General features: G+C 40.6%; 1 protein-coding gene and 1 long non-coding RNA gene across 8 annotated transcripts in view; both read left to right on the top strand.

Moving 5' to 3' along the window:
- Positions 1 to 2,505, top strand: part of LOC310714028 — a 25,265-nt gene extending 22,760 nt beyond the window's left edge. Inside the window, exon 3 of the long non-coding RNA XR_014529532.1 lies at positions 2,186 to 2,505. This is a non-coding gene — a long non-coding RNA (uncharacterized lncRNA). The remainder of the gene's footprint in view (positions 1 to 2,185) is intronic.
- Positions 2,506 to 31,117: 28,612 nt separating this feature from the next.
- Positions 31,118 to 102,635, top strand: LOC310713745 (cadherin-19-like). 7 transcript variants are annotated; one of them, XM_083518225.1, is made up of 15 exons: positions 31,237 to 31,431; positions 45,895 to 45,978; positions 55,392 to 55,518; positions 55,946 to 56,015; positions 56,811 to 57,038; positions 60,065 to 60,167; positions 65,292 to 65,393; positions 66,441 to 66,599; positions 68,844 to 69,028; positions 70,110 to 70,363; positions 72,185 to 72,321; positions 75,449 to 75,570; positions 88,112 to 88,229; positions 93,101 to 93,352; positions 94,512 to 95,872. In XM_083518225.1, exons 5-15 carry the CDS (start codon positions 56,841 to 56,843, stop codon positions 95,003 to 95,005), a joined length of 2,124 nt encoding a protein of 707 aa, XP_083374351.1. In that variant the 5' UTR covers positions 31,237 to 31,431; positions 45,895 to 45,978; positions 55,392 to 55,518; positions 55,946 to 56,015; positions 56,811 to 56,840; the 3' UTR covers positions 95,006 to 95,872. The 7 variants fall into 7 exon arrangements, with proteins under 7 accessions (XP_083374353.1, XP_083374355.1, XP_083374349.1 ...); XM_083518226.1 differs by lacking the exon at positions 45,895 to 45,978 and having other exon boundaries at positions 31,296 to 31,431; XM_083518224.1 differs by lacking the exon at positions 55,392 to 55,518 and having other exon boundaries at positions 31,304 to 31,431.
- Positions 102,636 to 144,179: the final 41,544 nt, after the last annotated feature.

The following is a 144,179-nucleotide window of genomic DNA, read 5'->3' as shown; positions in this document are numbered from 1 at the left end:
AAAGGTAAAGGGACCCCTGACCATTAGGTCCAGTCATGACCGACTCTGGGGTTGCAGCGCTCATCTCGCTTTATTGGCCAAGGGAGCCGGCGTTCAGCTTCCGGGTCATGTGGCCAGCATGACTAAACCACTTCTGGTGAACCAGAGCAGCGCACGGAAATGCCGTTTACCTTCCCGCCAGAGCGGTACCTATTTATCTACTTGCACTTTGACATGCTTTCAAACTGCTAGGTTGGCAGGAGCAGGGACCAAGCAATGGGAGCTCACCCCGTCGCAGGGATTCAAACTAGTAACCTTCTGATTGGCAAGTCCTAGGCTCTGTGGTTTAACCCACAGCGCCACCCGCATCCCTATTTATAGCTGTGCATCCCCATAAATTCCATTTAAAATTATAGATGCTCGTTAAGGTTCTGGTGTGTGATCAAAACAAGAATCCCTGTGAGATTGTACAATTACTATCATACCCAGTTTAGACATGGAAAAGTGTTAATTCACCGAGAAACTAATTCAATGTTATTCTATTAATTTACAAGGGCCTTAACAAATTGGGTCCAGGATACCTTAAGGACCCTCTGGAGGAGTCACGCCTAGTGGTGGCTTGGATGCACAGCTCACCTCTATCAGGAGCCGTGTGCTCAATTCTGGGCCCAATTTTGTCAAACTTCCAGCTGATATCAGACATGCCCCCTCCCCCAATTCCTGTTGAACTTCTGGTGCTGAGCAAATACTTCTTTTATTTATGGTTTTAACCAATTTTATCATTATTGTACTTGCTTAAATCTTACTTTACACCTCTTAGAGACTACTGTGTTAAGCAGTATATAAAATGTTTAAATAAAATAAAATGGAAGCTGAGATAGATAGAACCTCCCCAAGGCTGCCTGTTCCATTCACTGGATGAGCTCATATACTTGTGCACACACTTGGGGGAATTAAGCCAAGCAGCTTTTAGCATTACTGTAGGAGGCATACCTTTTATGCCTGCCATGTGCTATAACATACTGAAAAATGTAGCTGTGGTGTGTCTTCTAAATACAGGCGTTAGCATAAGCTGTAAAACTATAAAAAAAAAGAAGAAACATGTTTTTCCCCAATTAATTCTTTTAAGTGTTTGAAATTGCTATGTGCAGCCATGCAGATGGAAGGGGAGAGAAGATAAATATTGCACTACAGATAGTTAATCTCTAGCAGAAGCATTTTAATAAATTGGTGTTACGAAAAAATCAGTGCACATCAATTGGTTCCAACCAACTCTTGTTTATCTTCCACCTCTGTCTGTGTTTGATGGATGTTGTTCATGCTCTTTGGTTTACAGTAACAAACAGGTTTTTAATTTTTCTAAACTCCATCTCTCCAGTGCCATTCTGTGATGGATGATGTGACAAAAGGTTCTTCAGTGAAGTCTGAATACTAAATAAATTAGCAGTATTAGAAGTAGCGCATCATTCACCCCTGACTGCATCCAGTCATTGCTGCTTTTCTCCTCCTTTACTTGCTTAATCTCTGGTGGTACAACTATCTGCTCAGCACATGACAACGGCCCAATCCATATGCCCTAACAACAGATGGTGTGTATGGCAAATAGGGCACAGAGTGTGCTTGTAATGAGCAAGGAAAGCACTGACTGCTCTTCCATATGTTCAGATCCCAAAGAAAACTGTGTACAAGCTACATGCAAAATATCATGAAGTTAAACCATGTCTATCTCAATCAGATCTCACTGTGGTGTGCTTCATCTGCTGAGAAAGAAAGAAATTGGGCTGAATCCAGTTTAATCCAGTCAGAACTTTCTAAACAATGGATTAGTTGTTTGTCCTGTTCCTGGTTGCTGTTGATAGTTTGAGACCATGTAAAGTCTTACCATTAAGTACTGGTTCATATAAGTATTTCATAGTTTTATATTATTTATCTCTACATCAATGATGTAGGATTTATTATGAAATGTGTTGGGCCTAATAAACCTTTTCCTGAGCTCTTTAAGGTCATCTTGCTTTTTCTTGCTGTGATTGGTGTTGTAATATATGGAATCTGTGTCTTACCATTTGTTTCTCCTGCCCACTGAAATCAATGGGACATGCTAGTAATGATTTAAGTCCCGTTAATTTCAACTGGAAGTAAGCACAACTAAGTTTGCCTGGATACACTTCTTCACTTTTAACCCTGGGCCTTAAATTCCTCTCCACAGAGATTTGTCAATATCTACCAGACCCAGGAGCAAGAAACAATATAACTTGTTCAATGCTTTTTGCTGAATAAGGGCTATGGAAGAAAGAGAGCTACAAAGAGGATTGCCAACAAACAAACCCTTACCCTGGAAAATGAGGCAGAAAACATGAGTGCACAACGGCTAATCCAACATATCAGTCAGGCTTGTTGAGAGCAAGGAAGAACTACCACTAATACAAAATAAATCATCTGTGGCTCACTACAGGTCAAGGTCTATAACAAGCATCTGAGGAATAAAAGCTGCTTGTCTGTATAACTAAAGTGTTGGTAACTCTGGAAGTTAGCCTGTGTGCTTTTTTTGCTCACTTACTCCTCCTCACCTGCCCTGAGATTTTTCATCAGCTTCGGAGTACACCATTTGTAGCATTCACTCAGGATTCAAAGGGATTTCTCACACAACCTTACAAACCTCTCCCATAACCCATAGTCAAGAATGAAGAGGCTATCCATAACACAGGAGCTAGTGCCCACACGAGAAGCTGGCCACTTTTAAATAGGAAGGTGGGGAGAACTGGAATTGGAAGAACTGAGGATGGTGAAGAAGTACCCCATTTGCCTCGATAGAGTAACCTCCACTGTCTGCATCCTGCTGGCTGATGTGACACCAACAAAGCTTGTGTTCATACTTGTGTATCCCTGCACATAATCCTCCTTCAGACTGATGTTGGTCACAAGTAGGCTGGGGGACATGGCTGGCATATGCATTAGTATCTGGATGATGAAGCTGGCCCATGCTTTTTGAGTAACCCCTCTGGATAAAATTCTGGATAGCTTTCATATGGCTTATAGTGGCAATGCAATTTTCCTAGAGTCACATCAGCAATAATGGTTTCATATAGCAGAATCATTTATATGGGCTGTTGTTGCTGTTGTTACCACCACATTTTATTTTACTGAAATACACAAAGGCAGTATACAAAACCAGCAGTACAATACAACAACAAAAAAGTTGCCATAAATGAGTGGGATGTGTAAGTCGGCTTCATACATGTCACTATGAAGATAATACCATGCAATTAACACTTCTATTAATACATGGATATATCCTGCCCGCATGATACATCCCATTTGCCTGCAGTGTGAATAGGCCTTGGGATGGTGACTTCATCACACAGAGCTCTATTGGGAGAGATGAACATTCGTATGAGTGTTCTATATTCTTTTCCCCCAGTTGTGCCTCTTGGATGGTGTTATGTTGTGATGTAGCCTGCTTCTGGAGAGGCTTTGTGAGTGGTACAGCACTGCTCTATGGTAGAGTCAGCCCTGGTGTCAATATACCCTTTGTGAGGTAAGAAGGAACAATTGACTGACCCAATCAGTCCATTTCTTTCCCAAGGGTTCTATTGTTACTGATCAGTCTAATAATGAATCAGTGTATATAAAGATTTCTTATACCCATTTGCTTAAAGCTAAGCTATGTAGTGAACAGTGCACTCAACTCTAATGATGAACACATGCATACAATTCTTGTTCTCCCCTTCCCTTGTGGCCTAAACTTCTCATTTGTGAAATAGAGCCTGCTATAGCCCTTAAATTGAGTTGAGTCTCCTAGTGCTGCTTTGTAGACTAAAAAGCCAGCAATCACAGCTGGAGCCTTCCTGTATACGATTCACTGCTATTCTTACATTATTATTTTTCTGTATTAAGTCAGGGACTAGGGACATAGTCTCTCAGAACAGTTTAAAGTGCCCCAGTTCAATGGAAAATAATAATACTACACAGGCACACATACCCAACACTTCTCCTCACTGTAATTCCAGAGGGAGAAAATGGTCTGTGTCTCATACTGCAAATACATCACTGTACTGGCAGAAATCATGGCAGGTAGCATCCCTCTGCTCTTTGAGTACTAAAGTCTTTTGCAGAAAATGGAAGAACAGATAAGGATACAAAATATGAAGGCATAAAAATCTAAAGCACAGGGTAGATTGCAGGCAATAAAACAAGTTTTTATCATCAGCATGGAAAAAGAACTTTATATTAAAAAAAAGAAAATAACTGCTGAAAGATAATGATTAACAACAGCCAGATTTTTATAGTATTTGTATGTTAATGCTGTATAGGAAAAATGGGATTCCTTTCTTAAACTGGCAGTTGGTTCAAAAAAATGGGGCAATGCCATCAATGGTTGTAATGACTTTCAGGGCCAAATGCCACACTAACTAAGAAAGTCGCTCCAAATATCTGACAGCTCAATGGTTCCCATCAGACGCAACATCACCACCTAACATTCCTGGACATCTGTCAGGACCCACAACCAATGATGATGCCTGCTTATGAGGCTCTGGGCAGCCACCATCTTAATTTTCCCCACATGCAGTGGCCCCAAACATCCTATAATTCTGTGCTACCTGGCGGTCCCCACTTTCTGGTGGAGACCTCCCCACCTTCACAAGGTTGTGGGGTTACAGAACTGCTAGGACAACAGATCCTGGAGCATCTAAGGTAGCAGCTGCAGCCAGGGTCCATCAAATTATACCTTGCTGAATGTCCATTTCTTAGTTCCTAAAGTGGACCCTGGGGGACATACTATTGACATGCAGGTGATTTGGTCATAGTTAATCATTCTGAAGAAATCGACAGCTCAACATGTTGAGTGGAATTCAAAACTGCATTGTTACAAATGTCCCAGCTTTGCAAGCATAGCAGCTTCCCAGATGGAAGCTCCTCCATGCTGCATGCTGTTCTAGGGCTCCCCTGAAACCCTCCAAGCCAACTGTAGGGGGTGCAGGGAGAAAAAGGAAGAAAGCTCCATTTCATAAGTGGAATCCCTTGCATAAGGCTTCTACTCACAGGTTTATTAGGTGAATTCAATCTGTTGATTTGAGACCATTAGTTTTTAACATGCCACAGCACATGAGACTTTGTAGTCTTCTCTAAAAGTTACATGGTTGGTCATTGGTGGTCATAAAGGAGCATATGCACAACCTTGCGCTGGGTGAACTTTCAGTGGATATGGCTGGAAGTCGTCATGGAATGAATAAAAATTATATCTGTCAATAGACTCTAGACCAAAAGTAGGGGGAAAGAATATGCAAAGGGAATGATAGATGTTACATGCACACACAATAACAAATCCTATCCTTCCCACCACATTCTAGTATTTCCTATTGTTCTAAATAAACAGAATGTCACCCTACCTGTAGCTTGTTTCAGACTTAATAAGAATTGTCTGCCACCAACATTTACACCCACACTGGGCTCCACTTCTGACCTTCAGGTGTTTAGCACAAAGGTAAGGAAAGGTCTTCTAACCATGCTCAGCTGAACATACAGTAGTTGGAAGTCTTTGGTAACGAGAGTTCCTGATCACAGGGAGACATTTGACCACCTGTACCTAAATAAAAGGCCCCTTAAGACCTCCCAACTGAAGGCATAAAGGTCAGAGATGTAGCTGGGAGGCATGTTGTTGGAAAGCAGGACTAGTCCATAAGCCTTACATGAATTACTGAACTCCAGTTCTGACAGTATCAGAATGCAGTTTCATTTTCATTGTAATGTGGAGACCCTGACTTCAGGTAACAAATCTTTCCTCGCCCTTCTTAAAGCCATTGTCTGTAATTTCACCAAGGTTGAACACAAGAGGAGATGTTAATTTTTCCATTGAAACCTCCTCTTAACTGATAGCCAAGATATCCAGTCCCCAAATCAAATATAAGATGAGAAAACAATGGAGGACTTTAAATTAAGATGATATGAGGACATCAAAAAAGAGAACCTCTCACAATGGCTGGTTATCACAAATCAGCCCTGCTGATAAATGTTTGCTGGCTGGCAGGTAGAATAAAATATCCCTTAACTGGCAGCTGTGTAAGTGACAGTAGATGTTTCAACACTTAAAAGTGAGACCATTATACAGAGATGAACAACTATTTGCAATGGCTCTGGAAACTAGATTTCACCATGCTACACCTACAGTCTACCAAGGTGCTCATGTAAAAAGACTCTAAAATGTATTTACTTTTAAAGATGAAATTCTAATCTTCTAATAACATAGTAGAACTACATATCTGATCATGATGTTACCCATTTTAATCTTCACTTTTTTAAAAAAGCAAGCAAAGGAGATACAGGTGACACAGTGAAGAACAATATTTTTTTCCAGATAATCTCTTTAAATAAAAAAACCCAGATGCTGTCAAAGAAAATAAAATTGAGAAACCTGGAAAATATTTTATGATGTCCTTATCTGTTGAAAGAGTTTCTCTAGGAGGTTGAAAGCTATGGGAGGGGAAAAAATGATCCCTTAAAGGGACAATGTCATCCCACTTAGATCTGAAACAACCTTGCTAAGCTCAGAGATGGCAGATTGCTGGCACCAGAATCAGCAGGAATGCTACTGCATTTTAAGTTGCAGGGAAGTGTTACACTTCAAATGAAGTCAGTTTTATTTGAGCAAGTAGAATGGAGAAAGATAGAAAAAGCTCAGAGGAAAGGATTTGTTAGATGCCTTTTAGATGTGAGCATTGACAGGCTAGCTTGAAAGGGACTTTGCTTCCTGTAGTTCTCTTTGGCAGGTGCATGAATCGTTCCCACACATACTTGATGGTGGCAACATGTATTCTTTACTGACCTGGCAAATATCCACAATTTTGACATGTACACAGCACACAGGGAAATGTCTTTCCAGGTGGACTTTCAGTAAAAATAGATTTCTGAAGATTGTACAGTTCCAGAAACCATGCTAGGACAGAAAAAAGGCCAGAAGTGTAACCTATGTAGGACTTCCTCTAAAGCAGGATCCTAATTATGCCCTGAGTAATTGTCAGTTGTCATGATGCTCTATAGAAAAGTGTCTGTCTGAAATCAAGAGGGAGGGAGGCAGAGAGACTTTGAGCATATGCAGAATGCTTTTCTGTCACTTTTCTCTCACTACCAAAATGGATTTGAAGGTTGGCTCTCACCAGCTGGCTCTCACTGTGAAAAAAATGAGGCATATTGCATGTTGTAATATGTGCTAGCTTCTTAAGGGACTGTGTAAAAGACAGAGGTACAGTCTTAGGTTTTACCAGTTATCGACTTGTGTTACTCTCACTACTACTGAGCTCCTTCCTCCACGTTTCCAACTATGTTTTGTTCGGTTTTGTAGCCATTTCTGACATTTCCAGGGTATGCTTCTATAAGAACACAAGAAGAAGAGTTCCTTCTGGATCAGACCAGAGGCACATCCAGTCCAACATCTTTTCTTCACAATGGCCAGCCAGTTTCCTGTAGGAAACCACAAGCAGGACCTGAGGGCAACCAAACTCTCCCCACTTGTACACCCCATAACTAGTAGTCTGAGGCATACTGCCTCCAGCAGTGGAAGCAGAATAAGTCATCATGGCTAATAGCCATTGATAGCCTTATTGTCCATGAATTTGTCTAAGTCATCTTTAAAGTCATCCAAAGATAAGCACAACCCTCTATGCCTGGTCTACACAGACTCTAAAACTCACTGGTCTCTTAGCAAAATTCCTACTTGGTCCCTTGAAGCCTTCTCAGACTTCAAAACTTCTATTTTCATGCTGAGATCCCTTGATCTACTTTCTTCCTTTGTTTGCCTTTCTTCAAGTTAACTCTATGCTCCTAAAAATATCCATGCTTTTGCCAGGTGCAGCAATGCATACAAGAAAGATATACATTTCCCCAATATGTATACACAGAAACCTATGCATTCCTATGGCCTATACAGGCTGTTCAGGACAGTAAGGCCCCATTCCATCACTCTTGGTATATAGCATCCATAGGGTGAAATCAGCAATGACATTAATTCCATTACATAGCACTAAGCTTTTGTAGAACCGTGTGCGATATGCCTAAAGCAACATGTTACTATGTGGGTTTTAATTTGCATTGCAATGGCCCAAAAGCTGGAAACACTGAACAGCTATTGAAACATCCAGTGTGTCAGCAGTCCCATTTCATTTTGTAGTTAATGTCACCAAAAATGGAATATTACAATTTATAGGCAGATTTTAGTTTTGACATATTTTGACAAATCATTGTCATCGTCGGATTTAATAACTGCTATTCTGTTTCCTAGACGAAACATTTCATCCATAGTTCCTTCTTGATGTTTTACTGCAACTTCTTTCTTGGCAGAATTAATATCAAATCAAACACGTTTCGTTTCTTAGTTGGTTTAGATCCAACACCAAACCATGGTTTGACACTAAAATCAAGCCTCATGTCAACATGCTCTGTTGTCTTTCGCTCTTGCTGAAATGCAGATGCAATTGCTCTAGGAGAGCTGTGGCTTGATGACATGCCATCACTCTAAGGATAGGAGGGAGAAATTCAATTTGCATTTAAAGGCAAAGTTACCAGTCATTTTCCAAAACAATATATGTACTGAACAGCTGTGTCTTGAAATTTGCACTTCTCTGAATTCTGCATTATTTACAGGATTCTGAATTCTGTAAAATAATAATAGTAGCAACAATAAGCATATTCTACACTAAAAGTTAGAGGGACGTGGGTGGTGCTGTGGGTTAAACCACAGAGCCTAGGACTTGCCAATCAGAAGGTTGGTGGTTCGAATCCCCGTGACGGGGTGAGCTCCCGTTGCTCAGTCCCTGCTCCTGCCAAGCTAGCAGTTCAAAAGCATGTCAAAGTGCACGTAGATAAATAGGTACTGCTCCAGCAGGAAGGTAAACGGCATTTCCGTGCGCTGCTCTGGTTCACCAGAAGCGGCTTAGTCATGCTATCCACATGACCCGGAAGCTGTACGCCAGCTCCCTCGGCCAGTAAAGCGAGATGAGCGCCGCAACCCCAGAGTCGGCCGTGACTGGACCTAACGGTCAGGGGTCCCTTTACCTTTACCTTACACTAAATGTTAAAAACATGTAATTAGATATTTGGGTGCCCTTGCACAACAAATTCACTATAAGGAAGGATCTGACTTTTTCCTGTTAAGAAAGTGATAGGGAAATGAACTGAAAAATGTGGGAGGAACAATTGATTAATGGGAAGAAGTGTAAACACCATATAAGCAAATCAGTATGAGTGTTGATTGCCATATAACCTCAACCTCACCATAAGCAAATCAGAACAAATGCTCAATAGAGACCGAGCATAGTTCATCCTCCATGCAAGCTTTGTTCAATCAAATCAGGAGTTTGACATTGCCACAAGGGGATAAGCTGTTCTCTGGATTTGGAGGAATAAATTGAAATCTTGGAATTCAGGGTGCATAGATGCTTAAATGCTGGATCAGGGCATTTTCCTATCCTCCTTCTCTGCTAGCAGGCAAATCTCTTATCACTCAACTTCACTGTTTTGCATTCTGTGTAGCAGCAAATTTGGGATGAAAGACGTGATTCAGCTTAGACCCTACCCTTGCCTTGAAATCAGTTTGTGGTTTTTTGGGGAAAAATCACTTGTCTTTGTTTAGCCCACCGCTTTCAACAGTGGCAACACAAAAAACTTCTGGGAAGCTGACAAGCAGTGAAGAATGAACAAATGTGTCCCTTTGTTGCTTGTCTCCAAGATCTTCTCTTCAGACGGATACTGCCTCTGAACATAGTTGTTACATTTTGCTATTGTTGCTGATAGAAATGGTTACTGTAATGGGAGAAAGTATGTTTGGTTGGGTGAAGACTAATCTAGGGATGGTAGGTTTCTGCAGTCATTAGATATCTGTGTCCTAAGAAGCAGCTGGGGGTAGGGATAGGGGGGTCCTGGAGAGTTAATGAAGTCTGGTATTTGGCACTTGAGATGTTGTTCAGGGGGAAAAAAATGCTTGGGAATACATTATGTGGAAGACTCTGATTGGTTTGGACAAAAATAGAATTCAGCAAAGCAAGGCAATGCTGTGATCCCAGCTGAGGAGGGACAACGGGGAAGGGGCTGAGTGGGAAGGGAAATGATGGGGTAAATGAGTCAAGGCCACTGGCAGAACTCAAGAGCTGGGCCCATGCTAATGAAATCATTTGCTATTGTTAGCCTGCATCATAAAGTGCTTGGCTTCCAGCCCACAGCAAAGCTTTTTGTATCAGATGCCTTCAACTAGGACAGGATGATTGTCAGTTTGGGCAGAAGTGTTTTAGATCTCTTCCTCCCCTCCCCCCCACTGGAAAATGCTTGTGTGTGTGTGATCTCCTCTGAGAATGTCTTAAGATGATTAATAACCAAACCCTTGGATAGAAGAACCCCCTCTTCCCTTGTCTCCAACTAACACTTTCTAAAAGGGGACAGGCTGCATGAATCTGTCAATTTTGGTTTCTCTCGGTTTCTCATTTTTTAAAGAAGTTCAGTTCCCTACATTTCTGCATCAGATGGTGAGTTATTTATTGTTCTAATCAGGAAAATTTCTCAGCATTTTAGTGCACATTTTAACATATTAGTTTGCATTTTTGCCTCATATACATGTCTTTTGCAGGTAAGTTTCCCTAATATAATGCATTTTAGTTTATTCTCCCCACCAACTTACACATTTTGCTTGCATTGGTTGGAGAACTATCACAAATTTCAGCAAAGTGTTACTTTTGAATGGTAGCTGTGTTTCATAGAATCATAGAATTCTAGAGTTGGAAGGGACCACAAGGGTCATCTAGTTCAACCCCTTCAATGAAAGAACCCCACACACGGTTACTGATTTCGTCACCCCCCCAAGTTGGAAGGTGCATTTGTGAAGCAGGGAGCTTCCTGTACTTGTGCAGCCTCCCCACACCTTTTAAGGCCTCAGTTTTCAACAAGTACAATACACCCTTCCAAGTTTGTGGGCAAATAGTATTTTGTGTGTGTGTGTGTGTGTGTGTGTGTAGATAGCATTGCTCACCTCCAGTGTTCTCCATTTTGTTTTTAAGCCACATTAAGAATGTCCGAAGGGGGATTTAATGTGTGTGTGTTTCATTCTGGTTCACAATTTGGTTCATTCATTTTGCTTTAGAACTTTTCCGTGGCTGCAGCATCTGTTATTTGTTTGCAATGCTATCTGCCCTAATAATGCAAAGGGCAGCATTATTATTCCTTTATAGTAATAGTCAGAAGCCAGAGGGTAGTGGTCAGGTTTAAAGCGTGACAATGTGTATCAAAAGCCAGCCATTAATTTGCCTTTGCAGCAGTGTCCTTACATCAGTAAGACTATATTAAACTTTGTCAAACATCATTACAAAAATGCTGTGAAGGGAGGAACTCTTTGACTATTGTGCAGAGACCTTCCATGCTCCCTAGTAAGTTAAGGATCTTCAATATATATATTATGATGCCATAAATAGTGTCAGTTATATGCCTGATGTCTTGCTAAGTATTACATCAGTCATGCTGTGCAGCTGGGACTCAACCAACTTTGTGTGAAAAGCCCTTTATCTCCTTTGGAACAGGAGGGCTTCTTTTTTTAGACTCTGATTTCCCCTCCCTTATTTATACTTAAGACTTGACTTTGTCAGTGGAATAAAGAGCCATGGGGGCAAGATATTTATATGAATGACCTATCTTAACTGAAAAGCAAATCTCAGCCCCAGATACAGCATATGTGTTTCAATGGAAAGACTCTAGATGGATAAGCTATCACCTCCCTGGTGAAGTGCAACTCATTGGACATAATGTATTGCCTTTTCTCTGAAGCAAATCTCACTTATAGATTCTATGTTCAAGACCTGTTTTCACCTGTAGCTGTGAGTATGGTTGTTAACTGTGTACCATGGGCCTTCAAAAGTACAGTATGTTTCCTCCTCTTTGTGAATTGATGCCAAAGATGAAAGTGAAGCCCATTAGAATGCAAATAAATGAGAGATTCTGTGATGCTGTTTTGTTTTGGTGTGTTGTTTAAGGCAGAAGATACATTTTTGCTTTTAAAAATTCTATGATGTTATGTGATGCCCCGAAGTCGGAACATTGTAGAAAATGTTGCATTGCTAGATTTATTCAATTGCTCAACTGGTGAGGACAGAGATACCATGTAATAGGCTCCTCATGATGTGAATCAACTTCATGCTTGAGCTTCATGCTATAACAGGCTGAAAATTCAGCGCAAACTCATCAGGATAATTATTTCTTTTCTTCTTTGTGTGAGAGGAGTGTCCTGCAGGGTGCCCATCTCTAGTGTGATCACTGATTACATTTGTAGTCATCCATGCCTGTGAAACGAGTGTGGCCAATCTATTGCTGTGCTGCATCACGCAGAGGCCCGGTTCCTGTCCTCAAATTTGTAGCTGGTGCGGTATATAAAAAGGAGAGAAACCCTCATTCCCCCTCCTCACTCCAACTATTTGAATTGCTCCAGTTTGTCCTGGTAATGGGCGCCAGATGTCAAAGCATAAAAGGAAGCTGGACCCGGCAAAAAGATTGCCATTTTGACCTTCTATTGAATTCCAGAACTCTTGCCCTTTTTATTTTTTGGGTTTTTTCTCCCCTGTTTCTTCCAACCAAATCAAGCATGCACAAACATGCTGAATGGAGTGGAAAAAACAGCTTGACTTTGGTGAAAGAAGTCACAAAGATATGGCCGTTTGCCACTTTTCCTGTCAGGGTGACATCTGCCACTGTTTGCTGAGATGTCTTTTGTGGGCGGGTGGGGGGTGGGCAGATAAATAAAAAGATTAACCTCAGCAGGCCTGTTTTTTCCCCTTTGCCTTTAGAGCTGTTTTATCCCTCTCGGGAATGGTTTTTATTTTGGCTTCAGTCTATGCTTTAGGAAAGATGAAGGCTGTGTCTTAGGAACCTGTTTCCCCCGCCTCTAACCTCCCTTCTGCTATGGCTAGAGCCTTGACACAATTCCTCTTCTTATACAATGAGCATTTAGTTTATTTACCACTCCATTTGTCTTGGCAAAGCAGGTTTACATCTGTAAAAACGCTCAGCAGAGTAAATCAAAGTGAATACAGCCAGATGCCTGCTAGCATTGATAACAACCCTGCCTCATGATAAAGTCAATCAGCTCCCACACAATTTATGTCTTTTAGCCTTTACTCCACATTTTTGGGATAATGGATCTCTGATGTGTGCAAGGAAATCTAGGCAGGACTATATATTTCTGTTTGTGGATAGAGATAAGGTTTAGAATAGAAGGATTTTATTATTATGATTATTTCTCAGTTGCTTTTCACATTGTTTCCATTACAACACCTCGCTGTAGAGTTTAAATAGGAGAATAATAGTAGAAAATAGTAGAAAATAGTAGGAATAGTAGAAAAAGTTTGAAAACAAAAAGTGTTGTGACCCTTTGGATAGTACCTGGTTAATTGAGCCCATGCTAGGCAGTTGTCGTCTTCAGCAGCTGCATGAAATAAAAGTAGACTGACAATGAGTTTTCATGTTATTAGGTTGTATTTTGCAATGTATCAGGATCATCTGACCAAAGAATGTGGCAATGGGCAGCAGTTCAACCTAAATAGCAATGATAGACAGTGGCCTAACCAAAAAGAATATAGTAGAAGGCTCTATTTGTCTGAGATGTGTATCAACAATATTATCAGGAATTTTATAGTGACTAGGAATAAAGTAACATAGATATTGCCTTGCTAGATCAGACCAATGGTCCAGCATGATATTTTTTTCTATGAATCACTCTCCTGTTACTTGTGCAAAAATCCAGCAATCATTATGTAGAAGCTTTGTTTTTGATGTGATAGTTAATAGCCATTTGTAAATCGGTTCTCTAGAAATAAGGTTTGTTTCATTTTTAAAAGCAATCCAGAGTGCAATCCATACCCAGCCCCTGGGTATGGACCAGGGTTAGGATGGCACATAGGTTTATGTTAGTCAGTCTCCATTGACAGAGAGGTGCACCACTGGGTTTCAGCTTCACCCTAGCAACTGGAATGCAGCCATGGCTGCTTCTCTCGCTGACAGCTGCCTGTGGTAGACATGGCAAGAGGGCACTTTGGGTGGGAGTGAGACACCAAAGGCTTTGGAATTGATGGATCTAAAGTCCCATGGTTCCCATCAGCTATGATTGTCTAGAGCTGTTCTCATGAAAATGACAGAAAAAAGTAATCCCACCTTCCACCCTGGCCAGCACAAGCTGCCAAAGCTTTGGACATGGCAGAGAATCTACTGCTTTAAACTTCCTCAAGCCCTCCTTAGGATGACCTAGAGGTCACCATGCATTGCATGAGTTCGCCCAGTCCTCAATTGTTAAACGAGCATGGAGCCGAGCCATTTCCTACAGCTTCCACCTACTAACATCGGATGCTCGAATTAGAGGTGGTTTTTCCAATCTGATCCTAAGAGATATTCATAATTCTCCTTGGAAAACTACAATTAACCTCAAATTCTGCTCTCTTCTCAATTTGAACTGTAAAACTGTCCTTAACTTAGAGTGTATCAGCCCGGCGGCCCTACCTCTAATTAAAAAGAAACTACAGCAACTCGATTTTTCTAACACAGCTTCCTATGCAAGAGGACCGTGTTCAGGCTTAGCCCTAGCTATTCCACCCCCTGAAGGGATCCCTCTATACTGCTTCACAATTTCTTCGGAGGCTAAGCGTAGGGCCTTTACCTGTGCCCGTCTCAACTGTTTTCCTACAGCAGTTCTGTCGGGTCGTTATTCCAGAGTTCCCATTGCAAATAGAACATGCTCTTGTAATGACACGGCCCTGGAGACTATGGACCATGTAATGCTCTTCTGTCCCAACTGGACAGATGAAAGATCTCGGTTTTTAACCCCCCTAGTGAATAAGCTTCATCTCCCAATCCAGCCTTGGATAGTGTCCCTCTTTCTGCAGGATTCTGATTGTTGGATTACCGAGATGACAGCAAACTTCCTGCTTAGTGTGATGAAGAGGAAAGCGGCACCAACGTCTTCTTTAACACCACAGCTGCAGTTGATACGCCGCACAACCGAACGAAGTCCCAAGTAGCCTTATTGTACAAGGACAATCGAACTAGGACATATCTGAGGAGCTGAAGGGCCCTTTAACGGTCCTCCTCCAGCCTCAACAGTTTTTTGTTTGTTTGTTTGTTTGTTTGTTTAAGTAATCGCCCAGGACGATATCTACCTTTACCTCCCCACCCCTATTTTATGTTGTTATTTCAATGTATATTATGCTATGGCCACACGGCTAATGCAATAAATAAAGATGCATTGCAGTAATAGATTTCATGTTAAATTATGTAGCATGTCAAAAAGTATTTGCTGCATAACCTCCTACCAGTTGTTTGCACTCAAGTCTCATTGGCTGGTCATCATAGGTTTGAATAGGTGATCAGGGATTCCAAAGCAGGATCACTGATAGGTCAAAAAGAAGACTTTCGGGGCAGGGAGGGGAGTGGGTAACTGATGCTCTTTCATGCACAGAACTCAAAGTGAAAAGAAGTCTTTTGTTCCTGCTGTATAAATAAAATATTGGTTTTTCTGCCTCCTGTTAAGGAGGATGAAAAACAACACAGGAAGCCAAGGTTTAAGTTAAAGACAATTGTGCCATGTTCCTTTTTAGCAATTTAAGAAGAATAGCTTACTGTATGGACATTTCACACAGGAATTGTGACTGCACTTGCAAATCCAGTGATGAAAATTGGAAGGCTTGTGCTTCTGTTACAATTTGCTTATCTGTATCAATATACAGTATATTGAAATTATTTTTCTGTTTTCTTTTGTGTTGTCAAAGAGGCAAGAGTGGCTTCATATGTAACCATCATAGGTATGGTTGACACTTCTTCTATGTGCAGCATAAGGAGGTCATCAGATAGCTGTCTGGCAAACTCCACTGTCTGTGCAGATCAAAGGCCATTGTGTGGTAACAGTATTTATCCCACTTTGTTGTGCAGCCTCCTATAGGAAACTTTTTGCAAACTAAGGGCAGTATTCCTGAAATATACGATACTCAGAGTCACATAGTGATTTCATGCTCTTTATTGCAGCTTGTAAAACAGTGAATGAATTCCGCCCCCCCCCACTCAACCCTCTGGCTTTATATACATTATTTACACAATGGGTCCTGTCTGATTGGCTGATTCTGCTTCCCTCCTGGAGCCTGACTGGGCTGCTCCTGCAGGCCAATCAGTTGTTGCATTCTAGGATCCTACCTGCCTAACAGGCTGATTAACTTCCTCCTGGGGCCTGATTGGGCTGCTCCTGCAGGCCAATCAGATTGTTGCATTCTAGGATCTTACCTGCCTATTGTTCTAGGATCCAAGCTTAGTACATAACAATTCCCTTGTGGGGCAACCTTCTTAGGATCACATACCAGTGTAGCCAGAGGCAAAAGTAGACATGGGAAGAGATGTGATATTTATTCATTTATTTGTATAAAAATATTTCAGTGCCACCATATCATAAAATATCAGGGCAGTGTACAACCTTAAAGCATAAAACATCACTAAAACCAACACAGATATCACCGGGCAACAGTTTTTTACTTTTTGAATGTTGTCTAAATTTCTACAACTGATTTAGGGTATTTTTGCACTGCTGAATCAGGAAATGGCATCCGTTTCTCTCCATCAGGTCAGGTTTACTGTAAACTGAATGGTGGGCATTGATAAAGGTAAGTACACGTAAATTGCATGTTGCTTCACCATTTTTCAAACTTCAGGGCTTGAACTTCCATTTCTTGGAACTCCTGGAATGCTCAGCGGCAGGGAGGTCTCTCTTCAGAGTCCAACAGTAGTCAGCCATCATGACTGTGTCCCAGCGACCCTGATACCTGGTCTCCATCTCTTTCATGTCCTGATGGAATCTCTCCCCCTGCTCGTCACTCATTGAACCCAGGTTCTCAGGAAACCAGTCCATATGTGAAAATAGGTATTGCATCTTGACGCTCATGTTGCAGCCCAGCTTTCTGAAAGCAGTCAGCATGTTGTTGACAAGTTCTGCATAGTTTCTGGCCTTATTGTTGCCAAGAAAGTTATTCACTACCAGAACAAATGCCTTCCACACTTCCAGTTCCACTTCGTTCATTGAGTTTCCGAACTCTGGATCTCTGATGAGCTGATGGATCTGAGGACCGTCAAAGATGCCAGCTTTCAACTTCTCCATGGTCAATCCTGGAAAAGCCTGGCACAAGTAAGTGAAGCAGTCACCATCCTTGTCCAGAGCCTTGGTGAACTGCTTGATTAAGCCAAGCTTGATGTGCAGCGGTGGGAAGAGTATTCTGTCTCTGTCTACCAGAGGGTCGTTGATGACGTTCCTTTTTTTGCAAGGCACCAATTCCTCCCGCACAGGCCAGTCCTTCTTCGTGTAATACTGAGCACGGTCCCTACTATCCCACATGCACAGAAAACATGGGTACTTGGTGAAGCCAGACTGTTGTCCCAACAAAAAGTTCACCATCTTCAGGTCAACACAAATAAACCACATATGATGATCATAACCAATTTTCTCGAGCACATACTTCACCGCTTCATAGTTCTCCTTCAGTGTAGTCGAGTGAGCCAGGGGTATAGAGGCAAACCGGTTGCCGTTGTGTAGCAGAACACATTTCAGTGATCGCTTGCTGCTGTCAATGAACAGTCTCCAATCTTTGGGTTCGTACTTTGGCACTCCAAGCTTGAGCAGAAGCTGCGCAATGTCTGCACAGTACACCAAGTCCTTCTCTTCTGAGAAAAAAGCGGAAGTACTCTCGATGCCTGTTGTGGAAGAAGCTGATGCAAGCACTGTCAGAGAGGAGGTTTTTTTCCTTCAATGTGGATGCCAACAGTTCGGCAGAGTCCTTTGACAAGCTGAGGTTGCAAACTAAATCATTCAACTCCTTTTGGGAAAATGGATGTGGAGCATCCATCATCTTCAAGAACCACTTCTTCTTCATGTCCTTCAACACTGGAGGCATCTTCGTCACTAATGTCAGGAAGTTCTCCGAAGATAGGCACTGGAATTTCATCACAATGAGCTATAGGATGACGTGCTGATTGAAGATCAGGATTAACTTAGTTTTGATCCCCCAAATTTATGCTTTGCCGCACCAATTTATGGAAGATTTCGAGGTTTTATTACTTCAAACTGATCCCTTTTCGACATAATCACCCAGAACTATCGGACCTGAATACTTCTTGTCATTAAAATAATCATTTCTAATCAAAACAATTATTCGACATGCCATTTTATCCCCACCAACTTCTTCTAAAATGCTGCACAAAAGCGTACATGTGAACAAAAACGTAAAAAAATGACATGTGGCCATAGCTCAAAAACTTGACCTGATTAAGCAAAACCAATGTGATTTTTGGATTCAGCGCATCAGATTTGTCCTAAATCAACTGAAAAAATGCAGACAACAAATTTGTTGTTGACCAGTGTAATCATTAAAGTGACTGGGTAATAAGTTTAAACTGCTGATAAAGCCTGTTGGCAAGATGCTATTCTCCAGCCACACAAAAGCCAGAGGTTCTTATGACCTCCCTCCAGACAAGCAACAGACAGTATCACAGTTCCAGGTCACATTCCAGCCAGGCAAAAACACTCAAGGATGGTGTGAAACAGGGCTAGTGTGGGTTGTGGCCTGGGAAGAGTCCCAAGGACTGAACCGAAAGGCCTGGAGGACTTCATTTGGCTCCTGGGTTTGAGATGCCCAACCCCTGATATAAATACCATAGAATATTCCAAAAGTAAGAGAAGAGATATGAATTTCCTGGTTAGCTTTTTTGGTCAATAGGATGCTGCTGCATATTTTAGATGAGGTTTTGATACTGCAAACATCTTCAGATTTGGGGGATCTGTGACACAGAGTGGGGAAGAGACAAAAGCAGAGCCAGGAAGAATGATAGCACAGATGGAGAGAGATATCATCCCAATTCCCCACTCTCTTAAAATTGCAAGTAGGGATGGGGGCAGAAATTCATTTGTTTTCACCTGAAGGTGAATCTATCACAACTTTCCAAAAAAGCACCTGAACCAAAACACAGCTGTCTTTCAAAATTCACAATTGAACAAATATTGTGATGCAGTTCTCCAACCAACTAATGTTTACATGAAGGGGAAAGTGTCATTTAAGCGAATGTATTAGTGAAAATACCACAGAAAATATGTTCATGTTCATTTCTTCAAGACTCTATATCTAGCCCTACCAGCAAACAAAAGAGAACGCCCAACTTCAAAAGATACTTCCGAAGAACTGTAGTTTCCCAAAGAATCAAAGAAATTATTGCAACTTTTAACCAAACACTGGGGAGGGAGGGAAAGAGCTTTATCAGCTTTATCTTGTAACAATTAACATGACAGAGAAATACCAGAAGGAGGAGAAAAGCTTACTCATTAAAAATAACCCATTAAATCTTCATGAAGATATGTTGTGGAGGAGTCATACATCTTTAGGGATGACATAAAAAATAATCTAATGTGATGCGCAAATTTGCTCTGATATCTCTGATAGTAATTTTTCTTGATGCATAGCACTTTAGGATATTCAATAAGTGGCACTAGGCTATTTATCTTCAAGCCAAAATATGTAAAAGGTGGGGGATGTAGGCAACATTTCTCATTTAAATCCAATGAACCTGTACTTTAGATTACAGCGAGCTCCTGAGCATTCAATTTGTTTTTCACCCAGAAGTATTTCATGCAAATGCATCCGTGTTTACACATTTGCACATTTAAGGGAATGCTTAAGAGCAAATAAATCTTTCTATTTCCAACTTGATATACGGTGGAATCTGTACATAAATAATGGCAGTTCATCGCTGTCTGACACATCACGTAAGCAGTCGACACATTTGGATACCATTTTCATTCTGGCAGTTGAAAAATGAGGTCCAATGAAGTCGTTGTCAGTTATTGTTTTTATGTAGAGCATCATCAGAATATAATAATACAATGCGTGAGATCAAAGAACAGTCAAGTACTCTTGTTCTCAGACAATGGTCAGCCAGATGTCCGAAATATGATTGCAAGGCAGGGCAAAAATGAGCAGACCAGCCTGTGATCGTCTGGCCTCGGTATCTGACAATGAGAAATGTTCTGGCTTTGATCATGGGCATTTTAATTCTAGGTACCATGGCTAGCAGCTATCAACAGAGCCAGCCTTCATTAATAGACACACACAGTGCATAGAGAGAGAGCTTTTGAAACCCTTAACTGGGTTTATTTTGCAAGAATATTGACTACCTCTCTGGGTATGTTTGAACCTGTGGAAGTTGGACGTATACAAACCATGTGTATTCCGGGGTCATAGTAATCCACGGGCGGCTGGGGGCAGTTGACACCCCCAAACCATAATTTCAATATCTCCTTCCCTCCCTATCTGGTATTCTTCTTCTTTTTATGCTGTAAATGATCCTGTGATCCTTGGATGAAAGGTGAAATATACATTTATATTCTCCTTATATTGTTGTTAGGAGCTAACAGGTTTGCCTTTCAGTGTTTTACATTGCCTCGTCCCTTGGGGAAAAAATCCTGTGAATCCACATGACAGGGATTTTGTTGATGTAATTATAAGCTTTTGGGGAAATGAAGGGTAGCTAGCTTCATCTCAGTAAACTCTTCAGTAGGAAAGCCACCCCTTGGGAAGGAGGTACAACTACAAATGTCTATTGCCTAATGTACCATATTTTTTGCTCTATAAGATGCAGCAAACCACAAGACACACCTAGTTTTTGGAGGAGGAAAACAAGAAAAAAATATTCTGAATCCCAGAAGCCAGAACAGCAAGAGGGATTGCTGCACAGTGAAAACAGCAATCCCTCTTGCTATTCTGGCTTCTGGGATAGCTGTGCAGCCAGCATTCGCTCCATAAGATGCACACACATTTCCCCTTACTTTTTAGGAGGGAAAAAGTGAGTCTTATAGAGCCAAAAATATGGTAATATATTTCCAGACTCTTCTTTGACTACTACTTTGTTCAGGAGCAAAATGTATGCTGGAATCACATCTGGAATAGAAAGCATCTTACAGCCAGAGGTAAGATTAAGTTGCCCAGTGACATGTTGTGACAACATTAAGTTCAATGGTAAGATTACCTATTAAAACTTACTATGTTTCCCTTTTAATTCAGCTACAATTACCAGGGGACAAAATAGCTAGCTGAAGTGATAAGGTGGAGCAGAGACTTAAAGGTAAGGCTGGTGCTTCTAATATTCTTTTAACATTTGTGCTTAAACAGATCATTAATTATGCAATTTTGCTACCTTTGGATTAAAGCGGCACTAATTGTGGGAGAAGAAAAAGTGGCACTATGAAATTTGTCAAACTGTCATTGTTCATTTTTTGACAGAAACCGACCCTCTTTCCCTCTCCACTGTGGCCTTCACCACCCCACTGTTCTGCTGTCTGGTTTGACAATTGTTCAGCTGTCCACCAGCAGACGCCTCTTTCACTAGCTTTAAATTGAGAGGCAGTCAGCCTTTATAGCAGGAGGGGGCAATGCCAGCTCACTGTACAGGATTTATTCTGATGAATGGCTGCCAGCCATTTCAGTGGGAGAGAGGCACGGAGGCGTGCTTTTGCAGAACTGAAAGGAATCTCCATTTCTGCAGTATGGTACTGATATTCTCTTAATTTTCCCATTTTCAAAGAAAAAGGGGGAAGAAAACTCAGCCTTCTAATTGACATCACGAACACTGACTCACCACTCATTTTACGCCAACAACTTTAGCAACAATGCAAAAGGCTGGGGTGTGATTTGGTGTGTGTCCATGCAGTCATAGTTAAGAGGAACATGACACTGATTTACAAGAGCTGTTATCTACTAATTCGTCAGGCTATTTTATTGGGCCATTGACAGCGCTTTCAGAATATCGTCTGTATATTTCCTTCCCGTTAATAGAGTTCTCATTTCCACAGTTTCTTTTGAATTAAAAGATGAATTGTACTATTTAGAATGTTAATTTAGTCCATGCATCAAAAACGCACTTGATTGAGGCAATATAGTACTTCAGACTCCTCACCACAACCCACTCAAGCCGAAGTGCTGATACCAATGGCAATTGGTGTCTCCTTTATTCAGCTGAGAAGACCGTGACTTATATGCAAACTCTTCAAAATATCCAACATATGGATAAAAAGGAACAATGTATAAAATAAAAATAATAATCAAGGTATGAGTCCTTGCAATGCCACCAAGAGTGCAGTTTATGTATAGGAAAATGTCCTGATCCACAGACAGATTACTATGGCTAATGGGATATGCCACTCCTAAACGCAACTTGTTCTAAGGGCCTCTCCAGACAGGGGTTGGAGTGCAAAATGTTCTTAACACATTAATAGTGCACCAGTGGTGGATTTATTCTTCTTTAGTTTCTGTGATGCTTCTTTAGTGCTACAAAATTATTGCTGTCTGGAGGGACTGCAGCACATCAAAAGCAGGACAAAAAATAAACTGAACAAATTGGGCTTCTTCCAAATGTTGCAGATGCAAGGCAGATCCTGTTGATTGCTGCACACCCTTTAATCTATTTATTAGGAAGTTCTATAAGGAAACGGAAAACTCTGATGCTAAACCTCCACTGTCTTATGACTATAATCATTTGTTGGAAAGCCTTCAGGAATAAACTCTGAGGAAAAATCTGTACCCACTGTCTTGCAGGACATCTTTGGGAGAAGAAAAGGCTAAGGAGTAAAACCTAAGCAAATTCAGAGTGGGGACCCTAAAATGGTTGGATGGTGTCTTGTAGGCCAAGATGGTCCCAAATGTATTGCTTTGCTTTCCTTTGGACCACATCAGTGAGGCGGAGTGTGAGGTCTTGTCATCTGAGCAGCCCAGGACCTCCATAGACACTGCCCAGGTTTGTACCCTGTAGTGGTTACTTGAGTGCAGCAAAAACAATATGGGAGGCAGCAGCTATGAGTTACCAATCTCTGCAGCTCCAGAAGTTTGTCTTCATCCTCTTGAGACAGATGGGTGGCAACAAAAGTTCTATATCAGAACTTATTTCTGGGTTATGATCGTTACCTTATTGAGATGTGAATGACTGTAACCCTTTGCAATTATTTAACCACTAGAAAGATAGAGCAAATTGCTGTAATGGTCCATTTGACCTAGTAATGTGAGTTCCAATAGCATGAGTTGATTGACATTGGGTGATGAAAACCAAAAGCTTTGCAAAGCACCCATGGATGCCCCAGAGTCCATGCACCTGTAGCTTCTGCTGCAGCAGCTCCCGCCAATGATGAAGTGGATAGGAGCTCCAGACTCACCTTCCTCCTTGAAGGCAGGAGGCAAAGGGCACCATTATAACTCAGCCAGCCTAGCAGTTTGAAATACGGCATTGCTTTGATTGATGGTTTGCTTTATTGAGTGCTATTAGAAACCACTTTGATCACCCAGTGGTGAAAAATGGCTTACAAATAGTGGAATAAATAATGGGTTGTATCTAGTGCTGCAGTTTAGCTGCACAGCAGACTTCCACTTGCATAATGGTACTTTCCCCTTGTTTCTCATGGAACCTCCCAGACAATCTCAAAATCTGTTCCAGAGGGTTGGGAGACTAGAGTAAATTTTGGGGTTCCACGAGGAGAGGAAAGGGAAGGGAAGTCTTGTAGCATCAGGGGAGCACTGCTCATGCCACATTAGATACAGTCCAATATAAATAAGATTAAATAAGTTAAAGTTTCAAATGAATAAACGCAATTTATTTTTTATTTCTTTGAATTTATAGCCTGCTTTTCACCACAAAGTCCCAGGAAAGGGCAAGTACTGTTCCACAATACAGTTTTAAAATAATAAAAATAACAATTAAGTTAAGATGGCAACCAGCACCACAACACTGCAGGAAGGGTGCTACACAATAGGGTCTATCGCCACATGACCTTCAGCTGCAGTCAAAAGTGGCCCAGCCCAGGCACAGAATTACTTCCTCAGTTAAAACCTGAGCTGTTTTCGATGAGTTTCTGGTTTTGAAATCACAAACTGCCTTTCCTCATTTTGATTTCTGGGCTGGCTCTTCCAGGAAACATCACTATGAACAAAGATAATTAAAATGTAGAAACATGTTTTCTTCCATTCTTGCATTTTATTTATTGCACCACACTTCGGTGCAACTCTATCTAGTCTTAATTGTACAATCTACAATTTAATTAAACTGTAATACTTATATATAAGCTAAGGGGAATTTTTATCCTAAGCACATTTTGTGGAATTATGTCCAGCTGATTTCACTAGGAAGTTAAATGCTAAATGAATTTTAGGAATGTCGAGGAATTTAATGCCCCAGAATTGAGTCAGAAGGCTCCTTTTAGCTCAAGTAATGAGAAGATGTGATAGTCTATGAATGAAGGGGGGCAATAGTGACCTTCTTTCTATTCTTTACTGTGTGAACTGAATTTAGCCAGTCAAAGCCATACATTGTATATGACGTTTTTACAGCCATTCTAGAAATAGTCTTCTGGGGCTGAGCTACTTTTCACATCCTCTTATTTTAAACAAACTAAGCTATTTCAGCACTCATCAGACACTCTCCTTCAGAGGTTCCTAGAAGATATTTCACAGCAAATGTATTATTGTCACTGAAGAGACTATTTTGACAGTGATGTCTGAACATTTGTTTATTTATTTGCTGGTTGGAAGCAATCCTTCCCCTTCCCTAAAAACAACAGAATTGAATTTCCTGAAAGATGGCATGGCTGAATAGCTGGAACCATGACCAGATACACTCCTTAGTGTGGCATTTGCAGGTGTTTACCTGAACACTCTTAAACTGTATTTGTGAAGGGGAGACAGGTGTGGGCATACAAGCCCTCTCTCAGAGTTCTCATGCACATTGACTTGCACTTTTGGTGATGAAACCTTCCTTGTGTTGAGAGTGGGTGTCAGTTGTGGGAAAAGGCAAAATCCAAGCTAAGGATCATGAGGATAGGAAAGAGGGGTTGGTTTGGTTAACCAATTTGCATGCCTCCCCTCTGAGTCACAATGCAGGATGCAGCCAGTGCCATCACTTATTAACACTAGTTGGGTAAGATATATAAGCTAGCAGGTACTATATTTGCAAATGACTGCTTCTGGTCTAACAATCTGCTTACACTGCTAATACCTTCCAAAATGTCTTAATTTGCTCATTAAATCATAATTATAACCTACTGTACCTTTAGGCACCTTAGGAGTTTGAAATTCTACCATTTTGCTTGTTATTTTGCTCAGTGGTCAAGCTGTTCTAGCAATTACCTGGCCCAGGCTGACACCCAAATGGTGTCTCCATCTGGCCAGTGGGTAGCTGGTTCCAGAAATGATTGACCTTGCTGCTGGGCTTGCCAACACTTGATCTAACTGGGACTTTGCTGTTTTGCCTCTAGGATAATTTCTTTTCCTCTTGTCTGCTGGCTAAGCTAGTTCTTCAGCTGGCATCTCACCAAGCTAACCCAGTTGCAGCTTTTCCATCTGGTTTATTCTTGGAAACATCAACTGATGTTGCTTCTCAATTATAACTCTTTCATTCTCAGCCCTTTTTACATATATCCTCCGTCTACTGTGCACTGCCTTAATCCCTTCCTAAATGCAGAGCCTGAGTCTTGTGATATAACCTCCTGTGCTCCACACCTGTAGCTCTCAGTAATGTTCTGCTTTCTTTATCTTCACTGCCACACTTTCCTTGTGCTGTGCACATCATTTTTATTCCTTTGCATTCCATAACAGACCTACTTAGAGTACAGAGGCAGCTAGTTCTATACTGTAATGCACTAAGAGATGCTGTGGGATAGTGATAAAGTCTTTGGCAACAAACAACTGAATTGATGTGATAGTTTGTAATGTTTGTGTACATTCTATATGCTGATAATTTTTAAACTGTATTTAATGTGCTTTTCAATATGAATAAAAAAGATTTACATTAACAGAGCAAATGATGAAATACAAACTTTGTTTCTTTTTGTAAAAAGCAAACCCGAGCTTAAAGAATATATGGTCAAACCCACCATATAATTAAATACCATTTAATGCACATGTAAAACATGTGGGGTCCCATAAACTGTAATTTGTCCCTCACAGAGCTATAATTCCCAGCACCCTTAACAAATAACAGTTACCACAATTATTATTATTATTATTATTATTATTATTATTATTATTAAACCATGTGCATAGAATGACTTTTAAATGTGTGGATGTGGGCTATTCATTGCAGCTGTACACATTCAGAACTGGGGGAGTGGGAAGAGGGGGAGGGGCAAAGGGGAAAGTAAGAGCAACTATTAGAGCATAGAGTCCTATTGCAGATATTAATATTGTGCAACATGAAGCAACTGGATGCACAAAAGCTGACTCCTTTTGGAATAAAATCGTCCAGACCCATAAATATGATTCAGAACTTTACTAACCAGAACATCATCAAAACAGGTACAAAACAATCAGTGATACACCCAGAAAGTTGTATAAAGCATAAGCATAACCAAGCATAGGTTCTTCTTCTTAAATGTGTAACATAATTATGATCCAGGCTAAAATCAAAGCTCTGTCTGTTCCACAGCTTCCACTAGCAGCTCCTGGAGAGAATAATTTTCACATCCTTTTCTCAGTGTGACTGGGGAATCAAAAGACCAAAAGGGGCAATTCCCTTTCAAATGGAAAATTTGCAGTTGAATACCTTAATCATGTGATCTAAGGTTAAACGCCCATGTGAAGGCTAGCAGACAACATTAACAGTTAATTATCAACTTAGCTGGAAGCTCAGGGACCTCTTTCTAGCTTAGAATACTCTAATGAAATTTTCCAGTGTTGAACCCTTAGCAACATACACAAAGTCATTCTCCATTTCAATGTGCAATTAAACAATTATACTTAACAAGTTCTCCCGGAATTAGGCTTTGAGACCCAGGAGGATTTTTGTTGTTTTTTTACCTTCAACAGAAGAGTTAATAAACAGAAAGGAAAACCATATGGCCTCAAATGAGTCTGGTTTAAGAAGCTCCTTAAAAAGCCAAACATTCTGGGTTAAATTTTCAGAAAGTGCAATCTGTCAGATGTGATTATGATAGCTGCTGAAGGAGAATTTTATGGGGTGGGGGGAATAATAAAAAGTTTGCAATGGTCCATGTTTTGTGAGTTGAGATGAAAGATCAGTTACGCTGAAACACACATCCTTGAATAGGTGTGATTTTTCATTATTATTATTATTATCATCATCATTAGTATACATCCCACTCTTACACTAAAAGTCCACAGAACCATGTGCAACATAATTACAAAATAAAAAAATTCAAATGCAACAACCAATTTTGAAAAGCAATAACAAAGAACATAGCACAATCAACGCTTACAAATGAAACAAAGCAAAAGCTTAACAGCAGACAGGGTAAATGGTATTACACATTAAAATTGGGAGCAATAATATGAGGTGCTAACACATTAAAAGCCCATTGAAATTAAAGTGTTGCCTAGCAAAAGAAATAAAAAGAGGGACTCTGACAAATCTTGATTGGGGGAACATTTCATGAGGATCGGCACTACCATGTAAAAGCCCCTATTTCTCATGTCAGGTGCCAAGAGCAAGTGTTAACTTCTGAAGCCTAATTTGAAACGTAGCTCTTATAATGATAACTTTAGTGAATGCTGACACACTATTTGGGCATACATTTCCATGTTGTGAAAAACTGCCTTAGCGTTTTTGTGCTTCTGTAATAAGACACAATGAGGTGACTTTCTTAGTGTGTAGAATGTCCTTCTTCTGCATTGCTCCTTTCTCCCGTCCCACAGCTAAAATCCAAATGGGACACCCTGCCCAGCTGTTTTTAGCCAAAAACAAACAAACCAACAAAGAAAAACATTGGGAGGTATCACCACTGACTTCCCATGTAATGACCGCTCCCCGCTTAAAACGGGGGGCGCCCTTTGCGTGGACGCGTGCAGCCCCTAGATCTGGAGCGGCTCCAACAGCATAGGCTTGGCTTTGCCTTCCCTCAGGTGGGATACCTGGAGGTCTCCACCTACCTCAGTCAGTTGTCCAATCCCACCTGGGGGAAGCGTTGCCAAGGAGACCAGGCCAGGTAGGGGAGGGATTACCTGCCCACACAATAGAGGGAGGATCTTACCTAGGAATCCTCACTTGGCTCCAGAGCTTCTCCCACCCTACCCACCCTCAGTTAAGGTCTTATTTTGCAGGTTAACTTTTCTTCACAGGTTTTGCAGGTTAACTTTTCTTCACAGGTATGCGGGCGCTGCTACGTTAAGGTCGCTGTTAAAGGGCCGGAAAGGAATTTCCCTGCATTGGCAGGTTTCGCCTTTCCTGTAGCAAAACGTCACAACTTTGGTGGTATCAGGCCTTGGGCGGAATCCTTTTGTCCATCTTCCTCTTGCGGCGGCGATACCAAGGTTCCCCGTTAAAGGGGTTTTCTGAAGGGAGGCTTTGGCCGTACACCGAAAGGTCGTCATTGCTCCCTCCTGCGGCGGCGGCGTTACGGGGGTGGCCATCTCTGCTTGAACATATGTTCTCCAGAGCCGGCCCATCCCCCCCCACACACACTGGATAACCCTGATGCTCCCTAGGTCCCCGGCTGGGGACCGGGGAGGGAGAACGCCCAATGCCTGAGCCAAGGTCTACCCACATTTGAAATTTAATAAAGTTGTGGCCAATTTAATCCCATAGCACGTTGTCTTGAGTCGTTATTCACATGACGGGGGGACCGTGCAGGATCTGGGGACTCCGCCTGTCCACGCAACAACCAATTTCACCCTGATACAGCATGGCATCTTTGCCACAAGTATCTGAGATTTAAAGTCACAAACATAAATTTGGCCTTGTTTTATGAGGCAACTGGCAAAGGGCTTTCCTGGTGATTGCTTGAAGCAGTTTTGTGCTGATCCAAGCTCTTGAATGCATCTTGTACTGTAAAGTACAAGAGCTAAATTTCCTTGCACACTGCATTCTATACAGTTCTTACGTTACAAAATTTTGCTAAAAGCTATCAGGCTGCCCACCGGTGTCAATTGCCTTAGCTTTCTCCTTCCTCTTTTCTCATGGCCAGTATTGCACCATTGAGTGAACTTTGGTCACGATGATCTTTTCCAAGAAAACTAAATTGAAATAATAGATGAAGGAGTAAAGACCAAAAGTGTATCAGAAATAACTAATTTCTGCAGTCCACTGAAATGTCAAGCAGTTCCTTGTCATACTCCACATCTAGCAACAAGATTCCACTGTGATATTTTCCAAAGAGGTAGCCATGGTAGTCTGCTGAAGAAAAAACAGCAAAAAAATCTTGTACAATCTTAAAATAAGACATTTGTGCACCTGACATAGGCAATGCATCTGATGAAACAGACTCGAGCTCACAAAGCTTATGCCATAGTAAATTTATTTCTCTTTAAGGTGCCACAAGGATCTTAGTAAAACCTTGTATATGTACCACACTTGCATCTTCATTTTGTTTAGGAAACTACAATGAGCATGTCACTGAAATCCAATAAAATATAAAGGAAGAAAAATGTATTGCACAACTGATCGCCTATAGCAGGGGGCAAGCAACCTAAGGCCCATGGGCCAGTAGCAGCCCACAAGGCTTGTCTAACCGGCCCATGTGCATGGGCGCTCCTCCAAGAGAAGGAGAAGACAGAAGAAGAAAGAGAAGACAGAGAGGCGCATGCACACACGCTATTTCTGGTGCACTTCCGGGTCGGAGAAGCGCCGGAAATAGTGTGTGCACACGTGCACAGGCACTCCTTCAACCTGGACAAATGCGCATGCCCACACGCTCTGGCCCATTCTCCGACAGATGGAGCGTTGACCGGCCCATCCTCCAATTAAGGTTGCCAACCTTTGGTCTATAGCTTTGGATATCCTCTTCTCAAACTGTTATGTGATCCATGATCCTAAATTCATTAAAAGTTCACGGGATGGGTGGGACAAAATGAAACCCTCCCCAAAGAACTATAAGGGGAATAAATTTCTCCAATTTGGGGGGAAGCCAGTAGATGCTTACCATAAGTAACCTTAGGAGGCAGCCAATGGCTTTCCATTTTTATTGCTTTAGTAACTTAAAACAAAAACAAAAAAACAACAACCATGCCACTTACTGTGTTGCAAGACTCCCCCAACCCCAGCTTGCTATGAGCCACACTTCCTGGAATGCCTTGAAAGCAATGCCACATCATAGTATCATAAAACTGTAGAATTGGAAGTGACACAAAGGGTCAACTAATCTAACCATGTGCAAACCCTCCACCTCCCACCCCTCGCAGGTTGCATTGCATCAATAGCCAGCTGATGTAGTTTGGGCTCTTTTCATAGCTTCCCATGGACCACACTTCTGGAAGGTAAGTGGCAATTGCCTTCCCAACATGTTGAAAGAATTTCTCTTTCCCCATGCCAGAAAGTAGCAGAAAATCTGTCTTTGTAGTCACAGTGGGAGAATAATTTCAGGAAATTGGAAATAGAGATAGTAATGATAGTAATAATACTACTAATGTTCCAGGGCAGGTTACAACAATTACAGGTAAAAAGGTTAAGGTAAAGGACCCCTGGACAGTTACGTCCAGTCGTGACTATGGGGTACGGCGCTCATCTCGCTTTCAGGCCGAGGGAGCCAGCATTTGTACGCAGACAGCGTTCCGGGTCATGTGGTCAGCATGACTAAACTGCTTCTGGTGCAACAGAACACCGTGATGGAAGCCAGAGCGCATGGAAATGCCATTTACCTTCCCGCTGCAGTGGTACCTATTTATTTACTTGCACTGGTGTGCTTTTGAACAATTACAACACAATATTGAAAACAGCTTATTACAACGCAGAACCATAAAAATAAGATGGGCCCTAAAATTACAAGTGTCAAAAGCTGGTTGAAATTAGGGTGCAGAGCTTTATGAAAAGAATAAGGTCGGCATGATCTACTGAGAGACTGGGAACAGGAAGGATTATTTAAGAATTTATAGAAAAATATATTTAAGGAAGCAAAAGGGGAGTGCTGCAGAACCAGTCCTTTACTTAATATTACTTTGTAGCTCCTGTAAAACGATCAATTGTTTTCTTAACATCTAAGTGCAGGGCACATCTATTTCATTTGCAAAACACTCACACAGAAAATGACTCTTCTCTTTAACACATCTGGTACTTGCCAGTAAGTCCTTTTTCCAAACGAGAGAAAGAAAGAAAAAGAAAGAAAATCCGTTTTCATTTTGCTCACTACATCCGTCTTGCATCATTTCAATGCTGGGTTCAGCCTGAACTTCAGAGAAGCATTATGATGTTTTGCACAAAAGAGCCTATGTTTTACTAGGAACACCCAAAATAGCAAGCAGTAAGCAGTGACATACTGTGAGTTTTCAAATCCCAAAGCATAAGTGCCTTTTACTGGCAGGAAATTGTTTCTTCCCAAAGCTTTCAGAAGGCTCTGAAGTCAAAAGAACTTCTCCTTTCTTTCATCAGACGTTTAAGCCAATTTTTTTTGTATTATTCATTCTTCAAAAGCTAGGAGGGCCTGGTGCCGCACAGGTAAGTTTTCAATACCTTTTTTAAAAAAAAGAAATATTTGTACTGGTTTTAATAAAAGAATAAAATCTAAAACGACTTCAAATGGGAGTTTTGGAAAGACCAATACTCTAGTTCTGAATACGTTTACTTGGAATTGAAATCTTTTGATTGAGGTGGACACTTTACATTTCAAGAAATGCGTTTTGGATCAGAGTGCAAATCTTCTTGTTGTTTACAACAATAGTAGCTTACAATCATACTGCTATTTATTTTCTCTCTAAGCAACCTGGTAAACTCGGATAGGCAGAGAAGTAGTGCTTTGTCTAAAGGGATGCATCAAGATGGAGCCAGGTGTGATAAAGTTGTACATATATTTCTTTGGCCTCATTGTCATTTGAAATCTATGAAGTGTTTTTAGGTTTTGGAAGCAGCATTAAAAAATCTGCGAAACATCTTTGAAGCAAATACAGTAATGGGATAAAAAATAACCACATTTAATGATCATATCATCATTATCACAGCAATAAAACAAATGGTTTCTTTCCTGCTGAGGAGAGATAGAGAATGGGACTTTTATGTAATTTCTCCAATATAAATATATTATTTTGTGCAAACTTGTTCAGATATTATTTTAAAAGTTTAGTAAATGTTGAATATATCACCAACAATGCAATCCTAAGCATATTTAGTCCAAAGAAGTCCAATTGATTTCAGTGGGAATTAGTTTCTAGTCACTGAGTGTGTGTTTAGGATTAGTTTTCCTTAACTAAAGCTGCAGTCCTAAGCAAATCAACTCAGAAGTCCATTCAATTAAGCATTCATGAGGGAAAAGTTTCTACTTTTATGCCAAAGATTTGTTAAAGCAGTTATCTATCTCTGCTCATAGAAGGCACCAAAATTTGATCAAAAAATACATGGAAACAATAGATTTGCTTTCATTCAGAGTATCTTCATTTGATTTTGTGGTACTGCAGAGTGTACAGTTCCCTGATTCCTTCAGAAACAGTTTCATAACTAATTTGTTCCATAATTCAGCACCTTACTACAACAGCAGTCAACCTCAGCAATTCATATTTCTCTTTCATTTTGGTTTATAGTTTCAAACAATGTGCTCAGATAGCCAAGACCTCTGAGACAAATTGCTATGACTTTATTGAACTGCAGATTTGAAATTGTAGTATGCCATGAAAATATTACCACAAACACTTTCCTTTAGGAAAGAACTATTGAAAAATGCTACTCAAATTAAAGCTACAGGGATAGTTTTGGATTTATTTATATGCAAAAGTTTGGAATTTTGCATGGGAGGAGGCAGAACTGTAACAGCAGAAAAAGTTCTATGTGTATACACAATGACTGGAAGTCTATAAATTAATGCAAATATGGCTTGCTCTAGAGTAAAGAAATATATGCATCTTGGAATATTTTTTGATGAAAATCAATTTTTGATCATGCTGAATATACTGTTCAGTTTTTTTAAAATGTTTTTTTCATCTACAGCATTGTAATTCACAGGTTCAAAATGTTTTGCTTATGAGCAAAGAACCTGTTTTAATAATTTAATTTTTAAAAATTGTGATGGGAAAACTGCAGCTATAGTTACTCAGAAGTTTGAAGTTCATTGTATATTTTAAATGGTTTAACAAGGAGCAGTTGTTGTTGTTTTCAAATGTGCCTTTTACTGTCTTTTCTTGAACTTGTAGATAAATTGAATAGACTGAGAAGTTCAAGAAAAGACTAACCTTATACTGAAGACAAGTGGAACATTAAAACCTTGAAGACAAAGACATAATTCAGCCAAAGTTCAATGTGTTCCATTTATTTCAATGAGGCAGAGAACTAAGCAAGTGGTCATTTTGATGGATTTTAGTTAACCCAAATAGCACAAATAGCTGAAACTCTTCAAAATAAGAGGCAGGAAGACACTGTGAATGGAGTTATAGGCCAAAATTCAGCTTAACCCTGGCCATACAAACAGAATGTTTCACCCTAAAATGCTAGCTCTTGACTCTACACCCACGCACAAATAGTTTTCCTTTAAATTTTGAAAGATGAAGGGTTTTTATTTTATCTCTTTGACACTGCGAGATTATTTCAGCTACAGTATGTTTTTAGGTAGGTTGAAAATAGATTCCTGTTTCTCAAGGTGTCTAAAGCGAAAGAAATGGTCATAGCTCCATCAAACAAAATTACTTTTATGTTGAGAAAGATGAAAACACCAGCAGTTAAAAAACCAGCAAGTTTTCCTCTCTTGAAACTTCTTTTCTGTTTGAAAACTCTCCTACATTTTAAGGCACGGTGGATGCTGTGTTTTAAAAAGATACTGACAATTTCTGTATTTAAACACTTCAAGTAAAGCATACAATATCCGTACCGTTTGAGAGAACCGATTTGGAGCTGAATTGTGTCCTAATTTTATCAATGCTGATGAAAGAGAGAAAGAAAAGAATTGTAGCTCTTGGGTGTCTCTGAAGACTAGTTCACACATTCATGAACATAGCTTGTTTTTCTCATCACTTGAATGCTCAGTTATTGAAGCAGGTTCACATATGCATGTTTGCTTCTTAATTACTACAACATCACATATCGACATGCCCAAATACCTCTATTCTCAATGCACATCGATCAAGGGAGGGAAAGCTCTGTATTGCTTGCATATATTATTATATCTGTCCATAGCTCCCACATACGTAGTTGTATGAGTGGGAGACATTGATAAATGTTCAAATTATCATGCAAAACTGAGAGCAGACCCTAACATTATTTCAGTAATCTTGGATCCCTAGCTCCTGAACAGGAATTATGAATGGCGCACTGCAAATATAAAGCCAAAGACAGAATAATATTGCTTCACATAATGCTGAATGCAGTGTCTTACAATGGCGTCAGTTCTCACAATCAGCCACACACCATCAATCCGGTATATAGAAATGAAGTGTCAAGAAATTAAGCTGTTGTATACAAGGCTACCAAATCTTGCTTGCCATAAATAAATTTATGGACCTATATGAGTGAACTAGCTCAAAATGATCAGATATCAGTGTAAGAATATTCCATTGTACTTGTCTTGCATTTACCAGACAAATGAGAAAGGAGTGAAAATGCACATATTGGCCACACCTTAAGCACAAATAGGCCTTCCTGCTGCATCCATTGTTGCTGTTGTCATCCATCTGTCTCAGTGGACAATGGAAGAGTGTGCCTTTAGGGTAAAGTCAAACTGCTGGTGAGTTACAGCAACTGCTGTGGCTGTAGAGACCAATATGGGGGAGACATGTTTTATTGCAGGTGGGGCAGATGAAGGTGTCTGATTTTGCTGCTATAGGTGTGCCATGGTGTTTCTTCTCTCTGTGCTTCTCCCAGCAGTCATTCCCCCTCACTGCTGTTGATACATGACCTGACTGTCTGTCTCCAGGCACTGCGATCATCCGCAAGGAATTCCCACATGGCAATGATAATGTTGTCAGCATTCATTTCACATAGACAGCTTTATAATGCAGAGAGCTGGTCTGTCAATGGGCCTGGTGCCTGAAGCCAGCTCCCCGGAGAGCACGTGCTGGGAATGTGCACTTGGGAAAGTACATCTCTGTTTGGAGACCCTGTCCTGCCATGTTTGACATGGCCATTCATTGACAGCCATCCCTTCAGCTGAAGTGTGAAGGGCTCCTATATATGTACTGTACAGATGCAGATGTGCAGGCCTTTACTAAACCAATGGTAGCTGTGTTAGAGGAGGCTTCTGAGTGTACATCTGTACTCTTCACTCTTCCACAGGGCATGTGGCCAGGATATGGCATTGGGGACAAACATGTGACCAGGCAGAGTATTGTGGGCAGGTATTCTGCATCAGCCACACATGTATGCAATGGCTTTTCAGGCATCAAGTGATCAATGTGTTTGTATGAATCAGTCCTCAGACAAGACATTTTTACATTCTTTCCGTTGGCTACAGGTAGTCATGTCTTAAATTAGGGCCAATCCACAAGGGCACAGAGTGTATGACTGGTTTATTTTCTTTGTTTAGCTGTCTTTCTAAATTCACTTTAGCTGCAGAATGGTGAGTGAGTTGCTATCTGGATTATGATGCCTTTGCCATCAGTCAACCAGTTTTTTGAGAGTTCCCCGTGTCACGCCTAATTAAAAGAAGTCCTTACATGACCTGTTTGCTGTCCTAACCCCTTTACTTAGTTACATACATTGATATACTAAAGGCCAACATGGAGCTTTTGCTGGAAAGCAAGAGACAATTGAAGTGCAAGCAAACACATCTTTGATAGCTTACTCTGTGCTATAGATAAGGAATCTAGGTATGAATCTGAGTTGTGAGATTAACAGTGCAATCCAAATTTAAGATCTGCTTCAATGAGAAAGTTTGGAATAGGCAGATCTTGGTCTGTCCTGGCTCAAGTCATCTTGGCTGAACTGAAGCTATGCTGGTGGAACTTAAGCCGACAGAATTTATGCCATTGTAAATTCCCTAATGTTATGCATTAGCAAGGTTTTTGTGCCAAGTGCTCTTCAGCTGTCACTATTGCTTCTGCCACTGAGTTAGAGAAAGCCATCTTGTAATTAAATCCGATAGATGATACTCCTCAAGCAGAGAATAGCTGATAAAATTATGCGGAAAACCCAACAAGAGTTAGAATAACAGCATCAGAAAACAAACCAAAAATTGACCAATGCTGTTGTACAGGAAGCAAAAATCATACTCAGAGAACTGAACGCAAAGTGTGTTTACCAGTGGTTCCTCGTCATCCCGGAAATAAGTGACAAGTGGGGTGCCACAGGATTCTGTCCTGGGCCCACTGTTGTTTAAGATATTTATAAGCAAATTGGATGAAGGAATTGAAGGGATGTTCATCAAATTTGCAGATGACACTAAACTGGTAGAGGGTAGCCAATGCCACAGAAAACAGAACCAGGATACAAGATGAATTTAGCAGATTAGAGAATTGCCCCTAAACTAACAAAATTAATTTCAATAGAAGCAAATGTAAGGTTTTGCACTTAGGCAGGAAGAACCAGCTGTATAAACATAAGATGGGGACACCTGGATTGCCAATGGTACATATGAAAAGGATCTAGGGGTGTTAGCAGAGGACAAATTGCACATGTATCAGTAGTGTAATGCAGCAGCAAAAAAGCAAGTGCTGTTCTAGGCTGCACCAACAGAAGTATAGTGTCCTGATCAAGGGAAGTCATAGCCCAACTCTATTCTGCCTTTGAGTACTGGGGCCAGTTTTGAGTACCACAATTTAAGAATGATATTGATATTGACAACTTGCAACATGTGCAATTTCATTGTCCTGCATGGGACAATGACAATAAAGACATATCGTATTTGTCAGAGCTGCCCGAGGTCCCAGCTCACAAAGGACCAACGCCAGTTCGTTGTTATATACAAAAGTCTTTATTGAAGTTCAGTTTCGCTTTCACAGCCGCAGCGTGCAGCTCTACGTCTGAAACTCTAGACCGCCGAAGCTCCGTCTGAATCTCCTCCCCCCAGACACCAGTTTAAGACTCTAGCCTTGCTCCACCTCTTCCTTTGCTCTTTCCTCCTCTGGCTCCGCCTGTCAGCTGGGGTCTCGCCCTTCCTAGACTCTTCTGACGCTGAGTCCCCTGAGTCTTCCCCCTGCCTCCGGCGGGCTTTAGGACCTGGTTCCCAATCCGGGTTTTCTGCTGTCCCACGCGCCTGTACATTCGAACTTGGCGCGTGCGCCCAGCCGGCAACCTTCCTCCTGACCGTCACACTGCTCCTGTCACTGCTTCCCCCTTCGGGGAGGCTAGCTGGACCTGACCTTCCCTCCGTTCCCCCACTCTTCGATAGAGGCGTGGTCAGCCCTGACTCTTCTTCTCTCCCTGCTGGAGGAGACGCTGGCCCTGACACATGGGACTCTTCCCCCCCACTACGCTCTGGTGGGGAAGCTGGTCCTGATCTCCCGCTGCTGCTTTGGGAGTCCCCGCTGGCCCCTTGTTTCTGGTGTGTCCCTCCTGGGACCCCCCTTGCCCTGACCATCGGCACCTCCTTCTGGGAATCTTCTGATTCGCTGGAGAAGCTCATGGAATCTCTCGGGTCACTGTCATACTCCCCTACGCTGCCCTCAGATTCTTCCCCTTCGCTCTCCATTTCCTCTCTCCCCTGTGCCTCTGTTCCTGAGCCCCTGACAGTATTGTAGGAGGGTGACCATGATGCTCAAGGGTCAGGAATGGTTTTGAGGAATGGTTGACGGAGTTGGGTATGTTTAGCTTGGAAAAGAGAAGGCTAAGAGGAGTTCTGATAGGCATCTTCCAATATCTAAGGAGCTGTCGCATGGAAGATGATGGAAGCTTGTTTTCTGCTGCTACAGTTGTATGTCCAAAACCAATGGCTTCAAGTTATGGGAAAGGAGATTTCGACTCAACATCAGGAAGAACTTTGATTGTAAGACGTATTTGACAGTGGAAGAGACTCCTTTGTAAGGTGATGGACTCTCCTTCCTTAGGGGTTTTAAAGCAGAGGCTGAGTGGTCTTCTGTCATGGATGCTTTAGTTGAGATTCCTGCAATGCAGGGGTTGGACTAGATGAGTCTCTGGGTCCCTTCCAACTCTACAATTCTATGATTCTTTGACTGTTCCTGTTGCTAGTGGTGTGAGGGTGGAATAGAGAATACTGCTGTTAAATGTAAGTTCTAAATTTATTTAATGGTGGAAAACATATATCATAGTATTGCTTTATTATGTAAATTTTAAAATAAGTTTAAAAATGAATTTTCACATAGTTAAAAGTACTTGTTTGAATTCCTTCCCTACCAGTGAAAATTCCTTTTAAAAAGCACTGAAAGTGGTGGCAAACAGGATCCTATACTTCTGTGGTGCCCTACACAATTTCCAGATTTCTGTGCCATACTAACTCCTCTGTGCCATAGTAACGCCTCTGTAAGAGTGTACCAGCACCATCTGGCATCTATCAGATGTTAGCTAGGGCAAAAAATGAGAGCATAGGACTCCTCTGGACCTATTTCCTAAGCATTCACCCTCATTTGTTTGTCCAAAGCTCACAGGAGGAGTTTGTTTATTTTGCAGGTAGATTATAGGGTAATGAGCATTCATCCAGATTTGATTGTGGGGTGTTGATGCCTCTTGGTATTGATGCTTTGTTGCCTCCACATTTTTCAATGCATTTGATGACCACTTTCCTAACCACAAAAAGTCTGGGGGTTTTTTCTTAATGGGTTTGTTGTGCCAGGGTGACAGAGCCCTTTTGTCCACTTTAATTAAATAAACCTAAATTTCCAGTATGCACTTGAATTGTTTCTGCAGAATACTGGCAATCTGAAGGCTACCATAGCAATTGTTTTTCTAGTGCCTTGCTCCTGAGATTTCCAGTTCCTTGTGGAGATGCTGTGCTGGATCAAATGTAGTTTTAAATGTACCTGATGTGCATATAGTCCCATAAAGTGAGTCCCAAATGTATCCAATGAAGCTTAGCTCTCTCTGTGTTTTTATGACCACAGTCTTCTCCAGCAAAGCATTTAAGCTTTCTTAATTTCTCTGATCTTTAATGAGCATTATTTCACATATTTTTGACTGAGCTCATCTTCATCTTTCTAAGGACTGCAATATATACACGCATCATCAATTAGATAGTTCAAAAGCATCTTATTTTCTGTCATTAACATATTTGTGTGTGTAGACACAGAAAGCTGAGCAATCAACACAGTTTACATCTGCATAGCATTTCCAAAAGCTCCTCATGGATTTCAGGAGTCACTTTTTTAAGGAAAATGACCAGGTATTCCAGCTATCTAATGATGTAGCTTTTGAATCCAATTCAATTTATATGTTAAATGTGTTGTAAGGAACAGTGAAGTGGTCTGTTAAGGATTCCCCTCTATTCAGAGGTGGAGCTAGCTGTGAACCTGGGGGCGGGACTAGCTGCCCGGGGGGTGGGGCTAGCCACCTACCTTGCCGCCCACGGAGGTGGGGTGAGCATTCAAGGGGGCGCCACTCATGGTGAGCGTCCCGGGGGGGGGGAGGCACGGCGATGTTACCTCCCTCTGGGATGGCATCCAGGTCAGACTGCACCCACCACACACCCCTTCCTCCGCTAGTGCCGCTATTTATATTTGGTTACCATCTTTTCTTTTCTTTTTTCATTTTCCAAATGGCATCTTGCCATATCATATAGAAACCTATGTATCTGTATTATTTAAGAATTGGCCTGAGACCCTTAATGACTTCAATTATGATAGACAAACTATTCTCATTTGCTTCCCAGTCAAATGACAGAAGATAATACATGTAGAAAATGTGAGAACAACAGCTTCTGCCAGAGAAAAGTTTAGTTCCACCCCAACATAAAATTTCCAGTTTCAGATTGAGAGGAATGCCATTGTATTTTCTTTCTTGTAAAAATAAATTAATTAAAAGCTGAATGAAATAGAATGAATATTTCAATCAACCTTTTATCTTAATTTTTATACATCTATATCATCTATCTTTTATCTATTTATCTCATTAATGACTGCTTTTTAATTTGTAATTTTAATTTTGAAGCTCGTATGCATGCACTAATTTCCCCTTTTGTTCATGCAATAAAATGGTCACAACAGATTGCTCTTACCTAAACTATAAGTCTGTATAAAGCACTACCTTCTTTCATAAACTCAGGGTTAAATCTACATTGTTCCAAACTACCTTGGCATTCAACTCAATTTAAGGCTATTCTGAATAATTGGTTTCCACTAATAATATTTTATTTTTGTTCTATCCTTCTTTGTTCTCTTCTCCATAAAATAGCATAAAACTATTACGAAGCTATTTACGTGTGAGCCATACTTAAAACATAAAACAATATAACAAAATGCATAAAAGACAATGTCTCCTAAAATTCACCATGAACAAATAGCATTTAGAGTATGCACTGCAAAGTGCAGTGTTTTGATGTGTTACATAGCAATCATAAAGCTACTTGTCTTGGGTTAGTTCCACTTGACTTATGTGAAACAGTCCAGTACATACCTCACACCAGGAATAAAGAATTGGAAAATCAAGCATTTGGGTAACACATTGTCAGAAATTATTATTTGCTATATAAATGAATAAAACCAAACCAAACAAATGTAGGCAGATACAATCTGTTCAGGCAGGCAAGAAATCTCCTCTGTCTACCCCAGATGAATTCACACAGGTGTGCTCATAGGCAAACAGCATCTTCCATTAAAGATTTAGAATGACAATGTTCACAGGAGCACCTAGATTTAATCTGAAGCCTCAATTGCCATAACCTTTGACAGGAGATGTTTGTGGGGAGGTCTTACAGAATGGTCCAACAGAAACAGAAATAAGCTTCTCCAGGCCAATTCTGAATTAAGGACCAAGGATCAAGTCTAATTCAGTCTAAGTTGCATGTTTGGAGTTAGGCCCATTACAAACTGAATCCATGGGAGCTTGCCTGATCCTACTAGGGAGAATCAATGGGCTGATTGTGACCAAGCTTTGAGCTATTTTATTATGCTTATTCTGGTGATTATGATTTATTATTACAAGCCAAATAGAGTCAGAGATCTAAATTTAAAATAACAGACCCTCCAAGTGTCCCTATTTTCCAGGGACATCCCTGATTTAGAGAAGCCGTCCCAGTTTCTGATTGATCCCAGAATGTCCCACTTTTCCATAGGACATCCGTATTTTCATTGGAGAAATGTTGGAGGGTATGGAGTTATCTGATCCCTGAGCTGTCTGAAAGCAGCCCTGTATAGGAAGATTTTTTTTAATGTTTAATGTTTAATAATTTTTTTATATATGTTGGAAGCTGCCCAGAGTGGCTAGGACAGGGGTCTGCAACCTTTAAGACAAAAAGAGCCACTTGGACTCGTTTCCGAAGAAAAAACAACTGGGAGCCGCAAAATCATTGTGACATTTAAAACAAATATAACACTGCATATATTGTTTCTTACCTTAATGTCCGATCTGACAGCGGGCGGGAAGGTGACGTCGGGACGATGCGTGACTAACGCACGCACCGCCCCCATGCGACGTCACAGCCAGTACAGCGCCTGCCACAGTGGGGAGTGTTGGGGCGCACAATGTGCCTCCTCCCCTCGCTAGTATCCGCCCTGGAGCCACAGCAAAGGTGTAAAAGAGCCACATGCGGCTCCGGAGCCGCGGGTTGCAGACCCCTGGGCTAGGACAACTCAGTAAGATGTGTGGGTATGAACAGTAAAATTATTGTTATGGAATGGGGTGCCCCTATGTTCATTGGAGAAATGTTGGAGAGCATGAAATAAATGAATGACATCCATGAGCAGGAATATGAGTTGGACTGCAGGGTTCTTCAGCAGTTGTCTCCAGATGTTGTGCATCATCCCCGACCAGTTTAGTCAATAGTGAGAGATTACAGTGGTGCCCCGCAAGACGAACGCCTCACGAGACGAAAAACTCGCAAAACGAAAGGTTTTTTCATTTTCGAGTTGCTTCGCAAGACGAATTTCCCTATGGGCTTGCTTCTCAAAACGAAGCTTGCCCCGCAAGCTCCGGGGATAGCAGGAAGCGCAGCGCGTCTTCCCCACTGTCCCCGGACCTCTTTTGAAGCAAGGGGCGGTGCGGAGAAGATCACTTCTCCCCGTTGCCAGCCCCGCAAGCTCCGGGGACAGAGGGGAAGGCGCAGCGCCTTCCCCTCTCTCCCCGGACCCCTTTTGAACCAAGGGGCTGCAACGGGGAGAAGCGATCTTCTCCTCTCCGCCCCTTGCTTCAAAAGAGGGGACAGAGCGGCACTTCCCCTCTGTCCCCGGACGGTCTCCATAGGAACGCATTGATTGATTTTCAATGCATTCCTATGGGAACCTGTGCATCGCAAGACGAAAAACTCGCAAGAAGAAAAAACTTGCGGAACGAATTAATTTCGTCTTGCGAGGCACCACTGTATAGGAGTTGTAGTCTAACAGCATTAGGAAACCAAGGCTGAAGAACACTATTGGAGATGCATCATACTTTTGTCATGGGGACACCACCACATCTACTGACTTTATTGATTATATTAGCCGTGAGCTGAAACTTGTTCTACATTTCTCAGAAGCTTTCTTTTGCTGCAAAAGAGGCTTCCATTTGTCTGCATTGCTTGCAGCACACTTGGGAGTTCCTTAATAATTTCCATGTGGGGTAGGGTGGGGATAAGCTTACTTTATCATAAGGTAGTGATGGGTGGTATGTGTAAAACAGGGGTGTATAGAATGAGACACTTAATCCGATGGCCTAATCCCTGTAATATTATCGTTATGGATAGGGGAATGATCAGTCACTACAAAAGTGTGACTAACCATAAACACTTTATATTATAGAAAAGTAGTTCCATTTTATGGGCATTCCAGTTCTTTAAAGTTATTTGAGAATATTTCTATTTAGATTCAAATGATGAATTGTACTTTTACTTTTTCCTAGTCCTTTTACATCGCTGCCTAGGGAAGCATTTCTTTCTTTCTTTCTTTCTTTCTTTCTTTCTTTCTTTCTTTCTTTCTTTCTGCAAGAGTATTGTTACTCTTCCCTTTCTAGTTTTATCATCATGTGTAAAGTGATATGTGCTCAACTAGAGCTCATTATATTGATTTTACAGTGGTGCCTCGCAAGACGAAATTAATCCGTTCCGCGAGTCTCTTCGTCTAGCAGTTTTTTCGTCTTGCGAAGCAACCCTATTAGCGGCTTAGCGGCTTAGTGCTATTAGCGGTTTAGTGGCTATTAAAGGCTTAGCGGCTAAAAGGCTATTAGCGGTTTAGCGGCTTAGAAAAAGGGGGGGAAAGCGAAAAAATCGCAAGACTCGCAAGACTTTTCCATTTTGCGAAGCAAGCCCATAGGGAAATTCGTCTTGTGAAGTGCATCGAAAAACGGAAAACCCTTTCGTCTAGCGGGTTTTTCGTCTTGCGAGGCATTCGTCTTGCGGGGCACCACTATACTAACAAAATCAGCCTTACTTGCAAGAATTACCATACACTGCTTATCACAATCCCTCACTTAGGTGAGAACTTGGTCATCAGGCTCTATTTCCACTTTCCTTGTTTCCAGAAGCCAAGTCCAAGGTTAGCTGTTTGTCTGAGCCAAGAAAATACCATTATTTTCTGTTATTTAGTTCTGACACTTTCCTTCCAGATATTGCATTGTATAATTCAGACTGTTTCACATCATGCACATTTCAACATAAGAGAATAAAATGCATCAAAATAAATGGGACATTTCATGACACACAAATGTGATGCATCAAATATTTTTCAAGCAAATTTTCCTCCCTGTCATACCACTTTTTCATTTATTTGGTCTCCAAAAATTGTATTTGTGAACTGAAGCAGAGAGAATCAGGTTACATAGCCTCATTAGCATTAAAAACTGGAAGCACCAGCATTAGCCTTGCTGTTATTGCCCTTTCCAACCTTTTTTTCTGTGTGCAGAGTTTCAAAGTGAGCATGTCTACTGTGTGAAAGGGGTTTGTGGAAGGGGTTGGTTAATTATAAACATAAAGCCATAATGAATGAAAAATGCACTGTGTTCTCCAACTCTGCCAGATAGAAAAGAGAGAGTTCTGAATTGTTTTTTTCCGGTTCATCTATCATGACTTCTTGATTGCCTGTCATACTCCAACCTCTATCCCAGCCAGCACAGAGCAATCAAAATGTTAACCCTTTTAAAGAACAGAAATCTATTTAGGATTTATTGCTATTTTAATCCTGAAAATGCAGTGGCTCCATTAGCATCAAAATTGTTTTAAAATTGCTATAATCTCTGGAATCAAGAACACTGGATGGTAGTCAACCAAGTATTGGTGTGAGTGGAAGAACTTCCCCTTGTGCAATGGGACTTCTGCCTCTACCCCAGGCATAGGCAAACTTGGCCCTCCAGATGTTTTGGGACTACAACTCCCATCATCCCTGAACACTGGTCCTGTTGGCTAGGGATGATGGGAGTTGTAGTCCCAAAACATCTGGAGGGCCAAGTTTGCCTATGCCTGCTCTACTCCCTCCCATTCCTCCTAAATCTGTTCTTTGGGTTCCCACTGCCTTCCAAAGGAGATCTAAGGATGGTACAGGGCATGTGCAGGGGGAGGATGGGAGAAGTCCTGTTGCACAAGGGGATGCTGTTCCACTTCTGCAGTTATTTTGTTTAATACCACCCAATATGGAAGCAACCCAGTGAAATAAATCATAATACTTACAATGGTAAACCTATGGCCTGCTAGGCTGTGATCTATGAGTCAAGGGATCTGGCTTCAGTGATCAAGTCACCTTCATTATGCATGTTTTCGAAAAGTGAGAGGGGGGGGAGAACAGTCAGTAGTTTTGTTTTTGTCATGAAGATCTTGCGAACAAAGCACCTGATGAAATCTGTCTCCATGTACCGTATTGACCCGAATACAAGCCGCACCTACAAATAAGTTGTACCTTTAAAATTCAGGGGGGGGGGGAGAAAGAAAAAGAAAATACCTGAATATAAGGCGCTCGCCGTGTGTGTCTGTCTGAGGTGCTTTCCCATGCACGCTCTTCACACCCCCTCCAGGCCGGTTCCTCCTAGCAAGTAGCACAGGCACACATTGTCCCACCGCTCTTGCTCCTGCCTTGGCTTCTTGTCTTCCATATCAGCTCAAGGTGTCCAGGCATCACTGGAGAGAAAGACTGAAGGATGGGGAAATGGAGGAGCCCACCATTGACGAGAGAAGCGGGAGCGCTCCCCAAAGAGGAGAACAAACTTGGGCTGCTCGTGAGGGGAAGTTACTCTCTCCCCTCTCATACAACGCCCGCCTTACCCCACTCACTTGTGGCCCCTCTTCTCAGCTTCTTCCCTGCCACCCTCTACCTCATGGGCTGCTGTGGTTTGTCCACAGTAATTTTTGTAAGGTCGCAAATTTAAGCCACACTTTTTAACTTTTTACTGTTTTAATTTGGAAAAAAAGTGTGGCTTATATTTGAGCCAATACGGTATTAATCAAGTTCATACAAGAGTTCATTCACTAATACTTTTTCACTCCGTGCATATTTCATTGTGTGTGTGTGTGTGTGTTTCTTTATGCATATCCTGATTTACTTCTAGTTTCATAACAACATAGTGTCTCTACATCTATTCATCCTTTTGATGGGTATATATTGTATATCCAGTGGCATAGGACAATCAATATATTCTTTACCACATACTAAGAATGCAGACTGCTCTACAGGGACTTTACCTCAACTGGATTTTATCACTGAGGGAAAGAAGGCAGAAACACTTAGCACTGTTTCATAAAAATATGTTATATATGCATATACAGATTGAGAGAGTTATGAAGGGGGCGGGGAAGCAAATGCAGAGGCAGCATGAATTTTTAAAGCAATATTAGTATCGTGACCCCCATAGACTCTCTCCATGTCTCTTGTGGAAGCTTTCAAGGACTCTCGTTGTTATTCCATTGCATATGGACTCTGGCCAGCTCAGCAGATTTGTAGAGAAGTAGAAACATCTCTCTTTCCTTTTCCTTCTGGGCTGCAGAAGGAAGAGGACCCCAGAGTGAAAGCCCCAGACACCTGCTGTTCCCAAGGGCCTGTATTGAGATATGTACCCTGAATAAGCATGGTAAGGTGTGGTATCGGAAGCCAATGAACTAAGGGTGTGATGCAATGCCTAGTATTTCCCCATCTCTCTGTCTCTTTGCCACTCATATATTTATACAGTGGTACCTCGGTTTACAAACTTAATCCATTCCGGAAGTCCGTTCTTAAACCGAAACCATTCTTAAACCAAGGTGTGCTTTCCCTAATGAGGCCTTCCACCGCCGGTGCCCTTCCACCGTTTGGATTCCGTCCTTAGACTGAGGTAAAGTTCTGAAACCGGGACACTATTTCCGGTTTTGTGGAGTTTGTAAACCGAATCGTTCTTAAACCGGACTGTTCTTAAACCAAGGTACCACTGTATATAATAGTTCAAGAAAACATGTAAACATATCACGGTTATGACAGTTCATAAACATACAAGCACACTATCATATTGAAGTAGCCAAGGGGAGAGAAGCTCATTCTCATTCATGACTGTTGGAACATAAGGCAACCTCTCTGGCATGAAGTGTCTGGAGGGTGATGCTTTTACATTATGTAAACAGAGTTGATAAATGGAAACCAAATTTTGTCAAACTTCTCATGTTTTACCATTCCCTTTACTCTATGATGACAGCTTAAGTGTTCATAAAGTGTTATGTCCCACACTCAACACCACTGCTCGCTCTTAGAAGGCCCATTTTGGGTTTTCTAGCTTGAGGAACTTCTAGTAATACAATGTTTGAGAGGAATGGCATTTGTGATGCATTGTGGGGCTTGTTGAACTATCCACTGGAAAGAGTGCTAGCAGGGTGTCAGGGATAAGGGGCTAGGCTGATGTTTGAGGGAATTTAAGGTACCTGACCCAAAAACCATGACTACCCTTCTATTGCCATCTGATCCCTACCATTTTTTTAATTTTTAATTTTTGCCAATCAACTGAATTCATAGGAATAAATCCTTCCTAAACCCAATATAGGGTAGAATTGTATCCTGCCCACTCCACACCTCTTGCTGTAATTATGTGGACTATGGATTGATAATCACTGACACATAGACAATGCTAACTGATAGCAAATATAGCCAAATGGCTCTGGCACTTCTGAACAACCGTGGCTGAATATCTTTTCAAAGGGAAGAAGCAATTCAAAACAGCTAAGAAAATAATGCCCATGTAAATAAATCTGCATAAGGATGCAAACCATATTCAGCATCCTGATTAAATCATGAATAGTGATGAGGAAGTACCAAGGGACAGTGGAATCTTGGCATTCTTCCAGCAGTTAATAACCACATTGCCATTCAGAAGCAGTCAGAAATAGTATTGCTCTAGTCTCCGAGAGTCAAATGCCTTGACTTGGAACTAAGAAAATGATTAGTGATGTTGACAAAATTCATAATTGCCTGGTTTGCTGCACAAATTTGTCCAGCTCAAAGTGCTCAGCTGCATTAGGAATTGCAGGTTTCTATTCCCCCCCCGCCCCCGCCCCCCGGACGTTGTTTCCTGACTTGGAATGTTAAATGAGGTTCTGCATGTGGGTGCTCAGCAGGGTTTGCCTATAAACAACTTACTCTTAGGACTTGCCTATCAGAAGGTCAGCGGTTCGAATCCCTGTGACAGGGTGAGCTCCTGTTGCTCGGTCCCTGTTCCTGCCAACCTAGCAGTTCGAAAGCATGTCAAAGTGCAAGTAGATAAATAGGTACCGCTCCGGCGGGAAGGTAAACGGTGTTTCCGTGTGCTGCTCTGGTTCGCCAGAAGTGGCTTAGTCATGCTGGCCACATGACCTGGAAGCTGTACGCCGGCTCCCTCGGCCAATAAAGCGAGATGAGCACCGCAACCCCAGAGTCGGTCATGACTGGACCTAATGGTCAGGGGTCCCTTTACCTTGTTAACGGCTGTGAGTAACAACAACAACAACAACATTATTTATACCCCACCCATCTGGCTGGGTTTCCCCAGCCACTTTGGGTGGCTTCGAACAAAATATTAAAAATACAGTAATCCATCAAACATTAAAAGCTTCTCTAAAGAGCACTGCCTTCAGATGTCTTCTAAAAGTCTGGTAGTTGCTGTTATCTTTGACATCTGGTGGGAGGGTGTTCCACAGGGTGGGTGCCACCACCAAGAAGGCCCTCTGCCTGGTTCCCTGTAACATGGCTTCTCGCAGTGAGGGAACCGCCAGAAGGCCCTCGGTGATGGACCTCAGTGTCTGGGCTGAACGATGGGGGTGGAGACGCTCCTTCGGGTATACTGGGCTGAGGCCATTTAGGGGTTTAAAGGTCAGCACCAACACTTTGAATGTTGTGACAAAACAGGCTGTGTAGCACACCCAACACTTCCTCTTGCACTCATGCAACAAATTCAGGATTTTTATTTTTTTGCAGTTTGAAAAATGACAGGGAAATGTTTTGAAAAATGTGGGATGGACAAATGATTAGCTGGAAGTCAGGTCAAGACCTTGCAAGCAAATTAGGATGAATGATTATTGTCATATAACCACCCTATCAACAAATAAGTATGAATGCTCAGTAAAGACAGGACATAGTCTAAGCACTGCATCAGCTTTTTGCAAGCAAATCAGCATGAATACTGTGTGAACAGGTCATTGGATGGAGTCCTTACTCTGTTACGCCTTGCATAAATATGGGTGTGACTCACATTCTAGTTACTTGGAACAACTAAGTCTGCCAGAGTTCTTTTCATATCATATTATTGAGACAAATATGCTTAGGAAGAGCAAATTCCCATGGTAGGAACACCTGACTGTCAACATTAACTCAATATCAAAAAATAGTCAGAACAACAGAAGCAAAGATTGGCATGCACTCCCATTTTATAAGTCCCAGCACAATGACTCTGTAGATATATTTGTTCAATTGAGTACAAGGACTGAGACACATAAATAAAACACATTTGCCACAGTTATTAAATACCTACAAAATGAATGCAATTTGGCATAATATCCAATTTTCAGATAAATATTCCACCCCTACACCCTTTCCCTGCTTAGCTTAGTGGTTGCATTCAGATGCAATTTGACTGGAAAAGAATTTTGCTGTGTTCAAGCATAATCTGCATGGAAGAGAAAGTGATAATTATTCATGAATCAAACAAGCACACTTCTAAATCAGAAGCATAATCAAATACATTAAGCTGCTTCTTTTTCCCCCAGATTTGAATGGCTGCTGACAAGAGCAGTGTAAACCAGGAGGGGTTTGGCCCTGAGCACTTTCCTAGGTATAAAGCTGCAGTTATAAGGTCTGTGCATAAGCTCCTTTGTGCAGCTTTTGTGAGGCACTGCATCAGTCACAGTGCTGACTTGGCAAGCAAATGTTGTAAGCATCCCATTTCTTTATGGTGTTTAAACATTAGGGATGGCATTCAACTCATAGCAGTTCTGTTGAAAATAATGATTATGACTAAGCTGAGTGCCAGTCCCCCAACATCAGCATTAGTACAGTGGTACCTCAGGTTACGGAACGTGGGTGGAGCTGTGTGTTAACCCACAGAGCCTAGGACTTGCCGATCAGAAGGTCAGCGGTTCAAATCCCCGCTACGGGGTGCGCTCCCATTGCTCGGTCTCTGCTCCTGCCAACCTAGCAGTTTGAAAGCACATCAGAGTGGAAGTAGATAAATAGGTGCCGCTCCGGCGGGAAGGTAAATGGCGTTTCCGTGCACTGCTCTGGTTCACCAGAAGTGGCTTAGTCATGCTGGCCACATGGGAGCTGTACACCGGCTCCCTTGGCCAATAAAGCGAGATGAGTGCCACAACCCCTGAGTCGGCCATGACTGGACCTAATGGTCAGGGGTTCCTTTACCTTTACCTCATGTTACAGATGCTTCAGGTTACAGACACTTCAGGTTACAGACTCCGCTAACCCAGAAATAGTACCTCTTGTTAAGAACATTGCTTCAGGATGAGAACAGAAATCATGCAGCAGTGCAGCAGGAGGCCCCATTAGCTAAAGTGGTGCTTCAGGTTAAGAACAGTTTCAGGTTAAGAACGGATCTCCAGAACGAATTAAGTTCTTAACCAAGGTACCACTGTACTCCCTTTTTTATTCCTGGGACAGATGCACATTATACAAGTAAAGTGTATCCAACACACTTTTATAACACGTGACTTCCCCTCCCCAAATCATAGGAACTGTAGTTCCATACTGATGCTGGTAATAGTAGCTATAGCCACAGTTCTCAAGATTCTTTAGAAGAAGCCGAGTGCTTTACATGTGTATTGAATGCACTGCGGATGTATGGTATGGATTTGTCCTTACTCTCTTGTTTCTGATTTGTTTTCACTGAACTTAATACCTCCCCACTTGTATGCAATCAGCACACGTGTGACCGCTGACAAGCGTGCCATTTTTGGTGTTGAAAGGGGGCGAGGCGGTGCAGAGACAGAACAGGTGCCACAGCAAAGAAGGACGTCTCTGAGATCTTACCCACCTCACCTGGTTCCCAGGTTGAAGTTCGTTCAACCAAGATCATGGTGCAGAGTTGTTAGACTCCAGTAGCCCAAGCCCACATGGCCAATGGTCAGGGTTAATAGAAGGCCATAGGCTGCCCATCCCTGTTGGAACCTAGGCTGTGCACACACTACAACATTAAAGCACATTCAAAACACATTATTCTTTCCCTCAAAGAATTCTGGGCACTGTAGTTCACCATTCACAAAGTTACAATTCTCAGCAAATCTTAACAAATGAGAGTGCCCAGAATTCTGTGAGAGAAAGAATGTGCTTCAGATGTGTAGTTTGTGCACAGCCTTAGAGCGAAAAGGTGCAAAGCGTGAATGAATGCTGTATCTTCCTCATTCCAGAACTGAAGTACCACCACTGAAAGGCCTTTATTTCTGATCAGCACATCTCTGGAGCTGAGATTACTGAGGTACAGGGTTATGTATTCCAGGCAAGTGTCAACCGTGTGTTGCACAGTCATGCAATGTGCCTCAATCAAATGAGCATAAGCACTAGAGATTACCCAGAATGACACGAGAGTGAGCGTAAAGGAACCAGGTAATTCAATGTGGGGAACCTACACAACACCCATCATCTCTGGCCATTGACCAGGTTTGTTAGAGCTGATGGGAGTTCATCAATATATGAAAGGCCCAAGATTTCCCACTCCTGGTGTAGTGCAATATGGCAGATAAACCCTTACAGAATTGCAGTCAGCAGGTTTTCTGCTGCCAACCCCCATTTTAATACTAAATTGCTCAATAGTCTTGTGAAATGTTCAGCTGAATTGAAGCACTTTGTAGTGTGATGTCTCTCATCTCTCTTGGAACTAGCTGTAGGGTCTTGTGGTTACAGAGCAAAGCAAAAGAATCACATCAACATAAAAATACCTTCCCTTTTTGTAAACTACTTTGAGTTTTGCTTTTGTGTTTTACGATTAAGCGGCATATAAATTTTATGAAATAAATATATTTTCCCCTGCTGTGATGAAGCATCTTCCTTCTCTTAAAAAAAGAGGATTTTAAAAAATAGAGCTTGGTCACAAAACCAGTAGTCTTAAAAACTACTTTCTTCTGATATTAATGATTTGTGCAACCATCTTCTGTAATTTAATGAACAGCAGCAGCAGCAACAACAACGCTTTTAGTCTGCCAAGTTGTGTTAAAGGCTTTCTCTGTTCACTGAGGCTCTAAAATGCTAGCAAATAGCAGCAGGGTTATGCACTTAATAGATGGTTATTTAGAAAATATAAATATAGTATGGTATCCTATATTGTGGTTGGTTCATGTTTCAGGACTACTGGTGGGTGGGTGGCTGTCAGTTACAGAGAAGTGGACCACATTTATCTGCTCGGTGGAATACATCCACCATGCATCTGAAATGCAAGCTAAAAGTACATTCATTCATTCATTCAATAAAAATACTTTATTGATTGATTGATGCTCAAGGTGGTATACACGGGTCTCCTCCTTCCCAGTTTATCTTTTCAACAGCCCTGTGAGGTAGGTTAGGCTAAGAGATGGTGACTGGTCCAGGATCATCCAGTGACACATGTGGCTCAATGGGGATTTGAACCCTGTTATCTCAGGTCCTACTCCAACACTCTTAACCACTATACCATATTGGCCCTCTCTATAAATTGTATTTTCAATAAAATTGAAACCATGTTTTGTGTCGGTATGAAATTGGCAATAAAATGTCTAGCATATTTTCAAAGCTAAGCAGGGTCTGGTATGGTTTCAAATTGGATGGGGGAACATGTGTTGAGATTTCATGCACTGCAGGCAGTTGGACTAGATTACTATGGGGGTTCCTTCCAGCTGTGATTCTATGATCCAGCCAAATGTCATTCATGCTGATTTTCCACTCAAAATGGGTGGGTGGGTGTTGGTGTACATGTGTGATAGTGAGAAATGTGACCATCAGATGCATATACAGCAAATGTTTGAGGAGGCTGAACCTGTAGGATTAGTTACTGGATATCCAGTACACATTGCTGTGGTGAGAGAACCTTGCATTTTATGGATTATCAGGCAGAAATTCTTAGTTTACTTAGACAGCAAGTATTTGGAAAAGCAGCACGTGTAGAATTTTTGCCTGAGTATTTTATATTCCCCATTTTTTCTCAAACTGTTTAGTGCCAGAGTGTCTTGTCAAACAAGTTAACTCATTCAAAGTAAGCTGTTTCCTATCCTTTATACCTCAAATGCAGCATGCTCCATGTACAAGCTTTCTTCTCATGATGTTTCAAATCAATGTGTTGAACTATTTTTAAGTATAAGCCCCATAGCCTAGGAAAAAGTACAAGTAATATCATGTAAAAGAAAACTATTTCTAGGGCTCATACTGATAGCTTTGCCCTAAATTTGCTTCCCTAACAAACAACAACAGCAGAGTGACTTACCAGCATGACATGAATAAAGAAACTCATTCAAAATGACACTACTTTCTAATATGCATTTATCCAGCTCACTGTGCAGAATATTCTTAATCTAAACTGAGAAGACAATGGTACATCAGTCTTTCCTTCACAGTGACTGCAAAAAACAAACTGTGTGTTTGAAAAGCAATCAGATGGATAATTAATCAGCACCACAAATTCAGTAATTGGTGTGTACTATCCTTGTGGAATTCACCATACAATTTTAGTAAGAATAATGTTATAGTCACTGCCTGGCATGCAGTTCCAGATTTCCTCATTGATCTGTAGCTTCTCCTAAGCATGCTGCAAAGAAAACCCGCTTAACAAATGCATTAATGACATGCTTTGATTTATGCTGGTGTCTCCCCTTGGGTATTATTGAGATAATGAATATGACATTTAAAGCATAAATATAAGCATCTTAAATCATCTGCAGGTGTTGCTAGATAATAGGTGAGTTCCCCCCCTGGAGTGTGAAAGCTTTTTTAAAAAATGAGACTTAATGCTGTTCCATTAAGTTTTAAAAAATTGCTAGAAAATGTACGAAGTGTGATCCAAATGTCTGTGCTATTTTAGTTGATAAAAAGGTAAAGGGACCCCTGACCATTAGGTCCAGTCATGGCCGACTCTGGGGTTGCAGCGCTCATCTCGCTTTATTGGCCGAGGGAGCCGGCGTACAGCTTCCAGGTCATGTGGCCAGCATGACTGTAATGGTTCTAGGGGTTGCTCATGTGTAAATCGGTGCCACACCTGGCTGGGTTGCCTGAGTGAACCCTTTCTGTCTGGACAGCCACTCGCCCGTGGCTGTCTCAATCGCTGGCAGAATCCGTCAGTGGGCGTTTCTTGAACTTCTTCCAGCAAAGAAGCTCTTTGATGCCTAGTCTCTGCCTATTTTCCCTGCGTGGAAGCCTTCTGCGCAGGGAGGGTGTGGGCATCGGAGGACATGTGCTCTCCCCGCTGGTCCCCAGCGAGGAGTCTTGGAGCCACCTCGCCGATTCCCCCATCTGCCCCCCTTCTCCACTGGTGCTACGCTGATTTCCTTCCCCAGAAGATGTGCTGCTTCTCTCCCTCCCGGGACACTCTCCGGAATCCCTCTGGAGCCCTCCCTCTCCCCCTGGCTCCGATGGCAGTTCCCTGACAATGACTAAGCCGCTTCTGGTGAACCAGAGCAGAGCACGGAAATGCCGTTTACCTTCCCGCCGGAGCGGTACCTATTTATCTACTTGCACTTTGACGTGCTTTCAAACTGCTAGGTTGGCAGGAGCAGGGACCGAGCAATGGGAGCTCACCCCGTCGTGGGAATTCAAACCGCTGACCTTCTGATTGGCAAGTCCTAGGCTCTGTGGTTTAACCCACAGCACCACCGGCACCCCTATTTTAGTTGATACATTGGATTTATTGTTGATGGAGTGGTGTTTTGTGATGGGGGAGCTCTGTATTTATGGATGAGGAATCCTCCCCCTCCCCAGTTCATTGATGATGTTTTTCTCAAGTCTGAAGTTGGTGACCTCTACATAATTGTCCATGGCAAGACATGTATGTAGAAACACAAAAAGCTGTCTTGTATTGAGTCAGACCATGTCACTCAGTACTGGCTACAATTTCAGGCAAGGAAATCCCTTATCCTACCTGGAGATTCTAGGAATTGAACCTAGGGACCCACTGGCGGAGGAAGAGGGGGGCGGGGGGAGCGCACCGCCCCTGGCAGCACGATCCTGGTGGGGTTCCATTGTGGAAGGAAGATCAACACCTTGGAAAGTGGTGTGGACTTTAGGACCACAGCTGATTATACTATCACTGACAGCAAAACATACAAGTTGCTTCAATGGTGTCCTGAAGCAACTGAGCTTTATAGCATAGACTAGTTATCCATTGACTAAAGACCTCAAACCCTGAATGCTGTATCTGCCAGCCTTTTCTAGGCCCTGGGATTTCAAGCTCTGAGGATTTCAAAGGGTGCCTTTAGAAGGGCTCTGTCAGGTCTAGCCTAGGGAGGCCTGTATTCATGAAAACTTGTAGCTCCTGGAACAAACACGCATGCAGCCCACAAACACACTTTGTAAATGGGGAGCAGACAGGTTTGCCACATGTATACAAGACAGATCTTTCCTTCTAAGAACTGTAAAACTCTAAATGCCTACCACTATTAGATTTAGCTGTTCCTTGTAATAAAATAAAAATGTGTGAATGGCTGGGTATTAGGAAATATTTTATTTACATCATGGAAGGTGGGAAGCCGTGCTCAGTCATTTGAAGCTTTGCCTCTGATACTCAGGTTTATTAACCTTGTCTATAAAGAAACCACTCAGAACAAATGCTGATTGTGTACATCTTCCAAAAATGCTTGGCTCACCAAGTGCATCGTTTGCATCATCAATTTATCATTCATGCATTTTAAACCAGGAACTTGCGGGTCACATTTTCCTTTTGTCAGACGAACTGATAGCATGAAAGGACATAAAAAGGTTAAAAAGAAAAACAGAGAGAGAAGTACTGTATCATTTGTTAGGGAGCTAGTCTCTTCCACATGCTAGTCTCTTCCTTTAAAATCACACGAGATGCTGTTATGTTTTCAGAAAAAAGACTTGCTGAGATTCTATCATGTTCCTGAAACTCGGGATGCATATACACAAATACATGACTTTCCCCAAAGAATCCCAGGAATTATTATTTGTTAAGGATGCAATTGTAGCACTGTGAGAGGTAAGCTATAGTTCCCATGATTTTTTGAGGGAAGACATGTGAAAATGAAGTTCATCCTAATTCTATAATACTCTGTTTCTGAGGAGGCAAAAAGATCCTGGAAACCATGTGACACATAGGGCTGTAGGGAGGATCTCATTCTGGTTGCACTTTAATGAGAAACAGCTACTACCACCTTAGAGTGGAGGTGAATTTGCCACAACCCAACTCCCCTGGGAAGAAGACTCAGAATGGTTTTGCCCTGGGAAAGAGCTGGGGAAGGGTCCAATAAATGCATGCATTGATGAAAAAAACAAAACAGAAATGCGCCTGGGTAAAAATTACTTGCAAAAATATGTGTATTTGTCAAAACCAAATACAAAACTATTTATTAGGAGAAATTCACTAATGTTGTAGGTTGGTTTTTTTCTTTCTGTCCCCAAAACAGATCAAAAATTTTGATGGAAATGTGGAGAACCGAATTTAAGATCAGAAAAATGAGGACCTGAAATTGGAAGGTACATCCATCTTTACTCAAACATGTGGATAATATTCTTCACATGTTTCTGATATAATCATGGTGCCAGGGACTACATGACTGCCTCCACTGACATCATTGTGCCCATCATAACCTCTGCCAATAGGGAGCCTGCTCTTTGCATGAAGTCTCCTTGCCCATTGTTGAACCCTAAAGGATCAAGGTTCTAAATCATGTAGTAGTTCTGCTGAATAAGTTATGGTGAATACAGTGACTGAGAAATCAGGAGCAGTGGGAGGCATGTGGATGTGGAGACAGGACTCCACACCTCCTGGCTTCATGTTTAGTCTTTTCCCACGTGCAACACATAAATGAGACTTCTGAAGTATTTCTTTTCAGAGCAGAGAATGTGCATTCCAACCACAATTTTTAGGATTCCTGTTTCTTGTTGCACTCATTAGAATCAGCAAATCATTCATGTCCTAGGCACCTGCATCTCAAAATGAATTTTGGGTAAGTAGAATGTGACAATGGAATCTACTTAAAGCATAATGGCTTGGTTGCACAATAGGCATTACCAAGCTTAATACGTAAGATTATTTTCCTTTATGTGGCAAATGTGTCTGTGTGGCGTTTACACATTTCCCAAACAAAGAAAGGCAGGGGGAGGTTGACTTTATGTGTTTTGTGTTTCTAATCAAAAACCTGTGGCTTTATTCTACTTCCTTTCTTTCAAGAGTAAAAAGTCTTTCTAATGGCGAAAATTGAGCCTTCAGTTTGACAGAGAATCAATATTTGTTCTGCTTTGTAAGAGTTACTTTTTGTCTTCCCACAGATGCATATTGATTGAAAAGGAAATTTCAGCATGCATTGTTACAAATGGCTCTCACTCGCACTGACCCTGGCTCAGCTTGGGCCCTGTTTTCCCTGTACACACAAGTGTAACCCCGATGACTTGGAGCAAGCATTTGTGAGACGTCAGAGAGTGAAACATGGCGGGGTTCGGAACCTGCTGGTTGTACAGGAAGAACTGATGTTAACACATCCTTTGAAATCGGGCCAGGTACAGTAACTCTTTCTGTGGGAGGTTTAACATCTCGTTGAGGTGTTGATTAGTACCTGCTTGCTTTTCTAAATCTTCCCTCAATCTGGCCTTGTGAAAGAACAGTCTCCTTGAAGCCTTTCTTCTGAGATGTGCAGCAATATACAGCAATACCCGAAGAATAAGCACCATCTTTGCCCTTCTTGCACTGTTTAACGATCTGCTCCATGTTTTCAAAGATGCTTTAGCATCAGAGAATCTGAAAGATCTCCTGTCCAGGTTTTACTTGGGACTGGAGGACTTGGTCAGAGAGCCATGTAAGATTCTGTGTTAGGACTGTCAGACATGCAGGATCATCCACAGGTCAGAATGATGACTCAAGACTCAATGTGCAGTCAGCTTTTTCATTCAGAAAAGGAAAACACAGCAGAGTTCACTCAGGCTCAACTGCCCCAGTTGAAGACGTTGTTGTGGCTGGCATCTGTCCCCTCCTTCCCTCTTTAGCCCTTTGCCTCTGGACTCCTCCCAAGCAGACATAAACTATGGTGAGGAGGAGTGACCCCTCCTCTGGGCCTGTCTGGCCTGTTGCTCAGCAATGTGCAAGGCTCTTCATGATCTTGGTGTCAGTGGAAGAGGAGAGGCCACTGTAGAAGGACTTGCCTACTCATATGAAACTGAGGCAGCTTCTGGCTGCTCTCTTTCAGAGTCTGCACTCAAACTGACATACCTGGCATCCCACCTTGTCTGTGGACAGCTTCCTTCTTCTGACTCTCTATGTTCACTCAAGCCTCCTGCTTCTACCACCTCCCAGCTTTCTTCCTCAGTGTCCCACCACCACTGTCCTGGTCCAAGTCTTCTTCCTCTATGTCATCTCTAAGGGGTTCTTGGGTTGGCACCTCCCACCACTTTTCATCATCCAGCCTGTCCTTCAACCGCAAGTACTTGTTTGACACTAAAGTTGGTATCATAAACTTAAAACCGTATTTGGTTTAGGCCACTTCTCAGCATTTCCCTGGCTCCTTGAAGGAACTTACAAACTCAGAATCGAATTCCCTATGGGCTGAGGTAGCCAATCATAGTAGTTTAACTTGAGGATTGGTATGTACATATTTCTGGACTTTTATCTGGGCTACAGCACAGGGAAAGGCACTGTGCAATTAAAAAATAGTATCATGCTGTATTGACAAAAGTGTTTTGAAATTCCCTTCCATCTTCCGAAAAGAAAGAAAGGACTCATTTATCAACATCTGGCAACTTGCTTAGGCTTTTTCTCTCCCCCCCCCTTTTTTTGGCATTGCATCAGAACAGACACACTGAGCAGCAATGCAGTTTACCAACACTATTTAGATTGATATTCTGTTACGTTAAGTGGCATTTGATTTACCCCTCATTAATTTTTAATGAAGCAGATTAATACTAAATCCTTTTTACCAGTAAGAAAGCACCAGGAACCGGCACAGTTCATTACGTTAACGTGACTTGGGCACAATAAGCAATTATTTTCCACCCTGTTTGAAAATGCATACGATGCCCAGTAATTTTCTTAATGATTCTTCCCCCTTCTTCTTTATTGCTGTTATTTAGTTACTAAAAAAACACACAAAAAAACCAACACCAAATCAAAACAAGAGAATAAAAAAACACACAATGCTAAAGCCATTTTTAATCTCCCATCTTGCATCCTTTTCCTGTAAGGCAACTTTTGAGCTGAATGAATGGCAAAAAAAAGTATAACCACTAATTAACTAGCACTAAAATTTAATTGGGCCCAAAGGGTGAAGTGCTCAAAATTCATTAATTACTTTTTACAGCTTTTCAAAGCAAAAACTCTGGAAGTATGATGTCTCATTTCAAAAGGATACAACAAGACAATCCCTTTATATTTTGTGAATCTGCAAATATGGGTCACTTTTTTTAACAGAAAGGTCACAAAAATGTGATCAGCTTTCAGAAAGTTTGCTTTTTAAAACAACAACAACACCAAAAGCAAATATGGATTTAATTTGCAGAATGTAATGTGATGCAGAGGGCCTCTCTTTGTTTATAGGAAGCATTTTCTGGGTACCTTTGCCCCTCCTTTTTGTCATCAATGCATTTAGAAACGGCTTCTGAAGTTTCTCCTTAAACATATAAGCCTAAAAAAGCCTTATTGAGGCCTCATGTGCACTATGCATTTAAAGCAGTATTATAGCACTTTAAACAGAGATGGCTTCCTCCAAAGATTCACGGGAACTGTAGTTTGCTAACGGTGCTGAGAGTTGTTAGGTGACCACTTTTCCTCTTCCAGTTCCTAGAATTCCCTGGGAAGACTGATTGATTATTAATCAAGATGGCTGGTGTTTCTCAGCTTTGGGAAATGGAGTTGAATATATCAAGATGGTTTGATAAATATTAGAATTTTGATTAGCACCTCATATCATTTAAATTTGTCATATCTGATGAACTTGCCTTTTTTCACTGATGCCATACTAAGGAGATTTCACCACGCTAATATAGATAATGATGGATAACAGATCCAAATACTTGTTATTTAGTCTTTGCAAGAATTATCAATCAATCAATCAATCAATTAATTATTCACACTCCAAACAAGCATTTCAAGATGATTTACAATAAAGACAACCAAAACAGCAAATATGTTTAAAACAAAACTAAAATCATACAAAATAGACATTCATGGCAAGGACCCATTTATTCAGCTGTTAAAGTCTGTCAGATCAAAAATGCCTTTAGTTGTTTCCAGAAAGTTGTTTCCAGATATTGGGCAGCTTTTATATCTCAACTGCTGAATCATGGGGCATTCGTGAAATTCCGCAACTGTTTGTTTCTATTACAAGGAGAAAATTCTGCTAATTACGAAAATAAATTGACTCCATTTGCTTTGCAATCAGAATGACATACTACAATCTCATTCAATTTGGTATAAATCAATACATTAAAGGGATTTCTGACCTTATTGGGGGGAAACCGACTTGACATTAAATTTGATAAGGTTTGTTTGTTTGAATCCTATCTTGAAATCAGCTTGTTACTCATTATTCTCGCAGCTGAAATCTGATGTAGATAAACAAGACAATTCCCTGGCTGATAATGGACCACATTTCTTGGATGAACCCTATGAAGCCACTGTTCCCGAAATGTCTGTAAGAGGTACTGTGTGTTGTACTTTGACCTTGCATTTATTCTATGTGTTTGTGTGTATGAAGTAGGCTGTTGCAGCTAGATTATTTCATTTTCCTAAAGAATCAAAATTTGAAAAGATTCAGGACTTTAAATATGTGCAAACCAGTGGGGTTTCTCTAAGCCAGCATTTCTAATCATCACACCCCTCTCATTCATATAAACCTTGTTCCATGCCCAATAATCATGGGATGCCTTTGCCCAGTGATGCTGTGGCCCATAGATTGCAGCAAAATGCTGGGCAAAGTTACATAAAAATACCAAATGAGAACACAAAACATAAAATAAAAAAACACAAAAAACAAACCAATTACGCTCCTCCCACAAACATATTTAAAAGGCCATACAATATTTGATAAACCAAAGGCAAGGTTATAGAGAAACAATAGGTATGTAATGAAAGTGCCAGAAGAGCATTCCACAAATGGCGAGCCACTGAAGAAAAGGCTCTTTGCCACATAAGCTTCCCACAACCAAATCAGAACAAATGCTCAAAAAGAGTGGACACTGTATAACCCTTGAGTAAGCAAGTCAGTATGAATGCACAATAAACACATTGTCTGTACGAGTCTTTAATCTCTGATTTGGTTTTATTTTTCTGTTTTCTCCATCTGAACATCTCTTTTGGACTAGCTGGTTTCCTGAGATCTAAATTGTAGCTTGTCTAGGTCACATCCTTCTTTTTGGGGGTTCTGCAAAAGGATAGGAGATATACCAATTTAAATCTGGTTTAACTGGTTAAATTAAGTTTTAACTTCTTCTTTTTTAAACGCTTCCTTCCTAGCATTCAGTTGCTATCTCACATTCGCACAGTCTCTTCAGGGCTCTTCAAATTATATAGTTTCTTCAGCAGAATATGTAGCTCTAAGTGAGATTTCAAGAATCAATATCGGTATTAACATGAATGCACATTAATTTATTATATAGTACACTTTCTTACTTCCCCACTATACTTTCTTACTTTCCCGCATTTACATTTTCTTCAGGTTTTAAATACAAGTGTTATACAGTGGTGCCCCGCAAGACGAATGCCTCGCTAGACGAAAGGGTTTTGCGGTTTTTGAGCTGCTTCGCAAGACGAATTTCCCTATGGGCTTGCTTTGCAAGACGAAAACGTCTTGCATTTTTGCAAGTTTGTTTCCTTTTTCTTAACACCGTTAATACAGTTGAGACTTGACTTCAAGGAGCAACTCATAGAACGCGGTGTGGTAGCCTTTTTTGAGGTTTTTGGTGATTTTTGAAGCTTTTCCAAAACTTTTCCAACATCATGCTTCGCAAGACGAAAAATTCGCTAGACGAAAAAACTTGCGGAACGAATTAATTTCGTCTTGCGAGGCACCACTGTACTAAATTATAGTGTAACAGGAAATACAGTGGTACCTCGGTTTTTGAACATAATCCATTCCAGAAGACAGTTTGAGTTGTAAAACATTTGAAAACCAAAAAATCAATAGCCGACAGCTAGGCCTAAGGATCTTGCACTCAGTAGAAGCTGCGTGGCGTGTTCGATTTCCGAGGTGTGCTCGAAAACCGAAGCATTTACTTCCAGGTTTATGGTGTTCGAAAACCGAAATGTTCATCAGCAGAGACTTTCGAAAAACGAGGTACCACTGTAGACTCTTCCGCAAATACAATGCTATTATCTCTGTCCCCACCCCCTGCTAGTTGGTACTTTCCATGAGTGTAATTCATATAGTTTAAATGTCTATAGACACAATACATTTATAAAAATGAGCAAGATTTGAGTGCAGTGGTCATACTTTATATTTCAGTGGGTTTGAGATCTGATTTAAAACTTTATCCATATTGTTTTTCTACAATTTCCATAGTATTATTATTTATACCGCTGTCTAGTAGCAAATTTAGGACAAATAGTGGTACCTCAGGTTACATACGCTTCAGGTTACAGACGCCACTAACCCAGAAATAGTGCCTCAGGTTAAGAACTTTGCTTCAGGATGAGAACAGAAATCGTGCTCCGGCAGCGCGGTGGCAGCAGGAGGTCCCATTAGCTAAAGTGGTGCTTCAGGTTTAGAACAGTTTCAGGTTAAGAACGGACCTCCAGAACGAATTAAGTACTACTACTACTACTACTAATAATAATAATTTATTATTTATACCCCACCCATATGGCTGGGCCTCCCCAGCCACTCTGGGCGGCTTCCATAGAAACCAAAAATACACTACTTAACCCGAGGTACCCCTGTATTGTATTATTATTGCATTCTTATTCCATTCATTGCTTCCATGGTTCTCATCTTCATCAACTCTGACAAGTTGTTGTACTTGTGAGAGTAACATTTCAGTTTAAACACTGTAGCCTAATAGTCACACGTGAAATCATTTTTAGTTAGTTGAAATCATTTTTGAGTACACAATCTTGAAGTCCTATAGCATTTGGAAACTATTAAATGTAATATGTGGAAGCTACTGAAGGAACAAATTCCATGGCACACTGATTCATCTTTGTCAACTTTTTGAAATTATTAGGTTGCCACATTTCTAGCATTTTCCTGAATGGTCTTATAAGTCTGCAAAAATCTGAATATCCATCTGGTTATTGTAATGCAGATTTCAGAGTTGTTCTTCTCATAGTACCTCAGGATCATATAAACATATGTACGTAGCAATCCAGTTTATGTGTCATATATCTAGCCTCATGAGCTATTCAGTGCCTCATGGGCCATTCAAAAAAAATCACATGATTGAAGCCACACAATAATAAGATTATAGTAGTGGGTGTTACCTAAGGATTATCTTTTTAGTAGTGACTTCCTTTTTACTTAAACCAAGTCACAGCCAAAATATACTAGATATGGGAAAACTGTGCAGCCTTCCTGAAGTTATTGGACTCCAATTCCCATCAGCCCCAACTATCATGGCCATTGGTCAGTGATGATGAAAGTTGTAATCCAACAACCTCTGAAGGCCCACAGGGTAGACATAATCAACTTAAATGATGTGGTCCCAAAGAAGCTTCCAAGCAGATAAATTTAATACTCTGTGCTGCTTTCTTAAGTAATAGTATACAAATAAGTTTGCAGGTGAGATACAACACAAAAGCCATTAGTTTGGGACATTTCTTTTGATGCCATGAAAGCAGCCAGATTCCCTATCAACATATTTACAGATAATGTTACAGCTTTATATAGGCATCTAAAAGTCCTCAGGGTGCTGCTGACTAATTTATCAGAGAAACATGCCATTGTAGTGGAATGTCTTGGGATAAGATGCGATAATGTGATTCTATGATAGAAAGTGGCTGGAGGTCTTGCGTGCCCCAAGAGAGGTCGATTTGTATTTGTATTTAGGAGTTAGGAAAGAAATGAGTTAGACATAAACACTGCATTATAAAATGAGAAGCTCTGACGAATATTTCCTTCATGGGTATAATCTTATGAAAGGCCTGTGGGGATGGTGTCAGATTTAGATCTAGGATATAGCCAGCTCCCAACCAGAGACAAAATTGTCTTCTCTAGATGGATTGCACTATCTGTTATTCAGTGGAAAATGCTCATTACCAACCTCAAGGATATAAAAAGCTATCAGAATCCTGTTGTGTGTCTTGCCTGCATTGCTTGTTTTGAGTTTATTTCTTTTAAGCCTCACCACAGGCATTAAATTAAGGACTGATGCAGTGCTCCTGGTTTGGTGGGGTTTTTTGTGTGTTTTTTTAATATGGAGTCCTTTATTATCTCTTAAACCTGTAGCCAGTGGAAAATTAAGAGAGCATCTCGCATATGTACACATGTGTGCGAAAAACAAAGTGTAAAACAGGAATGGGGGAACTGTGGCTCTCAATATGTTGCTGGACTTCAGCTCCCTTCAACAACAGCCAGCATAGTCAAAGGCCAGGAATGATGGGAGTTGTAGCTGAGCCATATCTAGAGCGCCACAGGCCCCATACTCCTGTTTTAAAAGTATGGCCAATTAAAAACAACTGCACTGGTTGCCAGTTCATTTCTGGACTGAATTTAAGGTGCTCAAATTAGTGTTTAAAGCCCTAAACGACTCAGGCCCTGAATAGCTGAAGACCACGTCATTTCCTACAGACCCCTTGGTGTTCAGATCAGCATAGCCAGGCTTCCTCAAACTCGGCCTTCCCGATGTTTTGAGTCTATAATTCCCATCATCCCTGACCACTGGACTTGCTAGGTAGGGATTATGGGAGTTGTAGGCCAAAAATATCTGGAGGGCTGAGTTTGAGGAAGCCTAGCATAGGGAGTACTCATGGCTGTCTAACCACCCTCAGAAGCTTGGGGGGGTAGCCTTTGGGAGGGCATTTCCAGTGGCAGCCCCTATAATGCGGAACTCCCTTCCCAAACAGGTGCATTTTCATTGCACAGCTTTTGGTGAATGTGTCTCTTTAGGCTGGCTTTTGAGATGTATATTTTGAGAGGGTCTTAAAGCTGCTGAGCCCTGGCTAAGGCAAGGTTCAGCCAGAAAAGCCCAAGATCCATCAGATCCAAACTCTAATCCAAAAAGATCATGGGTCTGGATTACATTGTTACTTACATTACTTAAATTCCACAGAAATGCATAGGATTGTGCTGTCAGTTGAGTTTTATTTCCATTTTGTCTAAAGGCCGTAGTAGAAATCTAAAAATGCAATACATAAAATGGTTAGTTTACACATTGTTACCATGGGCAAAATGTAATCCAAAAGTAGCTGTCCTTGCAGTGATATGGGAGGCATTCACAGTGAAATTCAGTAAAAAGGACAAGATTTAGATTCTGCTAGGCTTCGCAGTCTCATAAAAAATGAGACAGGTAGCTTTTCAGGTGAATAATTCCAAAAGCTGGTTGTCTCTGTAAAGAGATCCACTATACTTTGGTAAATAAAGGGTCACACACAAAAGAGGATTTCATCTACACTTTAAAGGAATATGGTATTTCTTTATATATTGAATTAAGCATGCAAACTAATCCTAACCCTTACTTTCCCTAACAGGATCTTGAAAAGAAAGTATCTTTATGTTGCCTATATGTCTATATACATATAGAAACATTAACAAACATTGAGTAACTTTTTACATGGCTAGCTATAGTAAATGCTCCCATAAGAACTGTGCCTTTCACTCAACACTTCCACAGGTACTTCGGTGATTCAGGTTACAGCTACAGCTCCAACAGGCGCCCGCCTGCTTTACAGTATCCCTTCTGAACAACCCTATTTTTCTGTGGAGCCAACAACAGGTATTGCTGGTTATGGTTATAAGACGCTTGAGTATCAGTAATGCAAAAAATGGGTGTGAAAAACCTGTATAACCAATAATCTCCCTTTGATGTTATATCTGTATTATAATTAAATTAAAAGAACTAGGTTGCACATAATGGAGCTGCAGGAAGATGCTGCCTTTTCCCCATGGTGGCCCCCTCCCCCATGCTCCATTGATGAAGATGAAGGTGGGAGGAAGGATGACTCTTCTTCTTCTTCTTCTTCTTCTTCTTCTTCTTCTTCTTCTTCTTCCTCTTCCTCTTCCTCTTCCTCTTCCTCTTCCTCTTCCTCTTCTTCCTCTTCGTAATGGTTCTTCCATTCTGGGACTTTGTGTGTTTGTTTACAGGGCCCATAGGAGCAGCCCACCCAGTGATCCCAGCTGTAACAAGTAAAGTTGTGGTCGTTTTCAACCCACATCAGCTTCCATATATGGATTGCTCTTCAAAATGTACCCAGCTGTGTGTGGTGCACAGCTTCTAAATCAACAGATACTGACCCAGATTGCTTTGACTGCACTTCTCACCAGTTGGAGGTAGAGAGTGACTGTCTTTCCCAAACAGGCAACTGGGCTCTTAGAACAGGGAAGGGGAACTTGTGGTCCTCCAGTTGTTATTGGATTCCAGGTCCCATCAACACAAGTCTATGTGTTCCGGGATGATGGGAGTTGTAGTTCAATAATCTCGGTGTGTGTGTGTCACAAGTTCCTTAGCCATACCTTACAGGTCACAGTACTAATTCAGCAGTACCTTCAGATTTCAAAACAGCTGGGGCCATCAGAATACTGTCCTGTAGGCTTCCTTTTCTTTTTGTCCATACAAAGGCAGAGCCAGAGGCTATCCAATCATGGAAACCCTCTGTACAGGCAAAGTGTCCTTTCTAGACTGGGACAATGGTATGATAAAATACTCTCATGTCTTGATGTGAGAAAAATAGTTTGAACTTTAAGACTCCAGTGCTGGACATGCTTGCCAGGCTGTAGGTCTCATTGACATCTAACTGAGCTGTAAATATTGTATATTTTGCAGGGGTAGTAAGAACGGCTTACCCAATGGACAGAGAAACACAGGATCAGTGCTTTGTTGTCATTCAAGCCAGAGTTGGTGAAGCTGGTGTTCCTACAGCTACCACAACTGTAACTATCAACCTCTCTGATGTTAATGACAATCCTCCTCGATTTCAGCAGAGTGAGTAAAATGTCTCTTGGTTCATTTTTTAAAAAAAATGTTGGGAGCAAATTCAGACCAACTAATTCTGATAAATAAAACATATGTTATATGTGAAATACTTTTGTACAAAACTTAAAAATTAATGCTTTTATATTGCATATGTTCCTTGATTAAATGTCATTGTCTCTTTATAACCCATTCAAAGAAACATTGCATTGATAGTATAATTAATGCCAAAGGAAGGTAAACCCAGTGTGTCCAGACTCCATAAGCCATTTCGTTGGAACGTTTATAATTTAGATAAAGGAACTTTGAGAAATGTACTTCTGTGAATTCTTAACTGAGGCATCTAGAACTCTACTACTGCTGCAAATTCAGTCTTTTTACACTGGTTTAAATTTGTACTGTCAATTTTGTCTTGGTAACATAGATGTAGTCCCTATGTTTAAATAGCTATAAAAAATAAAAGCATTGAGCAACCTGTAAAGAAAACACAGTCAGAAAACTGCAACTGTTTCTTCTTTAGTTGCATGTCCATCACCAGTGCAAGCAGCTTCTTCATTTGAACAAACAGTTCTCCCAATAGTCACCCTGTGAAAATGTTTAGAGTGTACATGGAGAATCCTGAAAAATAATTTTTCTTCACTGTTGCTTTAGTGCCATGTACCTCTCCACTATGTCTTCCCCTTCCTTGAATGATCCTAACCAAACAGGGATCACCTAATACATTTGATTATGTAAAAATACCACAGAGCCGCTTAGATTTTACTGCATCACAAAAAGGCAATTCAGAATAAGGTCCAGGAGGATCGCTTTTATCTTGAATGGGTGTTAGAGAGAGAACCATGCTACAAATATTTTTCCCCCATATTGCTATTTCCCATTGCTAAAAGAGGGAGCATCTCTTTTTGGAGGAGGTAAAACTCACACAAAACATGTTCCCTGCCATTTTGTCTCAGCCTTATCACTTTCTATACAGATATTTAAAATAGAAAGAAACTCTTCCTTTGAACACCTAATACAATTTCCACCTCTCTTGGGGATAGCAGCCTATATTTTTGTAACTACTGTTGATATACCGACAAGGATAAAATGAGGTTTTGCTAAGGACAAAAATCCTCTGAGGACCAACTAATTAAGTGATAAATATAAACTGAGTAACTTGGGACCAACACATCTCAGTGCAATCTAGCAGGCAAGGCATAGTACACCTTGGATTTTTAATAACAGAAAATCTGTAATTTATGGTAGTGGTTTTCACTACTTGGATTCTCTAAAAGCTTATCAGGTGTTCCTCAGTAAAAAAAAAAAACCAGTCATGGCAAATGTGTTTCCCTAAAAGACAGACAGCCTGCAATTTTCTCTCCTCTCCTACAATGCTGCAAACACTTTTCTCATGTGCAGGGTGGTGCTGAGTATAATTTTGGGTGCACTTTCAGTTCAAGTAGAGCAATGGTGAGGTCCAGCAGTCCTGATCAGTACAGTGAATTGTGTGCACATGTAATGACATTTCCTTCAAACCTTCTCCACAGGTTCCTCAAAAGACAAAGTGATCTGGAATGAGCCTCAGAAGGTGGAATGTTTGAAACCCCCATTGCTTTAGGGGAAAACTTTAATTTTAGTGGGTACTAGGTTGCTACTGTGCAATGAAAGCACAAGGAAAAATATTCTAGACATGAGCATCATAAAGTGACCTAATGACCTCCCCCAGTGTTTTCCTGTAGAGTTTACACAAGAGCACATCAATAGAGGATGTAGAATGTATTGCTTTCAATACGAAACAACCCACAACTGCTTAGGGACTGTTTCTGGATGCTTAGCTAATGAAATATATTGAGGTATTGTGTTGCAAAGCATAATACATATTTCCAGTCTTCCTTAAAAATGAAGTCAGTCTTGGATGTTTCAGTCACAATTATTTGTATTTTTCATTTCCCCTCTTTGAAATTGGTTGTTGGACAATTGATATCTCATTGTTCAATTGAGTTTTTGTATTGCACACAAGCAAGCAAGTGAACTTATAAACAACTGGAATGTTGAATTGGCTCATGAATGTTGAAACTCATGAATGGATGATCCAAGTCAAGGCTGCCAAGCTTAACAAAAGAAAATGAGCTTATGACATAAGCTCCCCCACCCCCAAGCCATACATCTTGTGCAACTGGGCAATTTTCAGAATAAAAAGTGGTCTACATTTAGTTGTTATGTCAGTGATCAAGATTGTGTTGGCAACTTTCTCTGATATTTGGTTGTTTCTTTAAGAGCGTTATGAAATGTATGCATCTGAGGCAGCACCTGTGGGCAGCATCCTAGGCAAAATCAAGGCAGATGACAGTGACCTGGGAGAGAATGCTGCCATGGACTATGTAATAGAAGGAGACACTCCTCACATTGTTCGCATCGTTACTAACAATGAGACTCAAGAAGGAACTGTCATATTAAACAAGGTGAGACGTCAGCCATTACTTGACAAAGAAATATCACAGAAATCATTGAAACAGACAAGATTAAGTACGTTTGCTTGTTATAGCCTTGTGTTGTTGGTCATGATAAAATATCAATGCAATACAAAGGGCTGTTTTGAAGAAGAAAATCTTCTCTCAGACGTATGCCAAACTCCGGCACGATCCAGGATAGATTTGCTGTATGCAAAAAAGTATGGCCCTAGACCCACACAAATTCATGAGACCAAACATGGGACAATGGCATTTTAATTAATACAACACCTTGCAGGAACGACAAACCAAATTAACCACATTAAGAAACTGTGGTCAGCTGAGAATTTTGTCTATGGTAGGGAAGCATCCCTCCAGACCCCTGGGCATGGGATACAGCTGCAGGTTGTGGTTCCCCAACAAAGGATGAGGAGGAAACAATGCCTTTTTTGCTGGGTGAGCCTTGAGTATGAGTTCCCCATGTGTACCCAGGCCCTGTTGCCCAGTGTCCAACCACAATATGTATGTCAGGTATACAGGGCACCTCCCCAATGCCACCACACCTAAAACAATGGTGGATCCCTAAAGTGGGCCCTTAACCTGGTAATCCCTCAATATACCTAAGGTTTTCCCCCTCAGCTTCCTCACATGCCCAGGCTCAATGCTCCATGAGCAGCTAATCTATGCTACTCCCCAGAATGCCAGCCAAATTGTTCCCAGTGTGGAGTAGGCAAAGAAGGAGGTACCTTAATGGGCAATGAAAGAACCCCCCACCCCCCAAAAAATCCTGCTCAGCCTCTTCTAAAAGGCACCTAGCCAAAGCCCACACTGCATATAGGGAGGGAGCATACAGCAAAATGCAAAGAGGAAGAGCTCAGGGGAGGAGCAGACTCCTAAAGCCAGGCTCCAACCCAATGACTGATCATCAAAAACACCAGGAAACTAAAGGAGTGAACTTAATAGTAAAAGCAAAGAGAGGCAAGGCAAAGATGAACCATTAATATGTTTATTGTCTTTAATTCTACACTTATTATTGGTTTCCTAATGCTGAATGGAAAATATTCTACTCCCCCCTTCCTTTTCTTACATACAGATATTGGATTATGAGAATCAAAGCATATATAATATGAAAGTGAAAGGTTTCAACAGGCACATAGATGAGCGCTTCCTGAAAGATGGGCCATTTGAAGACACAACTTCTCTTAGGATCAGAGTGAAGGATGTTGATGAGCCTCCCATTTTCACGTTAGATGAATTTGTGATGGAGATTGATGAAGGGGATCTGAACGATTCATTTGTAGGAGTTGTGAGTTCCAGAGATCCAGACAGTGCCAACAGTTCAATCAGGTGCAGCTTCAAGAGATCCTTCTACAGCTGAGATTGTCATAGATTCTTGAATAACACTGAAGACAACAGCTCAAATCTAGACCTGTATGTTCCGTCTGAGAGGTGTATGGCACTTCCCCATTAATTCAGTTGAGGCTCTCCTGTTTGTGTTTAAAATGGTACATCTATGGAGCTTTGTTTCCCTTAAATACAATGGCAAAGCCTTGCAATAGAGGGACCTCTGTGTGCATATCCAGACTCTGCACATTCAGTGTTTAGTTGCACATTTGCTGTTTGGAAAGAACTGCTGATTTATAAATATAACTGCTTTTATAGTTTGTGAAGTAAAGTGAATCCTGGGAAAGAAAATGGGGTTATTAAACAATGCAAACATTTTGAAACAGAGTTACTTCTCATGTTTTCTTGGCTGCCACAAATCTGATTAGAATTACTTATTTGGACAGGTATTCTGGGATGTATGATTTCTTTCAATAGCAGCTGCTTTTAATGGGTTATCTAATCAGGAGTGGCACATCCCATTTTGCCATCCAGTTTAGGTAAAATGGGAAGTGCTGCCGTGCCCATCCCACTGGCAGAGAAGCACCAGCAGCACATTTTGAAAAGATCTCGCCCAAATATCATGAGATCTCATGCACTCTGCAAAATCTCATTGGAGGGGTCCCTGTCATTATTTCCAATAGTATCTGCAAAAGATCTCAGTAAATATTTCCTCAAAAATCCATAGCAGATGAGATTGTTTGCCATTCCTGCTCAGTTCCTGTTTGCACTGGCCCAGCCTCTGTGCCAATGAACATGTCATCTGAACAGAGAAGTCCCAATAATTTACCTCAGTGACTGAGATGAATTGTGGTGGCTGGTGTAGGTGTCTTTTCTTCATTGCTGAGGAGCATGCCCACACCATTTTATGGTCTTGTTCCATTTTTTCTGTTGTTTTAGTTGTGGCAACCATTATGCCATGTCCCCATGGCAGCCATTTTGTGTTACGCTTTGCCCTCTCTGCAAACAACAGCATTTTCTCAAAATGACCCCATGTTTGGTGATGCCTGCTTTAAAGTAAGCCATTTTTTTAAAAAATGATCTTTGAGTGCCCCCTTTCCAAGGGTACAGAATAAGTATATATTTAAAAAATATAAAAATTCCATCTATAAAACATCCATTTTTTTGCTTTTTAGGAGGGGGTGCTGGAAGACTGTAGGGAAGCTAAGAAGGAGGTCTTTTAAGTAGGAAAACCTTATTCTGCCTTACAAAACAGTTTGTGAAAAGCAAGCCCAAAGGTCTTTCCCCCCACTTCCTGGCAACACCATTTTCTGACCTTTTCTTTTTATTTTATGGAAGTGGGATACATACTATCAAAGAGGCTCTTTTCAGCTCTTCCTCCTTTGCTCTGCTTCTTTAACACTGCATCAAGCCAACCATGATGAAATAAATGTACGGTTATATCCCAACTAAGTTGCCAGTGTTACTCATTTCACAAGTGGCACTTCGCTGTTTCTTTTGAATTGAGTCACTCACCTGCTGTGAGTCTGCCTGCGCAATGAGAATGAATAATGCATTTTAGATTTGGTTCACATTAATATAGGTCTGAGGCATATTTAGTTTCATAGAAAGAAGTGCTTTGATCTTGGTAGCAGTGAATTTTAAATGTTTATCAGTGTACATTTTTCATGATTTCTGAGCAGCTGGAGAACACATCCATATTCATATCTACACCACTCTCCTTTCTTCACTGACAATAGCTTATATAGCCTTGTTTCAGAAGTACCATTTTTGTTCAGTTCTTAAGAAAGTCTCCATCTCCCCCTTCCCTACTTTGATGTGCAGGTATTCTATTGTCCACAGCAAGCATTTAAAGGGATTTTTCAGCATCAATGCACACAATGGAACAATCAGTATAACCAAACCTCTGGACCGAGAGATAGCGGCTTGGCACAACATAACCGTCTCAGCCACAGAATCAAGTGAGTAAGACTTTAAGGAACCCTATGCTTGAGCGATGGCATGAATTCCTTGCAATTATCTTCAGTACATCTCTTCTTTCTGAACTGAGAAAATAAGCTACTTTTTCATTATTTTACCGTTGCTAGCTAACATTACCGTATGTAGCATTGCTAAAATGATGAGCTGGAAGCCAAATAATGTTTGATCTCCCAAGTCTTGGATTCTCATAAAATATTATACCATTTTTTTAAAAAAAGAAAATATTGGAAAATAAAACAGTTTTAAGTTACACCGAAGCATATAAAACTGCTCTCCTGGTACAAGATCTTATGTTAAATTAGACCCCAGTTAATTTCACAGCAGATTTTTTGACTGGTATGAAATTAGCCAGGGTTTAATTTAACACCAGTCAGAAACCTGTGTCTCAAATTAATTGTGAAAGCAGGGCTTTAATCAGCTAGACTTCCATACAGTTGCAATTAAATCAGGAAAGCATACCTTATATAGATATCACCTGTCAGTTTTGTCTCAAAATCAAATGCAAATTGCCTCGTTTGTGCTCTCACTTACAGGTCACCTTGCCTTAGGGAGGTAATTCCAAAAAAATCAAAAATGTAAATCTGGAACAGTGTGCCAGAAACTTAGTGCCTAGCAATAAAAAGAGTAAATGAAAACCACAAGGGAACAATTTCAGATAACTTGAGATTGTCTTGTCAAAAAGATGAGCTGTGGGCTTTTCATTATAAAGGATAATGCACACACAAATTAAATTATACCAAAATAAAAATTACTTACAGCATGGAAAAACTGTACAGATTTTTTAAATAGAATCCTAATAGATTTTAAACTGAGTTCAGTTTAACTCAAAATAATATAGCTCATTTTTTCCCTTCCATCTTGAACCATTCCAACATACCACGTGAAATTTTGAATCCATTTTCACTTTTGTTCTGTTTCCTTTAAAACAACAACACAGAATGACAATAAAGAGATCTTCTTTGTGCAATATCCCAAATAGTATTCAGTAGTCTGTTATGTGTCTCTACATATCTCTCATCTTTTTTTCTGAAATCACAAATTCTCACAAAATTCCAATTTTAGAAAATCTCAGATTGCTGTATGCAATGATTTATAGGCACTGAAAATCAGAATGGATTTAGGGAGCGATCCTGTGCACAAGAAAAGTGAGCCAGCGTAAATTAAGCTGGCATAAATTTACACCAGATCCAGACCCCATTCAGTAGTGGGGCTGCTGCTGCTGCTCTGCCTAAGCCTAGCAGAGGTGAGAGACTTCCAGATAGCATTCTGTGCTGGGTTGCTCAGTCTTGTGACTGAGCTGAATGGACTTAGGTTGCAGCCTAAATCCTCCCGTTCTGGTCCCACCCCACGATGCCCCCTGGAACATCCCTTTTGGGTGACTTACTGAGTCCTGAATAGAATGAGCAAGTTACAGTGGTATATCTTTGGCTAAACCAGGGTTGGGGACTTAACTGTAGCTGAACCACTGCATGCTAAACTGCTCATCCCAGAGGATCTTGCTACAGGATTGTCCCATTAGTTACAGACATCTTTAATAAGTACAGTTTCCTGATACCTGTGGCAGAATTAGGATATTAGGAAAGTTGATTGTGCAACATACATACGATTTTCATCCCTTGCTGACCAGGAAAAGCCTGGTTTACTGGGAAAAGCCTGGTTGTCTGAAACTATCTAGCGATAAAGTATCCAGAAAGAAGTTCTATACCTGTATGCTAGCTTTTATTTTGTTGTTCAGCTGGGAAGTGATAGTTGCCATATTAATTTGGTCAATATAAAAAAAATGCATTACAGAACATAGAAAATCTAGTTTGACATCTTTGTTCTCCAGAGGTTTTTCAAAAAATATTGAATTAATTTCTTTAATCCTACCCTCATTTCTTAAAAGCAAGTCACGTTAGTTGTTATCCAACAGTGGCACAGCTAATTGGGGAGGAGAAGAAAATTCCTCTTTGGAACAGCAGGTGTTATGATAAAAGAGCCTAAAACATTTTGTTCAAAACAACAAAACAGAACTAATTGGCATTATTTGTTTGTCAAAAAATGTCACAAAGGCCTTTATTCAAAATATGGGTTGTATTTTTGCCTTTAATTTTATTCATTATAAATTTTATTCATTTATTCATTATAGCAGATTTCCATTGGCATGACTGACCTTGTCAATATGTCCAAGTTTTACAACCAGTTTCCGCAATCCATTTCCTCTTTTCAACATAAGGGAAAATTAACCTTTTCTGCTTTTTCTAAGCAATGATATGTTGACTTGTGGAACAATATCCAAAGACTAAGAAAATCCCATTAATAAATAAAACTGTTGAAGATAGCCAATGGAGAGAATTTTAAATTTCATTTACTTGTAAAGGTAAAGACAAAAAATGACTTTATCAAGTACTTCTTGAAAATTAAGCTTATTTAAGTGTGGGACTGCCAATACTCTGTCATACCTGTCTTAAGCAAAAGATTCATTTGTTCAAAAGCATTTAAAATTCTCCGTAAAAGAATTGCTAGAAAGAAGGAAAGTAAGAAAGTAAATTCCTTCCTTCAGTGGTTCTGGTTTTCAGTTATTTTCTTTCACATTTGTCCATATCTCAGTTATTGCTTACTCAGTTCACTTACCTACAACATTTGTCTTAAGTAACATCAGGGAATATTTGTTTGGGGTGTTTATTCTTTCGTGGCTCTTTCAAATAGGCAATTTGCCGCTTGCGCTGATCAAAGGAGGGACTTGCCTAAATGAACTCATCACATGCTCTAGAATGTTGTACTGTATGTGACTCAGTCAAGGTAGTCATGGAATGCTAAGCGGTTACCCCTATTGAAGCCACTGTATCAGCACAGTGGATAATGCTATGCAAAATGACTATTATTTTTATTATTATTTCATTGTGACATATAATAAATATGTAACAGTCATACTATTTGTTGCTGAAATCAAAGGCACAGTATGTCTCACAGGAGAGGTGTTCTCTTTTTTACAATAGTCACGTCTTCTAGAGCCGAACAAAGCATTTTAATGACAAAATTATATATCATACTACAGGGTCTCACAATAGAGTATGAGCTGCCAATTTTGCCTTTTATTTATACTTACTTTTGTTTCCTTTGCTTCAGTGAACCCAAAACAAATATCGAAAGTGAATATTTATATACATGTTCGTGATGTTAACGAACATGCGCCAGAATTTTCGGATTACTATGAGACATATGTGTGTGAGAATGCAGGTTCTGGACAGGTAAGATGAAAAAGTCTTGTTGATCTCTTTTCCTCCCTGCTGAGATCTGCCAGTGCTCATCCTTTCTTGGCTGCCTGAAATCGTGTAAGATTTTCTTATTTGGACAGGTACTGTGGGATGAATGATTTCTTTCAGTGGCAGCTGATTTTAGTGGTTCATATCATTGGAGTACTTCTCCTTTCCAGTCCACCACAGGAGGTAAATGGAGAGTGAAGCCTTGCTTTGATCTCAGTCTTGTTGCATCTCCTCATCTGCATTGCTTTCTGTTTCACTTTTGTTATCACTGTGGGTGTTTGTTGACTGCTTCTTTGGATGACCATGAGGAAAAAAATCAGTCATATGATCCTGGGTTTTTCATCAGTGCTTGGCATCCCTTTAGATGGGTCATTGCTCTGGGCAGGTGTTTCATTGTCCACTGTTGAAACTGGAACTTATATATTGGGGCAGGTATGCAAATTTTGAAGAAGAAATGGAACTAGCAAAACTGTGAAATGAGACAAAAACAGAAACAACTGACTCTGTAATTGATCTGCATTGTCTTCTTGCCTTCTACCTGCTTCATTCCCTGTCCTCTCAGTGCCAGGTTTCCATAATGCTTGTTTGTGTTGTTAATAAGAGCTGTAGTCCTTTTCTTTCTGTGTGTCTGCCTGCCTCCCTCCTCTCGTATTCTCTCCTGCAAGCACAATATTACTGTGCAGGTTCAAAGTTGTGGTTGACATTCATCAGCTGTGAAACTGAAATATAATGTCATAGCTCATTTTAATCAGATACAGATGATGAGAATAGTTCACGTCCACCATCACCGGCTACCATTCCAATTACTGTCACTGAATCCAAGAGTACCCTAGACTACTCACCAGATATCTAGAGGAGGTTGAATCTAATCACTAACATGAATCCTATCTTCTGTATATCTCCTGCTTACGATTCACTCAAACTTAGGACTAGCTACGCAGGATGTTAAAGGGGTGGCTTGCAGGAATGTCAGGGTTTTTTTTAATTGGAATTGGAATCAGGCTTGAGACCACAGTACATAGAAAGGGGAGGTTTAACCCTTCTATTTTGACCGGAATCCTGGGGGGAAAGTCCCTTATTCAGTGGTTTAAACTTTTAAGATGAGCCAGTCACTTTTATGATCATTCTATACCAGTTATTTACCTCCTTTTGTTAATCCTGGTGCATGTCACCTTGGGATTTTTTTTAATGACACATGGTATATAAATATTTTGATTTAAACATATAATGTCCTGTGTACTAATCCTGTACTCCAGCTTCTATTGGCTCACCAACTGTATCCAGACTACATCTGGGTCAGACTTTTTAAAGAAAGAAGTAAGAGCAGTATATTAAAGACATACCACTTAGCAGCCTCATGTTTATCTTGTCTGCAAAGAGGGACATGATAAGATCTCTCAAATGCCTGTTAGCTTCCACAGAAACATCACCAGCATCTCATAATAACCCATGGTATTGAAAGCTGATGTACAATGAGCAGGGAATGTGTATTGATCACTCTATAAGGGCACAAACCTCATACGAGTGCCATCGTGATGAAAACAAGAATTGTGGGGGCCCTAGAAACCAATAACAATGCTATTCAGGTGAATCATAAATGCCAAGGTCACCACACAATACATCAACATTGCCAGACACGCAGCAGGTGGGCCAGAAAACTGCAGGTTTTAGACTGTCTAGCGTTCTCCCTTTTAAAAGGGTAGCACGTATATTTTCAGTCACTGTGCCAGCTTCTTTCAAGCAAATCCTCTCCTAGTGTCTAAATAATGTGAAATTGGGCCTTATGAACAGCCAGGAGCAGGTCCCATTTCATGTATGCTCTTCCTGACCAATTTCTGAAGAGGAGAAATAATGTGAACTGGGCCTTCATAGGTTGTGTGCTCAAATAGAGGGTTTGTTTCACACTAAAGACTAATTCCCTAGTAAAGGGGATAGACTCACGCCCAGTGGCAACTGATGTGCACTAGACCTGTTGGGACTTCTAAGAGGTCATGTGGTGTGGCATAGCCAGGTCCTCAGCTTCCTCCCTTGCAAATATATTCCAGACACTTAAGCATTGCTGTTTATAAATAGGCAGCACCTAACCAAACGGAAAAATGTCATATATATTTTTCAGAATTGTTCTATGCTGGGAAAGAAAGTTGTGTAACCTCCACCTGTTCTGGTTCTTCTTCTTTCCTTCTTCTTTGCAGAGAAACCGTAGATACTTAAAACATTGTCGTTTCATCAATACTTAGCACCTAAATGAGCAGTTGTATAGGGAAATTTGCTGGGACAAGCAGGGTTAAGATTGAGTGGATGTCTGCTTGAGTCGGGAGGTTCTGGAAATTTAGTTTGGTCAGACTAAGCCCTGGTTGCCCTACCTAATGAAACAGCATCTACTGATATTTCTCCAACAATATCTCAGCACTGATACTGACCAAATATATGAACCAGGGCTAACATTTCATAAAACCCTCTACATAGTTGTGCTTTGAGCCCCAAAACCCACCATATCACCATAAAGACACAGTGGAGACAGAATTTAGTTTAAATGTTAATGGGCAAATTTTGGCCACAACTTTATTAAAATACACAAGTGTGACTGGTATTGGCTTAGGCATTGGTATCAAACTATATCTGGCTCCTGCCCCACCCTGCAGGAAGTCTGGAAGGGTAAACAACTAGCGGGAGGATCTCCGTCAGTGTATATTGACTGGTGCTCACCCCTAGGTGGCAGCGTGAAGCAAAAGGAGGTCCCTACATTGTTCTGCCAAATAGATACCCCCAACCTTGCCACGCTGCTGATTGGCTAAAGGGCATTGGCATAACTGTGGCACCACTGGCTTGGAGCGGGGGAAGCCCCGCCCACAAGCCGGTTAGGGAAGTTTCAGGGCTGAGCACAACATGGACCCTCTGTTAGGAGGATCCAACTTACCTTAAAAGTAAAAAGAGATTCTCTGCTAATGTGGCTTACATCTGTTCAATTCAATGCAGGAGAGTCCATTTGTAAAATTCCCAATAAAAATCACTTCCATAGAAATTTTGTTTAGTTTTTATCAAGATTCTGGGGGGAAAGCTGCATTTAGTAAAGTGATTGCATCCTCTTTTTGCCTTTATTGTGACTTTTGGGTGCTCTTGAGCTTTTTGATTTACCCTCTGGAAATGGGTCTCTCTCTATATGTAAGTCCTTGGGACTATCATATGAAAACATAACTTGGTAATAAAAACTAAATGTAAAAGGAGATTGATTTTTCCATAACTCTATCCATCATGCTTACCAGACACTTTAAATAGATTTCCATTATACTTTTCATGTCAGTGCTCCACACCTTCCACAGACCCAGGCTTCGGCTACACAATAGCTGACTTTTTCTTACACAAACCAAGTCCAGTGCACTCCTAGAGTTGGATTCATTGGTCTGTAAAACACTTCAAAACAGGATGCGCATGAAAGGAACTCAATAAAATGAAAGTCTAATCCTTTGATAGCCATCAGATGTAACAGAATAATACCAGTAAATTGTGTGTTACATTTACATGAATTTACACTGCCTCTCTTCAGCTCTCAGAGCAAACTATAAAAGCTGGGCAATATGATCAGATTAAAACCTGACAAAACAAAGATCTTTTTTAATTAGCTCCGCACTGTACTTTAACTGATTTATTATTCCCTGTCATTTCTATAGTTCTTAAAGTGCAAAGTAATTATGCCATTCACCTACACAACACACACATGTAAGACTCCCATTTTATAAATTATGCTGGTTGCTAAGATTCTCATTTGATAGATGCAGGGTTTAGGCTGACAGAATGTCTTTCCCAAGTCCTTGTGCAGCAGAACTTTGAATTTACATCCAAACAACCTGTAGAGTATTTATCTCTTATAAACTGCTCCTAAGGTTCAAACTACAGGCAGCAGTCACAAACTTGGATCTGCCTTAAGTGGCGGAGTGTGTGATTTAAAGTACCAAGCAGAGAAATGGGTGAGACAGGGTGAAGGAACATGCACACAAAACACACCATTTTGCTATGTACTTTCCTTTCCCAGGTTACTTTTTTCCTAGTAAAATGTCTCATATCTGACCAGAGCTAGGGTAAAAATGACTTTGGGGTGGACTAAATTATCACTTGCCCTTTCCTTTGCGACGATCAAGGTAGATTTGAGTCTGCTGTTACATGTCTTTGGCTCTCTAGTCCATTCTGGGATAAGACTTGCTGCAGTAAAGCATAAACGTTCAGGACAGAGCAGTTGTCAGTTTGCAAATAAATCCTATTGCTTTTAGTTGTGCTTACTTCCAAACAAGGGTGCCAGAATGGCGGCAATATATCCAGCAATATAAAAGGGGACCAAATTTATCTTAGATGCTACAGCAGAATTAATCTGACTCAGTCAGAATTACCACAACCTGGTTCTGACCTAAAGAAGATTGAAACGTTCTGCTTCAAATGTATTTGTAGACAAGTAAGTAAGCAAGCTGAGCAACATTTGTTATTGTGTATTATATGGCTGAGCCAGAAGGGAGTCTCTCTCTCTCTCTCTCTCTCTCTCTCTCTCTCTCTCTCTCTCACACACACACACACACACACACACACACACACAACTTTGCTAGAGTTGGAAGAAGTAATACACTTTCATCATTTGTTCAGGATAAATAAAAAAAAGTTTCATTTTTGATCCCTGATAGTTTGTGATCCCTGATTGTTTAGGATTGTGCAAATGATTTGTACAGTGAGCATTGCTTAACTGACCTTCATTTGCCCTTAGGGATGTCAGACAATAACCCCAAAAGTTTGGCTGCCTAGTATTTTGGCATTCAGAACATGATCCCTGATGGCTTGGATTACTTGCACTGGAATGAAATAGTAAAAAAAAAAAAAAAGATATGGGCAGCAAATAAGCTGCAAAGTGGAATGCTGAGGTGAATGTTTTGATTAGCCAATAAAAAAGGAACACAGATTATGTGGGGCATTGGTCCTCAAACCATGGCTTTCAAGCTGAAAAAGAAACATGAGGGACACCTGGAAACTTCAGTTGGTTTAGAGTGCAAAAGAAGAACATTTTTAGGAGCATCTACTTTGCATTGCTTGTGCCATCTTGATCCTATTGTGTTGTTGTTGCTGCTGCTGCTACCAGTCACATTTTATAACTGTTTGATTTCAGGGCCAATTTAAGCATTATGTTATTGCTCTTTAAAACCCCCAATGGTTTGTAAGCAGTTTGTGTGCCCAGGCTGAGACCCCCTGACCCCATGCGGCACCCGGGTGGAATAATGACTCGTGACAACGTGTTACAGGATTAAAATTGGCCACAGCTTTATAAAACTTTCAGATGTAGGAAGACCTTGGCTTTGGCACTGGGTGTTTATCCCTCCCAGTCCCCGTCCGGAGATCTGGGGCACATCAGGGTTAACCAATCTGTCTGGGGACTGGGCTGGCTTTGGAAGACATATGTTTAAGCAGAGAGCCCGCCCGCCCCCCATTTCACCGCAACACAGGGGAGTGCGCTGACAACCTTTCAGTGTATGACCAGTGATTCCCCTCAACACAACCCCTTTAATGGGGAACCCTGGGCTTGCCGCCGTGGGGGGGGGGGGGATAGATTAAAGGATTCTGGCCAAGGCCTAAAACTGCCAAAGTTGTGACATTTTGCTATGGGGAAGGTGAAACCTGCCAATGCAGGGGAAATTCCTTCCCGGTCCTTTAACAGCAACCATAGTAAGACTGCAGCAGTGCTCGCATACCTGTAAAGAAGAAGCCAACCTGCAATAAAAGGCCTAAATGAAGGGAGGATAGGGTGGGTGAAGCTCTGGAGCCGACTGAGAGCTCCCAGGTAGGCTCCACCCTCTTTTATGCTTAAAGAGCAGATCCTACCCTTACTTGGTCTGCTCCCCTGGCTCTACCTCCCAGTCATGATTGGTTATTTAAACTGGGGTTTGCCAGGAACCTCAAGGTCCGAGACTTGGGGAGGTGGTCCAGGAGTGCTGTGCCAGAAGTCACATAGGATCGGGGGTACTGGGCGCGGGCACACAAAAGGCGCCCTCTGTTTGATGTGGAGAGCGGTCATTATTGGAAGAACTGCTTACATCCATATGTACCTGACCAAACTTGTTTATCACCATATGTTGCAAGTTTACTACTGAAAATGATTCAGTTCGTAAGTAACATGGATCAAGCCTTCTTCGTGGTGCCCCTGTTTTGCCAGAGTACCCTCCACTCTCTCCATTGGCTTTTACGGTTTTCACAAAGACTTTTTTAAACATTCACTTTGCATTGGGATGATTTTGTAGTTGTTGCATCTAATAATGCTTTATCTGCTGCTGTATTTTACTCATTGTTAATGCTATTTCAGATATTGAACTTTTATGTACAGTATTGTATTTTTTAAAAACCCAGCTTGAAGACAGTATGCAGTGTTCACACACCCTTGGAGAGCATGAAATCCATGAAAATGGTTTTTTTTTTTTATTATTTATAAAAGCATTTATATATTACGCTCTCAAAAAATATCAGGGTGGTGAATATTAGTACACAAACCTTTAAAAAAAAACCCTTTAGAAGTAGTACAGAAGAATCATTAAAATGAGTGGCTACTCAATAATTCTTTTAAAAACCAACAAAAGAAAATAATAACAATAATAGTAGTGTATCCCTGCTATCTTGTGGACATTATAGTTGCTTTGCATGAAGGAAGAATAATATTTTTTGCTGAGGGTGAGATACTATGTTTACTTGTATCTTTCTGAAATAATACTGTCCTCTCTAATACATATTTATTCTGGCACAAATACCTGCAATTTGCGTATCATCTGCGAATTGACTTTGATGCAGCAATTTACTTGACCATTTACTTATTAGCTCGTAAAGTGGATGAATGTGTATTTTGCACTTTGAAACAGAGATAGCAAGGCAATACATATTTACCCAGCACTTAGCATAAAATAAAATAGTCAGCAATTACAGTCAAAGTGAAAGCTACTTACTTGACATTAGTTCTCTATAAAAGAGAGATAATGCCGCAAATGCCAGGAAAAATAACAACTTGAATATAATTCAACCATTTTAAAAAAAATATAAAACTAGGGAGGCATTCTGTATAAATTAAAACAATATTGATAATCTATATGTAGTGGATCAAGAAAAAAAGAAACAACAAGTGAAAAGTATTGGAAGATGTCAGCAGAGACCAGTTGCTTTATTTACGTGCACTTCTAGACCATGGCAAATTTGATCCCTAATTGTGAAATTCCTACCTGTTTTTATGTAGGAAGATGAGAATGAAGATAATATTTTATAAAACAAGCAAGGGTCCATATGAACAAGTGGAACATGAAACAAAATGCTGCAGACTGACGTGCTATTGTTCAGAGGAGGGATAGATTTAGGGGAGTGTAACCAGTTTGGTCACAACCATTTTTGCCATTCCACTGTTCTTCCCCTTTTAGGGATTCCCCCTCCTACACACCTTAGTGTTTTTCTAAAGATCGCTATTACTGTTGCTTTTCTGCAAGGTTTGGAATTTCCCCCAGACCTGCTAATACCACTCTCTTGTGTGTGGATGTTGCATCTTTGGCTATCAGAAGATCTACACATTGCAACTGGCTTCACTAAGACTTGATATGATTTGCCAGAATACAGCAAGCCATTTAAGGAGGGTGCTCATTTGAATATGTGAGGGGCAAATGGAGTCCTATGGCTTCAGGCCAAGCTTCCTCACCTACCCTGCCCCCAGTGGCTGTGCATTTAGGTTTAGTGAGGAAAGGACCCTACAGAGATTCACACAGAAGACTCCTCCAGTTCTGAGAACCCTTAACAGCAGGCTTCCTCAAACTCAGCCCTCCATATGTTTTTGGCCTACAACTCCCATGATCCCTAGCTAGCAGGAACAGTGGTTAGGAATGATGGGAACTGTAGTCTCAAAACACCTGGAGGGACAAGTTTGAGGAAGCCTGCTTAACAGGTTCCCCAAAGGGTGTGGGAACTGTATTCATCTAAAGCATGGGTTGGCAAACTAAGCCCCGCGGGTCGGATCAGCCCAATTGCCTTCTAGATCCAGGCAGCCAGCATAGTGTGCATGCACAATGGTTTTTGTGACTCAGCCAGACTCGGGGGTCAAAAGTGAGACGGGCGGCTGCTCAAGACAAGTCCCTTCTCTGTCTATTGCGTGCGCGCAGCAATCTTTTCTTCTGGGGTGGAGGGTGGGGAAGAGGGGAAAGGAGCCACAGTTCAGATTTCCACCATGGAGCTGTCAGTGACTGACCTCAGAAAGGGTAGTTGTGCTGGCAGGGGCTCGGAGGTGCCTCGGGAGCGACGCCCGCCAGTGTCTGTAGCGGCAGTGCTCCCCACTGGAGGAAGCAGTGAGTGCCTGGGTGGCTGCACTCCAAAACAATTATGCGCTCTGCTGAGGAGGCCGCTCATTATCTACACAGTGCAAGCCATGGAAAGGTAAATAGCCGCCGCCTCATCTTCCCTCACATGGGGAAAATAACGTTTTAGCTTGAGCGGCACGATCCTGACTTAGCATGGCCAATGGCTTTTCTCTTCACCCACGCATGCACACATGCTCTCCAGGGCTGACAGGAATGGCATGCTTACGTCAGCCCCCCCCCCCACCTTACGAGAGAAATAATAACTGTCAACATGAAAAATGCAAAGGAAGCAGCATGGGTGTATGAGGTGCCCCCCCAAAAAAAAAACAATTGGGCAATGTGGGGGTTGGTCCCAATAAGGGTTTTTGCCAAAAACGTGGGTCATAATCATGGCAACATATAGTCCGGCCCCCTGCAAGGTCTGAGGGACATGCTACAATAATCTGATTGGTGGAACCTCAGGGCCACAGGATGGCATCTGATAGTTGTTTGTGACAATATATTGGCAGCAATCTTGTATTCAAAGACGTTCTTATGTGGGAGTGATTAAAAGAGATGGATAGATCATTCTGTTTCTGATTTGTGTCAGTTTCACATGTCGTGTTAATATTTCTGTCCCATTCCATTTTTGCATCCATATGCATTAAAATACAAAAACAAACCATGAATGTATTGTTTCAGATTATATCAGTTTCTGTGTGCATTTTGTTTGTGTTTTAACCTAAAGTATATATTCTGTACACATTTTGGTATGTTCTTTGAGCTGTGAAGTATAATGCAAAATTTGAAGTGCAAGAAAACGGCAGTTTGAGCCTGAGATGTGAATCAAGTAAAAATCTTCAAGTCAAATGAAATCCTTGAACATCACTAACCATCCTTGAAAAGAAAAATGAAGTGTGTTTGAAGCTCCCACGTAATACTAATGAAAAGGAGACAGCTCAGATGAACAGGGCTTTTTTCATTGAAAATCAGCCACTGAGAAATCAGCAAAACAGACCCTGGGAGAGACAGAAGGAATAAGAAGTCAAAGCCCTCTACAGCTATTCAGCTTGACCATGCAAGGATGAAGACAAGGGGCACATGCACCACACTTGCCCACAGAAACCTCCCCTGCATTTTTTTTTTTGCCTTCCAGTGAGATGACATAATGCCTAAGAAGGGTTCAAGTTCCTGTTGCAGTAGTGCCCAGCTTCTCTTCCCAGTTTGGAAATTCATTTTGTGTGGTAGCTACTGATTTTATCTTTACCTTTGGCTCCGGTGCTGAGAAAGAAAGTGGGAAATGAAAGGTGGGGAAGTGAGAGGATCACCCACTGAAAAATGTATGTACAAGGCTGGAAAATAATTTTTTTCTCAATTCCCACCAGGTTTATATACTCTTTTCTCCTTCCCTTCCAACTGGTAGAGAAGGTTAGTAGTGTTAAGGATGGAATGAGGAAGAAATTGGATTACTCATCTGAAATGAAGGCCAGATTAGCTACAAATTGTGATGGGAAAGAGATTCAGTTGAGTTTGCATTTTAACACAGACATACCTTATTTGCATTTGCGAACCAAAGCACAACTTTGAAATGTGCAGTTCTTTGAATTTTGTGATGATCTTTTCCAACCAGGAAATATGCGCAGACATACATATATACCGTGCTCAAAACAGCATATATTTCTGGAAAATATATACTGCATGATAAAATGTGCATATTAGAAATGCACACTAAAATGGTGGCAATTTTTTATGAAGACTCCTTTTAAAAAAGAAATACATTATGCCTGGCTGCATAAATGTGGCAATCTGATCCCAAGTCTGGAAAAATATGAAACTGAAAGAAACTGTAGTTGACCATTTCCTCCATCCCCGCCACAATAATTTCAAGGCCTTCTGGTTGTATCAGGCAGACTTCAAGCTGTCAAGATTCAGTTTGCTTTCAAGGTTTTTAGGAGGTAGAGCTGCTTCCTCTCAAAGGCTGACCCAAGGCACTTTTCTGCTGCCTTAGGTTGAGCATTAAAGTCCTCATCCCCAAGTCAAGATGCAGAATACCCAAGGCCAGTCAAGTTACGCTGAAAGCTCTCCACCCTCTATGGCAGTACAAATATAATCATAATATCCAATGCAGCTGCCTGAAGCAGTTGCTTCACTATGTCTAATGCTAGGGCTGACCCTTCTCTAAAGCCTGGATTTTTACTCAAACCAATTTCCGTTTTAAACAATGACCAGGCAAGTTCCCCAGTTAGTAGTCTTCCCCACTGACTTGTAGATTGTTACAGTTTTCAGATTAATGAGCCTTGATATGACACAATTCTTGGCAATTAGATTTCAGCACAATCAATAAACCAACCCATGCAAGCTTTCCAAAGTAATATCCAACTATGTTACCTTTGTTTTAACATAAAGCATGAAGTCATATTAGACCCTGATCCAGAAACAATTAGTGCACTCTTTTCTTTTTCTTTTTAAAGGAGATGATGGTTTAACTAGTGAAGTGCTGTCTATCAGGTAGTTTCGGACCAAAGTAGAAACGATGTGGGAGATCATTAATTGTTTTAAATTTATACTCCTCTGAATCTTGTGAGACAATTCTCTAACCAAATAAATGTATTTGTTGGCAAAATTGCTTACAGAACTGTGCACAGGAAAAAATTGCATTAAACTGCTGGTGAATTTTCAAGAGGATTTTTTTTTAATGCAAACTGATGCAGAACACTTAACTTGAGCCTTGAAAAATGAGAAACTGGGTGGGGTGGATGACACTGACAGATGGTCCATTCATAAACCACACCCACTATTGTTTCTGAAGGGGAAGAGGGAGCAAGGGGAGTTTGCCTACCCAATCTGTTCATGAGTATTCTGCCACCATGGAGTTGTATCTAATGTAAAGTTAAGTCATTACAAGGAGCTGCTGCTACTGCTTGAAGAGACAGCTGACAACATGTAGTAGCTAGAGTTAGAGGACCTGCTGTTGCAATCCTGTTATGATTAGATCAGTAACTTAGGGTGTCACAGGTGTAATGTGAAACAGTTTGTTTTTATGTCAGGTTGATGCAGAAGCTTGCATCTCATCCTAAGAACTAAAGCAGCAGATGATAGAATCAGGCTGTTATCAATGAAAATAAACATTTAAAAATCATTTCTTTAAAAAACTCTATTAGCCCATCATTGCATTGAACTATGGTTGTGCCATAATCACAAAGTAATTTCTGTGGCTGTCTGTTGGCTTCTCTGACCCTGTACTTGGCAAGGCTGGGTTTTTAAGCCCCAATTAGCCATTAAACAGCATTTTAGAAGACTTACCCTCTTAATGAAAGAAATGAACTGGTAGTGCATTGAAATGGCAAGATAATGTGGAGCTGAAATAGCAAGATAAAAAATGTTGTCACTGATAATGTACGATTTGCCCAATGGTATCAACCGATAATGGTAACAAATATTTACTCTTAGCAAGCAGGGCAACTGTTCATTATAACAACTGCAACATGGCTTGTTTATTTGAGGTGATGGAATCAATGATTTCTGAATGCAAAGACGCTAATTTTGACTCTGTTTTCCTGCAAATGACAATCTGGTTCAATAGGTTTGGAAATTTAGGCTATTTTGTTTCTTTGAAAACACAACCAAGTGTTCCCATAATCAATCTGTTACTATCTCAAAGAATCAACAATTCAGCACATGAACTTGTCACAATCTTGCGGTCACGGCAACTATAATACATCACTTGAGTGATGCCTATGATGTTTGTGGGCTGGAAGGAAATAGGTTTTTGTATTGAAGGATGTGTTCAAATATAGAATGATATACTTTTCACCTTGGAGAACAAAGGAAGGGCAGAATACTTTATACATTATTCTTTTTTCCCCCCTTATGGAAACTTTATTTAACCTTTGCATTTTCAATTCCAGAAGCCATTTGCATTAGCCTACGACTTTAGTGCTTATCTCCTCCCAATCAATACAAAATCAAGTGGCATAATTGTAGGACATTAGAAAATCAACAAGCTCAACAGGCTTGTGTTAAGTGATGTGTATTTGCTGCTGCAGCTAATACATTTCCTGCCCTTCAGAGACAAGGCAGGGGGATTTCAACCTTACTAATTGAATGGAATGTCTTGCACGCAATTTTGTTGCATTGCTTTCAAAGGCAGCCAATAATATTTGGTGCTAAGCATATTGTTTGCCATTGTTTGCTTTTAGGTTATTCAGACCATCAGTGCAGTGGACAAAGACAATTCTGTGGAGGAACATCATTTCTTCTACTATTTGAATGAGGAGGCCACAAACAGCTCTGGTTTTGCAGTCAAAGATAATCAAAGTAGGTATTGTGTGCACAGCCCTTGAAATATTTCTGCAAAGAATTAATGCTCAATTTGCCACTTTAATTATGAAACTTTCACTAGACCTGTTCAGACATTCACCTTCATGTGTTCTCAGAAATTGTGGAGGGAGGAACTAGTTGTGCATACCCTGTTTGTGCTGACTGCAGCCTTAGATCTTGAATCTAAAGATGGAATTTTCATGTGTTCATTTGAATGAACTTAGAATGAACTTAGAAAGCCCTTAGAAGCCTTTATGCAGCTGGAAACCCTGAGCAATTGTGGTTCCTGTTCACACAGAAAATTCTAAACACGTTCAGCTGAATGTGCAAAGTTTCTCCCTGCTGACCTTCCCACTCAGTTGCAATAGTAAGAGCCAGTGTGGTGTAGTGGTTAAGAGCAGTAGACTTGTAATCTGGTGAACTGGGTTTGTGTCTCCACTCCTCCACATGCAGCTGCTGGGTGACCTTGGGCTAGTCACACTTCTTTGAAGTCTCTCAGCCCCACTCACCTCACAGAGTGTTTGTTGTGGGAGGGAGGAAGGGAAAGGAGATTGTTAGGTGCTTTGGGACTCCTTCGGGTAGTGATAAAGTGGGATATCAAATCCAAACTCTTCTCTTCTTCTACAATCGAGGGTGGAGATTTTTTTCACATGTAGACACTGGGGGGTGGGGGCAGTGCATGTGGTCCTCTCTCCATATGTTCTGAGAACTCTTGAAAGCTAACATCTGAGCAAGTCTATTGTTCATCCGGTAAATAGTACAAATTGTGGTATATAGCTGAGAACCACTGTGGGCCACACGACGGCTTAATTTTCAGGATTTAGAATGCCAGGCTCAGCTATGAACATCAATGATGTCATTCTCTTTTATTACCTCACAGGAATATTAATGAGATTAACTTGCTGTCTGTAAATTTCTTGCTGATATGGCTGGATAGTTATCCAATGAATAAAAACATACCACATACATAATTATATCCTAGTGTTTAGAACCTGGGCTGGTGTCTTCATCTAAAACGAATCTGCAGCATACTCTCACAGTTAATCATGTCAAAGTTGTCAGGAACAGTCCCTTTCAGTCATTCTGGTTTTGCTTTTACACCTGGATAATCAAGTGGTGTCTGTGCTTTGCTGTCCCTTTGGTCAGCTGAGGCTGCTGTACCAGCAGTGCACATACCTTAGGAAATTAAACCTGGTCTGTGTAATGCACTCCACATGGTATTACCTCTGTAGCTGTTGGTGAATACTAGCAAATAGGGTCACTTTGCACCAATACATCTGTACTATGTACCAGTTTGCTTACAGGCACAATTCGTAGAGATGGTGTTTACCGTTAAAGTCCTAAACAGCTAAGCCCAAGACAATTTAGGGAGCATCGCATCCCTTATTATCCTGCCCATTTCCTTTGATTAGAAGAAGTGTCTCCTCTGGTAGAGGCATAGTCAGTGAGGATACAGCCTTCTCCAGACTGGTCCCATAATATGAAAAACCAATGAAGTGTAGTTCAATACTGTCCCACCCCACACTTGCTGCTTTTTGCAAGGCATCAAAGAAAGTTTTATTCTAGCAGTCTTTTAATTTTTGAAATAGGCAACACTTTTATGATTTTTTAAAAAAACAACTGATGATGCTGTCTCTTTGAGGTTTTTAATGTAATTATAATTTTTATACGTTGCAAACTGTCCTGAGAGATGTATTTACACTAGAAGTATGGTGTATAAACACACTAAAAACAACACCACTCACATATATATATATATTAAAATGAATAAGGATGTTTGTGATCATTGGTTATTTCATGTGTTGAGCAGAATAACTATAGAGTGTTGGAGCCATTTCCTTTTTTAAAATGTGTTTTTACTGAGCTGTTGTAAAGCACAATACTGAAGACAGCATACTCAACAGTCAGGCACACATTCCACAAGACACAAATCTTAAATACTTGTCATCAGGCCAGGAAAGCATTGCTTTAAGAATTCCGCTATGTCTGCTGTTTCTGAAACCTTTATTAGGCAGTGATCTCATGATGTCATCCCCTCCCCAATTTAGCTATTTATAATTGAGCTACAGCTAATAAGCAAAAATTAATCTGGCATGCTTGGCTTTTATCTAATTATAAGAATGCAAATAAAATAACTCATAGATGAAATAAAATATTCTATTTAAGGTGCAGGAAGTTGATAAGTTATTGCTTCCAAGATTTTTCAGTTCCTGAATTCCTCCACCAAATGTGGAAGAAATTGGGTTTGTATTTATGGCATATCTATCATTTATCTTCTGACAAATTAATTACACCTCTTTTCCATATCTTAATGATAAAATATAGTGCTGCTTTTTGCTGAATGGGACATAGATCCCCACAAGCATTTCTACTATCATATTCAGTCTCCTCTTTTTCTTACTGTGTAGCTTGAGACCATTATAAGAGTTCTGCTGGATCAGAGCAAAGGCACATCCAGTCAAACATTCTGCTCACAGGAGGCAACCATGTGCTTTTAGGAAGCCTGCAGGCAGGACCTGAGTACAACAGTGTTCTTCTCAGTTGTGATTCCTAGGAACTGATACTCAGAGGCATATTGCCTCAAACAGTGGAGACAGAACACAGCCAACATGGCCGGTAACCATTGATGGCCTCCAACTCTATGAATTTTTCTACAGTTCTTTTAAAATTGGTGGCTATCACTACCTCTTGGAGGAGCTAATGCAATTGTTTCACTATGCAACTTTCTTTTGTCTGTCTTGAATCTTCCAACATTCAGCTTCAGTGGATGGCCCTGAGTTCTACTATTAGAAAAACTTCTCTTGGCCTGCTTCTCCACACCATTACCTTAAGCCTTCCACACCCTGCTTGATCTTACCATCTGCAAGTCTCCTATCAAGGGTGGGTATATTTGCCCCCACCCAGGGACAGAATATTTTGTCCCTAATAACATTTGTGTTTAATTCTTGCCAGCTGTAGTCACCTAAGTCTGTGTAATCTCACGGAGGTAAGGGACTATAGCCAGAGTCATATAGAAATTATAAGTCCTACCAGAGTCACTATTCTTGGTGTAAAAAAAAAAAAAGCCTATTAAGCACTTACTCAAATAAGCAACTATCTGGGCAGTTGTAGCAGATTATTAGGAATTTTTGACTTCTGATTTAGAGGGGGTGGGGGAGATGACTAAGGACTAGGGTGATGCTGAATTTCATGAGGTTTCTCCTCAAGGGTCCTTCTCTGCAGCAAAAGAAACTGCATTCTGACTTAGAAAGCCTATAGAGAAGTAGCAAGGCAGATTGCAGCCTCTTTTATGCCAATAGTCCAGGGCACTGGGAGACTGCACACAGTTCAGTAGCAACATCTTCAGCTTGGTTCTGGTGGGGTTGGTGGGAATGGTAGGGTTGTTTATAGAAAGTAAGGATAGCATGAGGAGAAAGAGGAGATGTTCCTCATCTTATAGTTGTTTGTTGTTTAGTCATGTCCGACTCTTCGTGACCCCATGGACCAGAGCACTCCAGGCACTCCTGATTTCCACTGCCTCCCACAGTTTGGTCAAACTCATGTTAGTAGCTTCGAGAACACTGGCCAACCATCTCGTTCTCTGTCATCCCCTTCTTCTTGTGCCCACCATCTTTCCCAACATCAGGGTCTTTTCCAGGGAGTCTTCTCTTCTCATGAGGTGATCTCACAGTACTAGGAGTCAACCAATAAAATTGATTCAAAAGGAAGCACCGCTTCATACAATACATTCCCTCTTATGTAGAGCACCGCTGGCAGATTCTTATTCCAGCAGCTCTTTCACAGATCTGCAGATATAGTGCTCTGAAATAATAAAAACCCTCAGAACAAAATCTCAAAAGCCAATTTTATCTCTTAATAATTGCTTTCTAAATATGGCAGATTGTAGGAGTAATAACTTCCCTATTATCTCTTAAACTGCCAAACACTGGTAGTATTAGAAAAGGGAAGAGCGTGCAAGGGAGAGAGCAGGTTTTTAAAATGAAGTGAAGATTTAATATTAATAAAAGCTTCTGCTTTGTATTTAGTTCTGCTAAAACACAGTTAAAGACAAAGGCACAGTTCACAATTATTTAACTTTGTTTCTTGTTCCCCCATTACACTGTTTTCATCGATAGATGACATCATATGAATGACTTTTCTGTGCTGCGATGTTATGCAGCATTTGTATTGATCCCTTAGGCTGAGAAGGAATCGTAAAGGGGGGACACCAATCGAAACTAATCTGAGGGGAAAACCTAAGTTCAACAGCTGATGAAATTGCAGGAAAGGAGACCACTTAAAGGCAGCCTTCTGAGACTTAGAAGAAGAGCTATTTCAAATTCAACTAAAGTATACATTGCTCATATTGACTTTGCTAATTATTTGAATGTTCTGGCTAGGTGAATAAATCAATACAGCTAACTTTTGGAAAGTTCACTGTATTCTGAATAAGAAATTGCTTGGTTCAGATGCTGCCTGGCCCACAAAATATGTGGCCTTAGACTAACCACTGCCTCTCAGCCTCACACCACCCAGGTGCACATAATACGAGTCTACCTGATTGAGTTAGTACTGCAAGGGTTGCTGAGATTATGTAGGAATGATGATGATAGCGGTGCATCTGAACTATTCAGATTTTAGCCAATGTGCAGCATAATCCTAAACATAATCCTATGAGGAGGCAAGCTCCACTGATCTGAGTGGGACTAAGTTGTCCCCTTAGCATCATGATTTCCAACTTTCTTCCCCCCCACCTCTTTATCTGCACAAAATATGGCACAGTGTTTCTCATAAATAAGATATTCTAACTGAACGTCAATTGTTGGACTTGGAAACCCATAAGCAATGTCATGAAACAAAATCATCTTTTTTGTTATTATTTTTTAAAGATAATACAGCTAGAATTATCACCACACGAGGGGGATTTCATCGTCGAGAACAGTTTATTTTTACCTTACCAATCCTAATTGCTGACAACGGAAGTCCACCCCTCACCGGCACAAACACTTTGACCGTCACTGTGTGCGATTGTGACCACGAACCTAGTCTCCAGTCATGCAGATATGGAGCAATGCTCTTCTCAATGGGCATCAGTGTACAAGCTTTAGTTGCTGTTGTGGCTTGCCTACTAATAATATTAGGTAAGAAAAACAATCCTTTCTTCATTTCATATTATGTCTTCTTGGTTCCATGGATTTGTTGCCCAGAACATGGTCTGTATTACCCAAATTAAAACCTGACAGAACTCATATATGAGTCAATGGCACCCCTTTTTTAGACAGAGGACCATACAGTGGTACCTCAGGTTTTGAATGTCTCCGTTGATGAACATTTCAGTTTTTGAATGCCGTATACCCAGAAGTAAATGCTTCAGTTTTTGAACACACCTCAGAAGTTGAATGTGCCACGCAGCTTCCGCTGAGTGCAAGATCCTGAGGCCTAGCTGTTGGCTATTGAGTTTTCGGTTTTCGAACATTTCAGAAACTTCCGGAACAGATTACGTTAAAAAACCGAGGTACCACTGTATTCACTTCTGGGAAATCTCCTTAGAGCAAGATGCCAGTGGTGGACAAGGCCAGAGGCAAAAATAGCCCAGAGGAATGAATGTAACTTTTATCATTGTATAATAGGCTAGTTTCTACACACATGCACAGAAATACATCCTCACTATCCTTGTCCAGACAAGGAAGAGAGATGATTAAAGAATGCATTATAGCCAGACAGCTGGTGTACAAAGTAGAACCAGTGAGGGGTGTGGGCTGATGAGATAATGCATAGCCTGGGGAGAGTTCCAAGGTCCAGATAGACGTGCCTGGAGGAGTACACTTGACTCCCAGCCCTGAGTTTCCCTTACCCTAATTTTCAACACCTTCATGGTGATTATATTCTGGACGCAACCTGTGCTTTTGTATCTGTGATAGTACTCACTGGTACAGGGTGCCATCATCACTTTCCTTTGCTACGATGACAACGATTTTGTGCTGGTGCTTATAGCACTTTTATCAAGATATGAGTACCAACACCTCAATTTTTTAAAAAACTGAAAAAGCACCAGACACAAAACCCCATTTACAATAACTCATAGACCCCATTTATCTACCCCAGTTCTATACACATATATGTGCTCATAATACTACCATGCTCATGATCCACACTCTTCCTATCTCACCCATGAAACCAGAATCTATAAAACTGGTCACACTGCAGTAGCATCAAGATTAGTAAAAATTGTGTGTCTGTGTGTGTGTGAATTTCTCAAGTATTTCACCAGCACCACACTTTTATTTGTTTGCTTGGCAGTTTTTATTCTAGCAATTGTGGCCTTGAAGCAGCAGACAAAGCAATCCCTATTTCACAAGAAAGGAGGAGAAGCATTCAGAGAAAACATTGTGAAGTATGACGACGAAGGAGGTGGGGAACAGGACACGGAGGCTTTTGATATTTCAGCCCTGAGGAACCAAACTGTCCTCAGAGAACACAAACCTCGAAGAAATATCACAACACAGATTCAGAGCCTTTACAGGCAATCTCTGCAGGTTGGCCCCGAGAGTGCTGTTTTCCGGGAATTCATTACAATGAAGTTAGAAGAAGCCAACTCTGATCCCGATGTTCCCCCTTATGATTCCCTTCAGATATATGCTTTTGAAGGTACTGGGTCAGTGGCTGGATCACTTAGCTCCCTGGGATCAAGTTCTTCTGAACAGGATGAAAGTTATGACTATGTTCCTGAACTGGGATCTCGCTTCAAGTATGTAAGAAGCCCCTGGGGCTCTGCAAAGAGGGCAAAGCCATAGGCACTTCTAATTGTGACATTATGGGAAAGTCCAGCAGACATGACTGTGGCAATAGTTACAAAAGACTGCAACTCTCCTATTGTGTCAAAGAAAGTTGGAAATATCAACACAGATGGCAAAGCCAAGCCATTTTGAAATACAGCACAAGTCTTATTATTTAAATTGTATTTTTGGCATATGGTTGTTAGAAATATATTTGTGTACTGGCAGCATCTTGCAGAAACGATGCTAGAATAAAGGCTACCCACCTTCCCTTCAAAAATGGAAGATTCTGATATAAGCAAATTGTGAGTTGGTGCACCTGTTGTTGAGACATTATTTTCTGTGCACAGGGATATTGCATTTGAAAAGACATCCTTGCTTAAAATGATCATCTCAGATTATCAGTATGTGCTATTTTTTCCTCTTCAGAAAAAGACATTCAACATTACAAGTACAGAAAAACTTAATTTTCTTTCCGTATTCTGTGCAGTTTAAGCTTTTCAGCTATTTACAAAGTTCTGCTGGCTACAATTTAATAATCACAATCAAAAATGTATATGTATTTCATACAGTATGGAATTTTGTACAGTTTATAGTGAATACAGAAACACCTGAAATCTTGGAGAGAAAGAAAAAAACCAATGTGTTTCACTGCCAATACTAGAATTATCTAGAGAAATCTGAAACTCGGTTGTGACAGACATTTTATTTTTCACATTTTTCTCTCTCTGATACTTTCACCTACATTTCCTCAGACAAATTAATAGGTGCACATAATTTGTGATTTGTCTTTGTTGTGGCTGTACATATACTTTACTCTCAGCAAAAGTATTTATTTTGAAATAGCAAATTGAAATAAATCTAATTTATCTGCATTAAAACATAGATCTCTGTAACAGCCGATATCTATTCATAATTAAGTGTGACTTATTGTTAAACTCCTAATTAATTTTTTCACTGGCAGAACCTGAAAAAGTAAAAATATAGCAGGTTCAAGTGTGAATCAATATTCAACTTAACTATGGTAATCAAGCATGTTGCAAAAAACCAAATACTATTCACATCTGGGCATTTTCCCTTTTTATTAAGAGCTTAAAAAATGACTGATTTCCCAGCACAGATTTATTTTTTTTATTATGGAATATAAAATTAGCTGCAGCACTCAATTTTATTGTCACAGTATTAAAGATCTTTAAAATGCTAAGCTGGTGGACATAAAACTTTATGTATAACATTAGATAATAAGATAGTAAAACACTTTAATGTTAATCCAGCTCTTCAGAAAATGATCCCATTCCATTTCATCTTTCAGGAATAGAGTCAGTCTTCCAAATTAAATTCCCCTGCTGTATTTTTGTTTGCACAATCTACAGCCAGTATAAAATTGGCTCAGAACTATTATTCTCTGTCACTTTATCCATCTGGCTGATCAGCACAAAATGTAGTGATCTAAAAGCCATCAAATGCATTCAAATGGCATCCGGTGCAAAGAGAGCCCTGCCTCTTATTTATTTACCATGTTTCTATTAGGTGTTTATTTTATGGCCTCCGCGTCGTGTAATCAATTGAAACATTTCAATACCCGAAAGCTGGCATTGTGATAAGGAAAACAAGTCCATCAGCTACTTTGTTTTTAAGAACAAAAGCAAAAGAAACACCAGACAGGAAATCTCAAATGAATTACCATTGAGGCAAAAATGGAGAAGCAAAAAGCAAACGGAATTGCAAATATCAGTGTTTGTACTATTATACTTGCTTGTTAGACAGAAACAGAAACCTGAAGAGTATAGGCTAAGTGGAAAGCTGCTGGTAAAGGCACAATTTGCCTGCCATCTTAACTATAGTGTAGTAGAATTGGTAAGAGACAATATTGGTAATTTAATTCAATCTTTATTTAAAACAAAATAACCTTCACTTAAAGCGTCTCTGACAGTTTTGTACCCAGGCTTCCTCTGCAAATCCTCCACAGCCCCTTTCCGCCAATTTGTTCTATAGCTTGAGTTTCTTAGGGCCAAAATTAGTTGTTCTGTGACTGGATCTCACCAAGTAATGTTCTAGAACTTTCCTGAAGGCTGTGTAGGGTTTTGTTTTGTTTTCTCTTTTGCAGGGGGTAGAGGAGAATGAATATTCATGTGAAGGTGGAGAGAGAGAGCGAGAGCGAGAGTGAGAGAGAGAGAGAGAGAGAGAGAGATCTTTCCGCCCACATAATTTCTTCTCCTGTAAAGCATATGAAGGGAGCAAGAGAAATGAGCTATTATGCATTTTGACTAACAACGGTGTGAGGAAGTCATTTGGATAAGGAAAGTATTCAACTCTCCTTCCCCATACTGCAGTCCTGACCTAAATCCTTTTCTCAATAGTTCCTATTTGAATAATAGAACTGCATAGGTACAGTAAGAGGTAAAGGTAAAGGGACCCCTGACCATTAGGTCCAGTCGTGACAGCTTCCGGGTCATGTGGCCAGCATGACTAAGCCGCTTCTGGCAAACCAGAGCAGCGCAGGGAAACGCCGTTTACCTTCCTGCCAGAGCGGTACCTATTTATCTACTTGCACTTTGATGTGCTTTCGAACTGCTAGGTTGGCAGGAGCAGGGACCAAGCAACGGGAGCTCACCCCGTCGCGGGGATTCGAACCACCAACCTTCTAATCGGGAAGTCCTAGGCTCTGTGGTTTAACCCACAGCGCCACCCACGTCCCTATAGGTACAGTACATCTAGTCATATGTCATCTATGTCAGGGGTGAATATCCTCTGACCCTCAGGTATGTCCAACTGATCTGATGAAGAAGAAAAAAGCTCAACAACTTTGGCTCATCCTCCCTAAAAATAGCTCATCAATTTTGATGAAGCCTCCCCCCAAAAAAGCTCAACAACTATGAAGAAGTCTCCCCCCCCCAAAAAAAAAAAAAAGCTTAGCAATGGGTAGATCACTGCCAGTTTATTTATAGTGGGAGTAGATCACAGTCTCTTGGAGGTTGGACGTGGCATAGATGATGTTTGACTACAGCTTCCATGATAACTGACCATCGGTCATGCTGGTTAGGGCTGATGGGAGTTGGAGTACAAAAAAATCTGGAGAGCCTCAGTTAGCCACCTCTACTGTCCATAATATCTACTGCAGTCCCCAGACAGGACAGTTCACCAGCAACTTTAGGTCAATTCACCCAGCCTGGGGATACTAAAGAGGTAAGCTTAAGTACTGGGTAGCCACAGACTCAATCTTTGCCCCACAATGAAAGTTGCTTAGTTGCTTAAAAGGTTTCAGGGATTTCTTACTCTCTCAGCCTAATCTACCTCATTTGGTTGTTATATTAATGAAATGAAATTTTATATACAGCGGTACCTTAGGTTAAGAACTTAATTCGTTCTGGAGGTCCGTTCTTAACCTGAAACTGTTCTTAACCTGAGGCACCACTTTAGCTAATGGGACCTCCCGCTGCCACCACATGATTTCTGTTCTCATCCTGAAGTAAAGTTCTTAACCTGAGGTACTACTTCTGGTTAGGCAGAGTTTGTAACCTGAAGCGTCTGTAACCTGAAGCATCTGTAACCCAAAGTATCACTGTATGTGTGTGTGTGTAAAGTTAAAGGGACCCCTGACCATTACGTCCAGTCCCGAACAATTCTGGGGTTGCAGTGCTCATCTCGCTTTATTGGCCGAGGGAGCTGGCGTACAGCTTCCAGGTTATGTGGCCAGCATGACAAAGCCGCTTCTGGCAAAAAAGAGCAGCGCATGGAAATGCCATTTACCTTCCCACCGGAGCGGTACCTATTTACTTGCACTTTGTGCTTTCGAGCTGCTAGGTTGGCAGGAGCAGGGACTGAGCAACAGGAGCTCACCCTGTCACGGGGATTCAAACCACCGATCTTCGACAATCCCTAGGCTCTGTGCTTTAACCCACAGTGCCACCCACATCCCATATATATATATATATATATATATGCAGGTTTTGGTGTCCTCGGGTGTCTTCCCGTGTAAAAGTTGGGGTGTCTAGGCGACGTTTCGACGAGGTCTCACTCGTCATCTTCAGGCTGGTGCTTTCGGCTTCTTGTTACTGGAACAGAGCAGGATCTCAGTGTTTGAGTTCCTATAAATACTGTTGAGGGGGTGTGGTGTATAGCCTCCGCAAATATATATATATATATATATTAGCCTCCGCAAATATAAATATATATATATATATATATATATTTGCACTTTCTGCTTTCGAGCTGCTAGGTTGGCAGGAGCAGGGACTGAGCAACAGGAGCTCACCCTGTCACGGGGATTCAAACCACCGATCTTCGACAATCCCTAGGCTCTGTGCTTTAACCCACAGTGCCACCCACATCCCATATATATATATATATATATATATGCAGGTTTTGGTGTCTTCGGGTGTCTTCCCGTGTAAGAGTTGGGGTGTCTAGGCGACGTTTCGACGAGGTCTCACTCGTCATCTTCAGGCTGGTGCTTTCGGCTTCTTGTTACTGGAAGATGACGAGTGAGACCTCGTCGAAACGTCGCCTAGACACCCCAACTCTTACACGGGAAGACATCCGAAGACACCAAAACCTGCATTCCTGTACCCGTGAAAATCTACGAAAGCATATATATATATATATATATATATATGGCTTGAGGACATTTTCTGGGCTGTCTTGGAAAGCCAGAATGTAGGACATAACAGCATGTGTACACCTTCTGCCTTTAGGGATCTGATGAAATATGAAATTCAGTGGATTTGATATTTGAAAGCACAGGCTATGCTGTTCTCCCTTTAGCTGGAGGATATAGAATAACAGCGCACAAAACTCCATATAACATGGTACTTTGAGTTTTCAGGGCATGCGTCCTCTTTTATGTGGAGGTGTCAAAGTAAAAGCAATGGACACTACAGTTTGAGAGTTTCCTCACTACACTTCGTTAAATTACTTTTATGTGGTGTAGCACCAAGGAGTTCCTGAAGTTTTACAGATCTCCTTAAAAGTGAAGAATGAAACTTTGTCTCGGAGATACATAACTGGGAGTGAACGTGGCTATGAAAACTAAATATAGTTCTTCAATGCGCTTATTGGCAGAGACACGCAAGGATACCTGTGAGCACAGATGATAATCACCCACATTCCTCTCTCTTAAGTAAAGGAGGCTTTGATCTTATTTCTTATAACAATAAGAGATCCACCTGTCATCCCACTTGATGTCCACATATTCAGTGAAATAGCTGAGACTGAGTGCATACAGTCAACATGTATGCATACAATCTAAATTGAGGCCCTCCAGTTGATAAAAAATCCAGCACGGTCAGAATTCCTGATCACATGTAGCCTCTGTACAATTACAGCTCTATGTGCATAGCTAACCCCTTTCAGACTAGGGAATAGATGAATAAACCTGCTTTCAATACATTTTCAGTCCTTTTTCTGTGCCAATTGTAATTATTATTATTTTTTAAGTCCATATGAAAATGTCCATATGAAAACATGTATTCCAATGATATGCTTTCTCAAAGAAATAGATTTCTAAATGTGTTTTATCTAAAACTTAATTTAAAAATGTGTATATACTCTCTCTCTCTCTCTCTCTCTCTCTCTCTCTCTCTCTGTGTGTGTGTGTGTGTGTGTCAAAAACTGTGATTGAAATGCAATGTTTGGGAAGGACAAAAGCCAGTGGATAACTAATTCAATTCTATACATTAATCCAGGTGGCTCGAATCAGCTCCCTTGATACCAGAATTCACAAAGAATCCAGTTCCACAAACATTCCTATTTCAGATGTCCTATTAAACACTCCTTTTCTAACACAAGCTCTCGTACTTCTGTGTTCATGAACTGTACGTGCTGGATGCACAATTAACAAACCAGTTGTTTGCCATTAATATTGAATTGATTATGTTAGGCAGTCCAGCTCAATGTAGCCATGAAGACTGCATTCAGACAGGGGGTTATTGTGTTATTTTAATGGATACAAACTGTCCCAATTGCTAACGTTCCCTTTAAACAGCAGCACCCATTGCCTTATACAGCTGTGGCTATTTGACTGTTATACCATCATGGCACGCTAAATTTCATTTACACTAGTTGACATGGTATAGCACCAGACCCCAAAAGTGTCCCTATTTTCCAGGGACAATCCTGGATTTACAGAAGCTGTCCCGGTTTCCTATTTGATTCTGGAATGTCCTGCTTTTCATAAGGACACCCCTATTTTCATCTGACAAATGATGAAGGGTATGGTTGGATGTCCCTATTTTTATTGGAGAAATGTTGGAGGGTGTGTAGCACAACAATTATCATCATCTGACGGTTGCTGTTCTCCTACCCGCTCCAGACATGCACACTTCTGTTGCTCCATGATTCACTACATGCCAACACCAACTTGGTGTTTGATAAATATGACGAAGCAACTCTTGATAAATACAGAGTGGATCCTCAATAAGGTGGCAGCAGATGTCCCTCATTTTTCCTAGATTGTTTGCCTGACACCAACTGAGTCATGCTTCATATATTTGAAGGAACAGGGTTCAGGCTTCAAGACATCACAGAATCAGCCAGAGTAATACTACACTAAAGAAAAGAGGAGCCTATAATTTTGATGGTATTTGAAAGTATACAAATTGTACTAGATAACTAGCAGTTTATATGACACCTAAAGAAAGCCTAGCACAGAAGAAGAAAAAGAAGAAGAAGAAGAAAGTAAACAGTCAAAGCCTCAAGGTAAATAAGTCAGCAGCCAGATACTCCATATTCTTGACAATTATACCTACCTAGTTTGTCAAGAGAATTGGAAAGTAACTGAAGGATCATAAATAAAGGAATATGATAAACTTCAACACATCAAATGGAAGGAAATGTTCCCTGGGGCAAAAAACAGGATCCACGTTGTTTATAACACCTACATTAATGATCAGGAAGAGGAGATAAACAGCATTTTAATGGCATTTGCCAATGATAAAAATGGGATATATTGCAACACTAGGGAGAGCCGAGATAAGCTACAAAATGAAATAAAAAAGTCTGGAAATAAGGCTGGAAATATTGACAGAATTGGGGTGAGGGAAGGATTCCCTTGGAGAAATACAAGTTGCCATATATACATAATAAATGTGAGAAGGAAACTGGAAAACACTATATTCAACAGGCAAAGAAAAAAGAAATAGTGCTTTATCTTTGTTTTAATTTTTCCTCTACCTAAACTCTACTTATATATTTGTGTGTTTTTTTTAAAAAAGGATATATAACACCATAAGAGTCCGGCGGCTCTCTCCTGACAAAGGAATCCCAACCTGAGGAAAGGCTGTATTTGAATTTCATATTATGTAGGCTACCTGGCACTTTATTCAAGTGTCTTTGCATAGTGGTTTTGTGAAATTCATTTACATTGCTGGCTGAGTTTTTTTAATTATTTGGATTGGCAATACAGCCTTTCTAATGCATTTTATATGTGAAGGGAAAGTAGCAGAGAACTATGTCAATAAAAAGGAATGTGTGCTAGAAAAAAAGTTCATCATTATGCATTAACATCATTTATGGTACATTCTTTTGATAGGAAACCTCTGCCTTTGGAAAGCAAAGTGAAATGGCTTCTGCAGCATTAAACACTGACAAAGAATGAATATTGTGCCTCCACAAAGCAAATGGTCAAAGCAGAACAAGAAACAAACACATTTAAAAACACCCCCTAAAAGGATGTGTGTGTTCTGTAGATACATTTCATTTCCTTTTGCGTCTCATAATATTTGCAGATAAAAAGCTTCAATTTGCACAGGGAGTCGCTGTTGTCTCTCTAATTATTAACACATGAAGGGTGATACAGAGCTTTTCCTTGTTGCTGAAGACACTATTGTCAATTTACCAATCTGCAGAAAAGGATACCTTCAGGGAATCCTTTTCATATTATTTTCCCTTTGGGAAAAAGAAACTGCAACCCGCCCCCCACCCAAAAAATCTTCCCACTCTTTAAAAATGCAGCTCCTAACCCAAGCTGGTAAAGCTTCCATGCTCTAGCTAGATCCACCTCTTGCCTGGAGGAAGGAAGTTGCAGTCCTGGATATGGGATCCTCTTCAAAGAGGGTCCTAATTGCACTCAGGACCTTGGGGCCCCCCATGGCATCCGGAAGCAGGGCTTAGCCTGGGCATTCCTGGGGTGGTCTCTCGATCATCCCATTTCCAGCACCCAATCAGGTTGTTTTGCAAGTTGGGGAGGGTGAGGGTTTATAAACGGCAGTGTGACATGTCAGAGCCAGTTGCTTCACACTGCCAAACACCTGCCCATCCGCCCTCTTTAGTTTCTGTGCTCTGGCCTTGCTTGGGACTTCAGTTGGTCACCTGTTTTGTGGCAGGGGCCTGGTAGGAATTTTGTCCACTTGGCAGATTGGCACTGGCCATTTGGGTTCTCGCCTACCTCCCAGCAATCGTCACAACTTTGTAAGGTTTGGCGGTTAGGCATTGACTTAGTGTGGTTGGGGGAGGGGAGGTGTGGCCATCACCTGCTCCTCCTTAAAAAAGGGTATTCCGTTAAAGGAATCTGGGGGTTCTGGATCTCGTCCGAAGTCCGCTTGAGGGGCTAGGGGCATGCCAGGACCACAGGAAACCTGGGGTGAGCTACAGCTGATTTGCATCGATTTAGCTCCCTCATTTGGTCTACCCATCCAGACCTCCTGGAAGGGGTCAGTTTTAGTTTGTCAATGCCTACTCCAATACTGCTCACATTGTGTAATCAATGAAGTTGTGGCCTAAATTTGCCCATTAATTTTAAACTAAAATTTGAGTCTGTGTGAATTTATTTCTGGGGGGTTACCTGAGGTCCTCAAAGCGCAAATGTTGAACTACGATTTCCGTCATTCTGGACTTTTGACCATTATGTCTGGGACAGAAGGGAGTTGGAGTTCCCATGCCCTCTTTAGGTCATAGTAAGACTTTGGAGCTGCTCCATCCTTTCATTAGTATTCTATTAATATCCTAAACTAATAAAAGTATATGTGGAAAGGAGCAATGCATAAGGATGTTTGAGAGTTATGGGGAGGTGGTAGGAAAATAGTGCACTAGTGTTTTGAAATTTGCATCTATTTGCATGGGAGTTAGGATTCATTCCTCCCTCCCCTTCAAGCTCTAGAGATTGGAGAGTGAAACTTGAATATCTCTGGCATCAAAAGCAAAAGGACAGTCATTCTCCCAGGACAGTTAATAGAAAATTCTAGTTCAATACCAACATCCACCCTCCAATTTCTCATAAGTGTTCTTGCCCTGTGAAACATGCTTCCATTTTTCTCATTCTCAGGGCACTTGATAATTTCTTGCAGTGTTGGGTTTTGCCTTATCACTATAAGGTGGCCTGGGGTGGGGTGTGTGGGTGTGGGTGTGGGTGTGTGGGTGTCAGTGTATTCTTGCCAGTAAACATTTCCTTTAGCAGTCTGCAGTGTCCCTGGCTATCAGCAATTCCTGAAGGAAGTTACTTCATGATGTCTCTCTCTGGGCTTCGATTGAAACAAAGACCCCTGGGAGGGCTACAGAATGCAGACCACTGGAGAGGTGATTTGTTGAAGTAAAGGAAGGCCACTTGAAAACATCCAACAGACACCTTGAAAATAAAAATAAGTGTGACAAAACACCTATGGTATCTGCCTTTTGATAATTTTCAAATACATTTTATTATCTTCTTAAGTGAAAGGGGAATGGCTGAGTAGGAAAAGGAGAAATGTTCAGCATAGCCCCAGAAAAACCAGACAATCCCTGGTAAATATGGATATTTGGTCCATATAATATCATCCAGGCCCAGTGCTTTTTATATCAGGGGTTACTCAATGGTATGCATGCCTCTTTTTGGTTGTTAAAAAGTGTGGCACTTGCTGTAACAACTTCATGGTGAGTACCAGGACCTATTTTTCTAGGGGGTGGGGAGCACTGTCTAGGCCTCATATTATGCAGATTCTCTTTTCTGTTTTACCAATATTTATTAACAAAAGTGAGCACAAACAAAAGGATCCAGTATGTTGTTCTTTTTCACCTCATTCAGCCCACCCCTAAAATCTGCAGAAGCTTATTTCTGTTTTATAGGGGCCAGACTGCTAAATGTCTGCATTTCCCATACACAGATATTATGGCTACTGCCTCTCTGAAGCTGGAAATGTGTGCCCTCTCTGCTTGCAATGAGTCACAAACAATGCAACCCTGCACATGTCTACTCAGTAACAAATCCCACTGTAGCCTGAAAGTGGCTACAGAATTGCAGCCTAAATCTAGCAGGATGCATTTTTACCCTATGGTCCACACAACACAAGATACAGTTTCTGGAAAAAGATGAAAGAAGTTAATAAGCCATGTCATTAAATGTGGAATACCTCTATCGTCATTCCAGCAGTTTTCTCCAAACTGCTAGATTAGTGTAAAGCAACTGCACTGAGCTTTGAAATGTGTTTTTTTAAAAAACCCCAAAAAGTATTTTAAGAATTGCTGTCCTTGCAGTAATTTTAGTTGCTGACAAGAATAGTTTTGCCATCTTTTTAAGCAGTGCCTTTACTAAGGACGTTAGGAACGAGTGCTTAGTGAGAATTACCGCACAAGCAGCTTTCACTAAGCACATGATTATATAGATCCTTTCATGCTCCTGCATTAGGTTAAATTCTGATTACTGTATTTCTTGCCTTTCTTTTCAGCTTAAAGTGGTTTTTGTGGGTCCAAGCCTGAACATGTAAAGCACAGAAGCGCTACAGTGGAGCCTTCTGTGCAGATCACAGAGCTTATTGGAGGAAATCCTGATATCCAGGCACAGCTTCATATTGTGATTAACTTCTCGGTGGTAGTCAGATAGAGTATTTCATAAAGGGCTTTAATAAACTTATGTCTGTTAGAGGAGCGCTTCAGCTGAATAGATTGCGATTTCTGGATTTTCTCTCACATAATGCGTTCAGGTTTCTCAGAAATCCAAAGAATTTGAAGCTTTTCTGTCTAAAAAAATAATGAAGGGAAATGCCTAAGGTTTAAATTTTATTCACCTGACTAGTTCTATCACAGTCACCATTATGCTGCTGCTAGTACTACATATGCTGATTTCTGAGCCAAATGACCCAAGAAAAATCCCACTTTTCCTGGTAGCTGTCCCTAGCGAACTAGGGTGTAGGTATTATTTATTTGTGGTTTATTTATTCCTAACCTCCCTTTCAGAGCACAGCTCTCCCAAGGTGGTTCAGAAGGATTTTAAAAAAAAAAAACAAAACAAACATAAAACCACATAAAACAAACTTTCCAAATAACCCTATATGAGCAGCAACAAATAAAATTCAAGAACGAGCACATCAAACAAACATAGATCTTTAAAAAATAAAGTTCATGGCTCTTTTAGAAATCAATGTCAACATTCTTTTAAAAGTCAGTATGTGGGTATTTACCTGAGGAGGGAAACCTGTAGCTGTGAGGGCACTGTCAAAAATGTCATGCTATCAGTGTTCCTTTCTAAATGATTCCTAAATTATTTGGGTATTTGAAACAAACATGAGTTAACCAAGACCATTGAGTGACTAGATTGAAAATTAATGGATGTTTCTGCATTTACTTCCTATTTGGTGTCACACAACCTATGGGAGAAGTTTTTTAAGACATACAGTTCAAGGCATTACATCAAAAGGTGCAAGGATAGGTCACCCTTGCATTCATTGATAGCCTTGCATTCATCACCCTCCCCAATAGACCAAGGGATCAAGGCAAATGTGGTGCTTGGGAATCAAAATATGATGTAAGCAAATGACATTCCTAAAATAAGCATTTTATCAGGTGTGGCATTCTAGTTTCACTTAGTTAAATGTGTCACTAAGGGAGGCAATATTGTGGCAAGATCAGCTGGGCTTGGCCAGTGTTAAAGCCAAGCCCCTGCTCAGCTGAAGATGAACTAGCATAACTTGCTCACCCTGGCTCAGCTGGGGCTCAGTCCCCCAAAGTGGGTGGGTAGGCAGGTCCAGAGGGGAGATTTAGGACCGAGTTCAGCTCTGTCACAAGACCTAGCAACCCAGCATCAAATACTATTTTAAAAGGTTGTCCCCCTGCTTCTACCAGGCTTAGGCAGAGCAGCAACAGCAGCTGTGCTGCTGAGTGGTGTTTGGATCTGGTGTAACTTCACGCCTACTTAACTTAACAGCGGTATGCTTTATGCCATCTTCTTGTGCATAAGGTTGCTCCCTAAGTATACCACAATGGCTCCGCAATATGTGTGCCTTGTATATAGACTATGTAGAATACAGGTTCTTTCGCATCTTTTACTGGAGTGGGAAACTAGAAATGTGTAACTGCTATTTCTGAAATTCAGAAGAAAGCCAGGATAAATTAGAAGATTTACTATCTGATTTGTGTAGGTACGGCACATTAAAGATAGGAAAATTCATAACAGTAGCTTTGAAAAAGTGCTTGGATTTGAATGAATCTACATAAGGATGCTGTTGTAAAATGTCTAGCAGGGATTCACCTTCTCCCCCAGATAAAAGTGCTACAGATGTGAACCAGGCTGCTCACTTCCATTTTACTTCACTGTAGTTCTGTATCTTTCAGCCTGTATGATTCTGGATTAATGTCACAGTGACGCTAAAGGTGAGTGTACATTTTCATTGAAATTGTATGGTGGTTAGTTGCTAAAACAGAATAAAATCTGCTGTTATATAGAATATAAGGCATATATGTATATTTTATTAGAACCCAAGGCTTTAATGTTTTAGATTTTTCCCAAAGGGATCAGATAAACAAAGCCATACAGCAAAAACACTACAACTAGGCAGTTCTGCAGCCAATATACTATAAACAGAACTAGATCCAAGTCAAACAACTTTAGCACAGGTGGGCCCATAGCACTAAGACCTGTTACCATGAATATTTCTTAGCTGCACTGTTTTCAGGGCCACAGACTAGCTAAGGAAATCATCCATCACATATGTCCACCTATAAAGTACAAAGAAGAATTTGTTCTGAGGACCCAGAAACAGAAAGCCACACATTTTCAAGGTTAAAAAGTGTGCAGAATGAAAATCTTGAGAACTGGCTTTCAGCAGACTTTATCCATTAGTTATGGTGACTGCTTAGATGCACCTTAAATGGCCTACACATAATAGAATTCAGTTCCCATGATTTCATAGTGCAGAAATACATCAGACATCTTATGAAGGAGATAGTTTAGAGCCAATATGAATGTTACGAGGACCACTAAAGTAAACAGGAGTTTTCAGAGTGATCATTTCCCCCTGGTTCCCTTAAAACTCTAAATAGGAAACACACACAGTTTTAATGATTATGGGTTGTATCCAAAACTGTGTGCTAATGCAATGGGACTTCACCTTCTTCTTCCCCCCACCCCTGAAGCCTCATGTCATCCCTCAACATCTGCTCTGGGGAGTGATCTGTGGGATCCTCTGGTGCAGATGGGGGGCACGGGGGATGTTGTATTCTGCCTTATTATTATTGATAGTCAGAAATACAGTATGTGGTTTGGGTAAAATAATCCACATATTACTACTGCAGTATACTAAATGGAAAACTAAATTGTCCACTGTGTCTATCATCCATTAGTTTTAATAAACACTTGTATCATCTATTAAGAATACATTTCTCACTGAGGACTAGGATCAGAATAATTGCTTCTTATATTTTTATTAATTTATGACCTGAGCCCTACTAAGAATGCTTTACTAACTAAGCAAATAGTCTGTTTCTGATTTATCTTCTGATTCATCTATCTGAACCCTGTACCGCCCCCGCCCCCCAGGTTTAAGAATGTGCTACAAGGCTATTGAAACAAAAGTGACTCCCAAACTCTGACTGAACTGATGTACAGTGGTACCTCGAGTTACAAATGCTTCAGGTTACAAACTCCGCTAACCTGGATGAACTATCTCGAGTTGAAAACTTTGCCCCAGGATGATAACGGAAATCGTATGCCGGAGGCACAGCAGCAGCAAGAGGCCCCATTAGGCAAAAGCACACCTCTAGTTAAGAACAGTTTCAGGTTAAGAACAGACCTCCGGAACGAATTAAGTTTGTAACTAGAGGTACCACTGTAATTCTTATTTAAAAGTGAAAAGCTCAGAAAATTGGGGAGGGGGAAATCATGAGACTGAATCATGCTGAATATTAGAACAACTCTCATCTTTATATATGTTATGTAAGAGGCAGCCAAAATAAAGTAGACTAATTAGACAGGCTGTTTTTTACACAGTTTGACGTGTGCAAGGTTCAGGAAAGTATACCACTGAAAAGGCCCTTGTGTTGCCTCCTTCCACACCTTATTGGGTGGGGACACACAGAGAGAAGGGCCTCAGATGATGAAAGCAGGCTTTGAGTTGGTTCACATGGGGAAAGTTGGTTCTTGAGCTACTGGGGGCCTGAACTGCATAAGGCTTTTTAGCTGAAAACCAGAACTTTGAGTTGAGCCCAGAAACTAATTGGTAGCCAGTGCAGTTGTGCCAAAATTGGTTTTATTTTTCAGACTGTCCTACTCTGGTCAGCCATTTGGCCTCTGAATTCTGCACCAGTTTCAGTTTCTACACCATCTTCAAAGGCAGCCCCACATATAACATATTGCAGTAATCTAGCATGGAGGTTACCAGAGCAGAGACAACAGAAGTTTTGTATGCAACTTTGCCTAATACAGACTTCTTTGCAGAGCAATTTTCCCCAATACAATGCATTTGTATGTTCATTTTAATTAATACATGCATTTGTAGGCACACTTTCTGTCAATACCTCCCAAATCATTGCTGGCTCCTTCCCATACCAGTATTGTCCCACTATCTGACATTAGAAAGGAGCCATAGTTTTGGGCTCCTCCCATATGGCTTTAGAATTCTCGCATTGCTGCTCAGAGTGGTTTGGACAACCCAGTCAGATAGGTGGCATAGAAAAATAAATTATTAGCAGTTGTATTATATAGAGAAGCAATGTGGGAAAGCAATCTCAAAGTTAAACTGTATTAGCAACCTGTGAGTCGGTGAGACTAGATGAGATCGAATGCAAATATTTCAGACTTACTTGACTTGCAGCGGTAGCTGACTCTTGCTTCCCCCATGCCATTACATCATGCCACAGCGTCAATATTTTTAAGTAGCACTAATGCACTCATTTCTGTTAATTAATTGTAAGCATACATGGGTAACCTTGAACATTGTTTCATTGTTGGGCCCCATTCATTCTTAATTTCCCACAATGGCAGCTTGTATGTCTTTGAAATAACCTAGATCTGTTGCGTACAGCTACATTTCTCCTCTAATTTCCCCCACTGCAACAGTTTATTTGACTGAACATTTTCAGCAGGGTAATTAGCATGTACAAGACTATTTATAAGACACAAATCTTATTTGCGTACTGGCCAGTGGCCACTGCTAACATTTCCCAAGGGGGGAGCATGCAAACCTGCTTGCTCTTCCGAGCATGTTTCATAGTTGTAGCCTTCTGTAAAAACCAATGAAACATATCCAAAGTGGATCTAAAAAGACATTGCTTTTCTTTTTTATGTACTTCTGCCTAAATATGATGGGGTGAGAGACTTTAAATTGGCCATCAGGGGATGGCTTTCTTCACCTGTCTTGCCCTACACTTCAAGCCCTAGAAGCCTCTGGAAGGGAGTTTCAGCTTTTGGTGAATGGTGAAGATTCACCTGCTTACCCTGGCTTTTGACACTTGAGCTGTATATTTTTAGAACCCACCTTATTTCTGTGATTGTAACCTGTCCCAAAACCTTAGAGTGAAGGGCAGGCAAATTAGGAATACTTTTTGTACTGTGCGCTCTCTCTTTCTCTCTCTCTCTCTCTCTCTCTCTCTCTCTGTGTGTGTGTGTGAGAGAGAGAGAGAGAGAGAGATGCTTATCTGTAGAGCTAGCTGTAGTGTAGCTGTTTTGAGAGGAAGCATGATGTTGAAAGCTAATGTAGATTAGCTATGGATTCTTTCTAACTAGAACTATCTATAATCTCTCATTCTGTTACAACTTCACTAATTTCTTAAAATACTGGGACCCTATTTGACATCCCAGCAAAGATATGCAGAGTCATGCAGGGAACAAGGTAGTACAAAGATGGTAACAGCAAGGTAAGTAGATCAAGGAAGGTGGCATACATGCCATAATGTGTTTTCTGCCATCCTTCTTAGCTCTCAAGTCCATAAACCTGCATAAAGTTCATTAATAGTATTTTTATTGCGACATAAAAAACATAAAAAGTGAATGAAGTGAGACTCAGAAGGAAAGAAATAGAGAGTGGAAGTAGAAGTGTGTGTGTGTGTGTGTGTGTGTGTGTGTGTGTAGATAATATTAACACTCCGGGACAAAATATTCAGCTACCTGTTATTTCCCCTACCTAGTATGAGATACATATATCTCTTAACACTCCAGATCCCTCTGAAAGCCTTGGGTAAAGTCAGAGAGACAGTGTGGCATAGTGGTTAGTGTGTAGGAGTGGGAGACCAGAATCCCTAGTCAGCCATTAAGCTAATGAGGATGACCTTGGGCCAGTTGCTGCCTCTCGGCCTAGCCTTCCTCATAAGGTTGTTGTGAGGATTAAATGAGGAAGGGGAGAACCAAGTATGCCACCATAAAAACTAGTCTGCTCAAGAAGAATAAAACAAGCTTATTTTGTTTAAAGGACTCCGATAGAAAAACCATGTAGGTTAATTTCAAACTTAGCTTAATCTTCAAGTCACTTGGATCAGAAGTGGTGATACGGCATTGTAGGAGAACTGACCCAATAATGTCAGATTTGTGTCTTTATTTTATTGTTTGATTCAGGTTGTGTCAAGTGGCATTGTTCAAATGTATGGTGGTACAGTGGTACCTCTAGTTACAAACTTAATTCGTTCCGGTGGTCCGTTCTTAACCTGAAACTGTTCTTCACTAGAGGCGTGCTTTCGCTAATGGGGCCTCTTGCTGCTGCTGCGCCGCCGGTACACGATTTCCATTCTCATCCTGGGGTAAAGTTCTCAACTCGAGGTAACTCTTCCAGGTTTGCGGAGTTTGTAACCTGAAGTGTTTGTAACCTGAGGCATTTGTAACTCGAGGTACCACTGTATTAGATTTGAAGTCCCCAAAAGATACAGGAACATAGGAAACTGCCTACTGAATCAGGCCATTGATCCATCTAGCAGTGGCTCTCCAGGGTTTCAAACAGTGGTTTTAAGCAAACCTACCTGGAAATACTGGTGAAAGAACCAGGGACCTTGTTGCATGCAAAGAAAAAAGAAAAAAAGCAGATGTTCTACCACAGGCTATGGCCCCTTTCCTAGTAACAAGCTCTTTCCCTAATACAGTTTCGGGCATACAATAAGGATCAAGTTCCAGATCCCATGAAGTCAGCAACAGAGTTCTCAAAAGTTTCAAAAGAAAAATATCAAAACCATAAAGAAACAAACCTCTGCCCCTCACACTGAATAAGACTGCTCAGTTTTATCTATGGTTTTATCTGTTTGTAAAAGTTTTGTTGTCATTGTTGCATTTTGTATCTTGGATCCTAAATCACTTTGGTATGCCTCATGGGAAGCTATTAATAGTAGTAGTAATTAATAATAATAATACTTTATTTTTTTCCTAATTTTATTTTATGTAAACTTCTCAGACTCATATTTAAACTGCACAGACTCAAACTTAAGGTCATGTTCAGCTGCAGTGAAAAAAGCTATCCTAACCTCAAACCATCCCCTTCTTAGTCAATGCTTCATGGCAATTTGTACCCTGGAAAGGAAAGTGCATTTCATAACAGTGGCTTCTGAGAATGGCAAAGTAATAACTGTTTTCAAACACTGATAAAGTGGCTATTTTATTTGTGTGTCCCAGCCAAGTGACCTCAAAACTAGGAAGTATAATCATTCAAGTTTTTATCCTGATCTATAATCATTCTGAGTTGGGTGTTTTCCCCATTTCATAACCTACTGCCAAACACAGCCAAAACTCTTGCTTACTACCAGTCTAATGAAAAGTAGAAGAAGAAATTACAGGGTTTATGTCCATATAATGATGGCTGAAAAGACTAGCGGAAAACCATTATTTTCAAAATCCTGCAATCATCACAGCTCATCATAATTCTTATTAATCTTGAATGTTCTTTCTGTTTATTATACTTTCTTTTTCAGCTTGTGCTGCAGACATTTATTATTAAAGCCCCAAATAATCAATCTCTTCTTTGTCATTGCTTATTTATGTGTAACTTTGTGTATTTATTTTTCCTTTATCAAATGCACAACTCTGTCAATTTTTCTATGCCGTTTCTCTCTCTGGATGATTGCATTTTTGTCTTCTCACCTAGAACTGGAAGGCAATCGCAACAATGTAGTACTAAAGAGATCTACTCAGAAGTAAGCTCTGTTTCAGTGGGGTTTACTCCCAAGTACTAAGTGGGGTTAGGCTTGCAGCCCAAACTTGAAACCCTATGTCTATTTATGTAGGAGTAAGCCCCACTGAAATTATTGGGATTTGCTTCTGTGTAGATGGTTGTACTGTAAATTGTTGAAATACCTTGTCTGTATAATTCAAGCTAAAGTAATAATATTTGCAATTATCCATATTATTGACTTAGGAATTTTTAAAAAAATGTATTTTTCTTGGTAAATTCATTTTTCTCCTATTATGAGAAAAATAATGATGATGGGGAAAGATATTTGCAATGATCTTTCATTTCTCATGCTGTTCTGTATTTCATCAAGAATCAAATATATGCTTTCCAACATGCAAAGTATTTTTCTCCAGTAGAGAAAATACAGTGTTGTTCAGTGTGCTGGAATTTTAATGGACTAAGGAGTGTTAGCCTGACTTAAAACTACACCAGAGCAACATCACCCACGAATCTGTGCTAGGAGTTTTATCCTTGCTCCTACCACCATCACCTTCTACAAGTCTCTTTGAATTACCAGTAATGAAAAGGCAGGCTTTCTTAGGGGATGACATGGAAAAGTTGGAAGCGAACCAAAAATTTGTGGATGATGTTGAACATAAAAACAGACAATTTATTTCATAGCAAATCAGGAATTTCAGAGAAAAGGGTGTTTATACAATGCTGAGCAGATGCTCAACTGGCATAGTCACTCTAGCATATTCACAGTCACACATTATCTGTTGTTCAAAATGAGTTCTGGAAAAGTTGCTTGGGAGACATAGCTGCAGAACTTGACAGAAACCAATCCCTGTCACATACATGTCATTAAGAGCAGCAAATTGATGCCAGCAAAAAAGCAAGATGCACGTTTAAGACAAAATAAGTAAATACAGTGGGTGGATGCAAAAGTAGGTTATGGTTTATTTCAGGCTGATAGAAATGAGAAAGAGATGGGATTTTGTTATGCTATAGATATTTTGAGAAGACGAAGCGCTGTGGCCCATAGACTGCAGCAAAATACTAGGCAAGGAGCTCAGAGGCATTTTGCCTTGAGTGCTTCCCACCCACCCTCAGGTTAGAGCCTTCGCTGATCACTTTTGGGGTGCTGGTTGACAAGCCAGAAAGTAATGTTGTCTCTCAGCATGATTGGCACTTGGTTCTGGGGTTTTCTCACCTTCCCCTCAGTGAAATTATGGCCTACTTTTGTTAAGCAGAAGTACATTGTTTGTATGAGGGCAGAAATGGCATTGGGCAGGACCAACATAGCATGTGGGGAGAGCTAAGGGGGAAGGTTGACCATGGCACTTCACAAGCTTGGGTTGGGGTATCTGCCTGGTTGGAATCTGCACCCTGATTGCCCAATGAGACCTTTGCTTGTTTGGCTTGCACCACAACAAGGTTCAACACTGGCTGACTCCCATGGAACAGGTTTGGGGTGGCCCAAACCCAACAGACCCATTCTATCAATATGTGGTTGTGGAATGATGAACTGGTCCTGGTCCCAATGCCATGCCAACCCTTACCATGATTGTTGTTGTCAATAACGATCTGGCCTAATTTATTCCATCAGCGGGGGGCCACTAGGGGCACATTGGAAGATGGCCGACAATAACATCTCTCCGGCTCACACGAGGTAATTAAGAGGCTGATATGGGAGTATGCAGCCTCCCTTGTTGCCCAAGGGAATGGGGAACACTGCCTTGCCTGCTGTGGCCATAAATCACCCCCGGATTCGAAAGAAGGGGGTGAGGGCACTAGGCACAAAGCCCTTGTGTGGGTCCGGCTCTCCTGGATGCTGTCTCTGATCGCGCGCTGGCTGCATTAGCTCGAAATAAACAATTAGAAAAGAAGCAAATGCACATACTTCGAGTGAAGATCAGGAGTAAAGACTGCTAATTAAAGGGATCTCTGGGATGTGGAGCGACGGGCTGGATTCAACAATAAATCAAGAAGAAGAATCATCAAAGGATTGGTATGTCGGAGCGAGACTGAAAAGGGGGGGGGACTTTTCTTTTTTTGTCTTATGTGAGTACCCAATAACCCTTCCCCTAAGAAAGAATCGTTGCGATTACTGATCACAAGCAGGATGAGTAAGAACTGTGTGGAAATTAATTACTAATCAAAGATATGGTGTGTGGGAACATCAAGAAAGTTCTCTGTGACGCAGTCATAAAAAGAGACTGTTATGGCAGGCCTGCCCACAGGAGGACTGAGGGGGAGGAGGACTATGGCCGTTACTATATCGGAATGTGAGATCGGCCTGGCAGGGCCCCCTGAGAAAATTTATGAGAGCGGCAGGCCTGTGGAAACCAGGACAGACGGTGGGAAACGTTTTGTACGGAGGTGCTGAAATGATGTCTGTCTATTTTGATATGGCTCTTGGATGAGTGTAAAATCCACACAGGATATAACAACGTTTGTTTTCAACCTGCTTGTGGAGACTATCAGAGATCATAAAGAAAACAAGAAGATGGGGAAAACAACAAAGAGAAGATGGAATAGAACTGTGAATACTATTTGGATAGAACTGTGTATATTAAAGCAGCAGCAAGAGAGATGTTTGGATCCCATTTGGAGCTCGAAGTATGGGTACCCCCAACAAAAAAATTAAAATTTGGCTGTGTAATTTGGAATTAATGTGATTTGGAATTAATGTGATTTGATTGGCCTGTTAATAAAAATAATAATAATAATAATAATAATAATAATAATAATAATAATAATAATAATAATTTATTCCATCAGCAGTGTACAGTCTGGTTATTTGCTGCTCTCATGCATCACATAATGCAACTGCCTGGGTAAATGAAAGGAGCAGCTAGATCTTCTAGGCGAACTGTGTAGGTAGCTTTTGCATACTATAACATTAGTCTGGAACTTGCCACTCACTTTTTACCTAGGATCCATACAATATTATTGCTAGCCCATTATTTTCTAGATGTCTCTATATTGCTTTTCAAAAAAATTCAAACCTGTTTTGCGCTCTCTCGCTCTCTCTGTGTGCATGTGTGTGTGTGTAATACAATGCAGTGTCAGTGCAAAATATCCAGTATGGACTGGCCAAGATATACAGAGACCTCTCAGGTCTAATGAGCCTTTAATTAAAAGGTTCCTCCAGTTTGTCTCCTTTTTATTGCTTCTAGTTGAGGATAATGTGATAATACTAGTGAATAACCTTTGAATTGCCCTGTGACTAGCTTCCAAATTGTTCTTTAATGAGAGTCACTGGGAGTGGGGGGGTGCCTTAATTACAAGTTGCTTCTCTTCCCACCCTCACCCCACCCTTATTTCCCATTTGTTATTGTGAAATCACTCAGTTTTGCTATAAAGGTAAAACAGATGAGAAGAAATGTCCAATGGTAGGGCTTGCTTTGACGGGCAGGCACCAAGGCTGATGGATCTTCTTCATCCTCTTTATTATAAAAGCAGGGGAGCAGGTTAGAGAGGACATTTCTGTATCTCTCTCTCTTCTTTCCAAAGCTTGTCCAGCTTCAAAAGGCAAGGAAAAATGGGACTGCAAAATAGATTAAATTCTTTGCAGATTATTTTCTCATAAGGTAAAGGTGTTGAGAACGCAAGAGGGATGTCACAGACCAGTATACAGTGGTACCTTGGAAGTCGAACGGAATCCATTCCGGAAGTCCGTTGGACTTCTAAAATGTTTGGGAAACAAGGTGCAGCTTCCAATTGGCTGCAAAAAGCTCCTGCAGTCAATTGGAAGCCTCAACGGACATTTGGGTTCCAAAGAACGTTTGCAAACCAGAACAATCACTTCCAGGTTTGTGACATTTAGGAGCCTAAATGTTTGACTTGCAAAGCGTTCGACTTCTGAGGTACAACTGTACCACAATAATTCCTGAAGAGATCCTTGGCTAGGAGAATGGGTACAAGGTACTTCAGCTTCTTGTGAGATAATGTTAATGTTTTTGTTTAAAACACTTATCTTAATTAAAAATGGTAGGGATAAATATGAAAGTACAGAAGGAGAAGGAGATAGGGAAATGCTGTGTGTGTGTGTGTGTGTGTGTGTGTGTGTGTGCCTGACATTTTATTGGAGCGTCATCACAGTGTTTGAAAGAGTCTGGTCAGTTTTAGTGTTTAATTTCTTACTGTTGAGAATCTGAGAAAGGAGGAAACTTTCCCATCATATTGCACTCTTGGCATGAAAGGCCACATCTTGCATCAACCATATTCAATAATGTGGCTCTGAACTTTGAGCTGTGATTTGATATAGCAGTATCTTTCCTCACCCTTATTACCTAACACTTACCAGCCTGTCCACTCTTGGCTGATAATGAGCCTACTTCCTTTCATGCCTATCAGCATGCTTTTGTGTTAGCTACAGCAGTAAATTACCTAAAATAACTCTTTTCTTGATAATAATAACAATCCTATTGACCTCCTGCTATGAAGAATGACATTAACTGTTCTAATTCTTTAGCTTGCCTTGCTTGGAAGACATTGTACTGTCTGCTCTTAGAACACATGAAAATACACACCCTTTAATGTTTCTCCCCTCATCTTTAAAAAGAAGACCTTAAAATATTTCAGTCAGGGAGACCTTTGCCATGACTGTTAACTTTCAGGTGAATAAGAAACCTGGATCCATCTCATTTTTTATATATATATAAATGAATTTCTAGAACTATCAGCTATTGAATGGAGCGGCAATGAAACAGAGAGGGACATTTGGCTATTTTTCTGGAATGGAGGATAATAGATGACAACCTTTCTGTGTGTACTTGTCCTTCTCCAGAAGGTCAGAGCAGTAGAGCTGTCAAGAAGAAGAAGAAGGAGAAGGAGAAGGAGAAGGAGAAGAGGAGGAGGAGGAGGAGGAGGAGGAGGAGGAGGAGGAGGAGGAGGAGGAGGAGGAAGAGTTTGGATTTGATATCCCGCCTTTCACTCCCCTTCAGGAGTCTCAAAGCAGCTAACATTCTCCTTTCCCTTCCTCCCCCACAACAAACACTCTGTGAGGTGAGTGGGGCTGAGAGACCTCAAAGAAGTGTGACTGGCCCAAGGTCACCCAGCAGCTGCATGTGGAGGAGCGGAGACACAAACCCGGTTCCCCAGATTACGAGACTACCGCTCTTAACCACTACACCACACTGGCTCTCAGAAATTATTAGGAGATAAGCATCTGGTTGGCTCCTGTGAGAACAGGATCCTGGACTAGATGGGCCATTGGCCTGATCCAGCCAGTGAAAACACAGTTTGAGCAATAAGAGCAATAAGTATTTTCAAACTCCTGTCTCTTCAAGTGGAAGTAGTCAATAAGAGCAGATCGCTATCCCCAAAATCCTGCATTTACTTATTTTCTGAATAGTTGTATGAAATCATTCACTGTTGCCTCTCAGCACTTTGGAGCACTAAAAAAAATGGAGGGTTGGTTTGTCGGTATTCCTCGGCCTATTGAAGCTTTGCCACCAGTTGGCACCTCATTCTTTCAGCTGCTAGACAGGGACAATTATTGCCACTAATTTCCAATGCTGACAAACCAGCATCATTTCAAAGCAGGAAATGCAGAAACTCTCACCCCCTCTGGCCACTGCTCCAATCTGTCAATTATAAAATTTCATCCAAGAATGCTTCTGTATGCCAACTTGATTTTGTGTATGTGTCAGAAAACTAGTATGGGATAGAATAATAACAGTAAGGCAAATGTGGATGAGAATGCCAGATACCTATGGACATTTTATAAGTGTCTGCATCTGCTTTTACTTGGAACACTCCTTTCCAGTTATATAGCACTATTCTAATGAAAGCCAAGCATATGTGGTAGAATTTTATGATTGCTTTAATTACTTAGTTAAACAGCGATGGCTAGCCTCCCACACGCAGCAGCCATGGTACGCTGTGAAATTCTTTTCTCTCCCCGCATTTTTAAAAGGTATATCAACAGTGTTTTTCATTTATATATTTATTTATCTTTTTAAACAAAGTGTGAGAACATTTGAAAATACGATTTCCAGCATGCCAAATGATATATTTAGCCTTTGTGAACCCTGATAGTTTTAATAAAATATAACTTTCTACCTTTGATACAGTTGTTTGTATCTCTTGTTAGACTCCCTTTTGACTTTAAGTCTCTGTGATGTTGTCTGTAGTGACTTCTCCTCCTGCATGACTAATTGTTGTTTCAATGTTTCCTCAAGAGAAATTTTCTTGTCTCCTTTTTCCATAGGAGTCCCTCAGTGCTCTGGCTTTAGCCCCCACCCTACCCCATTCTGACCTATGTGCATAAGCAGTCATTGAAGAGTGTTATGATGTATCAACGTTGTGCAAGTGGATTTCTGCTTGCACAAAGTAGCTTTTTCTTTTTCTCCTCTTCCTGGGTGCCCCCTATATCTGCACCAAAGGGTACCCCAAACCACTGGAGAAAATTTTGAAGGCAGGTGGGGGGGCTGCAGGTGGCAGGAGAGCCTAGGCAGTTTATTAAACTTTTAAGAAGTATAAATGTGTCAAAATTAATTGCAATTCTGGGGGTAAGACTGGATTATGAATATGGTAGTGTTGTATTTACTTACCATACCTACATTTGTACCCCATTCTTCAGGCAAAAAAAGCCTTCTGCAGTGGCTAAGATATAATCAAAATAAGACAGCAGTCCCTACCCACAGGCTTACAATCTGACAACTAAAATAAATGCCAGGGAAAGGGGACAGGGAGGGAAGAGGAAAATCAAAATCAAAACTCAGGCACAATTTTTTCAACAGTTTTTACTATAATGACCAGCTGGCACTGTTCAGGGACAGGAAGTCCCTGATGGAGTTGGGCTTCCAGCCAATTTGGAGAATTGAGCCCTACTACCTATCTCTCCCACTGTGGCAGCCTGATGGAATGGCTGCCCCAGGTGAGTGTCGAAGGAGAGGAGCCCTCATGAAGCTGGCCTGTTGCAGCAGAGCTGGTGGAACAAGCTATGCTTCCCAGCATTCCCACATTTGTGTATTATCTGCCTTGTTTTAGCCAAGAAAATAAAGCTTATTTCACGTCTCCCATCGTTTTTTGTAAAACAAAAACCTATAATTCTTGCACATAGATGATATTCAGGGTCACTTCCAATTCTATGATCCTTTCAAATATACAGTGGCTCAAACCTGCAACCTTGTCATTATGAGCACCACACTCTAACCAGCTGAGCTATCCAGCCTGCTACATGGACAAAGTGTGCTATACACAAGAACACAGTTCATGGGCAAATAATGTCATTTTTCAAGGGCAAAAACAACAACAACACACCCCATGTATATTTAAAGAGGAAATGGCCCGTCTCATTACTACATGGAACCATAGCCCTATTATTGTCACAGTTCAGGAAATTTCTGTATTCATAATAAGAACATTTAACATACGTCTGTCCCATTGGTAGTGCTGTGGGTTTCCACAGTGTCCTAGATATGTCACCCTTGTCTAGAATGCTGTGAACCTCTCTTTGTTAATCTGAATTAATGAGCAGATGATGTCCAGCTGGACTGGAAAGAATAATAACCTTCCATAGGTAAGGATAATTGGTGTACCTATAGAGCATATTCCAAGTAACAGTTACCATGCTTTAAGGAGTTACATTCCCCCCCACTCCCTAATAGATATTAATAGATTTAACAAGTCGTTAAGAAAATGCAAAGCTTTTTTGTGCCATTAGACAGCTTTTATTATTTCATGTGCTACAAGATCTCTGGTGCATTGGTTTTAGCCATAATTCAAGGTGCTGAATTATGAAGGCCTATGAGATTCTGTTCAGTCTGTCTAATTCTGCTTGCCTGGGAGAAAGGACTATTTATAAATACAGCCATGAACTTAGCTAAGTGAGCCGATCTTATACTTGTTTCAGGCTATTGTAGAGAAGAGAAAGAATTAGATGAAATTTAAGACTGAGCTTTAGTTTATCTGGATTTAAGAATTTTTCCAATAAACCATTAAGTCATTGTTCAGTATATGCCATCTCTTTCATGATAGTTTCATGCAATCTAAATAAATTCTTATTTAACAATCTAAAGTTTAATGATAGAAGCATTAAGGTCATAAGATCACGGGGCATAATACATATCTTAATAACAAACAAAAACACACACATCCCCAACACACACAGTTTAAAAGGCCATAGATTGTTTAATTAGCTAAAGGACTGGGATAAGAAGAATGTTTTTGTCTGGCACCTAAAGATATGTAATGGAGGCGCCAGGTGAGCCTCCCTGGGGAGCGCATTCCACAAGCAAGGAGCCATCAAGGGAAAAGGCCCGCTTTTGTGTTGCCTCCAGACCTCTGGCAGAGAAGGCACATGAGATGGGCCTCAGATGATGATCAGGGTTGGTTCATGGAAGATAAGGCAATTGATGGCTGCTAGTCACAATAGTTATACTACTTCCAGTGATTGTGGCAGTAAGCTTCTGAAGACCAGTTGCTGGTGATAACAAGTGGGAAAGTGCTATTGAGATTGGAGACTTTCCATGGTCATCTGGCTGGCCACTGTGAGCTCAGAAAGCTGGACCTGATAGATCTTGTCTGACTGTGATCTCTTATGTTTAGTATAATGGTGAACTATTTCTATTAGAAAAATATAGATGTTCCTTATTCTGATAACATATCAACACAGCACTTTCCTCAAAATAAGCTTCCCTCCATTTTAATACTTTGGTCTGACTAATCAAGTACTCTGTTTGTAACCTAATATAATCTCATGCTGACAGTGTGAGAAACCATTTTTACACCCTGCAGTAGCCACAGGGCAGAGAACAATTTATAAATCTATATTCACCTCAGCCAATGCCATTCCATCATCTCCCAGTTATCTAACTTTACTCCCAGGACTATATCGGTCTTCCTTGCCTGAACTATTTTCCTTTATTTCTGATGTTGAAATTAAGGGCATTGCTTACATAAAAATCCTTTAAAGCAACCATCAATCTCTAGTATAAATTATACATATATGGGATTGCATGGCTTCTTTAAGCATTTTTCTTCAGGCAGTCTGTAAAAAAAGTATGTTATATTGACCGAGGCTCAGGTTCTAAAACATTTGCCAAATAACAGTGAAATAAATATATGACTATTTCAGATAATAGTTAATTGCCAAATTGTATTCCTGAAACATTTGAAAATCGCTATTAAACTCTTGATATTTGAATAGTGCTGTCTCAAGCTTGTGTCAAAAGGGCCAATTGTTCTGATATTTTAGAAGGGTTAGTTTGGGAAATACAAATTGAGAATTTCTGTAGTTAAGCTATTTTTTAGTCTGATGGTGTAGATTAATAGCAGAAAGAGAAATAATAAATCAATGATAACTAACGGCTACAAATGTAGTAAATCAATATTCCCCCTCCTCCTGGGTTTCAGCGAGAAAAATAATAATGGATGCTAAAACAATGTATTTGACTTCATTCATGAGTCCTTTTCTTTGGGTCTTTTTTATATTTCAGTGCTGAATTAATTCAGAATGCCTGAGGAATATTGAATATTAAATTCTATTATATTTTGTTTTCATTTGGGACAAAACTTTGTATATTTTACCTATGTAACTTAGAAATATTTACCAACAACTTTATTTTCAATATGCATAGTCTTTTAAATGAATAAAATTACTTTTTTGCAAAAGAAGATGAACTAAAGAGAGGTAGGCTTTAAAAAATAATAAGAAATACCTGCAGTATTAAAAGTTTGAAAATATTTTGGTTAAGGTTACTAAAAAGATTGCTTATAATGAGCTCAGCTTTGACAATAATATCCAAACACATACATTGTTGATATTACATAACAGTTCAAAACACTAAATATATATTTTAAGTATTTACAAAGGACTAGCAGCCTCACACCCAGCATTGCTCAGGATTTCTAGGAAACCCCCCAAATCAGTGTAGTTTTGAAAGGTTCTGCTGACCATCTTGGTTCAAAATGGCATCCTGCAAAATGGCACCTGCAAAGAGGACATGGGGATTTTACTACAAGTACAGCCTTAGACCATGTTGGATACTGTTTTGAAACTTGTGTTGAGCATCTTTTCCAGCCTCTGGGGAAATACTGAGGGGGCCACCACTTCCCCTCTTGCATGCTAACAAGCAAAATATTAATCTGCTCCCCACCCCAGGGGGGGGTTCAGTCCGGCCATGCACTCTCCCCGTGTACAGTGTGTGGGGGGAGCGATGCCCCCAGATCACAGGGAGTTCTTGGCTGCGTCACAGCCCTGGGTGACCAATCCAGTCATCCAGGAGAGCATGGCTAGGGCAATTTAAATGGCCCTAGGGCCAGGGAAGCTCTCTCTTCCTCCTCCTGCATCGCCCATTAACCCAAATTCTGGTGTCTGTGTGATTTATTTTCAAGAATGGGGGAGGGCTCGGGGCCTTGATGTGCAAATAATTTACATTTAGATTAGCTTAGATTTAGTTCTAGCATTGCTTCGCTGGGACATTCTATAGCAAATACTATTTTATTTTTAGGAGATCAAAAATATTTATGCCACTTCTAACTCTAAATATTTTCTTGGAGTTATTTAATTTATTTTGAGAAGTAAGTTTTCTTCTTGCTTACCTAGAAGAAGGTTTCTGAAGAACCACCTCCTCTCATATGAACCTCCACAGCTATCTTCCCCAGGACTTGCTCTGTGAAGATGAGGCCTTTTTTCTTATAGTAGCATCAAGATATGGTATCTCATCAGAAATAAGATTGCTTTACTGCTTACAGTGTAGTTTTCTTTTTTTTAAAAAAAGTTAAATGCAAAACATTCCTTTTCATTTTCAAGGTAGAAAAATTATAATATTCACAGCGGTCCATAGAGTGGCCATAGCACCAGGAAAAGTATCTGATCATACCAAATTTCATGAAGGTACTTTACTTTTATTTTAACTCTGCTTAACACAGTCAAGATAACTTCCAGAAAGTTGATGAAATTGTACTTCTCGTCTTTTCTTCTCACATAATTATAATTGATTTTTATGTTCTGGAACACTTTTACTTTTTAAAGCATAGTCTACAGAGGCTTGTTAAGAAAACATAAAATCTAATGTCATCAGCGTTTCCTTCCTCCCTGTCAAAGCATAAAGTTCAAAGCTCTTGAAGTAATTGTAATGAGAGACATTGATAGCCATATTGAAAATGTCATCAGGATTGTTGATATCTGTTGTAAAAATGCACAATAAAATCACAACTTAATTGAATAAGCAAAAAAAAACCCCACAATACACCCTTTCTTTGAAATGCTGTGGCAGCCTTTTGTGATTTATCATAATCTGTTCACAATTAGTATTGCAATACGTACTTGAAATCTCCCAAGACTTTATAGATTTAATGTGAGCTATGGTAATATGAAAACTATTACTTTAAAGATGTATTTGGAGGCCTTGATCTCACAAAGGTAGTAAACCTGTGTCTGGACTGTTTCATTTCAGAGTGAAGCTGATTTAATGTGGCTCGGTTTCCTTTTTTTCAAAACCTACCACACATAGAAAACTAGACTCTACAAGTACATATTCTGGTTAGCTTCCTAGTATTGCTTGTTTCCCTACATGAAAGATATTTTTGTTTCAAGCAGCATTCTTAGGCTTCCATCTTCAACCCAAGTTTACCACTTCAGTAAAACTAGGCCTGAATTGTATAAAGAAGAGAGGGATAAATATGTTTTGAGGGGAGGAAGTACATTAAAAAGATGTGGTGTGGGGAAAAGGTTGGCCTTAGAAGTGTTACTGAACAATAACTCCCATCCTTCTTGACCATTGATCATGCTAGCTTTGGATCATGGGAGTGGAACCCAACAACATATTTAGGGCCACAGATTCTCCATTCTTGAAACAGAGAATTTGTGAGAAATTTAATGGGATTTAGAGAAAAAGGTTTCTTTATCTTGAAGATGAAGTCAATAAAATGTCTGTGCGTGAGTGAACTAGAAAGGAAAATAGTAAGTATGATAATGTTGGCGAGACCTGTTCCTGGTGAAGATGCCAGAATCAACCTTCAAGCCTTTGTGGTGGGAAAGAAGTGGAATGGGAACCTCCCTGGGGCACAGAAAGTTTCATTGCCCTCAAAGATGAAACACCTTGAGGTTAATGTTGCTGTCAGTAGTTGCCTCAGCTCCTTGAAAGGATCACCTCCAAGAAATAGGGCTGATCTCAGGCTGATAGGGATGGAGTCAAAATGTAGCCATCTTGTTAAAGAGCAATACCCACACTGAGATAATTATTTGTTATTACCTTGAAGATATAGATGGGACAGAGTATATTGTTCATCCCATATATTATCTCATGTCTGCATCCAAGTGTGCAGAAAAGCAAGGGCCTTAAACAATGTCTCTCAAAGCAACAGCAAAATGTGGCTTTGGAAAATCATAATTAGGTACATCATTCTAGGAAGACATGTCAGCAAGGCAGAGAGGCATGATTTGATACAAAACTGCATCATGTGGTACCACTCATCTAGATCCTCACAGATAGTCAAAATGAAAATAACTGCCATCACCATTTATAACCACAAATTCTGGGAATCTGGGATAAATGGAGGGGCATATTAGTTCCTGACAAATTTAGGTTGTATCCTCTTTCATTCAAGGATCCCTTTGCAGACATATAGCCTTGCCATAGATATCAGGGAGCATGCAAGGAGACAGAACTACAGACAAAGTTGTGTTAAATTCAAATCTGAGTGCTAGGAAAACCTCAGTACAGGAATGACTAAGAGGGGAGGCATCTTCCTTTTCTGAAAGTAAAGAGTTATGGGTGTCATAACAACCTTTATACAGAAAAAATAATGGCCTTCTATGTTATAAGTCTTCAGTCTAATGCACACTAACTTGGGACTTACCTCCAAGTAGACATGAACTGCACAGGTCTAGATAAAAATATGTCCACCAGTTGCTTCCCACAAGTATCTGAACTTCGTTATATAGTACTATAGGGATGGGTCAGTGAAGTACACAATGAAAAGCTTGGTCACTGAACACATACTAGAGTCGTATTGCAATACTACAAACTGGCTCAGTGTGAGAACCTTAGATTTTTAACCTTACTGTGGTGTTTGGAATGGCCAATTTATTTGCTTCATATGATCTCAAAGAGAGACTGAGCACATGCTGAGGCAGTGCCTCAAATAAATTCACAGTGCCCAAACTGCCCTGCCTTATAAACCATCACAGCAATTTGAAAATCAATTTTATGTTTGACAGAGAGCCAATGTAGCTCCCTCAGGATACTTGCAACATGCTGAGGCCACTTAGTGTGAGTAAAATTCTGACAACAGCATTTTGTCCAGTTTGAAGTCTGTGCAGGCCTCTGCCCCCCCTCCCAGAATACCCAAAAACAAAGTATGTGATAGTCTAACCTAGGGGTGAAAGTTCAAAGCATTGTCCGTTATTTCTGCATAAATAGTTGATGACTTTAGTTGATACATAGGCAGAATATTTTTTTGCCTCTTGCCAGCCACAATACAGACATCCCAGGGTAGGGGAAAGAAAAGAGGGAAGTTCAGATGAAAATCATGATGGAAGAAAACTCCTGAAGACAATGCAGGCTTTCACTATGCCATGCTCATTCCAAATTTTAGCATTTTGATGTTGGAATGTGGGTGTCACTGTTATAATCTGAGAGCAACATTTGACACTTTTAGCTTTTGTCATTACAAAGGGATGCTTCTTAATAGATTATAAGATATATTTTTTTTAAAAAAACAAAACCACACACCACAGCCCTTATTTTTAGGAGTGTGTATATATAGCATTAAGATATCATATAGGTTTTAGTTTTTTCTTCCCAGAAACCTGCCTTAGAGCAGGCCTTGGAATTGAGGCCAAGTGGCTCTTCAGAAGTTAATGTCTTCTTCTGTACAGCAGTAATAAAGGAGACTGTTATGATACCAGGGTCTGTTGTGTGTTGCCTGGAGAGCAGAGCCAAGATGTGGAATGCAACCTGAGCAAGTAAGCTCACCCCATGTTGAGCATGACAAGAAACCATTACATCACAAATGAGGCTTCCTATTAAAGGCATGCCAATGTAGTCAAAGCACAAGAATGACATAAGCAGTAAAACAGGAGCCAGCACATTAAAACCAAGCTGGAGGAGAAAATCAGTATGGACAAACTGTCTTGGGGAAAAAATCTTAACAGCATGCCTGATGTTCATCAGGGAAGGGGCCATCGAAGTGTTTCTGGAGTAGGAGTTCAAAGTCTGGGTGCTGCAAATGAAAATGGCCACTGTTTTCTCCCCACCAGCTGTGCCTCCAAGGGAGGCAGAACACAGGTGGCTGGCTTCATCCAGCCAAGCTGATTGTTTACATCCTCAGGCTGCAGAAGCTCAAAAGTATCCATAACAACATGACCAAGCAGAACCTTGGCTGCCTCCACCTCTGATTCAGTCAAAAGTAGGTCACCAAAGGCAAAGCAGAGACAAGCAATTTTTTTCTGCAAAATGTAAAGCAAATGGGTCACAACAGTCCTTTGATGGATCAACCTGATGATGTTTCACCAGGCCTGGCAGGATCTCAAACAGATCAACTGGCCAACTTTGAACAGGTGTAATGTTGATTTAAAATTTTAAAACATGATGCTGTTAAGGTGCTACACTCAATATGCCAGCAAGTTTGGAAAACTCAGCAGTTGTCAGAGGATTGGAGAAGATCAGTCTACATCCCAAACCCAAAGAAGGGCAGTGCCAACGAATGCTCCAACTGCTACACAACTGTGCTCATTTCACATGCTAGCAAGGTTATGCTTAAAATTCTACAAGGCAGGCTTAGGCAGTATGTGGACCGAGAACTCCCAAAATGGCAAGCTGGATTTCGAAGGGCCAGAGGAACCAGAGACCAAATTGCAAAAAAAAATGAGAGGCACAAATACAAAATGGGGGACACCTGGCTTGAGAGCAGTACATGTGAAAAAGATCTAGGAGTCTTGGTTGACCACAAACTTGACATGAGCCAACAGTGTGACGCGGCAGCTAAAAAAGCCAATGCAATTCTGGGCTGCATCAATAGGAGTATAGCATCTAGACCAAGGGAAGTAATAGTGCCACTGTATTCTGCTCTGGTCAGACCTCACCTGGAGTACTGTGTCCAGTTCTGGGCACCACAGTTCAAGAAGGACACTGACAAACTGGAACGTGTCCAGAGGAGGGTAACCAAAATGGTCAAAGGCCTGGAAACGATGCCTTATGAGGAACGGCTAAGGGAGCTGGGCATGTTTAGCCTGGAGAAGAGGAGGTTAAGGGGTGATATGATAGCCATGTTCAAATATATAAAAGGATGTCATATAGAGGAGGGAGAAAGGTTGTTTTCTGCTGCTCCAGAGAAGCGGACACGGAGCAATGGATCCAAACTACAAGAAAGAAGATTCCACCTAAACATTAGGAAGAACTTCCTGACAGTAAGAGCTGTTTGACAGTGGAATTTGCTGCCAAGGAGTGTGGTGGAGTCTCCTTCTTTGGAGGTCTTTAAACAGAGGCTTGACAACCATATGTCAGGAGTGCTCTGATGGTGTTTCCTGCTTGGCAGGGGGTTGGACTCGATGGCCCTTGTGGTCTTTTCCAACTCTATGATTCTATGATCTATGGGAGTGCCTGATCACGTCATCTGTCTCCTGAGAAATCTCTACGTGGGACAAGAAGCTATAGTTAGAACTGGATATAGAACAACTGATTGGTTAAAAATTGGGAAAGGACTACAACAAGGCTGTATATTGTCTCCCTGCTTATTTAACTTATATGCAGAATTCATCATGCAAAAGGCTGGGCTGGATGAATCCCAAACTGGAATTAAGATTGCAGGAAGAAATATCAACAACCTAAGATGTGCAGATGACACAACCTTGATGGCAGAAAGTGAGGAGGAATTAAAGAACCCTTTAATGAGGGTGAAAGAGGAGAGTGCAAAATATGGTCTGAAGCTCAACATAAAAAAATAAAATAAGATAATGGCCACTGGTCCCATCATCTCCTGGCAAATAGAAGGGGAAGAAATGGAGGCAGTGAGAGATTTTTTTCCCAAAAGATATTTATTAAAGATTTTTAAAATATAACAATGAAAAAATAAAAAATAAAAAGAAATAAAATACAACATAAAAACAGTTAAAAAACAAATAATTTTCAATAACATATCTTCCTTACGCTTATTTCCCCAGAACTCCTCATACCTCCCTTCTTTGTATTCCACTTCAATTTGTTAATTCAGCAAATCCTTACCATTAAGCTTTTACCCATTTATAAACCTTTTTTTCGTATCTCCTAAAGCATTACAGCTGGAAACCCCTTAGTTTCTATCCAACATCCTTCTAACATTCATTAATTTTACAATATTTCTGTAAATAGTCTTTAAATTTCTTCCAGTCTTCTTTCACCAACTCTTCTCCCTGGTCTCGGATTCTGCCAGTCATTTCTGCCAATTCCATGTAGTCGATCACCTTCATCTGCCATTCTTCCAGAGTGGGTAAATCTTGTGTCTTCCAATACTTTGCAATGAGTATTCTTGCTGCTGTTGTAGCATACATAAAAAAAGTTCTGTCCTTCTTTGGCACCAATTGGCCGACAATGCCCAGGAGAAAGGCCTCTGGTTTCTTCAGGAAGGTATATTTAAATACCTTTTTCAGTTCATTATATATCATTTCCCAGAAAGCCTTAATCTTTGGGCTTTTATTTTCTTGGGCTCCATGATCATTGCAGGTGGTGACAGCAGTCACGAAATTAAAAGACGCCTGCTTCTTGGGAGAAAAGCAATGACAAACCTAGACAGCATCTTAAGAAGCAGAGACATCACCTTGCCAACAAAGGTCCGTATAGTTAAAGCTATGGTTTTCCCAGTAGTGATGTATGGAAGTGAGAGCTGGACCATAAAGAAGGCTGATCGCCGAAGAATTGATGGTTTTGAACTATCGTGGTGGAGAAGACTCTTGAGAGTCCCATGGACTGCAAGAAGATCAAACCTATCCATTCTTAAGGAAATAAGCCCTGAGTGCTCACTGGAAGGACAGATCCTAAAGCCTGGGCTCCAATACTTTGGCCACCTCATGAGAAGAGAAGACTCCCTGGAAAAGACCCTGATGTTGGGAAAGATTGAGGGCACAAGGAGAAGGGGACGGCAAAGGATGAGATGGTTGGACAGTGTTCTCGAAGCTACCAGCATGAGTTTGACAAAGCTGTGGAAGGCAGTGGAAGACAGGAGTGCCTGTTGTGCTCTGGTCCATGGGGTAATGAAGAGTCGGACATGACTAAACCATTAAACAACAACAACAATATTGATGGAGAAATATTTTTTCCCACCACCACCATTGCTACCAGAGAGAAGGTCTGGGCTCTAATCTGTGCCCAGTCATAGTCAAGTTTTACACCATCTACACTTTAGATGTTAAACTTGCCATTTAATTGTCATTAATTGTGAAACACAGCAGAGTAGCCGAGAACACTTTATCTTGCCTGTGGTTGTTTAGAAGTGATTGTGTCTATAGCCTTATCAAACAACAATCAGTTCAAAATCTACATAACCAGTGACATGATGATTTCATTTATTCTGAAAGAGCCATCTCATATGTTGATTGTACCAACTGTCTCTTTCAGAATAAATACAAGAAATTATGTAACTAGCCGTCTAAATCCAACTTTCATCTTCTCCTTATTTGGGAGAGGATGATGAGGGTCATGCCCTGGACAAGGGCAGGTATGTGGGGCCATTCATCCCACTGGATCAACAGCATTTCCAGTTATGTGCAAGCAGCTATAGGTTTTTCAGAAAGTAAATTCTGCCGCTCGATCAGATTTTATTTCAGATAACTTGCCTCAGATCGAATATTTGTTCTGACTCCAAGAAGAAGAGCTGGTGAGATTTTACCACCCACCCAAATCACACCATCTGGCGACTGTCACCGTAGCAGTATCTTCAGGTCACATTCCCACATAGCTGCATTATGGATTCTTGCCTACAGCCTCAGTCTGATGACCCAAAAGAGCAAAGTAAAAAGGCACACACAGCATGCCAGCAAAGTGGCCAAGCTCATAAGGCACATGTTTTATTGAACAGAAATAATGGTTTCAATTTGTTTCCAGAACTGTAACAAAGGTTTAGACTCAAGGGAAATCCTTCCTGTTTCAGTCCATTATCTATAGGACCAATCCCATAGTTTTCCATCTCATTCATTGTTTCTTATTGTATGTTAGGGTCATGGCTGATAGCAGTTGACGTAAATATAATTTCTGCTTCTTCGGAACTGGATTCATTTGCCTCATCTGATCATAGATTTTTTTTTGTGCTTTTGTCTTCTTCCCCACTAGTTTGCATATGAACACAAAAGTGTAGAGTTTCTGTGGCTGAAATAAATGACATGGGAAAATCATTGTATTGAAGAAGGATCCCATTGCTGGGCTGGGCTATGGAGCTACCGGTCTGGGACAAATATGCCTCCTAGAGACCTTTGTAAACAATGGTCTCTATCCAGACATATTATACAGTAGGAGTGGGGAACAGTTTTCAGCCCAAGGGTCATGTGCCAGTGTGAGTCAGAGACAGAGGCAAAAGTAGGTAGAGTAATTAATGTAAAATTCACCTTTGTACAGTAGCCTTGTTTCTGCACATAGGATTTTAAATATAATTGGTTTATACTTAACACTTAAATGGTGAATGCCTAAATGTGTATTACTGAAGGCTTTAGTATGGAGATTTTCCATGGGGCTATATTGAAGCCAAGAACGGGACTATAAGTTTTAACTCAGTTGGTAATTAACTATTGTTGTTTTCTGCTAGCTAACACCTGAGGGTTTAACCTTAGATCAAGTGACAAAGGTATTGAATTGCAAATCACCATTTTGAAGGGATTTGCCTTTGAGTCTTTGTTCCTAGACTCTTTGAGAGTCAGGACATGTCAATGGCTGTCCAGGAGCACATAGTTTTGGGGTGGGATGCAGGCAAAATGGAGCATGAGAGCAAGCGAGGTATGTTTGTCAGCTCTTTTTATAAGTTAAAGTTATTTCTAAGAAGCTGAGCCTGTACTGGACATTGCACATGATCTTATGGAACTGTTTGGATGTATCATTGGATGTTTTTATTTTGTTTTGAAGAGGCAAGATACAAACATACAATTACTTCCCCTTTGTGTTCCCTTTACGGCATGTGATGATGATGAGTGGATATGTGTGTGTGTGTGTGTTTGTCACTTCAGGCAATTTTATCGGGGGGGGGGGAGAGGCTATGTATTATATAACTAAAAACATCTGCATATGTATCCTAAAGGGTGTAGGCAGCCTGAATAAATAAAAGTTTCCTTTGCATATTTTTCTGCAAGCCATCCTCTACTGTCATAGTAACATGGCCCAAAATTAGACTGCAAATTAAATTATTCCTTTAGCAAATCCTGCTGAACTAGCTGCTCTCACCTTTTGGTCTTTGTGTTACATACTAATGGCTTTTCAGTGCTTGTGTTAATTTGGGTGAAGATCTCTCTCTCTGATGACTGTTGGTGTCAATCTATTCTATTATTTTGGCATATACTTTTACCAAAGGTAAGCTTGTAATTATAGTGGAGTAATTACTGAGTAGAATTTTGACTTCAGCATAACCCAGCATAGATTGTAGAAGTCTGGGGAATGGTAAATGCAATTGTAAGGACTTTAAAGCACAAGGCTCATAGCAACATAAGTGCCTAAGAACAGGAGCAAAAGTTACATTCAACCTTCAATACATTATTGTGCCTTTTAAAGAGTGTGTGTGTTTAAAAAGATGTTCACAGCACATCTGAATCTAAATCTGGATCACTAAGGCATGATTAGCCCACATAGTGCCTCCCAAGGTTGTCAGACTGTAATTCCCATCAACCCCAGCCGGCATGGCCACTTATTGGGGAGTTATAGTCTAACATTATATGGAGGGGCGGACAGAGCTCAAGAAGGCAGACCATTATGGTACACTTGCGTTCCTCTTCCAAATCATAAACCCGATGTGTGTGGTGAGGAGAAAGAATCACTTACCCACTGACATCAGTCCCCTTAATGTCTGAGTATATAGTGGACCATGTGAAAGGTATTTCCAAATGATCAAGATTTTTGACCACCTTAATAGTCCTCATGATGTAGAGCAGTGATTAGTGTATAGGCCTCTTTCTTACCAGTGTTGAACATTGTTACATGCCACCCACAATCACCACAACAGTATGAGATTCCAGGGAATTCCAGGTATGTTTTACCCACCAGGGTCTGTGTTTCCTTTGAGAAATGAGGCACAGCGGAGACTGTGGTGTCATTATGATATATGGCTTATTTACACACATATAAAACTTGAGTCTATGGGAGGGGTCTCCAGAGTTACACTCTAAGAAGGTCTTGCCTCCTCCATAAGAGCAGCATTGGATTCAAAGAAGATATTGGTGATTTTCTTTGCCCGTTTGCTTTCTGCTTGTCATCTCACTCCTAACACTGACCTGCTAATCCGCTGGCCACCTTAATTAGCTGTAACACATGGCTTAATTAAAGGATTAGCAAGGTCTAGCATGGCTCAAATACACACTAGGGTCAATCTCAAATACACATGGGTCTGGCTCTTTCTTGATTTAAATAAACCAAACCTTGATTAAATTCTAACACTAGCTTAATCTGGAATTTAGGGTGTCTTGCACCCCCAGATTTATGACAATATATAGGTCTCAGTGCTAATGATTAGTTTGAGGAGGGCAAGCATGGCAGGTAAACTGTGGTGTTAGATTAAAATCTAGGATGCAATTTTAGTACATAGCAACAAGCCATATACGTAATTGGAAAGTCAGGTAACTGAGAGGAATAACTGTACATTGTTGTCTGGGTCAGCAGATCTCAGATCCACATCCCTTTCATCAACATAGTCCCTTCGCACAGGTATTGCATGAAGGCGTCTTAGTTTCACTGGCAACTGGACACATTTCAAGCAGACATGTGATGGTCTTATACAGAACCTCGCCTACAGTTTGGTTTAAGACTGTGATATTTTGTTCTGTTTTAATCTATAAAAACTGGTTATTGCTGCCCCTCCCTCCCTGATCTTGGAGTGGGCAGTGGTGTAAATGCCAAAGTGGCTATTAAAACACTAGCGAACAAATCTGAAAGGAAGTGTGGCTGGCAGGATGGCAGCCTGAGTATGTGTTGGGAAGAGGCAGAGAGACAATCCATCTGTTACACAGCACATGCCAATTTCCTTTGTATCCTTTTTGGAGGGATGCTTCTAGAAGAGGAAAATGGTTAAAATTAATATGCAAAACTATTAGGAAGCACCGGATCCAATAGCCACCCCCACACTCATATCTGTGAGTGCATTGAGCCTGGGGGAACCAGGAGGAAAAAAAAGAAATTCATTTGGATCTTATTCTTTCACCACAGGATATGAGCACACTACTTGTGTTACCAGCTGATGCCACTTAGAGATGGCGAAATCTGACAGTCTCTCTGTTTTTCATTTTTCCAATATTAAGTTCAATTTCCCACATTTCCACATGAGCTTGAATTTTTTAAAAAATATATATCATGATTTGCCAGCATTTAATGCACTTTTCTCCTAATGTGCCATTTTTGTATGCAATTTTCCTGAATCTGCACAATTTGAGAAAGCAATTTCCCCAGGTAGATTGCATATTTGTATGCTGTATTCACAGCATGCATTTCTATGCACACCCTAGAATATGCAGCTTTCAACATATTACCATATTTTTATATTGTGAACGGCTCTGAGATCTTTGGATGAAGGGTGGTATATAAATTTAAATAAGAATAAGAGTAATAAGAATAATTCAGTTGTTTCCAGCATTAGTCATTCTCTGAGGAGACACATTGAGTTAAGTTCATTCATTTCAATGGGTTGAATCTGAGTAAAACTTAGATAGAACCCACTACATTTATGAAAATCCAGGTCCTTAGCCATCACAGCACAACAAATATAAAAATATATAATAAAATGGATGGCTCTTTATACCATATACCGACTTTTCAGATTCTACATTCAACTGGGGTCATCCGCCTACTTAGAATAATATAAATGTTATGAATCCCAGGGGGAACACTCTCACAAGGATGTATTTTATGGCAGGCTCTATGTGGGATTGTAATATTTTAATTACAAGATTTAAACAAGTATCAAGGAGTATCAAAGGTGTTTGCTAAGCTGAAGTATAGCTTTACTGAGAGTCATCACACAGGCATACTAATTTAGTCAATATATTTTGTGTTCAATGTTTTATTGAAAGGTTTTCATTTCAAACAAAAGCCAAAGCATATTTTCCAAACCTTCTTTCTCCTCACACTCATCTTTCCTCCAACTTACTTGTAATATAGTCACTAGAGTAAATAATTAAAGGTATTTACTATGCCCAAGCAATGTAATTTACTGCTTCCTTATACCAGAGATAGAGGAACCTGTGGATTTTCAAATGTTGTTGGACTACAATTCCCATCATCCATAATCATTGGTCATACTGACTGGGGCTGATGAAAGCTGGAGTCCAAAAGCATCTGGAAGACCACAGCCCCTCATTCATGTCTTACACTGACAGCAGGTGATATATTTGGCTTTATTTGGAAATAACATTATGATTCTCCTTGACTGACTTCCTGGTTCTTTTCAAATGGCTGTTTGATATTCAGAACTCTGGGTGGCTTTGATAAATTTGCCTGAGTTAACTGTAATAAAAATGTATATCTTTCCTCACATGACTGTAGATAAAATGTGGACTTTACTAATAAATGTCAGACAAGCTGAGATATTCGAGTTCAGAGAATTCACAAGGGTGGAGTAAGCTAATAACAACTTCAGTAGGAAAACATTCCGGCTCCTGACTGGTAATATGAAACATATGAAACATTCATCATAGAACTGTAGAGTTGGAAGGGACCCTGAGGATCATTTAGTCCAACCCCCTGCGAGGCAGGAATAGGCAGCTGTCCCATAAGGGGATCGAACCTGCAACCTTGGCATTATCAGCACCACGCTCTAACCAAGGGAGCTAGTGCAGATTTTTATGCATCAGGCAGCTAGACCTAAACATTCAGTTCCCAAGAGTTATATGTATTCACCTTTATGAACTATGTAGGAGCTGAAAGCAGTACGTAGGGCATGCAAAGAAGTGTACTATCTTTCTCCGTACTCTCTCACCCCTGTTTCAAGATGCTTAAGACAAGAGATATCCGCTAAGCTACAATGAAGAGCAGTGAGTGATGAGTCACGAATGGGGACGGAGGATAGGATGCAATTCACTTAGCATTTCAGGGCAAACCTACCTAATTCACACACAGCCATCCTTCTAAATTTGCACTTAAATCAAGTTTCATCATTGAAACTCAACTGCATAAATATCTTCGGGTGAAAGAAGCCAGTAGGAAAAACAACTGATACTGGCATGACAAACCTGTGCTTTATGCACCCTTGATATCAAATTTGGTACATGAACAACAGTAGTACAGAAAGGTGGGTGTTTATCTCTAAGGAGGAATGGAGAGAAATTTGATTCAATTTGCATTTAAAGGTGAACTTATCTGCTTTACAGTTTTGCAAAACAATATGTGAACCATACCTAGCCATCCATCAGAATTCACATTTCTTTGAATTTTGCAGTGCACTTCTTCATCCAAATCATGTGTGTCCATAAAATGCATATATGAGTGCCATAGAATACAACAACACATTTTATGAAGCTAAATTGCTTGCAAAACTGTGTATGTTGGGCAAAAATGTTATACAAAACTGTGTCTGTTAGAAGAATTTTGCACTAAAATGCAGGTGAATTTTCATGAAAACCATTTAAGAAAATTCAAATTTATATGGAAATGTGGAGAAATGAGCTTAAGAATGGAAAAATGAATGAGAGAATCAAAATTAAGAGATTCTCCCATCCCTAATTAATAACAGGTTTCTCTGCTACCAAGTGGAGTTTTCGGTACACTTTGTGTATGCCAGTGCCTTTTCACTCCCTGACGAGCTTGATGCAGTGCTAATGCCAAGATCTCATGTTCAGGAATCAAAATTTCAGAAGGCTTTGGGTAGCTCTTGAATTTAAGTCTAAATCAAGAGTAGCCAATATGATGTCCTCCAGATGTTCAACATCTGGTATCTAGTAGATATTCTCAGCCCTTCCCGAGTGCAAAGCAGTTGTTCTACCTGAGCTGTAGCTCTTCCCCTAGTTTGTGATATCAGGATGTGAGTAAGTTTATCTACATGTTACAAAAGGAAGAATTCAGTGTTGGCTTGCTAGTTTCAGGGCTGGCCTCGTGTTCATTGTAATGTAAATCTACCATCAGATAATAAATATTCCACACTTGGCAACAGAGTTTTATTCTGTGTGTGTGCGAGGGCCATGGGACAAATATGTGGGTTTGAGCAAAAGAAATGGTACCACATGGGTAAGTTGTGGAACCTGTTGCCACAGCTTTTATTGTGGTTCCTTCTGCCTTCCCATCATACTTCAGCTAGATCACATTTCTTGATTATGCGAAAGTTACCACAGACCATAGATACCACATAAAGCTTGGTTTGATTAAACAGTTTACCATATCACGTGCCCATGTTGAACTGAAATTCCTCTTTAAAGATTTTTGTTTCAGGGCTTTTGTGTATGAGATCTGCTGTGACATCTTTCCTAACTAGAAAAGGTCAGCAGCTGAAAATAGGCCCTACAGTGATTTAAGCATCAGCGACATGATTTCTAAGAAATCTGGCATACATTTATCTCTGGCTGTTTGACAGATACTACTAAACCAATTGATGGTGACCTTTTACATGTAATCTAATGCGCAGAATGTGCACCCCTTCCTTTTTCATTTCCTCTTGTCAAATTCTAACAAGGAAGCAAAGAGAGGGCAAGATGCATCCGTTTTCACGCCAAAGCCCCAATGGGAATGAAAAATGGAACAATGCTATACATATTTGAAGATGGCATGGGCCTATCCAGGGAGCAGTTGAAACTTGGGAATTGAAGCAGGGGCTTCACCTGCCCTTTCCTTATGAATGTGTTCTTGGGGTTGGAGGCAGGCTGCCAATCCACTTCTCACCAGAGATGTTGGTTGACATGCTGTGAATCAGCTGGACTGCAAGGAGCCTTTCCACAGCACATCCATTGCTGGCATGAAGAGATGGCAGATTCATTTGTTCCTAGAGCAATGTAAGAGTATCTTCTCCGTACTCTACCCATGCTGCTACAGTAATGCTTGGACTTAGAGCCATGCAGTCTGAGTCAATGATGTGAGCATTTCCTCTTCTGCTCTTTTGCTCCAGTCACATATAAATCAGGTCACAGTCTGTTCAGTTGGAGGGGTGAATGCTGAAGAGCAGTTGCATCACGAAGGTGCTTTTAAGCAGGCCCCATGTAGTGACTGTGCAGCCCAGCTCTAAGATGTGTGTTTTCCCATTGTGTTGATTTTCAGTGCAGGAGCAGGAAAAGGTGGGATATCAACAAACTGGTTTTTAGCAGGCTTTGGTGGAGTGCTTCTTTATAGAATTCAAGGTGTCTGCTTAGTTGTTACAGGAATTCTCCTCTATCTAGGCAAGCATTATCATAGCTCAAGGACACATTCCTTGAGCATTTGAGGAGTGTGCAGAGTAAGGTCAGGGCCAAGGTGTGTCCTGTGGAAAGTCTTGAGGGCCAAATAGAGAGATCAGGGGGATATTGGGACTGGGGCTAGTATGTTTTGCTTGCCTTTTTAAGGAAAGATGAAAATATAAATATAAATGAGAAGCTTAGAAAAGAAATAAGAGCTTTAAAAAAACTATGTAAAATGGTTTTCTGCATTGACTCTGATTTTCTGTCTGACAAGACATCTTTCTCCATATTGGTATGGACTGAACTGGGAAGGAGTAACAAACAACACAACACAAAGAAGTGTGAGTGGAAATGTGAACACGTTGGCTAAGAAGCTTGGTGTGCAACGTGTATTAATTAATTGGCATTATTTAATGAGATGTTGAAAGACAAGCCAATTGTTTCCTGATTTTCTTTTCTTGCTTTATTCCTTTTGAATTCTTAATGTATGGGAAATTTGATTGTGTTTTTCAATACAGGCTGAGAATGGCTAACAGAATGCAATAAACAGTAAATTGGCTTCAGATCAGACCTGCTTCCCTTTATTTATTAACAACAGATTCAAGTGAAAATTGTTTGAAGGTAAGTGAACACTGAAATTTAATGAAAGGTATCATTCCAGCTAGACTCACAAAGCAGGGAAAGTCCTGTTCCAACTGATGCAGGTATACACAGAAGAAAATTTTGGGATTTCAGAGTTTAGAGTAGAAACCAATATATACATACAGTAGTATAGAATAAATATATGCAATAAATGCTAGATATGTGGAATAACATAAAATATTGAATTAAGGTGCTGTCCTAACTCTAGATCTGCTGAGAATGAGCAATTTAGGATTGGGCAAATCTCTGGCTCAGGCAGCAGGTTCTCAGCTCAACCAGGCTAGGCCTGTGTGCGTTCCCAACCATGACACAGCTGGAGATACACTGGTGTAACTCCTTCATCCTGGCTAAGTTAGGGCTAAGCCAGCTGAGTTGAGGGGGGAGGAAAAGGCATTCTACAGGAATAGCAGGAACAGGATCGGAGGATAAAGGACCTATGCTGGATTCATACTCCATTGAGCTCTATTAATGTGACCTGGCAAGCTGGTGGAATTTACAATGGCAACAAGGGTGATGAAAGTCACATTCTATTTTAAAATTTTGCTTTCCATTTGCCAGGCTTAGGCTGGCTCAACCAGCAACAGCCCCACTCCACATGGAGTTTGGATCTGGAGTACTTTAATACTGGTTAAATTTGAGGTGACATAAATTAAGCTGACTCGTCATATTTAGGATTGATCCCAATGTTATATAACAGCAGACTAGCCTATAAGTAATATTGTGGTCCCCCACCATGTATGTGAGCAGAGGTCCTTTAGGGATGTTGTTAAATGTTGTTCCTACATTTTGGACTGAGCTGAGCATCCAGTCAGTCAGCATCCGGTCCTCCCCACTCTCTTTTGTGGACCTTGTGTGCAAAACCCGAAGCTTGGAAGACATAATAGTTTCCACTGCTAACTAATCTTCATCTGATATATTCATTTTATGCTGAAAACATGGGAGGGAGACAACGTGAGAAAGTCTACAAGGTTTACATCCATTATTAACTGGGGGGAGGGGATAGAATTTTAGGAAGCAGTGGATTGTTATCCATTAGATGCCAACACATCCCTTCACCCCTGTGTTATGAAACACAGCACAAACCAAAGCCACGGAACAAGAAAGGAAAGCCACTTAGCCCTGTTCCAATAAAGACCAGGCCAAAGACCCAAATCATTGTATGCTATTACAATGGTTTTGTTCAAGCAAGTTATAAGCAAGAGATATACTTTTTGGTGTGTGTGCTTTCTTATAGAAATGTCATTTCTCAAGAAGGGGGCAAAGATAAGGAAATGATGTAATTATTGATCATTGATAATCCTCAAATATGTTCTTAGTACTGATACCTAGCATTGCTGCCCAGAATACAATTTTACAATAATTAATGTTGCATTATAAAGAGAAAAATGCTGTAAATGCAGTTAGGAAAGCTGTCCATATTGCCAAGTGAAATCTATCATAGTTATTGCAGTAAAATTATGATGTATTGAATCAATCATGTTTCAAAAATTATGCTATGGTGTTAAGGAACACAGTTTAAATACACTGGGAAACATTACTGCTAGCTATCATTTTGGAGAAAAACAAAATTAGGAACATGGTAGTTGATGATTATGATGCTGATTTATTCATTTTTTTAGTCACTTTATCTTGCCCAAGGCAACCAATAGCGACTTACAACCAAACAGCCAAACAAGATGATAGATCTGAAAACTATGCCTGTTTAACCTATCCAGCCTGTGCCTTTGCATTTAGATAAATGATCAAGTTGAAGGAATAGGTGGATAAAGAAGAGCAACCAGGAAAAGGGAACTTTATGTCTTCCATATTTCCGATCCACAGTCCACATGCTATTTGCATTTAAAATGCACCACGCAAATATGTGTAGATATTTTATCACAGAATCATAGAAAGAGCATGTAACAGTATTAATTCCCAATGGAGATGGCATGGGACTGGAAGAAAATGGGCTATGTATCTGGGGAATGCAGTACAAGTGTATGCATTATTACTCAGAAGAAAGTCCCAATGTGTCCTAGGGGGCTTATTTGGCAACCAAAGAAGCTTATGATGATGGAATGATTGTAGTAGCATGCCACTGAATTTTACGTTCAGTGTTACGCAGCGTCTGAAAATGTGTTGCTTCACATAGTATTTCCTTCAGTGGTAGCAGTTCACGTGAACATTGTCCCTTCTCTCCATAAAATTCTTCCTTGTCTATTGAGTCTGGTACTAGGCAATGATTCTTCGTCCATGTAACTTAATTTAGGATTTGGAATATTTTTCCCTTCCCAAATGGGGAATTTGGCCTCTGTGTCTTTCTACATATTAAAACTGAAACTGAATTATGTTGCTTTCTCATGGCTGAGTTTCTCAGAATTATCATTTGCATATATGTACCTCAGAAGGCTGAAAAACCTTGTGGGGGGGGGATATAATCTTTGTGGGCTGAATTTGGTAATAAATTGTAGGCAAGTCTTTTTTGGAAGACTTGAATCCAGCCCGGTTTCAGACAGATGTCTGCACTGGTTCTCTTGCAAGGATTACCATTACAGTCTTAAAAAAGGTAAAGGACCCCTGACAGTTAAGTCCAATCGCAGACGACTCTGGGGTTGCGGCCACTCATCACACTTTACAGGCTGAGGGAGCTGGCGTTTGTCCGCAGACAGTTTTTCCAGGTCATGTGGCCAGCAAAACTAAGCCGTTTCTGGCGAAACCAGAGCAGCACACGGAAACGCCGTTTACCTTCCCGCCAGAGTGGTACCTATTTATCTACTTGTACAGGTGTGCTTTTGAACTGCTAGGTTGGCAGGAGCTGAGACCGAGCAACATGCGCTAATCCCGTCGCAGGGATTCAAACCACCGACCTTCTGATCGGCAAGCCCAAGAGGCTCATTGGTTTAGACCACAGCACTACCCGCGTCCATTACAATCTTAGGGTGAGCTTAAAAAGTAATCCTAAATAAAGGAAGTAGTGAAATTCATACTGGCTTAATTTAAATCAGTGTAAATTACGCCTTTTCCAAATTCCATTCAGGAGCTATCACTAGCTGAGCTGGCTTAAGTCCAATGGAGGGGGAAAATGTTGAACTAAATTAGGGACCAGCATAAGTACCCCTTGCTTGGTCATGCCCCCACCCCAGTACCCCATTTTTCATGGCCTACAGCAACATCAAATCCACCAGTCTCAGTCTAGCCATCTAAGCCCCAGTTAATGCTGGATGAGGTACTTGTGCCAGCATATCTCTGGCTGAGCCAGGATATGGGGCTTGTTTGGGCATAGTTCAGTTGCGCTGAGAATCAGCCAGCTGAGTCAGAGATCTGCTGGCTCCTCACATGCGCATCCTGGTGAATACTGGGTTTGGTTTAATCTTCGCTAGCATTTGTGTGTAATGTGTCTGAAAATGGCAGACACTTTCAAATCACCCAGAGATCTACCAGAAGATCCAGAATGACCTTCTACCCATCACTGCTCTGAGGTTATGATAACTGCAGGAGCGTCTGTTCTTCTGCATAACCCTAACATTTTTGCTATGACTGGCTCCTCCCGCACCTCTTCCTTCCTTCATGTCAGTTCAGTTTCATCTCTTCATTTTCTGCATTTCAGAATCATCCTATTTCCCCCATCCAGTCATTTTGCCTCTTCAGTCCATTGATTTATAAAACTACCGTATTTTTTGCACCATAACACTCACTTTTTTCCTCCTAGAAAGTAAGGGAAAATGTCTGTGCATGTTATGGAGGAAATGCCTACGGGTGGCATGCCTACGGATTTTCCTCCTCTAAAAACTACGTGCGTGTTATGGTCGGGTGCATGTTATAGAGCGAAAAATACGGTAAGTAAGTGTCAAATACTTTGGTATTAGGGGAGAACTGGAAGAAAGAGAATATTTTTCCCCTATGCAATGTAGAAAGTAAGCAACACGTTAGGTCAGCTCTGCAGTAGAAATGTCAGTATTGCCAGGAGGAAAGCCATGATCTGTGTTTGTGCTCTCAAGGATTTCAAAATGAAAAGAAGTCACTGTACACATGATATAAGATCACATGTGCCTTTATGAATAAAGTCAACAATCCTTGTCCCCTGAAAGTTTAAAAAATATATTAATTAAACCATCCATACAGACTGTTCACTATGGCTGAGCAGATATATGTACTGTTTTGTTAATGAACCTAACAATGTTATTTTAGAGCCTGGTTCAAATATTGACAATTGTGTGGGTATTTATAGGTCTCTTGTTAAAAAGTAAACATTTTTTTTCCTCATTCTTCTTTTTTTGGCACATAAAAAGATGCCCATTCCAGATGATTTTATTATTTTTACCCTCAATTCAATATATGTCCAATTTTTCTCGTTTGAATGGCTTCCTGTGGTTTCTGTATATTTTGCTGCTTTGGGAGCTAAAAATAGAAGATGAAAGTGCCGCTGTGCCTATTGGTGTACAAATAAAACCCATCAATGGAAATTTGGCCTTCTGAAGAAATGTCATGTTTTCACACAAAGCCCCATGTTCTACTCAAGTTTCTGAAGCTTCAGATAAGAGCATAATTCTTTAGCGCTACTTCATGGAATTATACAGAGAACAATGAGACATTTCTAATGTAAAATATGCATTTATATATTTTCTCTTACTATGACATCATCACATTTTGAAACGGAGCAAAAGTTGCACTTTGACATCACATTTTGTCAATTCAGCTCTGAAATGTGAGGGCACAACTCCCAACAGGAATCCATTGGGCAAATCAATTTATTTCTGCAGCATGTCAATTTCATATCTGTTCATCATGTGCCGCTGTTGCATTCATTAGTTGTTCTGCCACCAAAAATAAA

Source organism: Podarcis liolepis (assembly GCF_965112155.1).
Source record: "Podarcis liolepis genome assembly, chromosome: 8".
Lineage (NCBI taxonomy): Eukaryota > Metazoa > Chordata > Lepidosauria > Squamata > Lacertidae > Podarcis > Podarcis liolepis.
The sequence above is the reverse complement of the archived record's forward strand: the minus strand, read 5'-3'. Positions and strand labels throughout refer to the sequence as shown.

Bases quoted from the DNA above. Each gene is read 5' to 3' on its own strand.
- LOC310713745 (XM_083518227.1), top strand. From the start codon at position 56,841: ATGCATTGTTACAAATGGCTCTCACTCGCACTGACCCTGGCTCAGCTT. The intron at 57,039-60,064 runs GTACAGTAACTC...TTATTCTCGCAG, and splicing joins ATCCTTTGAAATCGGGCCAG to CTGAAATCTGATGTAGATAA. The intron at 72,322-75,448 runs GTGAGTAAGACT...CCTTTGCTTCAG, and splicing joins CGTCTCAGCCACAGAATCAA to TGAACCCAAAACAAATATCG.